The sequence below is a fragment of the Pteronotus mesoamericanus genome, unplaced genomic scaffold (genome assembly GCF_021234165.1).
Source record: "Pteronotus mesoamericanus isolate MK-2021 breed Mesoamerican mustached bat unplaced genomic scaffold, CSHL_Meso_final scaffold_85, whole genome shotgun sequence".
NCBI classification, from domain to species: domain Eukaryota; kingdom Metazoa; phylum Chordata; class Mammalia; order Chiroptera; family Mormoopidae; genus Pteronotus; species Pteronotus mesoamericanus.
Genome location: NW_026555329.1, coordinates 53,822,801 through 53,966,979, shown reverse-complemented (window position 1 = coordinate 53,966,979; position 144,179 = coordinate 53,822,801). Strand labels below are relative to the sequence as shown.

Below are 144,179 nucleotides of genomic sequence, written 5' to 3'. Positions count from 1 at the left end.
GAAGCAGCTAAAAGGTAAAACCACAATCCTTTCATTATCTGCATAGGTATGACATACTTATGGTTCTTTTAAAACAAATGTGCAATTATGCAGTTGCTCTTCCCTGAATGCTCGATATATGTCAGATAGTTTTCCTCCAACCTTTTATTCAGTGAGAGCAGCTGTGCTCTGAGAATGCTGATATTATATCCAAAATAAAATCAATAAAGTCACTCCATGGTAAAAACACATACATCACTTGAAAGCAAATGAAAAATAAATTGTGGCCCAACTATTGTTAAGATTATTTTTCAGTGTTTTCTTCAGTTGACATCAGGAAAAAATTAGAATTAACCCTAAAATATTGGGAATTTAATAGTCAGGATTTTACTAATTCTTCAAAAACAAAGGAAAGGAAGGGAAACAGGTGGACAATGTTCCAAGTCAATGAGAGTGTCTCATGCCTCTCCATGGGGTGGGCTGACCCTGAGCACAGGGAGGGAAGGGACCACCCACATGGCTGTAGGTTCAGCCCAAATTGCTTTGAAGTGCCTCAGAAAACACTGGACTAAAAGAAGAGAAGGAAATACATGTACTCTGCATGATTTGGGAAAGTGATCTAAATGGAATATGGATTCCATATGGGAAAAACTTAGACATATTTTTAGGATTTTTTTTTAAGTAACAGTTTTATTGAGCTATAATTCACAAACCGTATCATTTACAAATTTAAAGTTTACAATTCAGTGTTTTTGGTATATTCACAGAGTTTGCAACCATCACCACATCACTCCAAAAGAAACTTTGCACATTAGCTATCATCCTCAAATCCTTTCGTCTCCCTAACCCTATGTAACCATGATTTACTTTCCGTCTCTACAGATTTGCCTATTATGGGCATTTCATACAAATGAATTTATAAGATCTGTGGGGTTTTTGTGGCTGGCTTCTTTCACTTAGCATAATATTTCCAAGATTATCCATGGTGCATCACAAATCAGTATTTGCTTCCTTTTTATTGCTGAATAATATTCTGTTTTAGTAATGTTATTTATTTGTCCATTGGTGGACATTTGAATTGATTCTACTTTTTAGTTATAATTAATAAAGCTGCTATGAGCATTTTTGCACAGGTTTTTGTACAGAAATGTTTTCATTTTTCTTGCATATATACCTGCGGTGGAACTGCTGGGTTATATTATAATTCTATGTTTGGTCTTTTGAGGAGCCGCAAAACTTTTCCAAAGTGGCTGCACAATTTTACATTCCTATCAGCAGTGTATGAGTATTCCAGTTTCTCCACATTCCCATCAACACTTGTTATTAATCTTCTTGAATATAGTCATACTGGTGGATGATAAATAGTATTTCACTGTCTTAGTCCTTTTGGGATGCTATAACAGAATACCACAGACTGGGGGGCTTATAAACAACAAAATTTATTACATTTCAGGAGCTGGGAAGCACCGGATTATGGCACTGACATTCAATGTTTACCAAGAGCTTCCTGCTTCATAGAAATCTTTTTGCTTTGTCCTCCATGGTGGAAGGGGTTAGGGAGCTCTGTGGGTCTTTTTTATAAGAGCACTAATTCTGTTCATGAAGGATCCACCCTCATGATTTAAGCATCTCAGAAAATTCCAGTTAATTTTTCCTTCATCAAAATGCAGACTCCCAAGATGGCTGAGTGAACGGGGGTCACACTAACCTGCTCCTGGGACCAATCTGGAATTACAACCAAATTGTGGAGAAATCACCCAGTACAAACTGAAAAATAGTGAGAGAGAAGCCTTATAACCTCAGACAGACAGAAGAATAAGCTTCATCACAACATGACTGGGAAGGAGTGTGGTAGAGACTCAAGAAGGCTGGCTGGACACCCACAGGTGGCCAGAGAGATATTTAAGTGGCCAGTTGGATCCCCCTGAGAAGAGTAGAGTCTAAACCCTAAGCTGGGATCCCCAGCCTAGAGCACCAGAGCCCAAAAGGTACACAGAAAACAGCCAGCTTCGAAAAGCGGCAGGGTTGCTCTCTGCCAGAGACAGGTGGCAGGAGACACAAAGAGCTGTTTAAAGGGCCAAAGCACAAATTTTCATTTGCAGCCACTGACCCTGGGCTCCAGTGTAGGCAGGGGCAGAGTGGACTAGAGATGCCTGAGGAGAGACTGGGGATGGAGGCTTTGGGGAGAGAACTACAAAGAGTAGCCACACGGATCCTGGTGCTCAGTCATCCCCCATAGAGCAGCAGCCATCATACTGAGGCAGACCACTCCCCTTGAAGGCTCAGCAACCTGAGGGTAAACAATAGCCCCACCCCCATGAGGGTTTCTGCCCCACCCTGTGGTGCTTAAGCTTGACAATTGAGTGCAGAGTGACTAGATTAACAACTGAAGGAGACAGCCATAGACAGTAGATCCCTGGTAGTCTTCTCTTTTTTAAACAATTAAAAAAAACCTAACTTTACTTCTATGTCTTTTACACTATTTCATTGATATATGAAATATGTTTCATATACACAATGTGGTATTGTTGAAACATTTTTCTATTATAAATCTATTTTTTGTGTTTATTTCTCTTATTTAGGATAGTTGCTTAGAACTTCTGAGAAAGCAAGAGAAAAGTTTCAAACAGACACCTCCGTTCTAGCTTCAGTTACTGCTTCAGGCCAGGCCAGGCTAGGACAGGGCTGCTAACTGGACCAGGCACTAGCCATTGAGCAGGTCCTTCCTGCAGCTCTACAGTGATCTAGAGCTCTGGAGATAGATCTTCTGGAGTTGCCTCCTTGGGCTTTGGAGGCTCCAGATCGACCCAAAGAAGGCGGGCCTGACTCAGCTTCTGTGAAGTAGTGAAGCTGACCTACACCAAGGCCTGCTGCAGCTGGAACAAGGGGAAATGTAGAGACTGGCCGAGCCCCTGCACCTTGTATGACCAGGTTCCCACCATAGAGGTAATGACCCTTTTCATTTGATTCTGTGGTGTGTCACGATTGTCATTATAAGAGGGTTTTCCTCCAGATGTTGAGAAGACATTGATCACATCACATCACATCAGAGGTATGGAGGACAGGACCGAGTAAGCAGATCACCCAAGAATGTTGGGCTCTGGAGAAGGCTGGGTGGATGGACCTGAAGCTGGAGAGGTGGGAGATGGTTTTGCCCAGGAAAGCTGGTGCCATCAATGCTGTCACCTTCTTCAGTGTGCCTTCCTGGAGGGCCCGCAGTCTGCAGGCCTCACGTTGGTTAGGTATGAACTCAGCTGCAGCCTTAGACCAGCACTGGGTGGTGTCATTGTTATGGTACAACTGCACCCTGACCTGGTAGATGGTGCAATGGATCTCATGGACCAGTACTTCAATAATGTCCTCCTTGGAGCTCCTGGGGATGAGCAAAGGCGGGGGTGGAGTGGGCCAGAGAAGCTGGAGGAGAGACTGGGAAAGGCAGTCTTGAAATAATTGCCTGACAGGGTCAACAACTGACATCACCAGAGGCAGATCCAGAAAGAAAAAGCAATAGTAAATACTAGATGGTATTGAGATGAAATCCATCATCATCTTCGCCATGATTTACGATGTTTTCTTTCCTGCATAGCTTTTTAACATCCATTTCTTGTCCATCAAATTTGTACATTTTAAGTGACTAGATTTTATATTATAGTTTATTTCAATTCACATGCTTTGCCTGCTCTTCTCTCACAACATTTTACTTCCATCTTTTCTTGTTATTTTTGTTTTAAATTTTGTTTCCTCTCTTGTTATACCTTGTTTCCATTCTGCACTCTTTCTATTTCTCCCCTGTCCAGCCTCTCAAAACCAATTTTCTTGTCAATGGTCATCTCATATCCTTTTTCCCCTGCTCTTAAAATACCTGTGTTCTCTCTCCAACTTTAGCAGTTTTTGTGAGTTCATTGTGGTTGGGTTGTTTTTGTTGCATTTTTTTCAAGTTTTTTCTCTGGATCTTCACTAATTTTGTATTTCAAATCTCAAATTTTACCATTCCCCACTCCTATTTTTTTATGTCTCAAATTTTAATTTTGCACTGTCTTAGCCTATTTTTTTCTTTTTTCTTTCTTCCTTTTATCTTTCATCCTACCTTTTTTTTTCTTTCATATCAAATTTTAATTTTTCCCTGTCTTAGCCTGGTTTTCCTTCCTCATTCTAGCATCCCTCTCCCTCTGCCATCTCAAAATCACTTCCTATTCCTATAGACATCTTTTAAGCTTTTCTTTTTTTCTTTCTCTTTATTTCTCTCTCTCTTTCTTTCTCTTTTTTCTCTTATACCCACCTCACCTACATTAATTTTAGCTCATTGGTTATTGCTAGTGCTGTGGTGGATCTTTCTCTCAATTTGGCTCTTATTTTTTAAATTATTTATTTACTTTTTTTCTCCTTCCATTTTCTTTCTCACTTTATTTTATTATCTTTTAATTTCTGTTTAAACCTAATATGATACACTTCCCTTCTCTTACTCCATTTTGTCTTCTTCATTCAGTTTTATTTATGATGTAAATTTTAGTTTCTCTCTTCACATTGCTCTAATTCCCAAGTGTTATTGGTGCTCCTCCCTCAACCTTCTCAAAGTCATTTTTCTTTCAGTAGGTCATTACCTATTCACTTTCCTTTCTAAATAATCATATACTCTTTATGCTCTTCTTAATACTGATTCATTGGCTGTTGACAGTAGGATTGCAAGGGGGAGTTATTTTTGCAGCTGTGGGATTGTTTCTTGGGCTTTGAGGTTTTGTCCTGGCAGCACCTGCACAACACCATACAAGACATGGTAGATGGAGTGACCCTCAGTCAAACAGCTAGAGGGAAAGATCCACCAAAGAATGTCCCAACAGCAATCAAAACCCAATTAATCCAGAGGGTCAACATAAACGGCATAAAGGTCATCCTAAGAACATCAAGTTCAGGAGATCAAGGAGACTGTACCACTGAATCTCACAGGTTTCCTACCATACTATTCACACCACAAAGGCAGGAAGTCAAAACAGATCAATTTAAGAAGCTAACGCAAACAAGAAGAGTCTCCCTAAAAATGGGAAGACAAAGAGACAACTCTGAATTGAGAGGAAAAGAGAAATCCTCAGAAAGAGTGCTAAATGAAATAAAGACAAATACACTACTATTAGATATTGAATTCAGAACAGTGGTTATAAGGAAGCTCAATGAGCTCAGTGAGAATTAGCAAAAACTATAGGGAAGCTACGAGGAACTTACTGAGAACTACATCAGCATGAGAAAGAACATAGAAACTATCAACAAGAGGCAAGAGGAAATGAAGAATACAGTTTCTCAATTGTAGAACACAGAAGAAAGAATCAAAGGCAGGTTAGATGAAACAAATCAGCGAGCTGGACGATAAGGTAGAAAAAAGTTCCCAGAAAGAGCAAGAAAATGAAAAAAGACTCAAAAAGAAAGAAGAGGCACTTAGGGAAATGCAGGACAACCTGGAATGTAATAATATCTGGAAAATAGTGATACCAGAAGGAGAAGAAGAGGAACAAGAGGTAGAGAACCTGTTTGAAAAAGTAATGATGGAAAACTCCCCTAATTGGAGGAGAGAAAAAATCACACAAGTCGAGGAAGCACAGAGGGTCCCCTTTGAGAGAAACCCAGTGAGGCCCACTCCAAGACACATCATCATTAAAATGGCAAATATCAAAGACAAACAGAAAATGCTAAAGGCAGCAAGGGGGAAAAAGGTAGTAACATACAAGGGAGCCCCGATACGGCTAGGAGCTGACTTCTCAACAGAAACACTACAAGCCAGAAGGGAATGGCAAGAAATATTCCAAGTAATGAAAAACAAAGGCCTGCCACCAAGACTACTCTACCCAGCAAGGCTCTCAATTAAAATGGAAGGTGAAATAAGGAGTTTTCCAGACAAAAGAAGGCTAAAAGAATACACCTCCACCAAACCAGGACTGCGAAATATGCTAAAAGGACCACTTTAAGAAGATGAAGAAAAAGAGTCTATGAATACCCAGTTCCTTTCACAGTCATCAATACTTGATATTACCTGTGGTAGGGACACTGGATTCCGGATCTGAGGGTCCTTGTCTGGGGGCCAGCTGAGGTGGGAGTGTGGAATCTTGTTCCTACAGAGGTTCTCCGGGGTTGTCATGGATGTGGGGAAATGATATGAGTCATACCAGACTCTTCTCTGTCTCTCTGCCAGGAGAAGTGTATGGCTCTTCCCTCTAGTGGAAAATGCCAGCCCAAACCCTTTTTTTTCCAAAGGCTTTTATTGAAAAGGTTATCAATGGGGCTAGGTAATAGGAGTGTACAGGTGATTTCATTATATCATTATGTTAATGTTTATAGAGAATAGATGATGCTGAGGAAAACAAACATACCGATTTACATGGGTCCATTTACGTGGGTCCAAGATGGGATGAGAAAATGTGAGGGCGTAAACATAAGAGTGCCAAAGGGTTTAGGGTCAGGGCCTGTGAATAATGTACATTTCTTCCCCAGCATGAGCTGGTTATCATAACTTTTGAGGGAAAAACAAAGCATGTTTTAAGGAATTTACTTTTGGGCCTGATTTCCCCTGGGAACCGCCAGATTAAGTTTAGGGCTATCTATCTCCAGTTTTGTTTCAAGCCTGAGCCAGACCGGAGGAAGGGAAAACAACCAGGAAATAAGTAGATTGCTTTCAGATACAATGAGGACCCCAACCATACCAAAGCCGAGGAAAGGGGTATGAGTCTTTTTGCCCTTTCTCTGTGTCCCCCAAGTTTTTTCCCTGATGCCCACGTGGCTGTCCCTGTTTTACGTTGCCCCTTTCACTGAGGGGTCTTACCCATCATTGACTAACCAGCCATCCATTGCAGCCAAGCAGGGTGATGTGAGGGAGGCAGGGGCACAGCCTCCCCCAGGGGGACAGATTTTGTCTCCTCAGTGGCCTGCTTTCCCAAGGCCTCCTTGATTAGCTCCAGCCTTGGGCCCTCTCGCCTGTCAGTGGGATTACAGTTCCTAAAAACTGACAGGGCATTTCCCAATAATTACCAATGTTTTTAAAATTTATTAATCTGATTGTGACAATGATGTGTTATTTTAATTGTTACTTTATTGTTGAAACTAAACCTGTATTTGTATATTTCTTGCCTATTTCTATTATTTTAAAAAAGTTTTAAATGACTTTTTGGCATTCTTTATCCATTTTTTGATTAAAGATTTGTAGAATTTTTGCCCTAAAAAAACACAAAAAACTATTAACCCTTATTTAGATGTCTTGTAAATACTTTCCTAGTCTATTACCTCTCCTTCAACATTTTTTATATAGATATTTCTATATAGTCTTAAATGTTTAATATAGTCATATTATCAATATTTTACTTTATAGCTTCTCAGTTTGAATGTTACTTCAGGGTAAGGAAAATATTATTTTATATTTTCTCCTAAAACTCCTTAGATTTTATATATTGATTTTTAACTCACCTTAATATTTCTTGTATAATGTGTGAAATAGGGCTCTATATTTGTTTTATTTCAAGTGATAGTGGTCCATGCACCTTATATGTTGAATAAGCCTTATTTGATTTGAAATATCAATTCAATCATATATTACATTGTTAGATATATATGTTTGTTTCTAGAATGCTCATTATATTTCATTGATCTATTTGATTATTTCTGTGTTGGTGTCATGTTGTTTTAATTGCTGAAATTTTATAATGGATTTAAATTTTTTAATATTTTATCATGGATTTTGACATTAAAAAATAAATAAATAAATAATATCAATCTACCTTTTGTAGATTGACAACATGGATGGAACTGGAGAATATTATGCTAAGTGAAGTAAGCCAGTTGGTGAAATACAAATACCATCGGATCTGACCTATAAGTGGAACCAATTCAACAAAATAAACTAATGAACAAAATAAACCACAGGCATGTAAACATGGAGCAGACTGAAAGTGACCAGAGGCGATGGGGAAGGAGGACAATGGTGGATAGAAGGAGAGTGGACTAGACAAAGAACATGTATGAATGACCCATGGACATGGACAACAGAGTGGGAATTGACTTTGGCAGCAGGGTGTGGGGGTGGGATGGGTGGAGGGGAATAAAGGGGGAAAAATTGAGTCAACTGTAATAGAATAAACATGACTTAAAAATTCAAAAAAATTTTAAAGAAAAATTTTACAGAACATTTAAGGAAGAGCTAACTTTTAATCTTCTCAAACTATTTCAAAAAATCCAAGAAGCGGGAGGGCTCCCAAACTCTTTTCATGAGAGCAGTAACATCTTAATCTCAAAACGAGACAAAAACACAACAATGAAAGAAAACTGCAGGCCAATATTGCTGATGAACATAGATGCTAAAATCCTCAACAAAATATTGGCAAATTGCATCCAGCAAGACATTAAAAAGATCATCTACCATGATCAAGTGGATTCATCCCAGGGATTCAAGGATGGTACAACATTCACAAGTTAATAAACATAATACATCACATAAACAAAAGGAAAGACGAAAACCATATGATCATATCAATAGATGCAGAAAAAGCATTTGATAAGCTACAGTATCCATTCATCATAAAAACACTCATAAAAGTGGGAGTAGAGGTATCATATCTCAATGCAATAAAGGCCATATATGAGAAACCTATAGATAACATCATATTCAATTGGTAAAAACTAAAAGCTTTCCCGCTAAGATCAGGAACAAGACAGGAGTATATCCTTTTACCGCTTCTATTCAGCATAGTATTGGAATTCCTAGCCACAGTGATCAGACAATAAAAAGAAATAAATGGCATCTAAATTGGAAAGGAAAAAGTAAAACCGTCATTATTTGCAGATTACATCATAGTGTACATAGAAAACCCTATAGACTACCCAAAACTACTCAACCTAATAAGTGAATTTGGCAAAACAGTGGGATACAAAGTCAATACTTAGAAATTGAAGACAGTTTTGTATACCAACATGAAATATCAGAAACAGATTAGGAAAAATATCTTATTTGCTATAGCAACACAAAAAATAAGGTATAGGAATAAACCTAACCAAGTACTTAAAAGACCTGTACTCAGAAAACTACACTACACTGAAGAGAGAAATTAAGGAAGATACAAATAAATGGAAGTATATACTGTTTTCATGGATGGGAAGAATAAACATCATCAAAATGTCCATACTACCAAAAGCAATTTATAGATTCAAGGCAATCCCTATTAAAATACCATGACATAGTTCACATAGAACAAACATTTCAAAAATTAATATGGAACCATAAATGACCCCAAGTAGCCTCAGCAATTTTGAGAAAGAAGAAGAAAGCAGGAGAGATCACAATACCTGACATCAAACTATATTACAAGGCCACTGTAATCAAAACATTCTGGGTACTGGCATAAGAACAGACACATAGATCAATGCAACAGAATAGAGAGCCCAAAAATAAACCCATGTCTCTATCATCAATTAATAGTTGACAAAGGGGGCAGAAGCATAAAAGGGAGTAAAAATAGCTTCTTCTACAAATGGTGTTGGGAAATCTGTACAGGTACATGCAAAAAAATGAAACTTGACCACCAACTTACACCATACACAAAAATAGGCTCAAGATGAATAAAAGACTTAATTATAAGTAGGGACACCATAAATGTCCTAAGGGAGAATAAAGACAAGAAAATTTCAGATATTCCACACAGCAATATTTTCACTCATATGTCCCTTAAGGCAAGGGACATAAAGGAAAGTATAAACAAATGGGACTTCATCAAATTGAAAGGCTTTTGCATGGCTAAAGAAAACATTAGCAATATCAAAAGGCAACCAATTGTATGGAAAAATATATTTGCCAGTGATACCATGGGCAAGGGTTTGATTTCCAAAATATACAAAGAATTCACATGACTGCACACCTGGAAGACAAAAAATCCAAATAAAAAATGGGCAATGGACCTGAACAGACACTCTCCGTTGAGGACATATAGAGGGCCCAGAGACATATGAAAGGATGCTCAGCATCACTAGCCATTGTAAAGATGCAAATTAAAACCACAATGTGATACCAGTTCACACAGGTCAGAATGGCTATTGTAAACAAATCAACAAACAAGTGCTGGCGAAGATGTGGAGGAAAGAGAACCCTACACCACTGTTGGTGAGAAAGCAGACTGGTGCAGCCATTGTGAAAAACAGTATCAAATTTTCTCAGAAAGCTACAAATGGAACTGCCTTTTGACCCCGTAATTCCACTGCTGGGTTTATACCCTCTGAATCCTGAAACACCAACTCAAAAGAATCTATGCACCCCAATATTCATAGCAGCACAATTTACAATAGCCAAATGCTGGAAATACCCTAAGTGCCCATCAGTAAATGAATGGATCAGAAAACTGTGGTACATTTACACAATGGAATACTATGTAGCAGAAAGGAAGAAGGAAATCCCACCCTTTCAGGAAATCCCACCCTTTCAGGAATTGGAGAGCATTATGCTAAGTGAAATAAGGCAAGTGTTGAAAGACAAATACCATATAATCTCACTTAAAGTGGAACCTAATCACCAAAACAAACATGTGAGCAAAATAGAACCAGAGACATAGAAATAAAGAACTAACTGACAGTAACCAGAGGGAAGGAGGGAGGGGAATAACAGGGAAAGAAGGGGACGTGTCATCAAGGAACATGTATAAAGGACCCATGGACCAAGTCAAAGCCTTGAGGGGAGGATTGAGTGTGGGAGGGGGAGGTGGATAGTGTGGGAGAGAGTTATGGGGGGAAAATGGGGTCAACTGTAATGAATAACAATAAAAAAAATAATTTAAAAAAGAATATTCCAATTAATACCAACACATTGAGTATAAGGATTTCATTATATGAATTTTGGATGGACACAGACATTGAGACCATAACACTCTTTGATTGTCATTTTTCTGATTGCTAATTATAGATTTCATTTTTTCCAGAATGTTAACCAACATATATGCCCTGCAGGTGTAATATTGGATTTCTAAAATGCAAATTTGAATATTTTTATTTCAAAATATCTCTTCAACTATGAAAGTTCTTTGTTCATTTCACATAATCCATATTTTATGTTTTCCCCCCAGATCTGTCATGTTCAATTAAGTTGTATTATATTTATTATACTGCATTACATTGTATTATGCAGTGGAACCTCGTTTCTTGAACTTAATTCATTCTGTAAAACTGAAAAAGAATTTGTTCAAAAACCAAATCTCCTTTGTTACCTGAGAGATGTGTGATTGATCATACAGGTAGCAGTATGAAAGTGTTTTCAGGTAGAGAATCATGACCTGAAGTTTTAGACAACTGATGCATTTTCTCCTTGAACAACTTGGTTGAGAACGGAATTGTTCAAGAACTGAGGTTTGACTGTATTTATATATAAATTATATCAAGTTATAGTATACTCTCTTATTAGTTACATCTTTTCTGGGGGCAATATATTGTTTTTTCTAGGAAGATTTCTACCCTCAGAAGACAAGGTCTTTCTTTCCCTCTTGTTTGAGTCCTTCGGGACCTAATTCAAAAGTGGGCATGTGATTTAGGTTCACTAATAATATGTTTATTGACTAGTTCAGTTTATTGCTCATTTTTTTTGCTAGGCTGGTTTAAATTATGTCTTAAAGTTAAAAAGAAAATAACTGAGCCAATAGCCATAAAAAGAAACTTCATCAAATATTTGGTAATTGGGATTTTTCCAAATTATTATTTTTTAATTCATATCTTAACAAATCTTGATGATTAAATAAAGTATTATTCCTATGGTAAAGGGACTGGGATGATTCCTTGTGGAATGAGGGTGTTGCACAAGATTTCATAGAGTTAAGTGGATAGTTTTTCTCATCTGTATTACTAGGACAAATAGAATCACAGCCATCATTATATTGGGGATATTTGGGGGCTTACCAAGGGGCATGTGAGCAAAAATAGTTTTAAGAGCATCAGTTTTCATTTGTTTCATCTCTGTATATCTTTTGCCAAAGTCAATTTGCTTGATAACTCATCTGTCATTTTCCTTCCCTACATCCCCTTTCAAAGTTGCTCCTTTTCCATTTTATTCAAAAATATGCATCCTTGCCTGTAAGAAAAAAAGGAAAGGAAGACTAGAGGTTGTGGTAGAATGGTCACATCCCAGTGCAATGTAAAGGAAATAGAAGAGGAAGAATTGGTTAGGAAGAGTCTCAGTCTGCACCAGAGTTACAAGAAAGCTTGGGATGACCTAGCATCCTCAAGCTCAGTTATTGTCTGGAGGCAATCAGTGAGAAGTATGGTCTCATAGTCTGAAAGCAGCAGCTCAGGCCACTTGTCAATTATGCTTCTCACATCAGGAGATCTGAGTGGTGTATTTTTGTGGCCACAGCGAGCTTTTGATGTGGATTGGATTAGAGGCAGCAGTCTAAATTACATTGTCAAGGGAATGAAGCAAACCAGGTTTAATCTAGCCAGCTGATCATGAGAAGTGGAGTAGAGAAATCCAGAACAGGGAATTCTTACTGATGTTCTTGTCCTCCTAGTTTGTCTGTGATCTTGGAGTAATTGTGTGATGACCTTTCTTCTCATAACCTGATAATACCAAAGAAATTGTTTTGTTTTTTAGTATGAATGAACTAAGCTCACTCATATTTAATGCAAAATATATTATCATAAATTTCCATTTTCTTGATTCACTTCAATCTATGGGTAAATAAGTGACTACAGTATTTTTGGAGTTTCTATTTAACAGATTATGGCTAACAGTAATATAACACATTATGTATAAGTTTGTACATTTCTATGTGCATGTGTGTGACCTAAAAATCATGGATTTTTGGAATAATACATTTATTATAAAGATACTTTAAATTAATTTAATATTTATAAAATGATTCTTATGAATTGTAAATTTTCTGTTAGCAGTTGTAAATGCTCTGCAAGACAAATATTAGATGTTCTCCATATTTTACATAAATGGTAGACTTTTTATCTACCTCTTTTAATTATTGACATTATTGAATTTGTTATGATTTTCCAAAAGTTATTTTCTTTGATGTATTTTCCACATTTTTGTTGTCTTCTAACGTGTGAATTTTGTAACCCACTAAAATCACTTGCATTAAAATGACATCTTATTGAGCAGATGCTTATTCTAAGTGTCTTAAAATGATAATTATTTTAGGATACTTTAGAGTCCTTGGGATTTTGACAATGTTAAAGGGTTTTTGAAAAAGAAAATGTATACAAGGTCTCTCCAGAGGGTATCCAGAAATGTAATATGAAAAACAGAGACATTAATTGAAGAAAATACAAGATACAATAAACATTGTACATAGGACATTGATGCCTCATGTCCTTCAAAGTAGGCACCTTGGGTCCTCACACAGTTCTCCCAATTGCTTTTAGCTGCCTCGTTGTATTTTCCTGAATCTCATCGACAGTCTGAAATCACTTCCCTTTCAAAAATGATTTTAGTTTTGGGGAAAGCCAGAAGTCACAGGGTGCCAAATCTGAGTTGTTGGTGGGCTTAGTCACCTGAGTGATTTAATGTTTTGCCAAAAAACTCTGCATAAGACATGATGCATGAGCAGGTTCATTGTCACGATGAAGTTGCCAATCGCCAGTTGCCCATAGCTGTGGCCTTCTGAATTATCTGAATAGTTTCCACAGAGGAATGCAAGCTTAATGCAAAATTTGATGCAGATTCATTGCTCTACTTGCTCAATCATTTTAAATGTGATGGCCACAGAGTACACATGTTCACTCAATGGCGTCTACAGCCCCTACTGACTAGTATAGTGAAATCATCATTGTTCATACACACTCATTCCAGTGCACTGTCCTTGGCTGCTGTGCTACATCAATGTCACAGAAACGATTCTCGTTATATTAATAATGGCTGGACTTTTTCCATACAGACCTCATACATTATGAATTCCAAAATATGCAAGTATTATTTTGATGGACTTTGAAATTTCAATGAGTATTTAGTGCACTTTAAAGTATATTTTTCACTGTCTGAATTGGGATGTAACATTTTGCAAGTATAAAACATCCATAACATCCCTCCAACTCCTTAGTCAACACACATGCACACATATCAGCGTGTCTGTGATCTGTTGGTATGCATGGACCTTCTGTTTTGTTGTCAAGCTCTAAGTTTGGTTAAAGGAAGGAGTCATAAGAAATGGACAAGCAGGGGGATGGAAGGATGTCATGGCATATATTCACAGTTTGATTCTTGGCATTAGAATTGGGTCCTTGGCATTAGAAAGAAAAGCTTGAAGTTGGACATGCTATTTTTGTGAAAGAATTTGTAAAATTCTGAATATATTAGAACTATTTTGGGAACAATTCTCCTTGACTTTTTATGAGGGTCAGTCCTGATTGATATTCTAAAGTTTAATAGTTTTGAGAACTGCAAGAATCAGCACACTTGGCACAGATTTCTGGTTGGTAGGCATCACTAGTAGGAACAGTTTTAAGGTTCTTTAGTAAGGTTCTTCAGTAAGGTTCATTGAAATGGTGGGAAAGAGGATTTGGTTGCCACTAGGTCACTGTAACTAATGGAGATTAGGTAAAATAAAATATTAGTGGCATCCATTTATACGTATTAGAAATAACCAGAGAACACTTTTAAATAGGTTAACATTCTAATGGAGTCATTACAATTTGGGTACTTACATGTACACACTGGTGAAACAAAGCGACAGTTCATTTGTACTATAATAATAAGTATGTTTGTACATGTGTATAACCTAAAATGATAAACTTCTGTGGAGTAATAAATTTATTATAAAGTAATTAATTAAATTAATTTTAAATGGCCGTATTTGTTCTCTAGGATATATGGGACTTTTGAACTTAGTGGTTAGTCACAGGTGATTGTCCACAAGTTAGACATGACATTAAGTGACTGTGTTGAAACATTCAAGTTGTAATTATAACACATTGCTTCAGGTAGCAATTTCTGGAAGAAGTTGCCACATAAACTCTACTTTGTCTCAGTCTATACTCACCATATAGTTCCACCTAGGAATAAATCCTGTACCAGGGCTATATTAAAAATCAAAGTGTCAGAGACCAGCTTTAACCTCCCATAGTAAGTAATTAGACAACTGAACAAAACAGTAAAACAATGGTTTTTAGTGGTTGGAGGACAAGCAGTGCAGAACAATGAGCCTTGTAAAAAAGAAAGTAATTATAAACTCAAAGATTTTCTTGGCTTTCTATCTGTAGTTTATTTCCAACTGTGAGCAGAGAAAGAGAAACCCAAACAGATCCTGGAAGCCTTGCTGGCTTAAAAAGATGGAAGTCGGTCTGGGGAGGCTGAGGCAGCTGGAAGTTACAGGGCAGAGTTTGGGAAAGAGGGTACTCTATAAGAAAAGAGCTCCATAAATATGCATATGGTGCCTTCTGGTTTTTATTAAGTACTAGGTTGCCTACCTCTTTCATCCCTGTGACCCAAGTCTGTGAGCCAGCCCTGTTTCTGAGAAGGAGCAATCTGCCATCTTTTTTTTAAAGAAAAATAATATTTTAAAAGAAACTAAAAGAAGCCATGATATATAAAGAAGCACAGGCAGAAATTACAGTAGATTTCTCATCTATAATTCTCAAAGATAGATAAAGAATGTGCATGGAACTATAAATAGAAACATTTGCAGAGCTCATAAAGGGCAGGATGTTTGAGCACTCACTATCCAGAATAGGGAGCTCTTGATTATCATCTGGAAAATTTGATGCAGACCCCAGGAGTTCTGCCTTAAAAGCAGGGGTGAACTGACACCCTGAGTGGAGGCTATTTTAGACCCACCCTAACAAAAATGTATAAATAGACTTCAAATGTCATGACACTGATCTGGAACTATTCAACTCTGTAAAGGAAGAAAACATCATCCAAGCACTTAACAACATAACATTCACAATATCCAGTGTCTAATAAAAAATTAATAAACAGGCCAAGAAAAAGGAAAATAGGGCCCATAACTAGGAAATAAATTAATCAATAAAAAAAGGTGAGAAATGACAATGTTGTTAGAATTAGCAATGTTAAAAACATGCACAAAGCAAGGATAGAAATGTAAATTATTAAAAATAACCAAATGAAATTTATAGAAATAAAAAAGAGAGTATGTGAAAATAAAGAATAATAACTCTAAATTTTCCAAATTTGATGAAAGTTGTGAACCCAGAAGTCCTAAAAGCACAATGGACCCAATGCACATGCATGCTAACACAGATACATCAAGGTACATCATAATCATATTTCTGAAAAACACTGGAAAATATTTTATTTATTTTTTTCTTGCCATGGGCTTCTAGCCAGTTGCCATTTTCATAGTTAAAAAGTCAGAACACAGGTATGGGTTCTTCCACCTCTTTCATCCCTGTGACCCAAGTCTGTGAGTCAGCCCTGTTTCTGAGAAGGAGCAGTCTGCCATCTTTTTTTTTTTGAAAAATAATATTTTAAAAGCAACTGAAAGAAAACATGATATAAAAAGAAGCAAAGTCAGAACTTATAGCAGCTTTCTTGTCTATAATTATTTAAATTAGAGGACAGTGGAATGACATTTTTAAAGTGTTGAAAAGGTTTTCAATCTAAAAGCTTATAAACAGCAGCATTGCTCCACAAAATATAGATAAATATAGACATTTTTCAGAAAAAAAATTGAAAAAATTTGTTTTCAGCAGACCTTAACTTTTAACCACAGTGAAAGTTAAAGGATGTCTTCAGGTGGAGAGGAAATATACCAGATGGATATAGGGATCAATAGAAAGAAATGAGAAACAGTAGTAAAGCTAAAAAAATATATGCTTAAATATAAAATCTTTTCTTTTAACTTTTATCTTTTAAAAGTATTTAATTGCTTAAAGTAAAAATAATACATTGTAGGTATGGAGTGTAAAACATGTGTAGAAGTAAACTATGTAACAATAGCACCAAGGGATACCAGTAACTGGGCCAGTGCCGGTGACCTAGCCAGGGCCTGGAGTGTGAGTAGGAGCAGAGGGGAGGGGCTGCAGGGGGCAGTAGGGGCAGTGCCCGTTGTCTGCTGTCACTAGGCTAGCATGCCTGTGGAGACAGATGCCCCCACCCCCGAGAAAGATGAGGCAGGAGGAAGTCATTGCACTGAATATACACAAGTTTAGGGAGGGTGATTGGTTAAGGGCAAAGCTACCCTACTCCCTTTTGCTTGGTGAAGACTTGTCAGTCTACCCTGGAAAAGATAGAATTGGTTGGGGGTTGGCTGGACCCTCCCAAAGCATGTGGATGTTTGACCACCTGGCTAACCCACAGAGGTAGTTTATATAAACTGAGGGAAGGGAGAAATGTACTCTCTCTTGGATATACCACAGGGATGTGCAGGCTGGGGCTTGTGGGACCTTCCTGGCCCTAGAAGCTTCCTGGCCAATAGTGGTTCTGAAAAAGATGGAGCCTAGGCCTGACAGTGGTGGGGAGGGAAGCTGAGCTGCTTAGAGGAAGACTCAGCAGCCACCTGCAGTTCCCAAAGGACAGTATTTTAAATGAGAGAAGGAACTATTGGTGCAGACTTGGACTGGTCTGAGGGTGGCAGGGTTTCCTGGAGGGGATGGGCTCTGAGGCAGGAGCCTGCCATCCTCCCAGATTGGGCAGTTTCTGAATAAAAGGCCTCTTTCCTTCTCTCATCAAACCTCTGACTCCAGAATTTGCCTATCAATGGCTGTGGGCAGACCTACTTCTGTTTGGTAAAAGAAAAAGAGGAGGGAAAGGCAACAGAAGATATATAAATAACCAATAAACACATAAAATATGCTCAACATCATTAGTCATTACGGAAATGCAAATTAAAACCATTATGAAATATCACCATATACCTACTATAGTGTCTAAATTTTAAAAGACTCAGCATATCAAGTGCTGGTCAACATGTAGAACAATCGGAAGTATCATACATTGCTTTGTTCAATATAAATGGTACAATCATTTTGGAAAACAGTTTGCCAGTTTCTTGTTAAACATATACTTACAATGTGATTTAGAAATTTCACTCCTGGGTTGTTATCCAAGATAAATGAAAAGTTAAGTTCACATAGACTTGTACCTGAATGTTCATAGCAACGTTATTTACAATAACCTGAAAATAACCTAAGTGTCTATTAAAAGGAGATGAATAAACAAACAATGTTATATTTATAACATGGAATATTAGTCAAACTGAAGTACTGGTACATGCAACAATGCAGATAAATCTCAAAAATATTAAGCTGAGTTAAAGGAATCAAATTTCAAAGAGTACACACTGTGTGATTCCATTTATATAAAACTATAGAAAGACAACACTAACTTAAAGTGACAGAATAAAGATCAGTGGGTATCCAAGAACAAGATGGAGCAAATGGCCTGGGTAGGTGCCCTGAGGTTGATCACTTAGGACACAAGGAACTTTCAGAGACAATGAGCTTATACTATATCTTAACTATAGTGGACTATAGTGGTTATGTTGTATTCATGTTTGACAAAACTCATTGAAATGCATGTTTAAAATGGGTGCATTTTACACACATAAATTATACCTCAATAAAGTTAATTAAAATATGTCATCAGTAAGGAAAATAATTATATCTGGTTTGAAGAGTCCGGTGGAAGACTTGGGCAGGCCTCCTTTAACCTTGTTTACTACGAGAAACAGGATACAAAAATATGTAAATATGGCAAGAAAGTACTTGTATCTATTCACTAATTTTACCCTTGGTCATGTATATCCTAATAGTACTTATTTCTGGTTTGAAGTAAAAGCATCCTTGAATTAATTTGGCATCATCCTTCTTGTTCATCTTAGAAACAGGTCCAGTCTTTTGTAGTCTGTTATAATTTAAAGTGTCTATTGTAATCATCAGAATGAACACAATTATTCTGTGAAATAAAAATAAGAGCATTATGCTAAGTGAAATAAGCCAGGGGGCAAAAGACAAATACTATATGATCTCACCTGTAAGTGGAACCTAACCAACAATACAAAGATGCAAGGAAAATAAGACCTGCAACACTGAAAGGAAAAGAAATCAACAGAGACAAGAGGGAAGGAGGGAGGGGGGGCAGGGACAAGGAAGGGAAGGGGAAAGTCAAGGAACATATAGCAAGGACTCATGGACAAAACTAAAGGGGAAGAGCTGAGGGAGGGACGGAGGGAGGGGGCAAGGGAAAGTGGTGGGGGGTTGGCAGAGACAAATGTATTTGAAAAAATAAATAAAAATAAATAAATTAAAAAACATTAAAAAATAACATATGAACATAAGCATAGATACAGTGAAAGAATTAAGTAATAAAATCTTAGAGTGGTAAACACATAGAAATGACTTTTCCCGATTACCTGAGGCCAAGGAAGATGAAATTAATGTCCAAAGTCACAAGACCAGTGAAAGGTAAAGCCTTATTTTTTAAGCTGAAATTTCTTTTTTAATTGACACTGAATTTTAAAATATAGTAATTTCTTTCTGATTCTTGCCCCTCTGTCCTTGTCCATTCTGCTCTTGTATCTGCCTTGATGGGACTTACTGCCTTCCTCATGCTTGTTTGTCCTGTTCTCATCTCTGTGTCTTTGTTCATATTACTCTCTCATCTGGAATGTCCTTTTGATTTTCTGTAAATACAGATGATGAAGAAAAGGTGCCATAATGTTAAAGTATCACCATATGTTTCTCTTTCTTAAGAAAGATATATTAATATACTTAATAAAATACATTTACCTATATCATTTTAATCTAAAAATCTTTATGTCCATCATTTGTGTTATGGACTGAATTGTGTTCCTCCAAAATGTTTATGTTAAAGCCCTAACCTTCAATGTGATGGTATTTGGAGATAGGAACTTGAATGAAGAAGATTAAGGTTAAATGAATTTATAAGGATGGATCCCTAATGTAATAGGACTAGAGTCCTTATAAGAAGAGGAAGAGGCAACAGAAGTGTGCATACATAGGGAAAAGGTCATGTGAGGCAATCTGCAAGCCAAGGAGAGAGACCCCAGGAGAAACTAACCCTGCCAGAATCTTGATTTTTGATTTCCAGACTTCAGAACTATGAGGAAATAAATTTCTGTTTAAGTTACCCAGTCTGTGATATTTTGTTATGACAGACTTATAAGACTAATACAATTCTTTTTGAGCACTTTCTTAAAATTCATCTACTTCAAGAAAATATATCTAACCCATACTTAGTGTTTTCTTTATCTTTAGTATATGTTTTGTAATTTATTACGTTTTATTTGCTTTAGTTTTTCATAGGCAGTTATGACATAAACTATATCTAAAATAATGCTTTTAGAAATTCATTAGTTAGTGTCCATGGGCACTTCAATTGTAAAGTAGAATTTTTGTTCACTTGACCTGAGGTTTATAAAGCCTGAGAGTAGGCATTGCGCTATGATTGTAAGAAAAAGTCATTTAAATTGAATAGCTGTGTTTGAATTGTACAATTGATTTGCTTATCAAAAAACTCATGCTCAGTCAATATGTTCATTAAAAATTTTCCAGTAAAACACAAGGTCTTAAGCAACAAGTTATTTTTCATAGTACAATGGTACATTTAGTACATTTTCCCCCTGCTTTTTGATGTCTTTTGTACACAAATTATTTTAGAATTCTTTAGACTTCTATAAGCATGCCTCATCTCTTGTAAAGGTACACGGCACATCTTTATTTCAGTTGTATTACATTACTTATTGAAGGGAGAAAGGCAGGAAGACAGGGAGGAAGGAAGGAAAGAAGGATGGAATGAAGGAAGGAAAGGAAGGAGGTAGGGGGAGAGGAAGGAAAATGTGCAGTGTTAGGTAGAAGGTGGGATGTTCAAGTTCAAGGCTGAGTGTGAGAAAGAATAAAAAGTTTCTGCATGAGGGAAACAAAGAGAGAATATTATTGAAGAAAAAAAAGACCAGCAGGGAGGAATGGCTGATGGGAAAAATGGATGGAGAGAGGGGAGACAGGTGATTGAGGAGAGTGGGAAACTGAGATTGAGAAAATTATTAGCTGCTCATAGTAGCTGAATGGTATAGGAAAGAGATATGTCTAACAAGTAATATTTGAGTGAATTTTTCTGCTTTTCTCTGTGTCTGAAATAATCACTAAAATGTACATTGCTGTCTAAAGTTTTTGGACATATAGAGTTGCTTTGTTAAGTACTGAGGAGGAAGCCATGAGAAAAATCTGTTTACATAAGTAAAAAGAATGCCTAACTCTGGAAACTTCCATGGTGTAACTGATTGTAATGAAAATCAAGAGTTATTTAAAATGTTTAAAATAGCAACATGAGAGTGTTGTCATATATATCACACTATCAGATTCCTTGATTTGTTGTTCAGAAAAGTATTTAAAAAGACTACAATATTGGAGCAAAATTCTCAAATATAAGTAAATAGGGAGAATGTCAAATAATTGTTAGTCACCAGCATGGAAACTGCTTTTAAGACATTTAAAGAACAGCGTATTTTATTGTTCTAACCCTAGTGAAATGATATTATTGAATAAGGTGAATTTACAGAAGTGTTCCAAAAACTGTAAAATGTCTCTGAAGTATTCCATTTTATGAGTATACCACAATTTGTTTATTTATTTACTTCTTGTTAGAAATCTAGGTTATTTCCAGTATTTGGTTGATATATATAATATTCCTATGGACCTTCATGTATAAATCCTCTTCTGGATATGTTTTCTTTTTTGTTGTATAAATACATAAGAAAGAGCAGCATGGTAAGTATATGTTTGACTTTACATTAAAATGTAAAACTGTTTATTTGTAACATTTAACACTTCCAAAACAATGCACAAAAATTCTAATTGCTCCACATACTTGCCAACACTTGTAAATTTATGTACCTTAGAGTCTGATGTGTGTACGTTGTAATCAGCTTGATCAATTTTGACAAAAAGCTTCTGGGATTCTTGAAAGCAATTGTGTTGAATATATAGATCCATTTATGGAGAATGGAAATCTTAATATGGAGTCTTTCAATCAAGACACATGGCCTATCTATCCATTTATTTAGGCCCTTAAATTTTCTCAGCAATGTTTTGAAGTTTTAAAGATCCAACATATCTTTTGTTAAATTTATCCCCAAGTGTTTGAGTTTTGGGTCATTTTAAATTTTAATATTTTTAATAATTGTTTTATGTATATGAAAACATTATTTATTTTTATAAATTACCTTGGTTTCTGAGACTTTAATAAATTTCTTATTTCTTCTAATAGTTGTTTCATTGATTCTGTGGAATATTTTATGCATTCAAGCATGACATCTGTAAATAGCAATAGTTCTCGTTTTTTCTTTACAATCTGTATAGCTTTATTTGTTTTTATTGCCTCATAGTACTTCTAGTAATATGTTAATAGGAGTGCTGAGAGTGACGTATTTGCGTTGTTCTTGATCTCAGAGGGAATTGTGCAATATTTCACTACTAATTATAATGTTAGCTGTATGTTTTCCTCAGGTGACTTCATGAAATTGAGAAAGTTGCTTTTCTTCACATCTTGCTGAGAAATTTTTTAAATCATGAATGGTGTTTAATTTTTGTCAAAATTTTTAATATTTTCTTCTATTGAAATAATCATATAATTTAAAAAATTCTGTTATGTGCTTGTTTACATTAACTGATCTTTAAATTTTGAGTCAATCTTGTATTTCTGGGTAAACCTCACTTGGTCTTAATGTAATATCTTTACTTTGTTGTACCTGGTTGACTCATGTTTGTAGAAAATTCTTGCTTTTTAATTCATGAGGGATGCTATACTTTTAATTTTCAGATTGAAATTTAGTTTGTTTACTGCAACATCCTCTATCTTTTTTTAACTTATATTAAAAAATATTTTTATTGTTTTTCAATTACTGTTGTCTCTGTTTCCCCCCACATTACTCTCCCTTGCCCTCCCCTCCCCCACCCTATCTCCCACATTCATTCCTGCTGCCCCCTGTTGCCTTTGTCCATAGGTCCTTTATACATGTTCCTTGATGACACTTCCCCTTCTTTCCCTTGTTATCCCTCTCCCCCCTTCACTCTGGTTTCTGTCAGTTTGTTCTTTATTTCCTCATCTCTGGTTCTATTTTGCTCACTTGTTTGTTTCAGTGATTAGTGAAACAAGTGGATTAGGTTTCACTCTTAGGTGAGATCATATGGTATTTGTCTTTCAACACCTGGCTTATTTCACTTAGTGTAATAATCCCCAGTTCCGTCCCTGTTGTCCCGAAAGGGTAGGATTTCCTTCTTCCTTTCTGCTGCATAATATTACATTCTGTAAATGTACCACGGTTTTTTGATCCACTCATTTACGATGGGCACTTAGGCTGTTTCCACTGCTTGGCTATTGCAAATAGCGTTGCTATGAACACTGGGGTGTATAGGTTCTTTTGAATTGGTGCTTCAGGATTCCTAGGGTATAATCCCAGCAGTGGAATGGCTGGATCAAAAGGAAGTTCTATCTTTAGTTTTTTAAGGAAATTCCAAACTGTTTTCTACAGTGGCTGCACCAAGTCTGCATTCTCGCAGAGTGCACTAGGGTTCTCTCTTCTCCACATACTCCCCAGCGCTTGTTTGCTGATTTGCTAATGATGGCCATTCTGACTGGTGTGAGGTGGTATCTCATTGTTGTTTTATTTTGCATCTCTCTGATGGCTGGTGGTGCTGAGCATCCTTCCATATGTCTGGGTCCTCTGTATGTTCTCCTTGAAGTATCTGTTCAGATCCTTTGCCCATTTTTTAATTGGAATGTTTGTCTTCCTGGTGTGAAGTTGTGTGAGTTCTTTATATATTTTGGAGATCAAACCACTGTCTGAGGTATCATTGACAAATATATTTTCCCATATAGTTGGTTCCCTTTTAATTTTGCTGATGTTTTCTTTAGCCAAGCAGAAGCTTTTCAATTTGATGAAGTCTCAGTTGTTTATTCTTTCCTTATGTTCCTTGCCCAAGGGGATGTATTGGTGAAAATATTGCTGTGTGGGATATATGAAAATTTCCTGCCTTTATTCTTCTCTAGGACATTTATGGTATCTCTACTTATATTTAAGTCTTTTATCCATCTTGAGTCTATTTTTGTGTATGGTGTAAGTTGGTGGTTGAGTTTCATTTTTTTGCATGTACCTGTCCAGCTCTCCTAAACACCATTTAAGGAACAGGCTATTTTTACTCCATTTTGTGCTTCTGCCCCCCTTTTTAAATATTAATTGATGATAGAGACATGGGTTTATTTCTGGGCTCTCTATTCTGTTCCACTGATCTATGTGTCTGTTCTCATGCCAGTACCAGACTGTTTTGATTACAGTGGCCTTGTAATATAGTTTGATATCAGGTATTGTGATCCCCTCCTATTTTGTTCTTCCTTCTCAGAATTGCTGAGGCTATTCAGGGACATCTTCTATCTTACTTTCCAATTGCTGATCTGTACCAGACTCTTCCATTTTGTGTTTCAATTTATAGCTTCAACTGTGGATTTTATCAACCTGTTCACATACTCCCAGTATTTAATGTTGCTTTTTAACTTATTTTATATTTCTTTATTACCAGTTGTAGAAATCTACACTCCCTATCAATGTACTTTATCAAAATTTACATAAGGAACTAAGTCTTCACTTTAAACACCTCAACCAGTTCCCTGTAACTTGGACCTAGGATTTCTTTATATGTATTACATATAATAACTTTCATACCTGATCTGAGATATTTTCACTTGAATATGTTAATACCTTAAGTTAAAATTTTCTCCCCATTTACTCAGATCTAATTATCTCCTTCTCCTGTATTTTCTGTTATTAGAAACTCCATTCATTTTATTGCCCACATGAAAAATGTTATTTTCCCTCTTTCTATTTTTGATTCATAATCATATCTTGTCAGTTCTAGATCTTAAAACTCCCTCAAAATCCACCTTCTTTCTACATCCTCTCTGTCATTGCCTTCAGATGGTCACCATTTCTCTCCCGTATCAGTAAAATCATCTTCTAACTGCTTCTTTTGCCATTGCCACCTATCCTTCACACTGCCACTAGTTTGACCTTTTGAAAAACAAACTTGCTTTTCTTCTTAAAATTATTTAATGTCCCCTTTTTTACTTTAGAATAAAACATGAACTCTTTAATACAATTTTCAAATTCTTCAAGATTTGTTTACTATTAAAGCAATGTCCAAAATGAGCTGAAAATGAATTCCACATAACTTACCAAAGAGAAGAGTTATAACAACTTCTGTGCCATAATCCCAGCCAACATTTTGCTAACTGTAGCACAGCTAAGAGTTTTACACTTAGTTTAGCACAGCTAAGATGGTGGGCCAGTAATTACTTAAGAGGATATTAACATATTTATTTGGCTCTAAATCTATTTTAGTTGTATGAGGCACAAAGTCTCATGACCCTAATGAAAAATGCATTTTGATCATATTCCTATGATTAAGGCTGCTTTTGATGAAATGCTAATGATTGAAAAGAAACAATTATTTTTAGCTTAAATATCTCTTTATTACTAATTTCTTACCCTGTTCTGAGGTCATAAATAATCTATTCTTTTTTCTGCCCTGAAAGCTCCTTTAAACTAAATTGCCTTGCTTTTCAGTTAACTTTTTTCTGTGTCTGTTTTCCCAAAAGGTTGAAGATTTTCAGGCAAGGACATAATAATGTGTTTTTGCAGAATATAACTCAAAGATATAACAATAAATATGAATCAAGTTCATACCAAGACTAAAAGTGTGAGTACAGACACAGAGCTATTACAAACAAATTTGGAAAGCCAATTTTGGAACCTCTGCAAGGTGATTCTGTATCTCCTCCAATCCAGACTCCCAATATATGTCATTATTATAAATGCAATTTCAAAGATATAAAAACAGCTTCTTAAATGTGTAATAGTTAGACTTTGGTACATGTTTACAGTTAAGTAATTTTTACTGAATTTTAATAGGATAATAATGTTCATATCTTGGTAACAAAACTAAAACCTCTTTTGGTTTTTGTATCCTTATAAACTTAAGGTATTTGATTTTATTATACTATTATTTTTATTGTTACTAAATTGGCTTAATTTTGATGAGAGTATTTTAGTATTTTTCTTTTTTAAATTATATCTAATAATCATTATATGAATGAATTAAATCAAGTTTTTTTTCATATGGATAGAGAATTTTTAAAAAATGTTTATTGAATTCATTGGGGTGACACTGGTTAATAAAATTATATAGGTCTCAGCTGTACAAATCTTTAATAAGTCATCTGTATATTTTATTATGTGTTCACCACCCAACATTGAGTCTCCTTCCATCACCAATTTATCCCTCCTTTACCCTCTTTTACCTTCCCCCACCTCCCTTTCCCTCTGGTAATCACCGTGCTGTTGTTTGTGTCTATGAGGGATTTTTTTATTTTTGTGCTTAATCACTTCACTTTTTCATCCAGCCATTCATACACCATCCCCTCTGACAGCTGTCAGTCTATTCTCTGTAACTATGAGTCTGTTAATATTTTGTTTGTTTATTTGCTCATTGGATTCCTCACCTAAATAAATCATATGGTATTTGTCTTTCTCTGTCTTATTTCACTTAGCATAATATTTTCCAGGTCCATCTTTGCTGTAGCAAGAGGTAAGATTCCTTTTTTGTGGCCATGTAGTATTCTATTACGTAAATGTACCACAGCTTTTTTACCCACTCATCTACTGATAGGCAGCTGAGCTGCTTCCAAATCTTGGCTACTGTGAATAATGCTGCAGTGAACATAGTGATGCATATATTCTTTTGAATTAATGCTTTGGGTTTCTTTGGATATATTTTCAGAGGTGAAATCACTGGGTCAAACAGCAGTTCCATTTTTAATGTGTAAGGTAACTTCCTAGTATTTTCCACAATGGCTGTACCAGTCTGGGTTCCCATCAACAATGCAAAAGTGTTCCCTTTTCTCCACATGCTCACCAACACTTATTGTTTGGTTACTTATTGATGATAACCATTCTGACAGTTGTGAGGTGATAACTCATTGTGGTTTTAATTTGAATTTTCTCTGAGGATTAGTAATGCTGGGCATCTTTTCACATGTCTATTGACCATATATATATCCTCTTTGGAGAAGTATCTATTTAAATCCTTTGCTCATTTTGAAAATTGTATTGTTTGTTTTGTGTGTATGTGTGTGTTCAGTTTTAGAAGTTTTTTATAATTTGGAGATAAACCCCTTATCAGATGTATCACTGGCTAATATATTCTCCCTTGTTTAGTGGATTTTCTTTTCATTTTGTGGATGGTTTCCTTTTCTGTGCAAAAACTTTTTAGTTTGATAACCATTTGTTTATTTTTCTTTTGTTTCCCTTGCCTAAGGAGATATATCAGAAAAAATATTGCTACAAGAAATGTCTGAGTTTTATGGCCTTTGTTTTCTCCTCAGAGTTTTATGGTTTCTAGTCTTACATTTATGCCTTTAATAATTTGAGTTTATTTTTGTCTATGCTGTAAGAAGTTGGTCTGGTTACATTTTTTGTACATATCTATCCAATTTTTCCCAACAGTATTTATTGAATAGACTATCTTTACCCCATTGTATGTTCTTGCTTCCTTTGCCAAGTATTAATTGACTGTAATGCATGTGTTTATTTTTGGGCTCTTTATTCTGTTCCATTGACCTGTGTCTTTTTTTTTTTTTTTTTGTCTTTACCATGATGTTTTGATTATTGCATTCTTGTAAGATAGTTTGATATCAGGTAGCATAGTTCCTCCAACTTTGTTCTTCTTTCTCAAGATTGCTGTCGCTATTCAGGGTCTTTTGTGGTTCCATATAAATTTTTGTAAAATTTGTTCTAGTTCTGTGAAATATGTTATTGGTAACCTAATAGGAATTGCATTGAATCTATAGATTGCTTTGAGTAATATGGACATTTTAATGATGTTAAATATTCTTATCCATGAAGATGGTAAATGCTTCCACTTATTTGTAATTAATTTTTTCAGCATCTTATCATTTTTCGAGTACAGCTCTTTTACCCCTTGGTTAAAATGATTCCTAGGTAATTTTTTTATGCAATTTTATTTTATTTTTTAAATTTTTCTGAAAATGGTCCCCATTTCTTTCTAAAGATTTTATTTATTTATTTTTAGAAAAAGGAGAAGGGAGGGAGAAATAGAGGGAGAGAAGGATCAGTGCATGGTTGCCTCTTGCGTGTCCCCCACAGGGGACCTGGCCTGCAACCCAGGCATGTACCCTGACTGGGAATCGAACCGGCGATGCTTTGGTTTGCAGGCCAGTGCTCAATCCACTGAGCCACACCTGCCAGGGCAATTTTTTTGAGGCAATTTTGAAAGGGATTGATTTCTTATTCTCTTTCTGATAGTTCATTTTTGATGTATAAAATGAAACTGATTTCTGGTTATTAATCTTTATATCTTGCTACTTAGTTCATTTGTCAGTTCTGGTATTTTTTTCTGGTGGAATCTTTAGGGTTCTCTAAATACAGCATCATCTCATCTGCAAATAATGACAGTTTTACTTCTTCATTTCCAATTTGGATGCCTTTTATTTCTTCTTCTTATATGATTGCTGTAGCTAAGATTTTAAATATAATGTTGAATAAAAGTGGTGAAAGCAGACATATCTGTCTTGCCCCTATATTTTGAGCAAAATGCATTTAGTTTTGGCCCGTTGAGTATGATGTTGGCTGAGTTTGTTATATATTGTATGGGCTGAGGTACATTCTCTCTGTTCCCACTTTGCTGAGAGTTATTTTTTAGTCATAAATGGTTGCTGAATTTTATGAAATGCTTTTCCTGCATCTATTGGTATGATAATGTGATTTTTTTTCCCCCTTCAGTTTGTATATGTGGTGTATCACATTTATTGATTTGTGGATATTGTACCAGCCTAGTGTCCCTGGAATAAATCGCACTTGATCATGGTGTTTGATCTTTTTAATATATTGCTGTATCTGGTTTACTACTATTTCGTTGAGGATTTTAGCATCTATGTTAATCAGAGATATAGCCTATAATTTTCTTTCTTTGTAGTGTTTTTATCTGGTTTTGGAGTTAGGATAATGCTTGTCATGTAAAATGAGAAGGTGTTAGTTCTTCTTTGAATGTTTGGTAAAATTTACCTGCAAAGCCATCCTGCCCAGGAATTTTGTTTGTTGGAAATTTTTTTAAAAAATATTGTATTTATTTACTTTTAGAGAGAGGGGAGGGGAGGGAGAAAGAGGAGAGAAACATCAATGCGTGATTACCTCTTGCATCCCCGCACTGGGACCTCGCCTGCAACCCAGGTATATGCCCTGCCTGGGAATCAAACTCTTTGGTTCACAGGCTGGCACTCAATCCACTGAGCCACACCAGCCAGGGCTATTGGGAATTTTTTAATTTCAATTTCATTAGTTCTAATCTGTCTATTCAGATATTCTTATTCTTCCTGATTCAGTTTTGGAAGATTGTATATTTTCTAGGAATTTACCCATTTTATCCAGATTGTCCAATGTGTTAGTATATCATTGTTCATATTATTTTCTTACAGTCCTTTGTATTTCTGTGTTGTGAGTTGTTACTCTTTCTCTTTATTTCTAATTTTATTATTTGGGTTTTTTCTCTTCTTCGCTTGGTGAGTCTGATTAAAATGTTCGACAATTTTGTTTCTCTTTTCAAAGAACGTGCTTTTGGTTTTAATGATCTTTTGTATTTTTTTTAGACTCTATTTAATTTATTTCTGCTCTGACCTTTATTACTTATTTTCTCCTTCTCACTTTGTGCTTTGTTTGTTGTTCTTTTCCTACTTCCTTTAAGTGTAAAGTTAAATTTTTCTTGTTTCTTGAAGTAGGACTGTTTTTGCTGTGTCCCATAGATTCTGGGTTGTTTTGTTTCATATATATTAGTTTATTTGTTTCAAGATATCTTTTGATTTCTTCCTTTATGTCATTGTTAATCCATTTATTGTTTAATAACATATTATTTAGCCTCCATGTCTTTGTGTGTCAGAGAAAATGTTTGATATTATTTCTTTTTTCTTTCTTGGTTATTTTTTGTTTTTATTTATTTTTTAAAAATTTCATTTATTTGTTTGTTTGTCTCCACCTTCTCACCACCTCTTCTTAAATTTATTGATATTTGTTTGTGTCCTGACATGTGGTTTATCCTAAAGAATATTCCATGTGCACTTGAAAAAGAATGTAATTTTGCTGTTTTAGTGTGAAATGCTTTGAAGATATCAATTAAATCCATCTGATTTAGTTTGTCATGTAAGGCTGCTGGGTGCAGAAAATTTTAGTGAGGAATTTTAATTACATTTTGCATACAGCCAACATATTTAAAATATTTGTTTTCTTCTTCTTTAATCTTGGATTTAAGAAAGACATCATAAAATCAAAATCTTAACAGATGCATCATCTTCACATGTGGTTAATAAGCACAGATCACTAATGACTAATACCAACTTGTTTATTATTTCCAGCCCTTGTGGAAAATTTGATGAATAGAAAGTTAGATCATGTGCTAATTGTAGCTTTTGTGAAAATAAACGATTTGTAGTATGTTACAGGAAATAAGTATGCAAATTATTTAAAGCACATTTCTACCCTAGATTTGTCTCGAAACCGTTGTCTGTTTACATGAAAATCTTTTGATAAATTCAATTCTTATAGCCAGTAATATCAAACTCCTGGCATAGTCATTCTGGCACATTAATCCAAAGTATAAGCAAGCAAATTAGGTAGTTTAACCCTTGAAACTATAAGCTTTAAACTGTCTAGTAAATTTAGAGAACATAAATTTAGAAATATTTACCTCTGTGATTTTTGGGAAATTGTGATTTATATATTTTTTTCTTGAATATATTTATTAACTGAGTGATTTTGGACAACTCTACATTGTCTCTGAGCCTACAGTTTTACCTATGAAGTATAGAATATGTCTGCTTCACACACCTTAGTTAACCCAGTAAATATTTATTTTTTTCCTATATGGGACATGCATTGTCTAGGCTTTTGCGTTACACAATAGAAGAGATACATATGAATAAGAGCCTGAATATAACCACAATAAATAAATAAATGATTTGACAAGTTAGAAGATGGGAAACTATATGGAAAAAAAAGATCAGGGTAAAAGCATAATGTTACTTATGGGAGGGATGGGCTCATTGTAGTTTAAAATAAAGTTTTCAGGATAGGCTTCATTGAGAAGATAACATATGAAAGAAAGACTCAAAAGATATAAGGAAGTCTGCCATCAGAGAACAATTCCAGCCTTGGGGATCCACTAGAGCAAAGGCACAAAGATGTATGTGGTGAGTTTGCAGAACCGCGAGAAGACCACTGTGGCTAGAATGAAATCAAGAGCAAAGTAGTAGAAATCAGAGTGATAAGGAGGACTAGGGTACAGATTGATACAGATTGATCATGTAAAGTCTTATAGGCCATGGCAAGGATTTTGCTTTTATTCTAAAGGGAAATGACAAAACTTGGAAAAGTTTGGTGAGACATCATATGATTTATATTATATTTTAAAAAGACCATTTTGACTACTTTTTTGGTAACATATCATAGAAGGCAAGTGTGGAAGGAAGGAAACCAGTAGGAGGTTTATTAGAGTTATCTGAGAGAGATGATGTTAGCCACCCGACTAGGATACTAGGACTGAAAGTTCAGTGAAGTGCTTGAACTGTAGCTATGTTTTGAAGATAAGTCAAAAGCATCTCCTCATAGACTGGAGTGGATATGAGAGGAATTTAAGAGTCAATGTGGCTCAAATATTTTACCAAACAACTGGAATGGTGGAGCTAACAGTAACTCACATGGTAATCCTGCAGGTGGAGTAAGTTTTAAGGAAGAACATACAAATTTCAGTATTGGTTATGTTAAGACTGCAATATCTATTTGACATCTTACTTAAGATAATATAAATTATGCTATAGTTAAAACTAGGACTCAAAATGTCAGTGTCCTAACACATTAAAAGGTTACTTCTCACTCATGTTACACATAAAATATAGATAGTGAAGACGTGAAGACTCTATTCCACATATAATGCTCAGGGACCAAAGCTGATGGAAGCACTGCCATATTGTAACTGCATTAGAAATATATGGCTCCAGGAGTTATGAAACAGGAGAAGAACTAGAGAGTCATGTTTTGGCTCCTAATATATTACCCCAATGACACATTTTACTTTCTCTCATTGTTCGTTAGCCAGTCACATATGGCGTTACTTAACTACAAAGGGGTAAAAAAAAATATGGACTTTGATATAAGAACAGACATTCAGGCGAGAGGTCTGTGCTTGTGATAAGAATTTGAGAGAGGTTAGCCATATGTATATTATTTAAATCTAGGAGATTGTAAAGTTACCAGGTACTAAAAAGAGGTAGAGGAGAGAATAGGAAAGAGGATTCGGCCCTGGGTGCTCCAATGTTGATAGGTCTGGGAAAGGAAGACAAAACAGCAAAAGATACTGACAAGTGTGGTAGGAGGAGAGCCAAGAAACTGGGGTGCATTGGAATTCAAGTGAAGAAAGGGTATCAAGGAGAATAGAGTGATGGACTATGACAAATGCTACTGATAGTTTCAGTAAGATGAAAACTGAGGATTGACCATTGAATTGGCAGGTGGAGTTCACTGGTGTCCTTCATGTTTTGGAGGCATGATGAAAACCTGATTGGGGTGAATTTAAAGGAGGATAGGAGGGCAAGAATTGGAGATAGCAAGTTTAACAACTTTTTTGAGAAAATTTAATATAAAAGATGAGAAAAATGGAGTGGTAGCTAAAGAAGGAATAGGGATTAATAACTTTTTTTAATGGGAAAAATAATAGCCCATGTATATGCTAATAAATAGAGTGAGAAAAATTAATAATGTAGGAGAGAGGGACAGAAATTGCTGAAGTGATACTCTTGAGCAACAGAGAGTAGATATGTCTACCAAACAAGTAGAAGAACAGATTGGCTTTAGCTAGGGGCATGGAGAGTTCATCTCTAGTGATAAGTATGAAGCAAAAATTAAGAGTGAAATGTGATGATGGGGGTCTCTATAAATTTGGTGAAGCTTGTGTGTAGGTGTCTGTGGAAGCTGTGCCTTGAATTTGGTATGAACACCAAATGAAATGAGTTCCAAAGTAATAGACAAGTAGGTTGTTATTAATTTGTTATTGGCCTTTAATAGTTTAGCATTAGCAAAAATTGAAGCTGCCAATAAAAACTCCAAAAGGAAGATGGCATACCGGCTCATCTGGAAGAAGACAGAGCCTACCCAGGGGCTTTTGGAATTAGAACAGTTGGTAGGCTTTCTGAACTAATTATCTCTGCAGAGATGCTGCTTGCCAGAGGAACATAAGGAGAGTGAAGATTATCTTAGATTATTCCTATGGAAAGATGAAATAGGAATTGAATGGGTACAGACCTTTACTTCTGTTGCTAGCCTGTGTTTACATAATAGTGTTAACTCAGCCAATAGTTAGAGTAATTTGCCAAATCAGTCACATGGGTTTCATTTGTGTGTGTCACATGCAAAATAGCAGCAGTCATTCAAAAAGGTCAATGAGAAATGATCTAATCAAAAAATGGGCAAAGGACCTGGGCAGATGCTTTTCTAAGGAGGAGATACAGAGGGCCTAGAGGCATTTGAAAGGATGCTCAGCATCACTAGCCATCAGAGAAATGCAGATCAAAACCACAATGCAGTACCACCTAACACTGATCAGAATGGCCATCATAAACAGATCAACAAACAACAGGTGCTGGCGATGCTGTGGAGAAAAGGGAACCCTAGTCCACTGTTGGTGGGAATGCAGACTGGTGCAGCCACTGTGGAAAGCAATGTGGAATTTCCTGAAAAAGCTGAAAATGGAACTGCCTTTTGATCCAGTGATTCCCCTGCTGGGACTATACCCTAAGAACACCAAAACGCCAATACAAAAGAAGCACAATTTACAATAGCCAAGTGTTGGAAGCAACCTAAATGCCCATCAGTAGATGATTGGATCAAAAAGTGATGGTACATATACACAATGGAATAGTACGCAGCAGAAAGAAAAAAAGAACTACTAAACTTCGCGACAGCATGGATGGAACTGGAGAGCATTATGCGAAGCAAAATAAGCCAGGGGGCGAAAGACAAATACCATATGATCTCACCTATAAGTGGAACCTAACCAACAATACAAAGATGCAAGGAAAATAAGACCAGCAACACTGAAAGGAAAAGAAATCAACAGAGACAAGGGGGAAGGAGGGAGGAGGGGCAGGGACAAGGAAGGGAAGGGGAAAGTCAAGGAACATATAGCAAAGACTCATGGACAAAACCAAAGGGGAAGAGCTGAGGGAGGGAAGGTGGGAGGGGGCAAGGGAAAGTGGTGGGGGGTTGGCAGAGACAAATGTATTTGAAAAAATAAATTAAAATTAAATTTTAAAAAAAGTCAATGATTTGAGAACCAGAGGGCTTCACTGAAGAGAACTGTACCTTCTACATTATTTCATTTAAACATTTATCTGAGAACATTTACATTCTGTTCTGCAGTAATAATTAACATATTTCTAACATGGGATAAAATTTACTTTTGCAGGCCCAAGAGTGCTACCCAGGATCATGACAGGCTATTGACACTTCTGTTGCCTTAGAGATTATCAAAACTAAACAATGCAGAGATTTGTTCTGGTATGTGTGTGTGTGTGTTTTCTTAATTCAAATTGGCCGTACCGGAGCCGCTGCCGCCAAGTCCGGATCCAGCGCTGCGCACCACCGAGACCCCTCCACCTTGCACACCCGATTCCTTTTGGCTCTAAGTCCAAAATGGCAACTCTCAAGGATCAGCTGATTGTGAATCTCCTAAAGGAAGAACAAACCCCCCAGAATAAGATTACAGTCGTTGGGGTTGGTGCTGTTGGCATGGCCTGTGCCATCAGTATCTTAATGAAGGACTTGGCAGATGAACTTGCTCTTGTTGATGTCATGGAAGACAAATTAAAGGGAGAGATGATGGATCTCCAACATGGCAGCCTTTTCCTTAGAACACCAAAAATTGTCTCTAGCAAAGACTATAATGTGACTGCAAACTCCAAGCTGGTTATTGTCACAGCTGGGGCGCGTCAACAAGAGGGAGAAAGCCGTCTTAATTTGGTCCAGCGTAACGTGAACATCTTTAAATTCATCATTCCTAAATGTTGTAAAATACAGTCCCCACTGCAAGTTGCTTATTGTTTCCAATCCAGTGGATATCTTGACCTACGTGGCTTGGAAGATAAGTGGCTTTCCCAAAAACCGTGTTATTGGAAGTGGTTGCAATCTGGATTCAGCCCGGTTCCGTTACCTAATGGGGGAAAGGCTGGGAGTTCACCCATTAAGCTGTCATGGCTGGGTCCTTGGGGAGCATGGAGACTCGAGTGTGCCTGTGTGGAGTGGAGTGAACGTTGCCGGTGTCTCCCTGAAGACTCTACACCCTGATCTGGGCACTGATACAGACAAGGAACAGTGGAAAGAAGTTCACAAACAGGTGGTTGAGAGTGCTTATGAGGTGATCAAACTGAAAGGCTACACATCCTGGGCCATTGGACTATCCGTGGCAGATTTAGCAGAAAGCATGATGAAGAATCTTAGGCGGGTGCATCCAATTTCCACCATGATCAAGGGTCTCTATGGAATAAAAGAAGACGTCTTCCTTAGTGTTCCTTGCATCTTGGGACAGAACGGAATCTCAGATGTCGTGAAGGTGACTCTGACACCTGAGGAAGAGCGCAGATACACTTTGGGGGATCCAGAAGGAGCTGCAGTTTTAAAGTCTCCTAATGTACCCCCTCACTGTCTAGGCTACAACAGGATTTTAGTTGGAGATTGTGCATAGTGTCCCTTTTATATGATCTATGACTAAAAACATCAATTTCCTAAAGATAGAAATAGTAATGGTTCATAAAATCCTGCATCTCTGTCCTGATGCTGGGTGGTACTCACCTTGTGTGGTCCTGAACTGGTTAGTGCGAAACAGTTCCACCTCCTCAAAGGCACCACTGCCAATGTAGCACACACTGCAGGTGCCCTTCAAACTAGATGTGTGTTTACTGTGTGTTATATTACGTGTGGTTCCTTTACCTGACGTGCCTAGTCCATCTTTTTCTCTCCAGTCAATCACATCCTGGGATCCAATGTATAAATCCAGTATTGCATGACTTGTGCATAACTGTTCTTCAGGATCTTATTTTGTGTACTCTATGAATCAGATTACTATACATGGCCATATAATGTAAAAACAAAGTCTACATATAAATAATGCAGCCAACTATCTAAGTGTCATACCAACTAAAACATCAAATAAACCTTGAACAGTGACTACTCTGTTAATATATTAAGATAAAAAAAAAACCAAATTGGCTATAGTTGACCGATTAATTGCATGAATCACTGGAACTCTTCTAACTTTTTGGATCCATAAAAATCATTTTCCCTTAAATTGGTAGATACTATATCATGAAGCTACCATGTTCTGAAAAATCAAGCTACTTTTGTTGCCATAATTCTAAACATGCCCAAAATACTACTAATCATAGAATCACATAGTTATTCAGAGAGTTCCTACTCTGTAGAGAATTGTACCTGGAGAAGTGAGGGAAAACATGTTGGAAGCCATGTGGTAGCCCACTGCCCTCATCTCTATTACCAAAGAAGGGAAAGACTGTGAAATAGAATTGCCAGTGGAGACTCTCTCCAATGTTGTCAGAAAGTCCTTTATGAAAAACACAATTCATTCTCCCATTCCAGACCTTTTAGCAGGGTAACAGTTGACAAACTGCCAGGCCTTGTTGACCAGAATAGAAACAGACATCACTATGTCATAACACTTAGTCTTAAACAGAAACTTCTATATGCTCTAATGCAGTTTGAAGGTTCTGAGTTTTCGATCCATTTGTTTTGTTTTCCCACCTTGTTACTTGGGATTTATTTGATATATTTAAAAAAGCATTTTATTTTTTCACACATACATTTAAAATTCTTATAAAAATAATACATGCCATGTCTAAAAATAACAGAGATTATAATTAAAAACATCAGTCCCCTGCCCCATCTTTTCCTATATGTAATTCTGTTCCCCAGAGGCAGTGTTTTCCTCTTTTAAGTGTTTCCGTCTTAAAATTATTTATAGTTAACTTCATAATCTACATACTATGTATACTATGTCACTCTTTCTTAATTCTTTACAGAGATATTGTTCATTGACTTTCTGATTGATGCAGATTTAGTAGGTTTTCTCCTTCATATTCTTGCCACCACCACCATCTAGTTTTGTCACAACATTATTTTAGGACTTTTATTCATCATTTGTATTATCTACTGATTATAGACAATACCTCTAGATGCCTCACTTTATGAAAGGACATAAGTGCCCCTACCCTTGATTAAAACTCTTCTTTGTTTCCATCTCCCAAATTATACATTTATACTTTCCCTTATACATGTCAAATTTAAAACCATTTGCATTGTGTTCTGCATGCATAATTAACACCTTTCTTATGGGTATATAGGTAGATTTTAAAGTTTAAAATCAACATATTCTGGTTTGTGACTTCTTTTCTGACCAGTTTCTCTAGTTATCTCATTTTATTCTACTTTTTGTCTCCTGTAAATGCCTTATTTGCTGATAGTCTATCTTGGGTTCTCTTCATTTTTATGTTCTTGCAGTGTTTTGTCTTCTTTATTTCTTTAATTTTAATAAAATCCACAGAAGAAAAGAGGATAAACAAATGTACTCAGTCCACCGTCTTGCATCAGAGGCTCCTTTTTAACTTGTGTTTTCTCCTGGTACTTATGCAACAAAAGAAAGATGTTGTACAGCAATAATTTAGCCAGATTTTCCTATTTCTAGTAATTCATCATTGGAACTACATATTACACATAATATATTTTTAGTTCTGCAGTTAAATATTTCATAATTGCTTTAAATTTACTAAGGAAAATATTCTAATCCAAAACCTCTGAGATATCAAATTGGAAAAGCAAACACATACTTTAGAAAATTTAACAAAGCATAGGAAAACTGACCAATTTTGTCTATTCTATTCTGACATTCTTAAAAAATTGAAAACAAAAATGTTTTCTTTTAATTTATTGGCATAATATCTTAATTCCTTATTTAATCTCTTCCAATTACAGTTTATAATATGCCTGGCAGACAATTGCCCATTTTGATATCTTCATCTACAAGGCAGGATAAGATAGTAATGTTTTCCTCTTGCCTCTGTCTTCTGTAAAGTCTGGTTTACAGTTTTAATAACTCCTTGGAACAAGTTACTGTACAACATAAACACATATTCCTGTTTATTCTGAATGACAGTTTTGTTATTGCTGTCTTATGAAAACAATTGTGATTCTAAATAAAGTATACTCAGAAATTAAAACCAAGAGCTCAACTTAACTACAGTGTATACACAATTTCACAAAATTCATCTACCCTGAACAGTTGTCTGCAATTTCTGCATGATTTAATTTTTAAGTATGTCAGATTTTTGTCTTCCTGTCTTCTTAGTGCCATAACAGTACAATCTTTTTTAATGTTTTCATTACCACTTTGTGAGGCTTAGGGAATGTCTTAATGTGCCAATAGGAGAGCTTGCTTTGTCCTGGACTAGAGGTAAAGCTGACTTCAAAAAAAAAAAAAAGAATATGTAAGTAGTGTAGCGTAGTGGTGAAGGGGCCTGGCTTAAAGACCAGGCAGTAGGTGCCTGTACTGACTCAACCTCTTACTGACTGGGTGACCTTGGACACTTGACCTACTCCCTTGAAACTTGTGAGATGGGAATAGTAATAGTATCTAGCTTGGAGAGCTGTCAAGAGGCTCAAGCAAGACAGGGCATGTAAAACATAGCAAAATGCCCACACTTTACACATTGTTAGTTATTTTTATTCTTACTAATGTGACTTGCTAATTATTTATAAGTGTTAATCCTACCCTGTTTAAGAACACAGAATTACCTACACATGAATTTCTCATAAATTCTTAACAATCAAAAATATATTTGTTAAACTTAACTTTAAATTTCACTTCACATAACAATCCTTACATTTTTATGAGAGAAGTTTGTATGTCCTAATTAGGTAAAGTAAAGAAGATGAGTCAAAAGGGAGAAATATTAAAGACAATAATTCTAGCTCTACCATTAACTTCCTTTGTGACTTAAGTTAGGATACTTTATTTATTCATCAATTCATGCATGCTTATCCTGTACTATATACCAGGTAATAGAGTAAAGAGACTAATAAAATCTCTTTTCTTAGGAAACACACAGCTTGGTTTGGAAGGCAAACTAAGTACAGTATAATGTATGTGACAACACACACAATATATATATAATAGTACACATATCACAAATGATAAGTATGCATATGTGATATGTGTTAATGTATCTTACTATATTTTATTAGTTTTTTTCATTTATTACATTTTGTGTGTGTATCCTGCCTGATCGTTGCCAAGTTAATAGAATGTTTAAATTTATTTCACTGATAAAATTTAAGAAATTTTTATTCATTATTTCTTGAAATATTTTTTTCTGCCCTATTATCTCTCTCCTCTCCATTCTTGGGGGTAGAGAATAACACATTACAAATATAAGGAAATATGCTATTTTCTCACAGATGCTTAAGTCTCTATTAAATTTTTAAAATATTTTTTCTTTTTCTTTATACAATTTCTATTTTTCTATATTAAAGTTCACTGACTTCTGTAATTTAAAAATATTAAATAAATAATAGAGTTCATCTGTCATCTCTATTGGCCTATAAGCTAATCCAGTGAAGTTTTAATTTAGATATGTAATATTCCTTTCTAGAATTTACATTTGGTACTTTTTTATAGTTTCTATTTACCTGCTGACATTTATTACATTTGTTCATTCATCATGAGGATATTTTCTCTTATTGAGTGTAGTTATAATACCTGCTTTGAAATACTTGCCTGCTAACTCCAAAATCTGGGTCAGCTCAGGACCTCTGTCTTTTGAATTTTTTTCCTGAGTATGGGTTATGCTTTTCTCTTTCTTAATGTATCTAAGAGTTTTAGATTGCAAATGATGTATTCTAGAGACTCTGGGATTCTGGGATTCTCTTATATTTCTCAAGAGTGTTCTTTTTTTTTTTTTGGTTTTAGCAAGCAATGAACTTGTCTACACACACATTTTTACCGCTCTCTGTAATGGGCAACAGTTAAAGTACATATTTAGTTCTTTTAGCCCTAACTATGCTGCTTGCTGTCTGTCCTATGGGTGTACAATGCAGGGTGCAGCCAGAAATTTGGGTAGCATTTTTGCACAGGATTTGGACCTCCCCCTCGCTTTTCAGGATTTACCATTCACTTTTTAGCTTCTATGATCACCTGAAATCTGCTCTCTCATCTTTACACCAGAAAGACTATTGGGTTTCTTGTTTCTTTTCTTCATTTTTAAAAAATTCTTATTTATCCTGTTACAGTTGTCCCAGTTTTTCTTACTTGGCCCTCCTCCGCCCAGCCCACCCTCTGCTCCCACAGTCAATCCCCACACTGTTGCCCATGTCCATGGGTCATTCATACAGGTTTTTGACCATTCCCTTCCCCTTCTTACCACCACCCTCCTCCCCTACCCCTCAGGCAGCTGTCAGTCTGTTCCATGTTTCCATGTCTCCAGTTCTGTTTTGCTCATTAGTTTATTTGGCTCATTGGATTCCTCTTATAAGTGAGATCATATGGTATTTGTCTTCATCAACTGGCTTGTTTTACTTTGCATAATATTCTCCAGTCCCATCCATGCTCTCACAAAGGGTAGGAGTTCCTTCTTTCTTTCTGCTTTGTAGTATTCCACTGTGTAAATGTACCATGGTTTTTTGATCCAATCATCTACTGATGGGCATTTAGGCTGCTTCCAGCACTTGACTATTGTAAATTGTGTTGCTATGAACATTGGGGTGCATAGGTTCTTTTTAATTGGTGTTATGGGATTCTTTGGGTATATTCACAGCAAAGGAATCACTGGGTCAAAAGGCAGCTCCATTTTTAGTTTTTTGAGGAAACTCCATACTGCTTTCCACAGTGGATGCACCAGTCTGCATTCCCATGAAGAGTGCACTTAGGTTCCCTTGTCTCCACATCCTCGCCAGCACTTGTTGCTTGTTGGTTTACTAATGATAGTCATTCTGAGAGGTGTAAAAGGCATTTACCTTAAGATCAGAAATAAGACAAGGGTGTCCACTTTCACCGCTCTTATTCAACATAGTATTGGAGGACCTAGCCACAGTGATCAGACAAGAAGAAGAAATAAAAGACATCCAAATTGGAAAGGAGGAAATAAAACTGTCATTATTTGCAGATGACATGATAGTGTACATAGAAAACCCCATAGGCTCCACCAAAAAACTACCTGACATAATAAGTGAATTCAGTAAAATAGCAAGATACAAAGCCAATATTCATAAATCAATGGCACTTTTGTACACTAACAAGGAACTATTGGAAAGAGAAACTAAGGAAATATCCCATTTACTATAGCAACAAAAAGAAAATAAAGTATGTAGGAATAAATTTAACCAAGGAGGTAAAGGACTTGTACTCAGAAAACTATAGAACACTGAATAAAGAAATTGAGGAAGATACAAATAAATAGAGCATGTACTCTGTTCATGGATTGGAAGAATTAACATTATTAAAATGTGCGTACTACCCAAAGCGCTTTATATAGATTCAACACAATTCCTGTCAAAATAACAATGGTATATTTCGCTAATCTAGAACAAATACTCCAAAAATTTATATAGAACCCAAAAAGACCCTGAATAGCCTCAGCAATCTTGAGAAAGAAGAACAAAGTTGGAGGGATCACGATACCTGATAACAAGCCATACTACAAAGCTACTCTAATCAGAACGGTCTGGTACTAGCATAAGAATAGACATATAGATCAATGGAATAGAATAGAAAGCCCAGAAATAAACCTTTGTCTCTATGGTCAATTAAACTTTGACAAATGGGGCACAAGCGTATAATGGAGTAAAAATAGCCTCTTCAGCAAATGGTATTGGGATACCTAAATTGGTACATGCAAAACAATGAGACAAGATCACTAACCTACACCATACACCAGAACAAACCCAAGATGGATAAAAGACTTAAATTTAATTCATAACACCATAAAAATCATAAAACATAGGCAATAAAATTTCAGATATCCCATGTGGCAATATTTTTGCCAATATATTTCCTGGGGCAAGGGTAATAAAGGAAAAAAATAAACAGCACTACATCAAATTAAAAAGTTCCTGCCCTACTAGAGAAATCATCATCAAAAAGAAAAGGGAACTGACTCTATGGGAGAACATATTTGCCAGTGATATATCGGACAATGGTTTAATCTCCAAAATATTTAAAGAACTCATATGACTCAACACCAGGAAGACAAACAATCCAATTAAAAAATGAGCAAAGGACCAGAGCAGACACTTCTCTGGGGAGGACATACAGAGGGCCCAGAGACATACGAAAGGATGCTCAGCATCACTAGCTATCAGGGAGATGCAAATTAAAACCACAATGAGATACCACTTCAAACCAGTCAGACTGTTGGATCCTATCTGCATTCTAGACAACCTGCACTGAGCCAAACTACAATAAATCCTGCCTCAGACAAAGGTCTGTAAAAATAGGAAACTCACCCAGTTCTATTCCTTTCTTTTTGCGAATTCTCCCCCACATCCAGATTCTGCTTGCTTCCCCCCCACAACTCAGTAGCTCTGTTTACACAGCAGCATTACCCACACCCCTTGTGGCCGCTCATGGCTTCTTGGCTTTCTTCACAGAAGAGGTGCTTGAGGCTGATTCCTGTCGCTTCCTCGAATTGGGTGTCAGAGGTGCACCCACCACATCAATGATGGTGTCCTTGGTGGGGTCAGGGCCGAGACTGGATTCGGGTACTGCTGACTCAGCAGAGCTCGGGGCAGGGCCTGATGCTAGTGTGGTAGGGCCTGCCAGCACACCAGCTTAGGCCAGTGCCTCGTGACGGTGCCACAGCATCTGTAGCTCATACTGGCAGTTGGCACAGGCCTGCTTGAGCTCATAGAGCAGCACCAGGTCACTCCGTAGCTCGTGGAACATATGCACCAGCTCCTCCGTGGGTGTGGGGTTCAGCTCCACACCCAGCTCCTGCAGCATCTGTTCCAGGGCCTTGATCTTCTTCTGTCCCACAGAGCTTGGCAGCTTCATCCTCTGGCTCTGTAGCATGCCGCCTGCGGACTTGAAGTCTGGAAACTTGATGCCTGCAGTCTCAGGAACAGCCGGCTTCTCAGCCTCCTTTTTCTGGTGTAGCTTCTTCTTGGGGGCCTTGCGTTCGGTGAGCCGCTGCTCTGCAGTGGTGTCTGCTGCTGTTATCAGCTTCTGCAGGTCCTGACTGCGCTTCTCCCACTCCTTCTTCCGGGCCTAGATCTTATGCAGCTCCTGCAGCAGGTACTCCTCCTCTGCCACCTGCTCTGGGGTCCAGTTGTAGAGATGCTCCAGCTGTTCCTTCCGCCATCGTTCATGCCCAGCATCAATTACTGGTATCTTAAGGTCTGTACCTGGCACAGCCCACATGTTGGCAAGCTTGGCACAGATATGGTAGTACCACTCTTTCACATCCTCCACAGAACGCTTCTTGAACTACTGGTGGTCATACCGGTCATGCTTATTCTCCAACTTTCAAGTAGTTTGTGTGTGTAGAGTTGTTATTTGCCTGGGGACTGATCCAATAGAAGCTCCTCAGCCATTTATCAGAAAGTAAACCCTTGATTTGTATTACCATGCACAGAGCTAGAGAAATTTATTTGTTTCTGTAATTGGCATTGTATTTCAATAAGTAAATAGTATATGCTATGTGTTCAGTTTATCTCTTTTATAAGTACTGAGTAAATCCTTCAGGATTATTCTGTTACCTTAGACCTAGGAAGTATTACTATGCCAAGATTCAGGTTAGCTGATTACATATGTTGGGTTGGAGTATGCTGTAACTTAAGGGTGATAAAAGGTACTTTTAACAGTTTATTTATTTTTAGAGTAATGTAGAGTGATGAAAGAAAGTTTGTTTTAAATATACGGCTTCAGTATGTTGTTTATTTGTTTCTCTCTATGGGTGTACTGTCCAGAATGTCAACTGTGCCACATGTGGCTATGTGTAATTAAATTAAGTAAAATAAAAGTTCTGTTCTCACTTCTACTACCCATAGTCTAATTACTCAATAACTACATGTAGCTAGAGGCTGCTATAGTTGACACAATAGAATTATTTCTATCATCAGAGAAAGTTCTACTGGATAACACTGTTTAATAGAGTGCTGCTCTGTAAAGAAGACAAATGCATTTATTGGGAATTGTGTTTGTTCAGTTGGTCATCTGAAATCCACAGGTATAGAATCCATTACCAAGTAGAGCCATCCCTTGATGGATATTGATGTTTACCTTTCTTTGTCACATTGACTGTGTTTTCCCTTCATGGTTGACAAACTATGCAGATCACTATTTTCTTCCTGTGAAATATGTGTAGTCTTAAAGACAGTGAGAGATTGAACTGGCTTCTATTACTGAGGACTTAACTATATTCCGGACACTGATAACTATATTCCAGGCACTTTATCTACATTATCTCACTTTATCATTATAACAACTTTTTGTCATAAATGCTATTAGTTTTTCCATTTTACAGGTGGGAAAGCCTGTAAAATGGAAAGAATGGCTGAGTAATTTGCTCACAGACCTGAAATATGTGGGGAATGAAACCAGGGTTTAATTGTGGAAGAACAAGAGAAATGAAAGACTATGTATTTTTATTATTCCCTGAGGGGAACTTCCCAAATATTAAAACTTGGTGACAAAACTGTTCTACTTTCATGAACAGAAATATAGCACAAAAGAATTACACAGACATTAGTCACAAATTTTTAGACTCATATGAAAACCTCAGTTATGTATCATGCCTTAGTACCATGAATTCCTAGTCTAGGAGTGTTTGTTGAAAAATATTTATCCTTCCCTCCCTTTCACCTTTCTCAGATGCCAAATTTTCTTTCAAATTACCAGCTTCTAAATCACATAACATCTTTCTAATTCTGCCCACATCTCTTTCTAGGCTTTATACTCATCCTGTTTTATACTCTTTTAACACTATCATTTTGTGTTTGTTTTTTAATTTTCTATTTAAAGATGATTTACATTTTAATATTTCATACCAAATAGACAGCACCATATTTTAAATTTCTTTATGCTACATGAAATAATTTTTGGCTAAATTACTTTACTTTCATTCAGAAAGTGTTATTTTTTTGTTAAGTTGTATTGATATTATTTTTTTTATTGATTCCTCTCTCGCTGTTATCTTTCCTTGTACTCCTTAACATTATATGAAAAGTGTCCAATGGTTTTGAACTCTTAAATGTAACACTAGGGTAAATGTTTACTTTTCTAAGGAAATGACCCCTCCCAGAGAGAAAGCATGGTGGTCACAATGCTGAAGCCAGAGCACACAACCACTTTCCTGCCCTGTTTTTTCCCTCTCAAATACTGTGTTCCCTCTTGCCACCATAAAATAGGTCTTGGTGCTGTCACCAGCTCAGGCTTCATCAACCCTCTTTGGAAATAGAATAGACTAGATCAACCTCCTAAAGCTTCTTTAGAGCTATACAGAGTGGGGCAACAATTGTGAGAAGGCAAAACACAGAGTTTATTCTTGTATTATTATTTATGAATCATTGTATTACTTTCCACACGAACAACTGTAAACCTACTTTTGCTGCACTCTATATGTGTAATAAAATAGTAACATCTGTAAAATATATTTTTGCTAAGCAAAAGAAAGCATGGCATTATTATCATGACATACTTCTTCATAGATATGAATAGAATAAAAATATTCTAAAAGATTCAAAAAGATATGAATAAACAGTAATTAATAAATTCTTACAAAACACTAAAAATATCTGATTATAGTTAGAAATACAAGTTACCTTGGTCTCAAGTAAATGAGGTGAACTTATCTTCATTGAAGTGTTCTTTGCTTATGATATATAGTCATTATGCAAAGGAAGAAAAATCTGCAGGGAGAGTCTGTAGGCTCAAATCACTGAACTCTATTTATGCTTAGAGGCAAAAACAAGGGAACCCTCATAATTCATCATGAACCACAAGAACAGTAGTTTTAGAAATATGCAAATATCTTTTGATATTCAGCTGCAAGGAGCAATTTGAAAGAATTTTCCAGCGTTCTTCTTTTGGAGGTGCAGCTGGATAATCATCTACATGTGAAAGAAACAGAAAGGTCTCATTTCCTCAACCTTTTCCCACTGGGCTTATCAGAGGGACTGAAAATATTTTTGTAAAATGATGGGATTCTCTGGGTTTCCTAATAGATGAAATTAGCTACTCTTCATTAATATGTTACATTCCTCATCCTGTGTGGAGAGGCTGTGTTTCTGCTAACTCAATTTTTTTTCATTCAAAAAAATTTTATAGTCATTTGATTAATAAACATATTAATATGTAAAATTATAGTAGATTTTTGTGAGGATCACATAAGATCACTTTATTACCTATTGAAAAAGTCAAGGGAAAAAGTACTGTTACCGAACGAATGGACACATGGTGGGGATGCCCAGATGCTATTACGGCAACAACGACACCCCCCTACCCTGGGTCCCTCGGTTGTAGGTCCTTTGCCTGCCACCCTTGGAAGTATGGCTTTGAATGGAAGAGTTTGGTGAAAAGGAAAGGAACTATTTATTCAAAAGTTATAAAAGTTTGATTAAGGGCTAAATGTCACCCTTAAACCTCAAAATCTCTTTAAAACAATCACCAGCACACACACAGTCCTGCCTTCCCTGCTTTTGCCCAGTTAGGCCAGTCAGGGGGACCGTCCTTCAGAAGAAAAAGAACAGAAGTCTGGGGCTCGGCTAGGCAGGCCTCTTGCGGTTCTCTGCACCATCCGCTGCCTTGCGGGGATCTCCAGCTCTTAACCCATAACCATGTGGCACCTTCTGGCCCACTAGCAAGAGTCCTTTCTCCCCTCTTTCTTCCCACATGGTCTTCACACTGTTCCCCAGAGTCTGTGTCCCTTGTTTTCTCCTGCAGGCCACTGTCTCTCCTCCTCCTATGCCAGTTACAGTCTGTGTTGTCTTTTAAACCTTCCTGATTAGCTTTGGTGATATGCAAAATAACCCTTTTTGCATATGAGGAATGAAGCTATCCTGTTACTGACATGCAAAATGACTATCAGTGGCCCAGCTCAAGGCTCCCATTTCCCAAGGTGGCCTGCCCTGGGGTGGGGGAAATATATTTTTCTTGGACACCCCAATCTCTGGACACCATTACAAATACCCTTTGTGGGGGCCTGGCTGTGCCCTGTTACAGTACCTTAGTAAAAAATGAAAAGAATCAATCATTACTCTATTCAGAAATAAATTTTTACATCAAGGTAGCATCACCTAACTCAGGGTGATTTATAACTTCTTTTCCTTTTTAGTTCTTTGTATTTGAACTTTTTAAGAACAAGAAAATGAAGCCATTATCGGTCCATTTTACCCTTAAGACAAGGAAGGTAGGATTTAATAACATAAAGGACTTTAGTCTGGTCTTTAATCTATCATTCTCTTATAAATATATTTCAGCACTAGATCAGTATTATCCAATATAACTTTCTGTGATGATGGACACATTCTGTATATGCTGCTCAATAGTCTAGCCACATTTGGCTAGTGGCTGCTGACCACCTACAATGTAGCTATTGTAATTGAGAAACTGAAAGTTTAATTTATTTAATTTTAATTAAAATTGGTGTAGCCATGTATGGCTAGTGGCTTTTATATTGGACATTTCAGACTTAGATATATTCAGAACAAAATCAGTCACAAGCATCTATACAAACCTGCAGTTATTTACATAATTCAGACTTTATTTTATTTTTACAGAAAGGGGGAGGGAAGGATAAAGAGGGAGAGAAACATCAATGTGAGAGAGATTCATCAATTGGTTGCCTCTCACACGTGTCCAACCGGGGATGGAACAGGAAACCCAGGCATGTGCCCTGACCGAGAATCAAACTAATGACCTTTCGCTTTGCAGCACTATGCCCAATCAACTGAGCCACACCAGTAGGTCTATACATAGTTATTTTGATGTTTATTTTTTCTATGAATGATTACATGTTTATAAAATGGAAGCCTATATTTATTAAAAGTAAAGTAGAATTTTGCTATAATACTATTAATTATAGGAGAAATTAAGAACAAAAATGAAATACTATAAGACTACTAATATCTACAAGAGTGTCAAAGCCACTATCACTGATTCTAATATTTCAAAAAAGCTCAGGTGTATGTTAAGACATATTATACTCTCTACAAAACTAGCAATGAGGATGGATATAAGCCAGGATTAAGCAAGACAGAGACTGGTGAAACTCCCAGTGGTGGGACCTGACCCTGCAAGAGTAGAGAGAGCAGCTTGCTATATACTAGCAAGACCAACCTTAGTTTTAACAGGTGTCACCAAGGAAGGAGGTATTTGTAAATGCAAGCTGGTGTTATTTAAAAAAACTAAGCATTTGGGATTAAAGACTTAAATATAAGGCTCACAACCATAAAACTCCTAGAAGAAAATACAGGCAGCAAAATCTTGTGCATATTTCTCTTAGTAATATTTTTTCTTATATATCTTCTTGGGCAAGGGAAACAAACAAACAGAAAAAAGCAACTGGAACTAACATCAAACCACAATGGTTTTACACAGCAAAGGAAACCATCAACAAGAAGAAAAGACAACTCACAGATGGGAAGAAGATATTTGCCAATGATAAATGATTAGGGGTTAATAATCAAAATTTATAAGGGACTCATACAACTCAATGACAAAAGAAAAAGAAAACCCAGTTAAAAAATGGACAAGGTCCTGAATAGACACTTCTCCAAAGAGGACATATGGATGGCCAATAGACATATAAAAAGATGCTCAATGGCACTCATCATCAGAAAATCGCAAATTAAAATTACAATGAGATGTTCCTGTCACATGTGTCAGAATGGTTAAATCCTATTTGTGCTTCAAGAATGAGTTCAGGTATTAATCTTAGCTCCTTACACAAATTCTCTAGGCAGAATTACTTATTCTTTATTATATTCCCACAGAAATTGATGTGACTCTATTATTACACTGAATCCACCACATCATAATTTTTTTACTTATCTTTCTTGTGAAACAAAAGGTAATGTTGATCTTTGCGAACCTCAGTTATCATTTATCAGTACATCAGTCTGACTTATATGTTGACCAAAGGACATTTTCTTTCATTATTTCTAAAAAATATACACTGAGTACTTTTTCTGGACAAGGTACTGAATGGGTATTTAGGTCCAAAATATGGCACAGGGGCTTTATTTTTATTAATCCAGGTGCTTTTGGGGAAGGTTAATATTTATTTTGGTTTTGGTTATGTTTCATGATATATCAATTCTGTTGCCAAAAGTTGATTGTGTAATACCACTTTTCCCCCTGTATATAAAAATGTCCTGATAGGACAATATGATTTGATATCTTTCCAACATGCTGTTTATGTTGATGGCAGTTTAGTACTAAAATAGTTGGCCTTTTCCCCTTTTCCTCCCACATAGCTCTTATGCCACTCATATAGCTGAATATAATAAAGCTTTAAATTTTCACATTTCTACCTGTAGATTATTGTCTGCACAAGTTCCAGTTAAAAAAAAGGTATCTTTGTTTTGAATTGTTTCTTCTTTGATGTTCAGGTTATACCATTTTATTAGTAGCCTTAATGAAATTACTTTAAAGTTCTCTGATTGACATGTGAATCTGAAAAATGTATTTCACAAAAGAAAATTGTGATCACAAAAAGAAAAATAAGTGATTTTTAAAAGTTCCATTGAAGAACAGCCATTAAGATCATAACTCATAATTCTAAATACTTCAAGTCAGGCTGCTTTTATTCATGACTATTCTTACTTTAAATATGCACAAAGCACAAAAGCTTATGTCATCCCCCATTATAAAAAAGAATTCATTGTGAATGTCACATTGTAAAATTGTTAGGTGATGTTTCAAAATTGGTTCAATAATTTTCCAGTTACTACAGAATGTATTCATCTTCCGTCTAATTAGTAATTTTAGAAGTGAATTTGAACTTTCTTTTCAAAATTTCAGGCAGTACTATGTTGTAAATGGTTTTCTGACACAGAAGGTTTCGTTTCTTCTTTCCTTACAGTTGTTGGTTATTTGCCTGGAGGATAAATATATCTCATCCTGGCATAGAGAAATGCTATTATTACCAAATAATTATTGCATCGAATAAAATTAGGACAATGCATACCACACTTTAGAAATTGGGGTTTTAAAACAGCCCAAAGGTAGGTTGATGCTGAATATCCATTTCATGAAGCTCATATTCCTCTGACAATCATCAGGGAGCCTAAGCAAGAATTTTGATGTTAGAATTTACTTTTATTCCTCTGTAAATAGATTTCAAATACAGTGCTTATTAAGTTTGTGTCTGTTACTCCTGAATGTTAGAGACCTAAGGTGTAAGATTTGGAGGTCTCCTTCTGTTTTTTTTAATTGTTGTTTACTGTTGTTCCCATTACCCCCAGTACTCCCCTCTGCTCCATCCATCTCTACCTCCCACTCTCAATCCTACCCCCCTGTTGGCTTTGTCCATGGGTCCTTTATACATGTTCCTTGATGACACTTCACTTTCTTTCCCCTGTTATGCCCTCCCTCCTCTCTGGTTACTGTCACTCTGTTTTTTATTTCAATGTCTCTGGTTATATTTTGCTTGTTTGTCTGTTTTGCTGATTAGGTTCCACTTATAGGTGAGATCATATGGTAGTTATCTTTCACTACCTGGCTTATTTCATTTAGCATAATGCTCTCCAGTTCTATGCACGCTCTTGTGAAGGGTAAGACTTCTTTCTTTATGCTGTGTATTTGTACATTGTGTAAATGTACCACAGTTTTTTGATCCACTCATTTACTGATGGGCACTCAGGTTGTTTCCAGCACTTGGCTATTGTAAATTGTGCTGCTATGAACATTGGGGTGCATAGGTTCTTTTGAGTGGTGTTTTAGGATTCTTAGGGTATAATCCCAGCAGTGGAATTGTTGGGTCAAAAGGCAGTTCCATTTTTATTTTTTTGAGGAAATTCCTTACTGTTTTCCACAGTGGCTGCATCAATCTGCATTCTTAGAAAGAATGCACTAGGGTTCCCTTTTCTCCACATATTTGCCCGCACTTGTTTGTTGATTTGTTAATGATGTTCTGACCAGTGTGAAGTGGTATCTCATTGTAGTTTTAATTTGCATCTCTCTGATGGCTAGTGTCTCTTTCTCTCTCTCTCTCTCTGAAAAGCACTGAGAAATGTATCTTTGTAGTACAAAGTAAAGCATTAAGGAAATGAAACACGGTGTGTGATAAGAATGATTTAGTTTGTTTTTGTGTATGGTGTGAGTTGGTGGTGGAATTTCAATTTTTTGCATATATCTGTCCAGCTCTCCCAACACCATTTGTTGAAGAGGCTATTTTTACTCCCTTTTATGCTTTTGCCCCCCTTTTTTTAATATTAATTGACCATAGAGGCACAGGTTTATTTCTGGGCTCTCTATTCTGTTCCATTGACCTATGTGTCTGTTCTTATGCCAGTACCAGACTCTTTTGATTATAGTGGCTTTGTAATATAGTTTTACGTCAGGTATTATGATCCTTCCTACTTTGTTATTCTCTCTCAAAATTGCTGCAGATGTTCAGGGTCATTTATGGTTCCATATAAATTTTTTAAATGTTTGTTCTATGTCTGTGAAATACACCATTGGTATTTTGATAGAGATTGTGTTGAATCTATAAATTGCTTTGGGTAATATGGACATTTTGATGATGTTAATTCTTCCAGTCCATGAACATGGTATACCTCAGACAGGTGTTTGATCTCCAAAATATACAAAGAACTCACACAACTCCACTCCAGGAAGACAAACAATCTAATTAAAAAATGGGCAAAGGACTGGGACAGATGCTTCTCCAAGGAGGACATACACAGGGCCCAGAGACACATGAAAGGGTGCTCTTCATCACTAGCCATCAGAGAAATGCAAATTAAAACCACAATGAGGTACCATTTCACACTGGTCAGAATGGCCATCAAAAACATAAACAAACAACAGGTACTAGTGAGGTTGTGGAGAAAAGGAACCCCAGTACACTGTTGGAAGGAATGCAAACTGGTGCAGCCACTGTGGAAAACAGTTTGGAATTTCCTCAAAAAGCTAAAAATGGAACTGCCTTTTGACTCAGCCATTCCACTGTTGGGATTATACCCTAAGAATCCCAGAACACCAATTCAAAAGAACCTATGTATGCCAATGTTCATAGCAGCACAATTTACAATAGCCAAGTGCTGGAAACAACCTGAGTGCCCATCAGTAAATGAGTGAATCAGAAAACTTGGCCTGGCCAGGTAGCTCAGTTGGCTGGAGCATCATCCCCATACACTAGGGTTGTGGGGTCGATCCCTGGTCAGGCCACATAGAGTCTGTGAACCAATGAATGCATGAAATAACAAAACTATGGTTCTCCTCCTCGTTCTCTCTCCCTGCCTCTCGCTCTTTCTCAAATCAATAAACTTAAAAAAAAATTAAAAAAAAAACAACTATGGTACATTTACACAGTGGAATATTATGCAGCAGAAAGAAAGAAAGAAAGAAAGAAAGAAAGAAAGAAAGAAAGAAAGGGCTATTACCCTTCACGACAGCATGAATGGAACTGGAGAGCATTATGTTAAGTGAAATAAGCTAGGGGGTGAAAGACAAATACCATATGATCTCACCTTTAAGTGGAACCTAATGAACAAAACAAAGAAGCAAGGAAAATATAACCAGCAACATTGAAAGAAAAAAGAAACCAACAGAATCAAGAGGGAAGGAGGGAAGAGGGTAACAAGGAAAGGAAGGGGAAGGATCAAATCAAGGAACATGTATAAAGGACACATAGATGGAGCCAAGGTAGGGAGGGATTCAGGGAGTGAGATGGGGTGGGAGGGGCAGGGAAAAATGATGGCGGGTAAATGGAGACGAATGTATTTGAACAATAAAAAAAAATTCAGATCTAATTTGAAAAAAAAAGAATGATTTAGTTTATCATTGCATCTGTCATTGAGTAAGAGGCATTGAGGTTTTGGATGTGTTAATTATTTTGTTTTCAATAATCATTTCACAATGCGTATGTATATCAAATTGTCCACATTGTCAAAAAGCTGGAAAAATAAGTTAAATTAAAAAATAAAAGACCAAAGACAAAGGAAATATCATTCCAGGAAATATAGGAAAAAAATTAACATTTCATTAACCAGTTTCATTACAGACCATCTCAGCCACTCCTCAGTTGATTTAGGTCTGCTGTCCTGACATGAAGACAGTACAACACACCATGCAGATTAAAGTTTATGATTCCAGCTTGACTCAGACTCAGAATAAAAGTATATTTGGGATAATCTCATTTAGTCTTATTTTAGATACAAAAAATATATGGCCAAATGGTAGTGGAAGTATTAATTTGTTGGTAGGGTAACAGTTCAAACACGATCTAATGTTAACTTTCTTGTTTTCTCTGTTGAACTGCCACCTTCTCCCTATTGGACAATGAGGAAGGGAAGCACCTGCTGCTCAGGGAAGAGCCCATGGGAGAGAACAAAGAGCATCTACATTGTGTATTCTGAACCATATATTAAGCTGTTATAGTTGAGAGACATCTTGGTTTAAAACCAAAATGATTTGGTGTAGGTCCACGAGCAGGAAGAATAGGCATGTCTTTCTGTTCTTCGTACCAGATGAGAAAACTTCACAGGAAGTGGACAGTTTTAAACATAAGTGAGTAGAAGTATTGTAAGGACTGTGCATTCTGCCACGTTCTCCACACTGAATATAGTGTGTTGTGTATTGGGGTGGGGGATGATGGCATGGAAAGAACATGAAACAATAAGCTTTAAGTAGGAATGTGAGAATAAGTGGTCCAGTTCCACATGAGTCAAGTTACGTCATTAGAAAGGATCTCAGTAAAGGTTAGAGAGAAAGTGAGACTGAGAGGAAGACTCCCTATTCTCACTATTACTGTAGGGTGGCAGTTCTATAACAACTACTTACCCCTCTTGACCCTAGGAGTATTGGTTAGGGATAAAAAAGGAGCACATACACTTTAAAAGTGAATGAATATAAAAAAATGAAATTGGTTAAAAGGAATCACTGAATTGGACTGAGAAAATAGAAGTTGACTAAATTGAGATTTTTTAAAATAGCATGCAGATATGGGAGCTCAGGATACATAATGTATTTGTTAGAGGAAATAAAGTTATATTTTTACATTGTTTTCTATTTCATTCTTGTTCTAAATTCTTCACACACTATTGTTAAGCATGGGAGAGAATTTGTCTTGTCTACTATAATATCCTATACACTTAATACATACAGTAACTATTTCTTTAATTGAATTGAACCTAAATTACATGGTCTCTTTTTTCAGCAAAAGAGCCTGAGATGGGTCATATTACTTATTTTGTGTGTGTATGTGTGTGTGTGACAGGGAGATAAATACTAGTGAAAATGTCAAACTCTTTGTTCATGAATATAGTGATGCATTTCTCAAGTTCTATGACCTATCCTTATTTATGCACTTTATGCTAGAGTGTCAGCTGTCTTGGAATGCTATTTTATTTATTATCTTGTAAATATTTTTATTTTATTTTATTTTATTTTCTATTAAATTTATCAGTGTTACATTGGGTAAAAATTTATATAGGTTTCAGATGTACAATTTATAATTCATCATCTGGAAAAAATTTTTAATGTCTAAATTTTTTTTATTTTTTTATTTATTTTTTCAAATACATAAATTTTTTAATTGAATTTATTGGGTGACATTGGTTAATAAAATTATATAGGTGTCAGGTATACAATTCTACAATACATTATCTGTATATTGTAGTGTGTGTTTATCACTTCAAGTAAAGTCTCCTTCCATCACCAAATATCACCCCTTTAAATTTAGTTTTATGATCACACTCCACAGGTCACATGGTTCACAACTATACTGGGTCTACTAAGACTATGGTGACATTAGCTTTACACCCAAAGTTATAGATGTATCTTTGACTTCCAGTGAATGGAATTTCTGAGTCACACATCCTTGCTTTTCTACATACACAGATGCGTCCTTAGAAGATGAGAATCTTCCTGAGGAAGCGTTTTCTTGTTTCAGTTAAGCATCTCCAAAACAATTAATTATTTGTTTAAAGTTATTTTTGTCTTTGTTCAGGGTTATAAGAGTTTCATTCCAGGGGCCCTTGATATACTTATTACGTTCTTTCCTTTTTTACTTCTGAATAATTTTTTATTTTAATGACAATTCACACACAATATTATATTATTTTCAAGTGTACAACATAGTAGACATTTATATAACTTATAAAATGATCACCCTGGTAAATCTAGTACCCACCTGACACCATGCCTAGTTATTACAATATTGCTGACCATATTTTTGTGCTGTATTTTATATAAATATGAAAATTTTGTAACTACCAATTTGCACTTCCAAATCCCTTACCCTTCATCACATAGCCCTTAACCTTCTTTCCATCTGGCAACCATCAAAATGTTTTCTGTATCTATGAATTTGTTTCTGTTTATTCATTTAATTTGTCTTTTAGATTCCACATATAAGTGAAATCATCTGGCATTTGTCTTTCTCTAGCTGACTTATTTCAGCACAGTACCCTCTAGGTTCATCTACATTGTTGTAGATGGCACGATTTCATTCTTTTTATGGCTGAGTAATATTCCATTGTACATATGCACCACTTCTTTATCCGTTCATTTATTAATGGACACTTACTTTGTTTTCAAATCATGATTACTGCAAATAATGCTACAATAAATGTATGAATGCATGTCATTTTGAATTATTTTGATGGGGGGGGGGTTCTTTAAATAAATACCCAGAAGTGAAATTGCTGGATCCTTCTTTGTCTCCTGTTACAGCCTTTTTTTTTAGAGTCTATTTTGTCTGGGATAAGTATTGCTATTTCAGCATTATTTTTTATTTCCATTTTCATGAAATATATTTTTCCATCCTTTTATTTTTAGTCTGTATGCCTTTTGATCTAAAGTTAGTCTCATGTAGACAGTGCATATAAGGGTCTTATATTATCCATTTGGCCACTGTATGTCTTTTGAAAGGAGTATTTAATCCCTTTACATTTAAAGAAATTGTTGATAGATATATAGTTATTGCCAATATATTACTCATATTTTTTATCTTTTTCTTCTTCATAAACATTTTTTAACAATTATTGTAAGTTGGTTTGGCGGTGAAGAAATTCTTCAGCTGTATCTTATCTTGGAAGTCCTTTTTTGCCCTTTGATTCTTCTGTTTCTTTTTTTTTTTTTAGTATTGCTATTTTGATTGAATTTTTTAATTTTTAAATCATGTTTATTCTGTTACAGTTGTCTCAATTTTTCCCGTTTGCCCTCCTCCACCCATCCTACCTGCACCCTCTCTCCCACAGTCAATTCCCACTCTATTGTCCAGATCCATGGGTCACTCATACGTGTTCTTTGTCTGTTCCCTTCTCTTTATTTCCACCATTGTCCTCCTTCCCCATCTCTGCTGGTCATTTGCAGTCTTCACCATGTTTCCATTCAACTTTCTATATGGTTTATTTTGTTTGTTAGTTGATTTTGTTGAATAGCTTCCACTTATGAGATCATATGATATTTGTCTTTCATCAACTGGCTTATTTCACTTAGCATAATATTCTCTAGTTCCATCCATGATTTGAAAAGATAGCTCCTTCTTTCTGTTTTTAAAATGCAGACTGATTTTATTTATTATTTTTTAAATGTCAAAATCCATGATAAATGTTAAAAAATTTAAATCTATTATAAAGTCGCAGAAATTAAAACAACATGACACCAGCACAGATATACTCAAGTAATTCAATGAAATAACATGAGTATTCCAGAAACAAACATATATATCTGTCTAACAATGTAATATATGATTCAATTGATATTTCAAACCAATGGGGAAAATAAGGAGTATTCAACAAATAAGGTGCATGGACCACTTTACTTGAAATAAAACAAATATAGAGCCCTATTTCACACATTATGCAAGAATCATTCAGGTGAGTTAAAAATCAATATGTAGAATCTAAGGAGTTTTAGGAGATAATAAAAAATAATATTTTTCTTACCCTGAAGTAAAATATTCAAACACAGAAGCTATAAAGTAAAATGTTGACAATATGACTATATTAAATATTTAAGACTATATAGTAATATACATATAAAAAAGTTAAAGGACAAGCAATAAAATAGGAAATTACTTGCAACACATCTAAATAAGAGTTAACAGTTGTTTTTGTTTTGGGGAAAAAGAATTCTACCAACCTTTAATCAATAAATGGATAAATACCAAAAAGTCATTTAAAACATTTTAAAAATAATAGAGATAGGTAAGAAATATACAAAAACAGATTTACTTTCAACAAATAATAAAGGAACAACTAAAATAACACATCATTGTCACAATCAGATTAATAAACATTAGAAATATTGGTAATATCAAGTACTGGCAACTGTGAAAGGAACTGGGTATTCATAGACTCTTTTTCTTCATCTTCTTAAAACAGTCCCTTTAGCGTATTTTGCAGTGCTGGTTTGGTGGAGGTGTATTCTTTTAGGCTTCTTTTGTCTAGGAAACTCTTTATTTCGCCTTGCATTTTCATTGAGAGCCTTGTTGGGTAGAGCAGTCTTGGTAGCAGGCCCTTGTTTTTCATTCCTTGGAATATTTCTTGTCACTCCCTTCTGGCTTGCAGTGTTTCTGTTGAGAAGTCAGCTCCTAGCCGTTATCGGGGCTCCCTTATATGTCACTACCTCTTTCTTCCTTGCTGCCTTTAGGATTCTCTGTCTTTGATATTTGTCTTTTTAATGATGATGTGTGGTGGAGCAGGCCTCCTTGGGTTCCTCTTGAATGGGACCCTCTGTGCTCCCTGGACTTGTGTGACTTTTTCCTCTCCTCCAATTAGGGAAGTTTTCCATCATTACCTTTTCAAACAGGTTCTCCATCCCTTCCTCCTCTTCTTCTCCTTCCAGTATCTCTATTATAGGGATTATGTTTCAGGTTTTCCTGCATTTCCCTAAATGCATCTTCATTCTTTTTGGGTCTTTTTTCATTTTCTTGCTCTTTCTGGGAGACTTTTTCTACCATTTCCTCCAGCTCACTGATTCATTCCTTTCTTTATCTAACCTGATTTTGAGTCCTTCTACTGTGTTCTTCAATTCAGAAATGGTATTCTTCATTTCCTCTTGTCTCTTATCGATAGTTTCTATGTCCTTTTTCTTGCTGATATAGTTTGCAGTAAGTTCCTCATAGTTCCCCTGTAGTTTTTTGTAATTCTCTCTGAGTTCACTAAGCTCATTGAGCTTCCTTAAAACCATTGTTTGGAACTCAGTATCTGATAGTTGACTTGCCTCTATTTCATTTAGTTCTCTTTGTGGGGATTCCTCCTTTCCCTTTGACTGGGGGGTATTTCTTTGTATTCCCATTATTTGTGAGACTCTTCTTATTTGCTTCTGCTTCTTAAATTTATCTGTCTTGATTTCCTGACTTTGTGGTGTGAACTTCAGTGGTTGGAGACCACTGTTTTTACTTTCTGGATCTGCCTCTGGTGATGTCAGATGTTTTCCCTGTCTGACCTTAGGCAGTCTGTTCGAGACTTCCAGTAATCTACTGTCTGTGGCTGTCTCTTTCAGTTGTTGATCTAGTCACTCTGCACTCAGCAGCCAGGCTTAGGCACCACAGGGTGGGACAGAGTCTCTTCTGGGTACAGGGTTATTGTGTCCTCTCACACTGCTCACACTCGGGAGAGTGGTCTGATGATCCTGTCTGATGAGTGGGCTGCTGCCGTATAGTGAAGGAGTCAGCACCAGGATTCCACTGGCTACTCTGTTCTCTCCCCAAAGCTTACTTCCCCAGTCTCTTCTCAAGTGTCTCTAGACAACTTTGGGCCCCAATAGGCAGGGATCTACTATCTGTGGCTGCCACTCCGTACTCAGCAGTCATATTTTAGCACTACTTGGCCAGGAATGAGTCCCTCTTGGGTGCAGGGCTATTGTGCCCTCTAATCTGTTGCCACTCAGTGGAGTGGTCTGCCTGAGCAAGATGGCTGCTGATGTGTGGAGGAAGAGTGAGCACAGGAATCCCGCTGGCTGCTCTCAGTTCTCTCCCCAAAGCCTCCTTCCCCAGTCTCTGCTCAGGCGTCTGCAGCCCACTCTTCCCCTGCCTTTACTGGAGACCAGGGCACGTGGCAGTTAGCTTGTGCTAAAGCTGATTGTTCTGTCTGTCCGAGGTTATAAGGCTCCTCTCTTGCTATTATTCAGTAGTTTGTTCCAGGTGATTTCTCCACAATTTAGTTGTAATTCCAGATTGGTCCTGGGAGGAGGTAAGTGTGACTTTCACTCACTCCTTCACCATCTTTATTCTCCTGTCCTTTGATTCTAAATATTATCTTTGCTAGGTAGAGTAATTGTGCTTGTAGGTATTTGCTTTTCATCACTTTAAATATTTTGTTCCAATCTCTTCAGTCTTGTAGAATTTCTGTTTAGAATCAACTGACAGTCTTAGGGGAGCTACTTTGTAGGTAACCAACTGTTTTTCTTCTTCTGCTTTTAAGATTCTTTCTTTGTCTTTAGCCTTTACCATTTTAACTATGTGTCTTGGTATAGAACTCTTTGGATTCATCTTGTTTAGTACTTTTTCTGCTTCCTGGATTTATATGTCTAATTCCTTCACCAAATTAGGGAGGTTTTCTCTCATTATATCTTCAAATACATTTTCGAGTTTGTGCTATCTCTCTTTTCCTTCTGATACCGTTGTGATGTGAATGTTGTTATACTTGATGTTGTCCCAGAAGTTCCTTAAACTATTCTCTCTCTCAGGTTTGTAGTTGTTGTTGTTGTTATTGTTGTTGTGGTTCTGATTGGGTGTGCTGTTACTGTGTCTTCCAAATCACTGATTTGCTCCTCTGCTTCATCTAATTTACTGTTGATTTCCTCTAATATAGTCTTGATTTCAGTTATTGTATTCTTCATTTCTGACAGGATCTTTTTTGTTTTCTATCACCATTTTTATATTTTTCTATCTCTTTGTTGAATTTCTAAGATCACTGAGCATCCTTATAAACAGTGTTTTGGATTCTGCATTTTGTGGATTGTTTGTGTCCATTTTGTTTAGTTTCTTTCTGGAATTCTGTTCTGTTCTTTCATTTGGGACACATTTCTTTGTTTCCTCATTTTGGTTGCCTCCCTGTGTTTGTTTCTATGCATTAGGTAGAGCTATTACATCTCCCACTCTTGCTAAAGTGACCTTACTTAATAGATGTCTTGTGGACCTAGTGGCCTAGTCTCTTTGGTCATCTGAATTGGGTACTGCAGGTGTTTCACTTGTTTAGACTGTGTTTGTCTTTCTGTTGTAGTTGAGGCTTGATTTCTGTTGGCACACCAGTGGGAGGGATTGACCCTCAGGCTGATTGGTTGTGAAAATTGGCCATGACTGTAGTGGACTTTTTGTGCAGAGGCTGACTTTATTGTGCACAATTCACTTTAGCGAGGCTCTTGAGCCTGCCAAGTATGCCTGTTGAGTGAGTGGTTTGTGGAGATGGTTGGGTGGCGCTCTGGTGTGGTCTGAAGCTGGCCACTAGGTGGCTTGCTTCTCAGGGCTCTTGGGAACGCTCTTGTGCTGGCCAATTCAGCCATTCCCTTTACCCTGTCTGTGGACACCTGGTAAGGTCTACAAAGTAATCTGAAGATGGTTGCCCTTTGTGCTGGATTTGGAGGTACCTGGGAGAAGCTAAACTGGGAACTGAGGCTAGTTGCCACTAGTAATTGGGTTGGGGGTTTGTTTAAATGTACTAGGCATTGCTGAGGCCAGATACTACTTGTTTGGGTTTTGGGAACCCTTGAGAGATTTTAGAAAGTCTGCAGCATGAACCAAGACAGGTCATTTGTATGGAAAGGACACTGGAAGTAGTTTGAGTTGGCCTAAAATTTGGAGGTGGCAGGATCTTTGGGAATTACCAGTGTGGGGTAAATGGTATTATCAAGTTTGATGGAGTCTCAGATATGGTGCCAGACTGTGCCTTCAGAGAGAGGGATCAAAAAAGGAACAATGGCCTCTGCCAGCACTTTTGTCTGGTAGAAAACTGCCCCTCCAGCCCTCACCCTGAAGCCACACAATTCAGTTCCTCCCAGTATGTCTCTATTACCTTAAGGGCCTCTGCCCCACTGTTGGAGCTTAGAGAGTGGGTTCATTAGCCAGTAAGTCCACATGTAGGCCCTTTAAGGAACATGACTGGGACTTCCAGGCATTCTCTGTCTCACTCAGCCACAGTTTCTGCTGGTTTTCACAGAGCCAGAAGTTATAGGGAATTCTTTTCTTGGCACTGGAGCTATGGGACAGAGAGCCTGTTGTGGGACTGGCCCTCCTTGCTCTTCAGGGGGGACTTCCATCATTACACATGGGTGTGGGGCAAGCCTGTTTTATATCTATGCTTTTCTTATCTGTCTGTATGTGGCCTCACTATATAGTCATAGTTATAGGACTTCTTAGTTATATCCTTAGTACATATGTATTTCAGATGGTTCTCAATGATGTGGCTGTGGGAGGAAGCTTGACCAGAATGTTTTCACATGATTTTCTAATGAAGTTCAAAAGCTCTTAAGGAATTATTACCCCAGTCTTAACTTTGTACTTCTTGAGTAGTCAGATGTTGCCAACAGGATTGTGGGTGAATTCTCAGAAGCTTGCTATGTGATAACTGTATTGTGACTTTTGTTGGAAGTCAAATTTATTATATCATATACACAAGATATATGACCAAAAAACTCTTTCAGTGGAGGGAGGCAATATTTTCTAATCTACGCAGACTTGAAATTTATCACACCCATGTACTATGTCAAAGTGCATCTGATAGCAGATTTGCAGGTCTCTGCTCTACTCATATTTTTTTATGGTTTAATATATTCTAATGTCCCAGAGCTTCGTGGCACATTCTCTTTTCCCAAATCCCTGAGACCTTGATATTTACTTAATGTCTCCTATGCACTAATCATGGCTCTATGCACCACGGGTAAAATCATGAGTTAGAAACACCTCTGTGCTAAAAAGCTCATATTCAAGGGGGAGGATTATAAACATAATTAGAAACAGTCTGCTGGTGCTGTCATAGAAGTAGCCCATGGAAATATGGAACAAGTAGGAGAACTTCACTTGATTTAGGGATGTAAGGAAGATTTATTGTTGGACATGATAATGGAGGTGAGTAAATTAGGTGAATAGTGGGCATGAGGCCATGCTAGAGAGAGTATACTGCTTGTGTTAGTGCATGGAAGCAAGAAAGCATTATATGTGAAGAATTTACAAGCAGTTCAGTGGAATAAGGAGCAGTGTGTGATAAACCTGGAAAGATGGAGGGTAACATATACAATGGCAGCTTTAACCTTATCTTGTGAGTTAGGTGAACTAACATGGATTTTTATTCTAAATATTTCCTCATCTGTATGTGTAGAGGATGGACTTGAAGTCTAATTCTGAAGCCAAGGGAACTAATGAAAAGGCTCTTACAAAGGCTGAGAGATGCTAAACTAAAGAGGAACAAATGGGGTAGATGATGGTATCTTTAAGGTGTTAAAAAGCAGGACTTAGCATTTATATGTGGGGTATAATACAGAATGTAGAGTCAAGAATGACTCAGGATTTTTAATGTGAGTGACTGGATGGTTTATAAATTGGATATTTGAATATGAGCTTCTTAAGTCTGAAATGGAATACTAGGTTAAGTTTCATAAGCATGCAAGTTTTAGTACAATTCATCACCAAGAAAGAAATCAAAGACCTCCATCTTGTGTTTCAATATATTTTCTAGAACTTTGATTCATTGGATCTTGATGATCATAGTTTGAGAAAAACAAGATTATTCTTCCACCATACTCATACACTGTTGGTGGAAATATACAATTTATGGGAATGTGCACTTAGGCTAATTAATTTATGAAAAGTGCATAGACACTGGCATATTTGGTACATTTCTACTTTGAAAAAAATTTGACATTTTAAAAAAATAGTTAAACATACTTACCATGTGATCCAATCTTTCTATTCCTAAATATACCCAAGTGAAATGAAAAAATGTATCCATATAAAACTTATATACTTATGGTAATAGCAGCTTTACTTGTAAAAGTCAAAAACTGGAAATAATCCAAATGCTCATTAAGTAGTAATGGGTAAACAAACTGTGATATAGCCAAACAATAGAATACTAAGCAACCAATAAAATGAACTATTAATACATGCTACAAATGGATGAATTATGCTCAGTGAAAGAAGACTGACAAAAAAGAATACATAATATATGGTTTTATTCAAATAAAGCTCTATGAAATATAAACCAATGTGTGGTAACATGAAGCAGATCAGTGGTTGCTGGGAGGGGTGAGACAGAAGAAGAGATAACCAAAAGACACAGCAATATTTTTGAAGGTATAGATATATTTATTATTTTGATTGGGCAATGGTGTTATAGATATATACATATGTCAAAGTTTTTCAAATTGTACACTTCAAATATGTGTAGTTTAAAGCATGCTAATTATACCTCAATAAAATTATAAAAAAAGAAACCATACTTGATTTCCAACCAATTGGTACCTCAAAAAATACCATATTGAAATCCATGAATAAGAGTATGTGAATTATTTTCCCAAAATGATAAATTGCAATTCTTTGATTAAAATAGAAAAACACTACATTATGATAAAAACATGGTGTTTGATAATAATTCTTTTCTAAAAAGTGAAAGATTCAAGTATTATAATGAATTTAAGAATGTGCATGGATGCTGGTACATTTTCATTTTTAAATAAAATTTTAAGTAAGTGTCTTTTCCACTTGGGTTATAGGGGTAAAGTAGAAGGGTGAGAATATGTGTCCTTTGTTCTTATTTTCTTTTTTCTTTTCATTTTTTCAAAAGTCAATTTGAACAGAATTGATATTTTCTTATTCTTAAAAATTTAAAAATAATCCTCACTTGAGGATATGTTTATTGATTTTAGAGAGAAAGAGATAGAGAGAAGAGAGGAAGGGAGAGAGAGAGACATTGATGTGAGAGAAAAACATGGTTTAGTTGCATCCTGAACAAGCCCTGACCAGAAATCAAAACCACAACCTAGGTATGTGCCCTGACAGAGGACCAAAACCACAACTTTTTGGTGTATGGAACAATGGTCCAACCAACTGTGCCACTGAGCCAGAGCCAGAATTAATATTTTCTTAAAAGGTCACAGGTATATTGAACTTGTTAAGAGTTTGAGTTTTATGCAATTTTTTTTACACTTTATTATTTTTACTATATTTTTCATTACCATTTAATCCCCTTATACTCTCCTCTCCATTGCAATCAACATACTGTTGTCCATCTCCCTGACTCTTATTTCCTTTGTGCTCTATCCCTCCACCTCCTAATCTCCCCACACCCACTAGCTGTTATCCTGTTCTCTATCTATGAGTCTGTTGCTATTTTGTTTGTTAGTTCATTTTGTTCATTGATTCCACATATGAATGAAATCATATGGTATTTGTCTTTTTCTGACTGGCTTATTTCACTTAGCATAGTATTCTCCAGGTCCATCCATGCTGTTGCAAAGGGTAAAATTTACTTCTTTTTATATGGCCCAGCAGTATTCTATTGTGTAAATGTCCCTTAGTTATTTTATTCATTCATCCACTGATGGGCACTTGGGCTGCTTCTATATCTTAGCAATTGTAAATAACACTGCAATGAACATACGGATGCCTATGTCGTTCCGAATTAGTGTTTTTGATTTCTTCAGGTATACTTCTAGAAGTGGGATCACTGGATCAAAAAACATACATTTTTAAAGGTATTTCCATACTGCTATCCACAGTGGTTTCATCAGTCTGCATTCACACCAACAGTGCAAGAGGACAAGTAACAACTCACAACACAGAAATAGAAAGAATTGTAAGAAAATAATACAGACAATTATATGCCAAAAAATGGATGATCTGGATGAAGTGGGAAAATTCCTAAAAACATACAATCTTCCAAAACTAAATCAGGAAGAATCAGAAAATATGAATAGATAGATTACATCTAGTGAAACTGAAGCAGTAATTAAAAAAATAAAACCAAACGAAAAACCTCCCAACAAACAAAAGCCCTGAACCAGATGGCTTCACACATGAACTTTACCATTCTGGGATGAAATGATGTCTCTCCTTCTCCAACTATTTCAAAAAATTCAAGAAAAGGGAAAGATCCCAATTTTACAAAGCCAGCATTATCCTAATTCCAAAACCAGATAAAGATACTACAAAAAAAAAATTACAGGCCATATCCCTGATGAACACAGATGCTAAAATCCTCAACAAAATATTAGCAAACCAAATACAGAAATACATCAAAAAGATCATATACCATGATCAAATGGGGTTTATTCCTAGAATGCAGTTAGTAAAATATTTGCAAATCAATAAATGTGACTCACCACATAAACAAAATTAAAGATAAAAACCACATAATCATATCAATAGGTACAGAAAAAGCATTTGATAAAATTCAGCACCCATTTTTGATAAAAACTCTCAGAAAAGTGGAAATAGAGGGAACACACTTAAACATAATATAGGACATATATGACAAATTCACTATCGGCATCATACTCAATGGAAAAAAACTACAAGCATTCCCCTTAAGATTGGGAACAAGACATTGATGTCTGTTTTCACCTCTTTTATTCAACATGGTACTGGAAGTCCTAGTCATAACAATCAGAAAAGAAGAAATAAAAGTAATCTAAATTGGAAAGGAAAAAAAACTGTCTTTATTTGCAGATGACAGAGAACTCCAAAGATTCCACCAAGAAACTACTAAAACTGTTAAATGAATTCAGTGAAGTAGCAGAATACAAAATTAATATCCAGAAATCAGTTGCATTTTTATATGCCAATAATGAACTAACAGAAAAGGAAATTAAGAAACAATCCCATTCACAATTACTTCAAAAAGAATAAAATACTTAGGAATAAATCTAATCAATGATGTTAAAGACTTGTACTCAGAAAATTAGACATTGAAGAAAGAAATTGAAGATAAAAATAAGTGGCAGTATATATTGTGTTTATGGAGAGGAAAAAATTAACATCATTAATAAGTCATACTACCCAAAGCAATATATAGATTCAATGCAATTCTTATCAGGATTCTTATATTATATTTCACAGAACTAGAACAAATATTTCAAAAACTTATATGAAACCACAAAAGGCCCTGCCTAATATCAAACTATACTATAAAGCCATAATAATCAAACAGCATGGTACTGGCATAAAAACAGACACATAGATCAATGGAACAGAATAGAGAGACCAGAAGTAAACCCATGTATCTATGGTCAATTAATATTTGACAGAGGAAGCAAACACACACAATGGGCTAAAGGGAGTTTATTCAATAAATGGTGTTGGGAAAATTGGACAGATATGTGCAGAAGAATGAAACTAGACCACCTTTTTACAACACACAAAAAATAAGTTCAAAATGGATTAAAGACTTAAATGTTAGACCTGAAACCATAAAAATCCTAGAAAAAAACATAGGCAGTAAAATCCTGGACATTACTTTTAGCATTATTTTATCTGATATATCTACCCAGACAAGGGAAACAAAAGAAAAAATAAACAAATGGTACATCAAACTAAAAAGTTTTTGCACAGCAAAGGAGACCATCAACAAAATAAAAAGACAACCCACACAGTAGGAGAACATATTCACCAATACATCTGATAAAGGGTTAATATCGAAAATTTATGAAGAGCTTACAAAACTCAACATCAAAAAACAAATGATCCAGTTTAAAAAATGGGCAAAAGGCCTAAATAGATGCTTCCAAAGAGGACATACAGATGGCTATTAGACATATGGAAAGATTGTCAACGTCACTAATCATCTGAGAAATGCAAATTAAAACCACTATGAAATATCACCTCACACCTGTCTGAATGGCCATCATCAATAAAACAACAAACAACAAATGCTGGTGAAGATGTGGATAAAAGGGAAAAGTTTGGGTTTTAGAGTTAAGCTTCTTCAAGCTCGGAACGCAGATCTATAATTGATCTTCGGCAAGTGAATTAATATCTTCAAGTTTAAATTTATTTTCCTTACCTTAAAAATGGATTAATAGTAGTGCATATCTCTCTACAGAGTTGTTTTAAGGACCAAATAAGATAATTAAAAAAAACAGAATAGAGCCAAATATAATACAAAAAATTGTCAGCTATTATCCAGAATCCTTGAAAAGTTCCCACTGACTATGGGGAAATGTAGAACTGAGCAGCCTGAAAGGCTAGAGGGCAAAGAAGGAAATTAGCAGAGATGTCTATAAAATTATACTTTGGCACATTTCCTTTATTTAGAGAAATAATACCACACTCACATGAAACCAGGGAAATAAACAGAGAGAAGTCACAATGTGAGAAATAATGAGGAGACTAACATTTGTGCACATAAATAAGCAATATAAATAATAGACATTGAAAATCTGTGCCTCTAAGGGACTATTTTACTGAAGAGAATTTGTGGGGGAGGGTATGTAGAAGGTGGTATTTTCAGAATAGATGTGGTAGGTACAAAAAGAATGGGATTTAGAAATGTTTAATTTTTGTCTGTTCTTTGACTTCACACTCAATTACCCACTTAATGGGAGCCCAAGGAGAGTCTAATAGAAAATAAAATGGAGCAGCCAATCCACAAACTCTTTTTGCATTTATGTTGTTTCTCTCCATCTCCTGTGTTCACCTACCTTCCATTGTTTGATCTACTACCCACACACTCATAAATTAAAATATATTTCCTATATCAATACATGAGTTCTTCATGAAATATTTCTGGTGAAAACTTTTAAAGGTGAGGCTGCATTCCTTACATTTCTCTTGTCTACACCCTGGTTTCTTTGGCATAACACCAGTTCTTTGGTTTTGGACATTAAAACATATGTTAATAATCATTGATTAGACTAATAATCTTGCACATATACCAAAAGATGACTAACTTCTCTGCAATGGGATGATCATGAACAAATATATAAAATGTCTAATGCATTTCCTTCTAATATGAAATGAAATATATTTTGACAGTTATTCAGATCTTCCCTAATGAAAGAATATTATTAGATTTTTCAAAATTTTCTCATCCTATTTCATATTTTTCATTTTTTATATGAAATTGATTTGGCAGTGTAATATCAATTTGGAAATTTTTACAAGACCCCTCTGGATTCCTCCCTCATTGAAGGACTATTTGGGTAACAGCGTCTGTCCTCAGCTGATGATAGTTTTCTTGTCTGGCTATGTCATAGTTAAATGTGAGCAGTTAAAGTCCGTCTTCTTATTTGAATGCAGGGATTATTTCTTTTTCATGAGTACTTATAATGTACCAGGCATTGGGTAAATATGTTATCTTTTATTTTTTTTCTTTGCTGATGTCTCTTCTATAAACTTATCAGCAGCATCTGATTTGGAAGAAGTTTTTAAAAAATGGATATTTGTTTCCTGGATGATAGTCTTCCTGGTGACACTCTGTCCAAATCCCTGGGATGATAAATCAAGCAATCTTCCTATATCAGGCTGTAGAAATGATTTTGGGAAAGGAAAGGGAATGAATTGGGCAATGGAATATACTGAGGATTGCATAAAACATACTTTTCTCTGGGCTCACATAACTTTTGGCTTAAGGCATACTAACAATCTTTACTGAAGGCACCCTGGAAAGCAAAACAATAATGAAAATATGTACTAAAAGCATTTGCAATTGCATACAATTTAATCATTCAGTTAATTTGTATGTATGCTAATTATACATGTAACTATATATCTATATCTATCTATATATATGTACACATATAGATATATGGCTTTATTTTCTACTGTGACCCCTATCATCCAGTAATATAGAATAAAAACTTATTAGTAAAATAAAATAGTGTTCCAAGTTATGCCACAAGACAGTAATATTTATAAGAGGAAGATCTGTTTCTTGTCCATGTGGTCCTAAAGTCCCTTCCAGAGATATGCAGGCTCTGTAGAATATGATTCTATTCCTCCAAGATAGAGCCAGAACCCTGGGAGGAGTGGAGTGGGATAATTCAGGCATTGGTGTTAATAGGAGATGACTATTACAAGTGGAGACACATTAAATATAGTTTGTGTGTGTGTGTGTTTGTGTGTATTATGCTAACAAAGTCTTTCTCTTTAATCTATTTTACTGAAGGTCAGGAGTGATTTTAGGATTGGAGAGACAGAGAAAGTCAAGTCTTTCTAATTAATGTACATAAAATATTTATATCCAAGATGATGAGGAAATTGCTCTGAAGTTTAAAACAATATATTCATTAATGACATCATTAATTCTGCAATTTATTTGTGCTGTACTTAATTGGGAATAGGTTTTAAATAACATGAATACATTCTTCAAGTATGTGTATACCTTCTGAACTGGTATATACTAATTGCACTCTATTCTTTCATGCTCAAGTCTTTCAAGAGTGTTTTTGTTGATTTAACATTCAAGAAGATACGATGAATTGCTCATCTTATATGGATGTTAGAACTGTTTCTCTAAACACAAATGCAATGACTTATTTCAAATTGGCAGAATGAATATTTACAAACAAGTAAAAAAAGATTTTATGCTTTTTAAGCCTTATCACATTTAAAAAAGTCATTTATTGTATATATTAACAATGATCAAGTTGTTTGGCATATAGTAGGTAGTTCCTAAATTTGATGACTAAATGGATGAATGAATAAGAATGTAGAAACACTAGGAAGCAGACTAGGTCAAAAAAGGATTCTCTTTCAAAGTAAGCATGCCTCTAAAAAGGCCATTCAATATGTCACTGGTATAAGTCCTCTGAAGATGTTTTTCAATGGAAGTTGCTATAAGAATAATGTTTTCCTGGAGAATCAAGATGGCGGAGGAGTGAGTGGAAGTCACACTGACCTCCTCCCAGGACCAATCTGGAATTACAACTAAATTGTGGAGAAATCACCCAGAACAAACAACTGAACAACAGCGAGAGAGGTGCCTTATAACCTCAGAGACAGAAGAATCAGGTATAGCTCAATCTAACTGCCACTTACCCCGGTCTCTGGCAAAGGCGGGGGCAGAGTGGGCTGAAGATGATTGAGGAGAAACTGAGGAAGGAGGCTTTGGGGAGAGAACTGAGAGAGTGGCTGGAGGATCTCAGGACTGACTCATCACCCATGCAGCAGCAGCCATCTTGCTCAGCAGGGACCACTCCCCTGACTGGCAGCAGTGACAGAGGACCCAATCGCCCTGCCACTAGGTGGGATTCCACCCTACCCTGTGCTGTCAAAGATGCCTGCTAAGTGTGGAGTGACTAGATCAACAACTGAAAGAGACAGCCACAGACAGTAGATTACTGGAAGTCTCGAACAGACTGCCTAAGGTCAGACAGGGAAAACATCTGACATCACCAGAGGCAGATCCAGAAAGTAAAAACAGTGGTCTCCAACCACTGAAGTTCACACCACAAAGTCAGGAAATCAAGACAGATAAATTTAAGAAGCAGAAGCAAATAAGAAGAGTCTCACAAATAATGGGAATACAAAGAAATACCCCCCAGTCAAAGGGAAAGGAGGAATCCCCACAAAGAGAACTAAATGAAATAGAGGCAAGTCAACTATCAGATACTGAGTTCCAAACAATGGTTTTAAGGAAGCTCAATGAGCTTAGTGAACTCAGAGAGAATTACAAAAAACTACAGGGGAACTATGAGGAACTTACTGCAAACTATATCAGCAAGAAAAAGGACATAGAAACTATCGATAAGAGACAAGAGGAAATGAAGAATACCATTTCTGAATTGAAGAACACAGTAGAAGGACTCAAAATCAGGTTAGATAAAGAAAGGAATGAATCAGTGAGCTGGAGGAAATGGTAGAAAAAGTCTCCCAGAAAGAGCAAGAAAATGAAAAAAGACCCAAAAAGAATGAAGATGCATTTAGGGAAATGCAGGAAAACCTGAAACATAATCCCTATAATAGAGATACTGGAAGGAGAAGAAGAGGAGGAAGGGATGGAGAACCTGTTTGAAAAGGTAATGATGGAAAACTTCCCTAATTGGAGGAGAGGAAAAAGTCACACAAGTCCAGGGAGCACAGAGGGTCCCATTCAAGAGGAACCCAAGGAGGCCTGCTCCACCACACATCATCATTAAAAAGACAAATATCAAAGACAGAGAATCCTAAAGGCAGCAAGGAAGAAAGAGGTAGTGACATATAAGGGAGCCCCGATAACGGCTAGGAGCTGACTTCTCAACAGAAACACTGCAAGCCAGAAGGGAGTGACAAGAAATATTCCAAGGAATGAAAAACAAGGGCCTGCTACCAAGACTGCTCTACCCAACAAGGCTCTCAATGAAAATGCAAGGCGAAATAAAGAGTTTCCTAGACAAAAGAAGCCTAAAAGAATACACCTCCACCAAACCAGCACTGCAAAATATGCTAAAGGGACTGTTTTAAGAAGATGAAGAAAAAGAGTCTATGAATGCCCAGTTCCTTTCACAGTTGCCAGTACTTGATATTACCAATATTTCTAATGTTTATTAATCTGATTGTGACAATGATGTGTTATTTTAGTTGTTCCTTTATTATTTGTTGAAAGTAAATCTGTTTTTGTATATTTCTTACCTATCTCTATTATTTTTAAAATGTTTTAAATGACTTTTTGGTATTTATCCATTTATTGATTAAAGGTTGGTAGAATTCTTTTTCCCCAAAACAAAAACAACTGTTAACTCTTATTTAGATGTGTTGCAAGTAATTTCCTATTTTATTGCTTGTCCTTTAACTTTTTTATATGTATATTACCATATAGTCTTAAATATTTAATATAGTCATATTGTCAACATTTTACTTTATAGCTTCTGTGTTTGAATATTTTACTTCAGGGTAAGAAAAATATTATTTTTTATTATCTCCTAAAACTCCTTAGATTCTACATATTGATTTTTAACTCACCTGAATGATTCTTGCATAATGTGTGAAATAGGGCTCTATATTTGTTTTATTTCAAGTAAAGTGGTCCATGCACCTTATTTGTTGAATACTCCTTATTTTCCCCATTGGTTTGAAATATCAATTGAATCATATATTACATTGTTAGACAGATATATATGTTTGTTTCTGGAATACTCATGTTATTTCATTGAATTACTTGAGTATTTCTGTGCTGGTGTCATGTTGGTTTAATTGCTGAGAATTTATAATGGTTTTAAATTTTTTAATATTTTATCATTGACTTTGACATTTACAAAAATAAATGAAATTGATCTGCATGAAAGAAAGAAAATAGAAAGATGGAACTCCTACCTTTTGTGGCAACATAGATGGAACTAGAGAATATTATGCTAAGTGAAATAAGCCAGTTGGTGAAAGACACATACCATATTATCTCACCTATAAGTGGAATCTGTTCAATAAAATAAACTAATGAACAAAATAAACCATAGGCATGGAAACATGGAGCAGACTGAAAGTGACCAGAGGGGATGGGGAAAGAGGACAATGGTGGAAAGAAGGGGAAGAAAAGACTAGACAAAGAACATGTATGGATGACCCATGGACATGGACAACAGTGTGAGAATTGACTGTAGGGGTGGGCGGTAGGGTGGGATGGGTGGAGGTGGGTAAAGGAGGGAAAATTGAGACAACTGTAATAGAATAAACATGTTTTAAAAATTAAAAAAAAAGAATAATGTTTTCCTTTCCCCTACTCCAACTTCCCACACTAAAATTATCTGAAAATCAATTAATCAACACTTTTAAACAAATTAAGGAGGGAAACAATGTGCTAACTACAGCCTAACCTCTCCTGGAAAATGTTTAGGGAGATCAATCTTTGGAAGTGATTCCTTCTATGGTTCTTTTGGATATGCAGACTTTTTCCTGCCACCCTTGTCCCAATCTGGCTCAGTGAATGTGGAGAATATAAACGCTAGTGTCCCACATTTTCAGGTATTGAACAGGTCTGCATTCCTGGTCTTATCTCTACTCCCTCTTTTATTACATGTCTACCACCCTATCCTTAGTTCCTGATAGAGCCCTGCCAAGCAGCCACTTTGCTGTCTCGGTTTTTTACCACATGGCATACTAGAGCCAGGGCTGCTTGTGGTTGCTTATCATAAAGGTGAGTCCTTGAGGTGTAAGTGATGTAAGGTGCCCATTTTGGGCATCAGGAACCTGGTTCACACCCTGGTTTTGCCACTCACAAACCATAAGCACTTGGGTGGATTATTCAGCTTCCATATTCTCATCTGTAAAATAAGATTTAATGCTATGTAACTACATAATGTCTTCTGGACTGAATATTCTCTTTTATCAAAAAATAGCCATTTCAAAGAAGAGAGATATAATTGGAAATTTTTTGATGCATGGTGGAACTTTTACTTATGTTCATTTTGCATAATTATAATGACTATTGTGTAAAAAACGGGCTATCGTTAAACTGTACTATAGTCTTGCTTTTAAAAACCATTTTGTAAATAACAAATTTATGCCTTTTAATCTTAGCTATTGAAAATCATGTTGTATGATTTTCAACAAAGAAGTTTAAGAAGTCATTTCATAGTTAACAATTCATTTCAAATTAATGAAAACCCACCTCATTATAAACGGGGAGAAATCAATGTCTTGATTCATTTTGTTTCAGACTAAAGACTGAAGTCTAAAGAATACATAAATAAGCAAGCAAAATAGAACTCTGGAAAAATCACATCTGTCCACCATCATCACACAAAAAAGCACATTGTGTAGTCTTGAGAAAGATTACACAGCATCCATGGGAGGCAGCTTTAAGAGAGATGAATAACTAGAAAAGCAAAGGGTTCTGTGATAAAAATCAAAGACTGGTTGAGTAGAGCCAGAATTAGAGGAAGACCTGAGGCAACAGGAAAACCCAAGGGCAAACAGCGATTTTTAACTGGCCATTCAGGCTTTCAGGCGCCATGTGAAATGCTAAAGAAAAAAAAAAAGAGCCTCAGATGTGATTGTGATAGTTTTACTGTATATATAATGAAAAAATGAACATTATAATTTAAGAAGGAACATATTTTATTAAATTCAGCTTTTTAATCTAAATTTAGCATTGGAATTAAGCCTGGAATCCTTTCTGTGGCAGTCACTGCTTTTTCTTTCTTTCTGACCCCAATAACAGAGACTGAAAAAGTGAAAGTGAAATACTTATTTTCCCAACCTCCCTTGGAACTGAGGGTAGCCATGTGGCTAATGAGAGAGCAGTAGACATCTGCTGGGATCTTCCCTTATTCACCTATTCTTTCTGCTCAAAAGAGAACATGTTGCTTATAGCGGTGGAAGCTATTTCTTGACCAGAATCCATGCCACCAGTCTTTAAACTTATTATCTAATAAAATAAGTCCCATTTATTTAAATGATAGTTAATGAGCCCTGATTGGTGTGGCTCAGTGGATTGAGTGCTGGACTGCAAAGCAAATGGTTGCCGGTTCAATTCCCAGTCAGGGCACATGCCTGGGTTGCAGGCCAGACCCCCGGTAAGGGGCATGTGAGAGGCAACCAAACATTGATGTTTCTCTCCTGCTCTTTCTCCTTCCCTTCCACTCTTTCTAAAAATATATAATAAATAACATTTTAAAAAAGACTGAAGGTGAATAAAATTATTTTTTAAAAAATCCCAGTTAACCAGTTTTACTCTTTCTTGTAGATGAATGCATCCTAATACACCTTCCAGAGATGCAAATTATATGCTATTTCACAGTGGGGTGAGGCTTATTATGGTTCAGGTCTCCTATTCTCTTTTCATAAACAAATAGAGTCCCTTTCAGGGGCATCTTGGCAGATACTTGCAGAGATCACTCTTGGCATTCTGTATAATGAAAAGAGTAGGAGTAGAGGCTGATGTCAGGACATAAGTTCTCTGCTCTGAGTAGGAGGAGACCAAGATCCCAGAACCTAGCCTGTTTCTTCCTCTGCATCTCCCTCATGGACAGGCCAATAAGAAAGAAAAATAACTCAGGGTCTCTCTGTGACTAAGGAACTGTGCTCTGTGTGTGTGCATGTGTGTGTGTGTGTGTATGAGTCATCTCTATTGACTCCCACTAAGTACTCTTCCTCTACTCACACTAAGACAGGAAAACGGTGGAATAGAATTCAGTTCCACACCTAAAAGGAAAAAAAAACTCACTTTGAGATCAGCAGTAGAAGGGGGACTCCAAGCTTGCTGTAAATAAAGGTAGTAAAGGGAAAGGCTTGCTGTAGCTTAAGTGAACTACACAGTGGCTTAAATGTAGCGGGTGATCCATAAAAAAAGTTGAGACAATTTACACAGAATAATCATGTTGAGTGGGAAAACAGTAGATGTTCACAAAAGAAAGAATAAAGTTTAAAGTTTATTCTGACTTTATTTTCTCTTCTAGTTGTTCATATTCTATTAGCAATGAAATTAATTGGTTATGCACATGAAATGTATACAAGTGAAACCTGAACTACATTGGATATGTAGTTACTCCTAGAGACAGTCCATGGAACATCTAATGGGTAAAATCTCCAGATTGCCAAGAGACCTTGAAAACAATCATGGAAAATATCTGGACTACTAGTTCAGTATGCAAAAGGGAGATTATGGGTACATCTATCCTCCATAAAATCCACATTAGTCTTAACAGGGGTAAGAAAACCTTTGCCCTAGTCTTCTAAAGTGCTGCTTAATAAAAATCATGAAACCCGTGACAGAGACTGCTGCCACCATAGAATAAGCAGAGCTATTAGCTATCATCATTACTAATTATTAAATTAATATTAAATTATAATGTGACATTATTTATGCTGAAATAAGATGGTATTTAATGATAGAACACCAGGTATACTGTAACTTTTAAACAGATTTAAGGTGAACTTTCTTAATCATGAAGGAAATGCCACTTGTCAAGAAATGAGTCCCTATGATTTGAACTGGATATCAGATTTCTTCTATTAATTATGAAATTTGAAACTATCTAACCAAAGCATTTAGGAGAATGGAGACAGTTGTAGGTATGGATTTTGACTTTTTGCTATAGAAATTATAGCTTCAATGGTATTTGGGGAATTATTTACAAATTGTTTATTAATCACCTACATCCTTTTCTGAGAAAATTAAGTAGATTAATGTATCCACTGACACTGGGGGTTAGAATTGGGTACTTCTTGTTTCCATTTGACTCCTGTCATCTTTACTAGTTCCTCCTGGCTATTTATCAAAGAGTTGTTTTAAAAAAGTCAAACCTAAAGAACTCTGCTGCTGGGCACAGCACAGTTTTTCAGAGTGAAGTGGAAATACAAAACGTGGTTAATATTCTAAACAGTGCAGTTCAATATGACCTACTTGATGGATTTTCCATTTACTCTTTAGAGACTGAAAAAGTTAGAATCTCAGGAAACTTTTCTTGTGTTTATTCTTTAATTTTCCTTTTCACAATTTCTCATCACTATTCCTTGTTAACATCTTCTTTGGGCCACCTTAAGTGATTCCTCATTTTTATGGCATTTATATTTTCTCTCTTGCTCTCTCTCTAATTTTCCTGGCTAGTTGCTATCCTGCCAAATAACATATTTTCTCAATTTCACTTACAGCTTAAGTCATCCAACAGCTCAATGCTCATCAAACATTTCTTTAAATATGACTCTTTCTTTAAAATACCTAATATGAATGTAGTAGTGTCACCAGCATTATCTAGAGTTATAATTTTATAAAAATTGTGCTATTCAATACAATGATAATATAGCATTCTATATGTGTTTCACTATTGTATTTTACCATGGATTTGTATTTTAGCTCTTCAGCATTTGTTCTTAAATAATTTCCTTCAATGGAATTCTAACTAAGTTCTTTTTCTTTACATTAATTAACAGAACTTATTTTCCTTTATTAAAGTTTGAATTGTTCATTTTACATTGTATTCAAAACAGCAAAGTAAATACATGCTGTTCCCTTAGCATTTTTTCATATTTTATACAGTTGCAGGCATAATGTTTCTGAGATTGCCTCCTGATGTACGTAGGAATTAGCCTGGGGCAGTTCTTTGGGGAGTACTTATTTTTTCTTACAGATGAAAGTTTCATATTTCTCTGTTGGAGGAATATTTTGACTTTGTTTTAGTGACTAATTGCTGATAAGAAGTGTACAAATGTTTGATATGTTAGATAATTTATCAGAGAAATATAAGCCTCCTTAAAATAGAGGAGAATCCCTTCAGTTATCAGTTATACTGAGACATATTGTGACTCATTTTAAAAGGAGTTTGGCAATAATAATATCTTGGACAAGGAGTTTAAATAAAATTTACAGATATACATTATCTCTTACCTTCTTGTTCTAGTCAGAATAATCTCAATTTTGTACTTCAGTATTTTAGGTTGATAGCATGAGGTTTGGGGAAAAAAATGATTAGGACAAAACAGAACACATTCAATTCAGGAAGCATAGAGTTAGTTTTCTTTGCAGGTATTTGTTACTCCTCTTCTCCTTAGCCCACTAATGTGGTGAACGAACATGCTGGCCAGGGCAAGAAAAGCATGATTGCCCTCTGTCCAAGGGGTGCCTTCCAGTCCTCTGGCTAGCACAGTGGTTGCTGCTACTAACTCTAGGAGCTATGGAAGCCCCATTGAAGATGTCCCCCTGGATTTCTTAACACTAAGCATCTTTCATGATCTCTTATAAGACACTAACTCATTTGGTCTATAATTGGTGAGAACAAAGTATTATGACACCTCAGTTATATAACTCCAGAATATACAGAAAAAAAATAAAGTAACAGATTTTTTAAAAAGACTAATGTAGTACTAGTGGACTATTTTACTGCTTCTGAGAGGCCTATAGAATTAAGATTTATTATTCTAAAGTAAAAAAAAAAATGATCAAAGCCCCCAGAAAAGATTTCTTTGGCTTCTAAGCATTTTATAAATCTAAGTAATCTGTGTAAAAAATCACTTGCTTAATTATTGAGTGTTTCCCTAAGTGACTAGTGTTATCTCCCAATGGTCGTTAATATTCTTCTCCGAAGTCTCCATCTGTCAGAAATGGTGAAATGTGACCCAGTATAAATAGGATGAGATATTTTCATCGGTTCCTGTGGTCTACCAGAGCTTGCCGCTGTTCCCAAGGGGATACAGAAGTTCTGTTCCATACAGCTGGAAAATTTCTATCTCCCATGTGTCAAACCAGGAGCAGAGTTGCAACAATTTTCAAAGGAAAACAAAACAAGCAACTGATAGCTCTATCTCCTTTTCTCTTCTAGTTCATATTCTACCACTTCCCCATTTAAATTTTACTCTCTCACCTTTGTTTGAACTGAAGCTTGTGTTTATTTTGAGCCAATAAAAACTACAAAAAGGAAACATCTGTATTGTTAAGTCACTAATGCTTCTATGATAATCCAGCAAAGTAAAAATATAATTAAAGATCACATGGGCAAACTTTCTGTGGATGATATTTTCAAGACAGAACAAAATTTTGTACCACAGTTATTAATTTCATATATATTAAATTAAATTTGTATCTAATTTATATTTATATTATCTCATATTTAATAATATTTAAAATATGTATTATTTCATGACAATTTGATCTTTTAAATAAATTGAAGGCTGGGTGTGTTACACAGATTTATTTTAAAACATATAGACAATTAATATAAGAGCCAACATAAAATCCTAGCAAATTCCTCACAAAAATTACCTGCCTGCATTAAAAAACATTGTTGATTGTAATAAAGTAAATTATTTAGGGAATTCTTACTGATTTGCTGGTAGGTATTTTAAATAATATACAAATTTTCTGGAAGGCAAATTTTAAAACTTTTTTTGTACCCTTTGACAAAGAAATTCTACTTCTAAGAATATATTTTAATTAAACAGTTAGATTTTACTCAAAGACTAAGCTACAATAAAGTCTTCCTAAACGTTGCTTATATACTTTTTTCTAACAATAGCACTAATTGCTATAAAAAAAGAAAATTAAAAAATGTTATGAGTCAACACAGAGAAAAGCCTATTTCTTGCTCATACAAATTCCAAAATGGATGTCTCTGGCAACTGCACATCCATATGGTTATTCAGAGACTCAAAACCCTTCCACCTTTTGAGTCCTCCATTCTCTGAGACCTAGAAGTCCCCTGAAGGAGATCCTTTGCCATTTGCAAATATGGAGGTCACAGGAAAGATGCATTATGCTGAGTCTACAGGTGGTATAGATCATTTTTGTTCTTGTTTCATTGACTAGACATAGTCCAAGGTTATGCAACAGTATAGGAGGCAGGGAAATATACTCCAGCTGTGTTCTTAGGCAATAGAGAAAATAGATTTTGGTGAACAAGTAGTAGTCTTTCTACAATTCATAATTATGAATACACTATAAAATAAATTACATCCATATAGTAGAATACTGAGCAGTTACAAAAAAAATTTAAACAGTGAATGCAATGAAAAGATGTCCTTGTATTGAGCAAAAAGTGTTGATTACAAACAATGTTTTTGGCACAAATGTTATAATTGTTCACACAGTCATCATGACTTATGATAACCCTTTAGTTGTAGAAAGCTGACAGAGCAAAATTTATGAAATAATATCACAGTGATGTCATAATTCTTACTTTCCTTTTTTTTCCCCTTCAAAAGCCACATGAGTTTTGTAACGAGAATGTAATAGGGTAGAAAGGTTTCACATGTGGAATCTGATTGAATAAATCTGAAGGTGGTTTTTATCATTTCTTAGCTGGGTTAACTTAAACCATTTAATCAACTTTTATGAAGTTCTATTTATTTTCTTTTTTGAAAAGTGAGGAAAATATTAATCCATTTTATATGTTTATATAAAGACCAAGTGAAATTTTATATGAAATACTCATAGTAAAGTGTGCACTACATAAAAGGGGCTTTAAAAATCTTACAAATAATGAAGTGATGTCAATTGCTATTTTTGATGTCATGCAGCAAATCAGGTTATTCTATCTAGATAGTAATTTGTTGAAAATATCATATTCAAATTGACTACATTTCTCCTTTTCTTTTCCTTAGCTTCTAATGGTTTAATATGATTTTAATGAAAATTTTCTTTCTTTCTTTCTTTTTTTTAGATTTTATTTATTTTTAGACATAGAGGAAGGGAGGGAGAAAGAGAGGGAAAGAAACATCAATGTGTGGTTGCCCCTTGCATGCCCCTTACTGGGGACCTGGCCTGCAACCCAGGCATATGCTCTGACTGGGAATCAAACCAGTGACTGTTTGGTTCGCAGGTCAGTGTTCAATCCACTGAGCCACACTAGTCAGGGCTAAAAGTTTCCTTATTTTAAAACCCAACATTTTATAATAGGCCTTCTAAAATATGTACTATAGGCTCAGAATATTTATTCCTAGACTTGGAATAAATATTTTATTTTAATTACATTTGACATTGGGCAGTCCTATTCTTGACTCTAAGAATTGCCTTCTTACATTAAGGTAAAAGACTGTATTTTGGCAGACACTGTGGGCTGCCTTCTGAATAACCACTTTCTCATTATGCCTCAAAGTCTGCTTGTCAGTATGGACCTGAAAATGTCAGACTCTGGCTATCCCGGTCTTTCTTGCATGTGATCCAGTCCTGTGTGGGCCAGAGGAGAAATCCACTGGAGATATCTTGGAGAGGTATTCCACCTACTAGTGACTTGACTGTGGTCTCTGCTATCTCAACTTTCTTGTATCCATAATCTGTGCTTTTGGGTTTCCCCCACCTGGAGGTGGAGTTTATTTCCTTACTTTTTGAATTTAAGGCTGCTCTTATGACCTAATTTTGAAAACAGAAAATAGTGAAGAAATTGTGCACCATTTTGAGGGCTGGTCCTAAGAAACCTTATAACAGAATAAGAAGCTTGGTGGACCCTTTCCCCAGAAAAACAACAACTTAACTGGTAAAAATAAAACAAACAAACAAACAAAATTAGTTAAAAGTTTCTGGGAATTGTCCTAAGAGGATAACACAAATGGAGAATCATTTATTCAATAAAATCTACTAAGTTGGTAAAAATAGTAAGATTTTTGTGGGATTGTTGCAGCCATTTTGGTCTATAAGGGGAAACACTGGGAACACTCTGAAAAAAAGAATGGATCCTTGATAATGTCAAAGAATCCCTGAACTGCCTAACTTTTGAACTACTTACTGATTGGTATTTATGTGAGAAAATAAATTTCCTATTATTTAAGAAATTTTAGTCTAAATATTTTATTTTTGCAATGAATTGATATTTATATGATTCTCTGAATAGAACTGATCCGTGGCAAAATCATGTAAAGTTTGTATTTGGCTGTATTCTTTCTAAAGCTCTGTTGCTAAATCAGTTACCCACCTCACTTACCTGCAGAGTGTTTCCTTCTCCAAAGACTGCTTTTCCTGTTCCAGTATGCACGCATTCCTACATGCTCTCACCATTAGTACTTATGACTCATTCGGATCCAAGGTGCTGAATATCAAGTCTTTGAAAATTCAGATAGGATGACTTGTACTTAACATGTTCATTTTAGCTTTTGTAGCCTGGTCTCTATCAAATGTAGTCAGTTATCATGAGACAAACACAGGCTCATTACACATCTTTAGGTAAACACTGAGTACAAGCTTATTTTCAGATATCATTTTTATTGGCCTAGGTGTGTACATAGTGGATCTCTCTGCAAAAGACTCTTCAAAGGATGGCATGACCTGTACAAAAGTGAATATTCTAATATAAGAATCCAAATTATCTGACTCCAAAATGGGTTTTGCCCTTATGTGTAGCCTGTATGTCAGCCACTGGAATCCAGTTAGATTCTATCCTGGAGGAGAGATCACTTCTAGGAAGCATTTTTTAAATTCTTGCCTTTACACTTTCATAATTGCTTCAAAATTTATTATGTTTTACTGTGTCTCTCTTTTCTTTGCGAGAGCAATCACCATAAAAAGGGATGACAATGGATAAATAAATATTTGGTAATTGTGTTTTTATCTTTTTAGATATCTTATCGGTCCTTTTTTTATATTAGAAATATAGATGAAGAAAAACTATGTCAGGTTGGCCAAAAAGTTTGGTTTTTTCCGTAAGATGGCTCTAGTAGTGCTTAGTTGTCTTTAACTTCTGTTAGATTGTATTGTGATAGTTATTATATCAGCATGCATTTTTTAAAAATCTTATCAAAATTGGTGAATTTTTGTGTAGCCATTTTAATATTGAAGATGGAGGAACATATGCAATATTTTTAGCATATTATGCTATATTATTTCAAAAATCGTAAAAATGCAACTGAAATGCAAAAAACCTTTTGTGCAGTGTACGAAGAAGGTGCTGTGACTGGTTGAACAGCAAACGTGTTTGTGAAGATTTCTCGCTGGATGATACTCCATGGTTGGGTAGAACAGTTGAAGTTAACAGTGATCAAATTGAGACATTAATTGAGAACAATCCACATTATACCATGGAAGAGATAACTGACATACTCAAAATATCCAAATCATAAAGTTATTGCTGAAAATGAAAAGGTGTCTTTTATTTTATGGAAAAAAACTAAATGAACTTTTTGGTCAACCCAATACATAAAATAAAACAGCTGCCTTAAAAAAAAAAATCAATGATATACCAGATTCTCATTTTTTAGTAAATTTAACTTTCATAAGTGCTATTTCAGTTTGCTTCTCAATTAATAAGAAAAAACAATAAATACAATTCATTATTATATTTAGTACCAAGCCAAAGACTTGAAAGGAAATAGAGCATCTTGTTGATGTAGTTGAGTAAGCTTGAGAAATCCATTACAATTAGTATTCCTTTCCTGGGCTGCTTGCTCTTAGTTGGTCACTTCTCATGATGACTCCTTTGCAGTATCTGGTTTCAGAATCTGCCTTTGAAGGCCTTGCAGTTGTCTGTTGGCCTTTAATTTTATGATAATGGAGTGCTCTCTGGGGCTGGCCTCCGATACAAGCAGTTTCAAATCTTCACTGCTGTTGTTTCCTGGGGGAATTTGCTCTTCATAGGTTGCATTTCACTAATAATTGTATGCTGATAGCAAAGTCTTTGCAGGGCAGGAGAAAGCTAGGAGCCAGTAATTTCATGAGCAATTTACAAAATAGAATTAAGGGTGTAATACTTCACATATCTCTATTTATAGAGAAAGATCATCTGCATAATAAAAAGGCCTTGCTTTTTTTTTTTTTTTGCACTATTATTTCTCTAGCCGTGTTTAGATGGTTAGCATTCAATCTACACAATAGTCTAAAAATCAAGAGCAAATTTGGGTCAGAAAAATCCTACTTCATGTTTTTTTCTGCTTTTGGTATGATGTAGGGACTGACTAGAAAGGGCAAGCAAAGTGATTGAGAAACTCCTCCAGAGGTCAATGGGAGAGTTGTACTCAATATAGAATTGTTTTTCATGATTTTTCTTTATGGCTTTGAAAAATAAAACTTAGTGAAATTTTACTAATGCCGAGGAGAATTGGTAAACTTATGTTCAAATGATTTGCTTCATATTGCTAATTTGCTTTTGGATGATTAAGTTTCTAACTTTGAATTGCACACTTGCATTTTTCCCTCAATAATAAAAAAAGTGCTGAGCTTATTCTTCTTATTTAACTAAATATGTTTGACACCTGAAGTCTGCACTTGACCTGAACAACTCACTGTTTAGAATTGAGCCTTGCTGTGATAGTGTCATTTCCCAAGTGATTATAGCCATTTATGGCTAAGAAAGGATTTAATTTCACAGTATCTGATCTTGTCTAAGGGACAGAAGAAAACATTAGAAAAAAGAGCAAGTTCCTGGTTATTCTTTGCATGGGAAGGAACAGCTTTCATTCACGTCAAAGCACAAGCAGTCTTGTTTTGAATAATTTAATCTATAAACCAATTCCTTATACCTTCATAAAGATTTAAAGTTATGATCTTACTAATTATTAATATATTTATAGAACAATATTAACTAAAGACATTTGTTAGACAAAACAGAGCAGGCAAATATGAGCTAATAAATCTTGGATGGTTATAAATTTAAGGTTTTTCAGGCCAATGATAACAAAAATGAGGTTTTGACCCAGTGATTCTACTGCTGGGAATATACCCTAAAAATCCCAAAACACAGGTTAAGAAGAATATATGCACCTCTTTGTTCATGCCAACACTATTTACAATAGCCAAGAGCTGGAAGCAGCCTAAGTGCCTATCAGTAGGTGAGTGGATAGAAAGGCTGTGGTACGTTTACAAAATGGAATACTATGTAGCAGTAAAAAAGAAGGAATTCTTACCTTTTGTGACAGCCTAGGTAGAATGGAACTAGAGACTATTATTAATTTTAAGTGAAATAAGCCAGTGTGTGAAAGGCAAATCCCAGGTGATCTCACTCATAAGTGGAATCTAATCAACAAAATAAGATAACGAGCAAATAGAACCAGAGGCATAGAAACATAGAACAGACTGACAGCTGTAAGAGACTGGAGACTGGTTAAAAGAAGGTAAAAGGATTAGTCAAAGAACATATATGGACCCATGGACATGGACAACAGTTTGGAGATTGACTATGGGGGTAGAAGGTAGGCTGGGTGGAGGAGGGAAAGGTGGAAAATTGGGACAACTGTAATAGCATAAATAATAAAATGTTTTAAAATAAAATAAAATTAAAATGAGGTTTTTAGCCACTGATAGATGGCTAGGTGTGTAGAAGAGCAAAAAAAAAAAAGAAAGAAAGAAAGAAAGAAAGAAAGAAAGAAAGAAAGAAAGAAAAAGAAAAAGAAAAAACAAAAAAGGAAAAAAAAAAGCAAGCAGTAGAGAAATGGATGTCTGGTTACAAACCAAAATCCAAGCAATGGATGTTTTGTTAAAATCCAGGATTTTGAAATGTTTATTTTGGTACTTCATTGAGTAGGCTTTTGGAAGAGAAATGTGATGCAGTGATTTTTTTTTTAATGACTATGTCAGTAGTTTATCTACCTGAAATGAGTTTCTCCTTTATCCCCACCCTTGTCTTATTAGAATCACAATTTTGCTCACATAATCAATTACTTCTGAACCATTCCCTACCTCAGAATTATGCATCTGCTTTCCTCTCCGCTCTTCCCCTTTGGTTTTGTCCATGAGTCCTTGCTATATGTTCCTTGACTTTCCCCTTCCCTTCCCTTTCCCTGCCCCCCACTTCTCTCTTGTGCTGAGGGAGGGAAGGTGGGAGGGGGCAAGGGAAAGAGGTGGGGGGAGGCAGAGACAAATGTATTTAAAAAGTAAATAAATTAAAAAAAATAAAAAAAACAACAACAACAACAATCCCCATCACTGCATGGTGCCTAGCAGAGACTAGCTGTGAGGTAGATGCTCAATAAAAGCTTTTTGAGCCAGTGATTACTTATGCAGAAATATGCAGCTAATAAATCCTACAAAGCCAGGCCTCCTTCAGCCCCTCTGGGAGTGAAACTTACAGAAGTTGCTAGGAAGGATGAATGGAATAAGTAGCTTGAATGCGATGCTTGGCAGCTGTATGATCCTGCTTCCTTTTGGGTATCCCATTTTGGAAAAGTGAATACCACCCACAAGGGGTCACTGGGCAAATGCCCAAATTCCCAGTGAGATAGAGTGACCTTGGATGGAATTAATCTTATGTAAGCAGGACTTACTCATTAATCATTCACAATAAGCTCTTATTTATGAAAAAAAAAAAGAATTATGCATCTGATTAATCTAAATCAAGGAATGGTAGCTAACTGCTTTCAGGCTGGTGACCTGTTTTATAAATAAAATTTATAAAATATACTGTGCCTTGTTATTTAGTGTCATTTATGGATGCTTTCCTACTACAACTTAAAAAAGGTTGCTTTTTCTTTTATCATAAAAGTAATATTGGTTCAGTGTACAAAAATGGAAAATATAGAAGTTTATAAAGAAAACAATTAAAATCATGTAGAATTATCTTATTAAAAATTGTGATCACTCATATCATTCAGAGACAAATGCAAATAATATCTCAGTGCATCCTCTTCCTTTTTCTTTATAACGTGAATTTAATTACCATATATATTTGCTTTGTAACCTTGTGGTAAGATTTTTTGATGTCATTAATCTATTATGATATCACTATTGGTTGTACTGTAGTCAAATGGATATATTACCATTTACTTTAGTAGTTCCAGAGCTCCTGTGTTACACAATTTCATTGGAAATTTGCATTGTATTTTTGCATTTCCATTACATTTTACATTGTGTTTTGAATTTGCATTTGCAATTACATTACCCAAGATTAAAGATAAGGAGAGAAGCTTAAAAGCAACAAGAGAAAAGGAGACAGTTACCTACAAAGGAGTTCCCATAAGACTAGAAGCTGATTTCTCAGAAGAAACCTTGCAGGCAAGAGGGACTGAAAAGAAGTATTAGAAATCATGAAAGGCAAGGACCTACCTCAAGATAACTCTATGCAGCAAAGCTATCATTTAGAATGGAAAGGCAGATAAAGTGCTTCCCAGAAAAGGTCAAATTAAAGGAGTTCATCATCACCAAGACCTTATTATATGAAATGTTAAAGGGACTTACCTAAGAAAAAAAGGAAAATTGAAAACTGTGAACAGTAAAATGACAACAAACTCACAACTATCAGCAACTGAATCTGAAAAACAAAACCAAAAACAAACTAAGCAAACAACTAGAACAGGAACAGAATAATAGAAATGGAGATCAGAGGGGAAAGAAAGAGGGAAGAATGGGGGAAAAGGTACAGGGAATAAGCAACATAAATAATAGGTACAAAATAGGCAGGGGAAGGTTAAGAATGGTATAGGAAATTGAGAAGCCAAAGAACTTATATATACGACCCATGGACATGAACTAAGTGGGGGGAATGTTGGGGAGAGGGGTGGTGCAGGGGGGAGAGGAATAAAGGGGAGAAAAAAATGAGACAACTGTAATAGCATAATCAATATGATATATATTAAACAATAAAATAAAATCAATAAAAACATAAAAAAAGAATTTGCATTTGCATCATATCCTACATATAAAACACCAATTTATGGTCAATTTTGCATGGTGCAACCCAGTCATGACTGATATCCTATTATTGAACTTCTAAGTTGGGCCCAATTTTTAAAAATTATTCCATAATAATCATTCTTGTACATATACAATATTTTAGTCTCAAAACTTCTCATTTTGTCCAAATTTTTTATCCTACACCCACAAAGTTAATAACAGTATATTTATCCCATTCCTACTTACCATCTTTTTTTGCTGTTGTCTTTTTTACAGTTTGACTTGCAAATGGTTTATATTTCTTACTCAATTTCTCATCTTAAGACACCACTGGCATGGTAACTAAATAGAAACAAAAATAAATGGATTTGGCTTTTCTTTCTCACTTCTATTTCTATTCCTTTCTCTAAGTATGGCCATATCATTCGGAAAAGCCTTCATTGTATTTAAAATGTTCTTTCTATTTTTTTCCCTTGCTCCTAAAACTGTTTTTAATGGAGAACATAGCTTTGGCTTATTTGGTCTCTATTTTATGTAAATGAATGTTCCACTACTGCAAACCCAAATGCAAATGTTCTCCAGATATCAGAGTACACAGGAACCACAAGAGAAGTCTCCACATTTCAGATGTATGAAATAAACAGGTGGTTGCATTTCCTTCTAATGGGTCTATCCCTATGGGTACATGATTACTCACGTCTTTGGAAAGGACCTGAGGAGTTCCATACTCTTCAATGTAAACTCCATTGCTTGCATCTTCAGAAATATGAGGTAAACCTTAAAAATGAGTGGCAAAGAACTAGTTACACTGAAATCCATTCCATCATTTTTCGGTAAGAAAAAAGAACAGTTCATTATGTGATAGGCACTAATCCAGAGTTCCTTTGTTTTTTTATCTCTCAAAAGCCATCAGCACTTTTTAAAAAAGTAACACATTATTATTTTTAACCAAACTCTTTTATTTGGATAATCAATTCATTGATTTGAATGAACTGTCCATGTTGTTTCTGTGGGAAATCATATCACTTAGGAGAGCTCAACATTTGTGGCAACTTGAACTTCCACCTAATACTACAACAAACTATGGAACTATTAATCAGGAATTTTGAAGAAATTAGAGCCACTTGAAGGCAATATAATGATAATTTTTGGAACTTGTATATTTATTTATCTTGACTTTAAATAAATAATTTTTTATTTTTCAGTTGTAGCTGACACCAATATTAGTTTCAAGTGTACAACCAAGTGATTAGACATTATATAACTTACTAAGTGATCATTTAATAAATTTCATACACATCTGACACCATATATAATTATTACAATATTATTGACTATATTCCTATGCTGTACTTTACATTTCTGGGACTGTGCTATAACTACCATTTGTATTTCTTAATCTCTTTACCTTTTACCCCCATACTTCCCCACAACATCCCTTCATCTGGCAACTGTCAAAATGTTCTTTGTATCTATGAGTCTCTGCCTGTTCTGCTTGTTTGTTTATTTTGTTTATTAAACTAAATTGTTGATAGATATGTATTTTTTGCTATTTTATCATACATACTTTTAATCTTTTTCTTATCTTCTTAACCTTGTGGAGATTGTGGCTTATCTGGAAGATGCAAATTCTTTTCTTAAATATTGTTTCATATATAGGGTAAGCATGTTCAAAGTTATGACTAGCTGCACATCTGTACATGACTAATGTTAAGCCATAACGTTTGAGGCATCAGTTTGGTTATAACATGTGTTTCATAAAGGTGTGTGATATTTGATAGTAAACTCTATCTGAGTGATACCACTAACTCTGAAGTCAGTGTTGGTGTAGTTTGTTTGATTTTTTTCCCCGCAAACTTCGAAATCATTTTTTGTGCTTTTTTTCACTTATCACTGAAAATGGCTGGAAAAATATATCAATTCAATAATCCAAGAGATGATGAAGAACTTCAGTCAATGTTGCTCACGTCACTTATCAAAATATTTTTGCAAGTGTTGTGAAAAGTATTTATGCCTTGAACATAGCAATGTTGTTTGTGATGACTGTTACAAATGTTTTGCAAAGCCAACTATTGCAGATTCTGGTAAATTAATGTTAAAAACTTTTTTTTTGTTAGTATTTTTTAGCAATATCCATGTTTCCATTATTTAAAAAGAAAAATTTTTATTCTTTATGTTTTTAATATTTGTTTAATCATTTCTAAATTGTAACTGAAAAATAAAAAATCATGTATTTTATTATATAAATATAATAAATGCAAGTTTGAAATGTTTTTCAATTTTTTTTTTTTGCATTTCAGCACATACTAATAGTGAGTGGATGTATCTCTCAGATACACGTGACATATGCTGTAATTTTTTTGACCATGATCTCTGCAGGGTTAAAGAGGACCCCTTACATTTCTTGTAATGCTGGTTTGGTGGTGATAAATTCCTTTAGCTTTTTGTTGTTTGGAAAGCTCTTTATATGTCCTTCAATTCTAAATGACTGCTTTGCTGGGTAGAGTAATCTTGGTTGTAGGTCCTTGCTTTCCAACAAGTTAAATATTTCTTACAAATCCTTCTGGACTGTAAAGTTTCTGTTGAGATATCAGCTGACAGCCTTATGGGAGCTCCTTTATAGGTAACTAACTGCTTTTCCCTTGCTGCTTTTAAGAGTCTCTCTTTGTCTTTAACCTTTTGCATTTTTTTAACTTTTTTATAAAAATAAATAATAAATAACAATAGTTGTCACAGTCGTCCCAATTTTTACCCCTTTGTCCTCCTTCACCCAGCCACCTGCCTCTCCCACAGTCAATCCCCACACTGCTGTCCATGTCCATAGATCATTCATACATGTTCTTTGACTAGTCCATTCCCATTCTTTCCATCATTATCCTCCTCTCCCCTTCCCTCTGGTCAGTCTGTTCCATGTTTTTATGTTTCAGGTTCTATTTTTCTCATTAGTTTATTTTGTTTATTAGATTCTTCTTATAGATGAGGTCATATGGTATTTGTCTTTCACTGCCTGGCTTATTTTCCTTAGCATAATACTCTCCAATTCCATCCATTCTGTCACAAAAGATAAGCGTTCCTTCTTTATTTCTGCTGTGTAGTATTCCGTTGTGTAAAGATACCACAGTTTTTTAATCTACTCATTTACTGATGGGTACTTAAACTGTTTCTGTCACTTGGCTATTGTAAATAATGTGCTATGAACATAGAGATGTATAGGTTCTTTTGAATTGGTGATTCAGGACTCTTAGGTATTCCTATCTGGGTCAAAATGCAGTTCCATTTTTAATTTTTTGAGAAAATTCCATTAACTTTTGACATTTGAATTATGATCTTGCTGGGACTTTCTGTGAGTCCTGGGCTTGTATTTCTATTTCCTTCACCAGTTAAGGAAGTTTTTGTCATAATATCTTTACATATGTTTTCAATTCTTTGTTATCTCTCTTCTCCTTCTGGAACCCCCATAATGCAAAATTTAGTATGCTTGATGTTATCCCAGAGACTCCTTATACTATCCTCATTTTATTTTTTGAATTTACTTTTATTTTTGCTCTTCTGATGGGTGTTTTCTGTTTCTTTATCTTCCAAATCTCTGAGTTAATCCTCTGATTCATCTACTCTACTATTGATTCCCTATAATATACTCTTTATTTCAGTTAATGTATATTTCATTTCTGACTGGTTCTTTCTTATGTTTTCTACTTTCAATTTTATGTTTCCTATGTTGAAATTATCACTAATGGAACTCAGTATATTTAACAACATTGGAAACTTGATGGCTCTAGGAAAAAAAAAGAAAAAAAGGAAAATATAACTAAAAGGTTTCATCTTTTATATATCATAAAGAAGAGAACATTGATGGTTTTAATTACCTACTCATTTCCTTTGCAGAATATATGGCTTCAGGCAATCAAATAAATTATTTGTAACAACATCTATGGCTTATTAGTTTATTTCATTAAAGCATCAAGTTAGTGAATCCAAGTTTCAGATGCATCCCCAAGTGGGCCAATAAATTTACTCTGGCTTAAAACCAAAAAGTCTATGCAAATTCAACCAGCCATTTTGCAAAATTTTTCCTTGAGACTGGTTGAGTATGGGTGGTTGGATCAGTGCAAATTTATTCTCACCATCCGCTGGAAAATCCACCAATGTTGTGTCAAGAGTGATCCCTTCATAAAGAAACAGCAATTTCTTGGTATAAATGTTGCAAAGCCTAGAGGCTGAGCATATGGACATCCCAGACAAGCTGAATTTGTATCCTGGCTCCAGGCTCACTAAACATGTGATTCTGGGAGACTTACTTACCCCCTCTGCTTCAATTTCCCCATCTGAGAAGTAGGTCAGATAGTAGGATATAATTCATAGAGTAATTGAAAGGCTGAACTGAGGTGACATATTTAAAGTTTTTAGTGTAAACTTTTGCACATTAGTAACTACTCAGAAAATGTTACTAAATAAGCATCATCCCATACACCATTTTAGAAAGTAGCTTCTCTACTAACATGATGGTGGCAGAGCTCAAAAAATCCTACACATTTTTTCTCGTGACTTTGTTTCAGTACAAAGGGTAATCACTACGTATTCCACATGGATAGCATTCTTTGGCAAGCCTGGATCTCCACTCTTTATGGAATGTATTAAGTTGGATGTGACCTACTACCAGCTAATTGCCATTTAAATTAATGCAAATGGAAGCCCAGACTTTTATCCCTCAGCTGAGTGAGTCAGAGATTTTAACTCAGCAATCTGTCTTTTTGTGGAATAAATCATTGAAAACTCTCTGTGTGGCATTTTCCAGTTTTACCTGATCTGTTTTTGAATCCAAGGTGCTCTGAGTGAGAGGTTGTGTATGAGAAATTTAACCATGAAAGATCTCAATCTTTTCAGAAGTATTCTATGTCTTGACAATCTCAGGAATTTTAATGGCAGGTTGTCATGAACCTTCTGTTCCAGAGATTGGAATACAACACTGGAACAGCATTGGAAAACAGATGCTGATTAGAGATTTTTCCACTTTCTACTGAGATATTTGAAAATATTGAGAAAAATTAGAATCACTATTCAAGAAGAAAAGATATCCAGGTTCCTATTAGTTAAAATTATTACCTGAAGCAATAGTTTCTCTCCAAAAACAATATTTTTTATTTAAAATAATTTCTTTTCACTAACTATAGTGCTCAAGCCATTCTTCCAAGGGTACAAGTGAAAATTACACAGTATTTGGAGAAGCTGTAATTTTGTTATGTGGGCTGTAACATTTTCCTTATAATAGTCATTAGATCTATCTATAAGAAGTTTGATATTTAATAATATTTGTAAATCTCTCTAAACAGTATTATGTGCATAAAGCCTTGAAACCCCAGTATAGCCTTGTCAAACTATATGGGTCTCACATTTATAAGACCATTTTCAATCTGTATTCACTTGCTAGAAACGCAGTGTCATTTCTCAGGATAAGGTATTTCAGGTGCCCCTTAAAAATGTTCACATGCTAGTCCCCAGGATCTGTGAATATGTTACCTTGTACCACAAAAGGGACTTTATAGCGCTGTCCAGGTGGCTCAGTTGGTTGGAGCATCATCCCATACACCAAAAGTTGTGGGTTCTATTCCTGTAAGGGCACAGAACTAGGTTGCAGTTTCCATCCCTGGTCAGGGAGTATATAGGAGTCAACTGATCTATGTTTCTCTCATACATCGATGTTTCTCTCTCTCTCTGTCTCTCTGTCTCTCTCTCTCTCATTAATGAACACATCCTTGGGTGAGGATTAAAATTTTTTTTAAAATAAAGGACTTCACAGATGTGATTTATTTCATTTTTTAGCTTTATTGAGGTATAAGTGACAAATAAAATGGTAATATATTTAAAGTATTTGGTGAAAAGCCACGATTTTCAAATCATAGAAATTGTATGGTAAGCAATTTAAAGAATGAAGCCTGTCTCTAGCGAGCTGACAGTCCTGTGGGCACTACGGTAAGGAAATAAGTAAGCATACAAGGCAGTGTGTGATAGAGACTGCGGGTGATGTTGAGCACAAAGAACAGAGGTTTGCCATCTGAAGGGCCTGGATTTTTTTATATCATTTATTCATTTTCTATTATTGACTTCCTCATATTAATTTTTTATCAGAAAAATGAGCAAAGTAATTTTTACTTCACAAATTGCTGAGGATTAAATAAAAGGATTGATTTGTTGTTTTTACTGATTATTTCAACAAATACAGGATGAGACAAAAGTAGGTTTCCAGTTGTTTGTATGGAAAATAATATAATGATTAATGAATAAGAATAGAAGAATAAACTCTATGGTTTTCATATTCCTAACTATAAATCTACTTTTACCCCACACTGTATATGCCTAGTGCCTTCTATGTGTTGCATACTGTTCAAAGTTCTTGGACTATATTTGTGAATGAAATGAGGCCCCTGTCTTTGTGGATCTTATACTGTGTTAGGAAGAGATATGTAATAAACAAATAGATAAATACAATATCAGTTAATGAAAAAATGTTATATAGATAAAAAGTACTAAGCAAAACATAGGAGCTAAGGTCAGAGAATGGCTAGAACAGAGAGGGGTAGTGCAGAGGAGAAATATCCTGGCATCACTGCACAATTCCTGACATCAGGTACTGACCAAATTGATTTAAGTTCCTGTCAATGGATGAAAAGATTCCAGTGTGTGACTTTTGCAAAATTTGATGAAGGAAGTAGCATTTGGGTTTTAAAGTTGGGGAAGATATCAGCAGGAAGGGATGGCAGGGAAATGTCTTGAAGCTGAGTGAAGAGTACGTATATGGACATGAAAATTGCAACATGGGTGTGCTATTTCTGAGAAAGTAAATTATTTCCCACATTCATCAGGCCCCACCTAACACCATGTTTCAGTTTGACTTTTGAGTAAGGGGCCTTATCATCACCGGGGGCTTTGGCCTAAGCTGGGAAACATTCTCTCAAGAGATTTTACTGATTGCCTCTGCAGCTCTCTGTACTTCAGCCAGCTCTGCACATTTGGCCCAACTTCTTGATCCAGGAAGCTGGACCACCAGGCACGCCAACAGTGGTCAAGATTTATCTCCATTCCCTCTGTAACTTTCCTTCTCTCTCTCTTTTAAAATTTGGCTGCTATTTCCAGTAGAATAAATCCCTCCTTGCTTGCCAGAGATATTTTCCTAGCTTACTTTAGTAATCTTAATGTGTTAGGTTAGAATTTCCAAGACAAACTGAGCTTCAGATATAAAAAAAGAGAGGTGAGGTGAGGGTGTGGGATGCTGGAGAGAAGAAAGTGCAAGAGAGGGCAGGGATGCCTTTGGTTTACCACAGGATGTTCAGGCTCTCCCACTAAAGGAAAAGCAAACTGCCTGAATTGTGGTGCTGTTTCAGAAGGGCAGGGAATTCCTAAATGCTGACTGGTGTGGTCTATATGAATGTGCTAAATAACAGCCCAACATTAACTTTCAGTTCTTTGGAATTTTAATATTTTTTAACAGTTTTATTTCCTTGAGTATAAAAGGTCCCTGCCCTTCCTTATCTTTGTTCAGATTCCTACCACTTGAGCTTTCCTTTTTCAAGAGCAAGAAGCTGCCTTCCTGGCTTTCTCCCTTCTCAAGGTTTTGTCTCTTTTTTTCCCCTCAAAATTTTTTGAAAGATTTATATATTCAAATTTTCCTCATGACCTTACTACTTACTCATTGCAGTCTGGGTCTTCTGTCTGTTGGTAGTTTCTGTTCTCACCATTCTACTGAAATAGTTCTATCAAGTGTCAAAACTTTGCCAGTTTGCCAGTTTTGATGATCCACTCAGAGTGTTTTTCTTTTTTTGACATCTCTGCATCATCTGAGGCCTGTTTACCTCTCTGACTCTAGGTTTATTATATTCTTTTGGTTTTTCTAGATATTCAGTAAAATTATTTGTTTCTTCTCTTTGTTCCCCAAATATAGTCATTTTTTGAGACTTCATTTTTAACCCTCCTATCTTTTCTCTCTGTTGGTGTTTTTTCCTGTTTCAGTAGCCTCAACCTGTCTCTCAAGATCTAGGCCCAAATTCCCAGCTACCCATTTCCATCCATGGGTTCTCCTCAACTTTTCAATTTAAGCACATGAAAGATGTGGTCCATTTTCTTCCGCTGATGTCTCCAATCAGGTATCTAAAAAAAAGTCTCATGATTAAGCATTTCTTTCAAGCAATATAGCTGAAAAATAATGCATGAAAACAAGATATTCAGTTCTTCAATTGCTGACACTTTTCATTGTATTCCCTTGGTAATGGATTTAAGACAGTTCAGTACACATTTTTAAGAAAAATTTTCAAAATGGGATCCAATACAGTTTTCTAAAACTGGACACAAAGATTTAAGCATTTGAAACCCACTTCTAGAAGATTCTTTAGAAGAGCTACTCCATTTCAATATATTATCATTCTATTATGGAGCCTCCTCATGGCTTTTCACATGCTAGGTTTCTAAGTTCCAAGCTGTCTTAGCCTAGAAGTTATGTTATTTTCTACTTTATATAAGTCCTATTGTGAATATAATAATTCTCTATAGAGTCTGGAGAAGTCTCTGGAGATATGAGTATGTTTAAAATCCTTATTTAGCCTTCCTATCTCACAATCACCTGATAATTTATTACATACATAACCAGGTTTAGAAATTGTTTTTCTTCCCAAGTCTCCAGCTGCTACTGGGTCAGGCACTAAGTGAGCTTTTACAACTCATTATAGGCAGAGTTTCCTGTCAATAGGAGAGAGGAAGCAGTGCTTTTGGATGAACCCTCATTGTCCTGGCTGGAACAGTGATCATCAGGCAGTGATAAGGCCCTTTTTCAATCTACACGATCTGCATGATTCTGACTAACCTTGTTAGGGAGAAGAGGAAAGGGGGCAGGCACAAATAGTGTTGGGGGCACTATTTCTTTGCTTGGCCTCTCATATCCCAGCAACCAAAAGAGTCTAAAACACACTAAAAAAATTCTTTTAAATAGACAGAATGTTTATCTTGCAACAGTTTTGGATCCTGTCACTTTGAAAAGTGAGTAAAAAATTATATCATCACATCAGTTACAAAAAAGGTAATTAATGGACTCTCTTTTTAATTAAAATGGCTGTTGTAATATGTTCTAGATTGTGTTTGACTTAGTTGTAACACTTTTATTTAGAGTAATTCAGTAGGTTATCATCTTCTCTTAAAAAGATTATGCTACAGGGTCTCCTTGTATTTCACCTTCATACATTCCTCATTGTTTCCATTTCATTCTTGTTTCCTTCAGTGGGCCTTTATATCTAAAAAATATTTCTTAAATATTTGTTGAATAAATTCTTGACATAATGAAAGATATCATCAGCTTGTCTTTACACAAACTAGACAAGGAAGAGTATTTTCTGTTATATTAAAAATTATTTTTAATATGTTAAACCAAAACTAGCATTTCCATTTTCTAGATGACAAAACTGAAACCACAAGGTTAAATGAGTGTGTATGTGTGTGTGTGGTGGTAAATCAGATCTCTAGAGAGTGAATTGGCTTGTAGATAACTAGTACTTTAATCATAGTCTCTGATTTTATCTGTTTCCAGTGGCCTATGATCCTAAAATAGAATGAAAAGACTCCCATAGTTTTAAAAGCATTTTTTTTGTAAGGAATATTAACATAGTGATAAGTCTAAGGGAAAAATTGAAGGAGAGCTAAAAGATGATTTTGGTGTGACTCCCAAACCCAGAGGTCAACAGTAGCATGGTTCCATTGTTCAATAGCACTTCTGCTGAAACTGGCATTTTGTGAAGTTCCATCCCAAATGCTTCCTATCATAAAATTCGATTTAAAATTAGGAAAGGTCAGGGAAATCAAGATGGTGGAAGAGCAAATGGGAGTCACACTGACCTCCTCCCAGGACCAATATTTGCAATTATTACTAAATTGTGGAGAAATCACCTGGAATAAACAACTGAACAATAGCACGAGAGGAGCCTTATAACCTCAGTCAAACAGAAGAATCAGCTTTAGCACAACCTCACTGGTAAGGAGTGCGGTAGAGACTCAAGAAGGTGGGTGGGGCACCTACAGGCAGCAGCACCAGAAGGATATTGAAATGGCCAGTTGGATCACCCTGAGAAGAGCGAGGTCTAAATCATAAGCGGGGATCTCCAGACTACAGCACCAGAGTCCAAAAGTACACAGATAACAACCAGTAGTGAAAAGGGGCAGGGTTGCTCTCTGCCAAAAGCAGGTGACTGGAGACACAAAGAGCTGTTTAAAGGGCCAAAGCATAAATTCTGATTTGCAGCTATGTACCCTGGTCTCCAGCAAATATGGGGAAAGAGTGGGCTAGAGACACCTGAGAGAGACTGGGGAAGGAGGCTTTGGGGAGAGAGTTGAGAGAGTAGCCTGCAGGATTCCGGTGCTCACTCATACCCCGTATGGCAGCAGCTGTCTTGTTCAGGCAGACCACTCCCCTGAGCGACAACAGCATGAGAGGACACAATAAACCCGCCCCAAAGAGGGACCTGGCCCTGGCCCAGTGTTGCTAAAGCCTGACAGCTGAGTACAGGGTGGCAGTCACAGATAGTAGATCCCTGGCTAAAGGAGGCACAGAGTGTTCTAGAGGAACTTGAGGAGAGTCTGGGTATGGAGGCTTTGGAGAGAGAAATGAGAGAGTAGCTGGCGGGACCCCAGTGATGACTCTCTACTTGCGGCAGCAGCCATCTGGTTCAGGCAGACCACTCCCATGAGCAGCAGCATAGTGAGAGGACCCAATAAGCCGGCCCCCAGAAGGAACTCTGCCCCACCCTGTGGTGTCTAAGCAGACCTGCTGAGTGCAGAGTGACTAGATTAACAGCTGAAGGAGACAGCCACAGACAATAGATTTCTGAAAGTCTCGAACAGACTGCCTAAGGTCAGACAGGGAAAACATCTGACATCATCAGAGGCAGATCCAGAAAGAAAAAACAGTGGTCTCCTAACATAGAAGTTCACACCACAAAGTCAGGAAATCAAGACAGATAAATTTAAGAATCAGAAGCAAAAAAAGAAGAGTCTCATATATAATGGGAAGACAAAGAAACATGCCCTAATTGAAGAGAAAGGAGGAATCCCCACAAAGAGGACTAAATGAAATAGAGGCAAGTAAACTATCAGATACTGAGTTCCAAACAATGGTTCTAGGGAAGCCCAATGAGTTCAGTGAGCTAAGAGAGAATTACAAAAAAACTACAGGGAAACTACGAGGAACTTACTGCAAACAATATCAGCAAGAAAAAGGACATAGAAACTATCAATTAGAGACAAGAGGAAAAGAAGAATAGCATTTCTGAATTGAAGAACACTGTAGAAGGACTCAAAAGCATGCTAAACGAAGCAGAGGATTGAATCAGCGAGCTTGAGTATAAGGTAGAAAAAAGCTCCCAGAAAGAGCAAGAAAATGAAAAAGGACTCAAAAAGAATGAAGATGCATTTAGGGAAATGCAGGACAACCTGAAACATAATAATATCCCTATAATAGGGATACTGGAAGGAGAAGAAGCAAAGGAAAGGACGGAGAACATGTTTGAAAAAGTAATGATGGAAAACTTCCCTAATTGGAGGAGAGGAAAAGTCACACAAGTCCAGGAAGCACAGAGGGACCCAGTCAAGAGGAACCCAGTGAGGCCCACTCCAAGACACATCATCATTAAAATGTCAAATATCAAAGACAAACAGAGAATCAGAAAGGCAGCAAGGGAGAAAGAGGTAATAATAAACAAGGGAGCCCTGGTATTTCTAGCATCTGACTTCTCAACAGAAACACTACAAGTCAGAATGGAATGGCAAGAAATATTTCAAGGAATGAAAAGCAAAGACCTGCCACCAAGACTTCTCTACCCAGCAAGATTCTCAATGAAAATGGAAGGTGAAATAAGGAGTTTCTCAGAGAAAAGAAGGCTAAAAGGATACACCTCCTCCAGCATTGCAAGATATGCTAAAGGGACTGTTTTAAGAAGATGAAGAAAAAGAGTTTATGAATACCCAGTTCCTTTCACAATCACTAATACTTGATATTACCAATGTTTTTAATACTTATCTGACTGTGACAATGATGTGTTATTTTAATTGTTACTTTATTATTTGTTGAAACTAAATCTGTTTTTGTATATTTCTTGCCTACTTTTATTATTTTTAAGTAGCTTTAAATGATTTTTTTGGTGTTCTTTATCCATGTTTTGATTAAATGTTTGTATAATTTTTTCCCTAAAAAACAAACAAACTATTAACCCTTATTTAGATGTGTTGCAAATACTTTTCTATTCTCTTCCTTGTCCTTTAACTTTTTAAAATATGTATATTACAGTATAGTTTTAAATGTTTAATATGGTCATATTGTGAACATTTTACTTTATAGCTTGTGGGTTTGAATATGTTACTTCAGGGTACAAAAAAATTTTTTTTGTATTTTCTTCTAAAACTCCTTAGATTTTACTATTAGTTTTAAACTCACCTGAATATTTTTTGTGTAATGTGTGAAATAGGGCTCTATATTTGTTTTATTTTAAGTAATAGTAGTCCATGCGCCTTATTTGTTGAATAAGCCTTATTTTCCCCATTGATTTGAAATATAAATTGAATAATATATTACATTGTTAGACAGATATATACTTTTGTTTCTAGAATGCTCATTTTATTTCATTGAGCTACTTGATTATTTCTGTGCTGGTGTCATGTTGTTTTAATTGCTGAGACTTTATAATGAATTTAAATAAAATCAATCTTCATTCAAAGAAAGAAAGAAAGAAGAAAGAATGAAAGAAAGAAACTCCTACCTTTTGTGACAACATGGATGGAATTAGAGAATATTATACTAAGTGAAATAAGCCAGTCAATGAAAGACAAATACCATCTGATCTCATCTATAAGTGGAATCTATTCAACAAAATCAACCAATGAACAAAATAAACCACAGGCATGGAAACATGGAGCAGACTGAAAGTGACCAGAGTGGATGGGGAAAGAGGACAATGGTGGAAAGAAGGGGAAGGGACTAGACAGGAAACAGATATGAATGACCCATGGACATGGACATCAGAGTGGAATTGACTGTGGGAGAGGGGTACAGAGTGGATGGGTGGAGGAAGGCAAAGGGGGAAAAATTGAGACAACTGAATAAACATGACTTAAAAATAAAAAGAAATAAAATTAGTAAAGGTCAGAATGGATTTCTAAATCCAGTTATAGTGGAATTGAAAAGTATTTTCCAAGCAAATGTAAGAAAGCAAAAACAACAACAACAACAACAAAAACAAAATGAAATAAAAACAAATGTTTTATTTATTTCTTATTATTACTACATTTTAAAAGAAAATGTTTTTAGCTCTTTCCATAGGTAGTACAGGGGAGGTTTAAGGGCTTTGGATTTAGATAATTTGGGTTTCAGTCTCAGAAACAATATCTTGAAATTTTGTTAAATCTCTCTGAGCTAAATGACATTATTTTTATAGTGTTAAAATATGAATGTGCAATAATGCAAGAGAGTGTCATGCACAGCAGTAGTTAATTAATTAATTTTTACTATCATTATTAGTTTAAAATACTTTTATTTTTAGTTACCAGTTTTATAATGGTACTGATTCAAGTATTAACCTTTTCTTGACCAATGAATACGCTTTCTGAATCAATATATTAAGTATTATTCATATTGATTATTGTGAGAATAATGTCTACTTACAAAATAGTACTTTCTGAGAAAACATAGAAATGTGTGATAGATATGTGATATTATTCACTTCTGTCACTAGCTGTGTTGAGAAGTGCCCTGTCTGGTTTCAGGAACTGTAACCCCACTGACAGGCGAGAGGGCCCCAAGGCTGGAAATAATCAAGGAGGCCTTGGGAAAACAGGCCCCTGAGGAGACGAAACCTGTTCCCCTGGCAGGGGCTGCGCCCTGTGATGGTCAGCTGTTGATGACAGATAAATTTTCTCACTAGGAGAAACAACCTAAAACAGACATCGGCCTGTATGGGCAGCAGAAAAGGACTTGGGTGACATGGAGAAAAGGTAAAAAGGCCTTCACCCCTCAGCTCGGCTTTGCCATGGCCTGAGTCCTCATTCTATGTGAAAGAAGTCTCCTTGTCTCTTGGTGGCCCCGCCCCACCGCCTGGCTCAGGCTCAAGACAATACTGGAGACAGTCCTAAACTTGATCTGGAAGTTCCCAGGGGAAATCAAGACTAAAAGTAAATTCTTTAACGTATGCTTTGTTTCTCCCTCAAAAGCTATAGCCAGCTCATGCTGGGAAGGAAAATTACATTATTCACAGACTCTAACCCTATACCCTTTGGCGCTCTCATGTTTACTAGTCTCCTCTCAGACCCATGTAAATCAGTGTGTTCCTGCCACTTGTTTTCTTCAAAACATCATCTATTCTCTGTAAACATTAACATGTTGATGAAATGAGATAAGCTGCACATTCCTATTACCTAGCCCCAGTGATTACCCTTTCAATAAAAACTTTTGGAAAAAGGGGGCTCTGGGGCCTTCTCTACTACAGGGAAGTGCCCTTTCCCCTCTCCTGGCAGACAGAGACGTGTTTGTGACAACCTGACTCGTGTTTATTCCCCTGATCCGTGACAACCCTGGGACGGGCTCTGCGGGATTGAGAAACCGCACCCCCATCTCAGCTGGCCGGGGACGGTAACCCTCAGATCCGGGAGCACCCTGCTCCCTGCGATGTGCTCCGCCGCTGTGGCATAACTGAGCATTCTTTACTTGAATTTATGCCATAAAATAGCATATCACTTTATAGAATTCAAGACTCATGGTGTGTATGTGTGTATATGTTAAACTAAACAGATAAAAATTCTGGTAAAGATGGAAATTACAGTGTTTGACTTGTTTAGGTATGATGTGTTGACTTTTAAAGTTTCCAAATATACAAATGTATGATCTAATATAACAAGTATGGTGTGATACCAGAATGACAGATTTCTTTTAGACCAAAAATCTTAAAATTTTTTACAAAAAAAAAGTAAAACAGCATGTAAGGTAGAATTTTCAGTATGCATCTAGATAACTTTCTGAATATGTTCTATAGATGTTTCACACTTTAGAGACATGTATTTTCAAATTCATTTAAATACGAGAAATTAAAATGTTAAGATGAAATCCTTTAGTTTTAAATGTTTTTATAATGATGCTAACATAACACAATGCTATGGAAAGTGACATGCAATGATAAATATGGTATTTGGGGGTATACATTTGAAAACTGTACTAGGTATCTACATATACCTCCAAATTCCTGTATATGCCCAGTATATTTCCATATTGAGAGCTAAAGTCAAAGACGCTGGCTGGTGTTTGTCTACTGGCCTTCCTCCTCTCATTCGCCATTCTGATCTTCCTCATATCCCTTCACCATCTCACTCTCCTCCCTTACACATAGAATAGGGCTATTATATAACGCAACTTCAAAGGGATGTATATACCATAAATGGTGTCCCCTGCAGTTGTGCAACGCTTAGCCTGTTGACTGTAGGCAATAACCTTGTTGAAAATCTGGCAAAAATACATATCTAAAGAAATAGTAGTTTAGATGATGCGAATACTATCTTCTTAACAAAATTATGTTTTTGTTATTAACCTTTACCCTCTTCTCCTAGCTTTCATATCCTACCTGTACCTCAGGTTATAAGTATAAGCAAATACACCACTGATTATTTGACTTCTTAAACTGTTGCCTTATTTTGTGACATATTTTTTGAATCCTATTTAACACAGAAAGGGTTTGGATTTTTTTCTACTTCTTTTTGATTTTTGGAATGGAGAGGCATATCCTCCTTATATCTCTTATTATCTGTCATGATTGAAAGTAACAATATGCAATAAAAAAATCACTATTTTTCTTTTGGTTTGATCAGGATAGTATTTTGTCATTGACAGTAGAAATGGGGCTTGCAGAAGGGCTTGAATAAACTGTGCAACATTGTTCTCAAAAGCTAAGAGATATAAGAGGTATGTCTAGAAAGTGTCCAGCCATGTAATATGAAAAATAGAGACATTTACTGAAGAAGATACAAGACACAAGAAACATTGTACATAAGACAATCACACTTCAGTCCCCTTCAAAGTAGGCATGTTAGGACCTCACACAGTTCTCCCAATCGCCATCCCAGCTGCTCATCAATGGTCGGAAATCTCTTCTCTTTCATAGGTGATTTTAGTTTTGGAAAAAGCCAGAAGTCACAGGGCACCAAATCTGGGCTGTAGGGGGCCTGAATCACCTCAGTGATCTGATGTTTTGCCAGAATATTGCATGAGGTGCAATGCATGAGTGGGTGCGTTGTTGTGATGAGGCTGCCAATCACCAGTTACCCATAGCTGCGGCCTTCTGAATCATCCAAATAGTTTTTGTGGAGGAATGTTCAAGCTTAGCACAAAATTTGATGTAGATTCATTACTCTATTTGGTCAGTTGTTTTGAATATGATTGTCACACTGTGCATATCCTCACTCAACAGCATCTACTGCACCCACTGACTAGTACAGTGAAGTTGTCATTGTTCATGTATGTGTATTCCAGTCCACTCTCCTTGGCTGTTAGTTTACATTGACATGTAAACCATTCTCATTATGTTAACAATTGTTGGACTTTTTCTGGACAGACCTCATACACTGACATGTTTTACTTTCTGTTAATAGCCCAATTCTCATGTATTATTTATGAGGTGCCTAAAATCTTCTTATATTGATGTTCATTTTTCAAAAAGTACAGCCAACTGAGAAATAGTTTGGGTTCATTACATAAAGTAGACTAATACGATCATCTTGTGGTGTTGAAGCCATAAAGAAATTTCTGATTTTCTTATTCTTACTGTATGTTGAGACTTAGAAGCAAAGTATTCATTCTTCCAGGTAAGCAGCCTATTTTAGCCAGGAACTTCTTGAGGTCAGATCCTCTGCCTTATTTACCTCACTTTTTTTAATGCCTACCTCACTCAGTTTTTGGCATGTAGTAGGCACTGAATGTGTATTTGTGAACATGTGATATCCTTTTTGGATATACCCTAGTTTCATTATATTTTTGTGGTACAAGCAAGGGGATGTCCAAAAAAGCATTTAGATGTCAATTGCTTTCTGTTACTTGTTTCCAGGGAATGGTCAATTCTTTTTATTTTACAACTAATAGAATATTAATTTGTTGAGCCATAGAAATAAGTTGAGCTAAAGCAGTAGTATATTCTTCAATAAGATAATCCACTGCTACTGAGATTTTTTTTTTTATTTTGTTATTTGAAATGCTGCATATTGTATAGGCTTAAGAAAACCCAATGGGCTAGTTATGCAGAAGTTCCAACAGCAATGCCAGCCATACTTACAGTTGGATGATGTCTTTCAATTTCATGTTTAGTATCTCATTTTATCCACACAACAACACAGTGAGATAAGTACTTTTTATCTCCCTTTTACATAATTAGCAAATGAGATACAAAGAAAGTAAATCATCTAATTATGTTATATGACTCACATATTTATAACTCAGATTATCTGGTTCCAAATTTAGAGCTCCTTCCTAGACTTGGGTAAATCATTTATCTTTCTGAAACTCTATCTGCACATTTAAAATGGGAATCATAATATGCATGTTTTAGGGTTTTTATAAAAAATAAAGGTAATAAATGTTAAATGCTTGGCAGTCAATAAATAGTGGCTATGCTCTAAATTTGAACATAAAGGGAATATGTAGCTCAGCTAATGACAATAAAACCAGCCATTCTGAAGTATTTATGTTCCCACAAATGTTAGGAATGATAAAAAGAAAAATAGGAGTAACCTTATAGTTGGAGGTAAGAAGTGACACACACTCAAATGAATGCTATACAAAATATTAATTAGCTGCAGTCATTGCTAATGAGTTACCTGGGAGAAACACACAGCACTGAATGCTGATGACCATAACTACACCAGTGTCATCTGAAGAGCTAGAGAACTGGGACTACCTTCAACATCTTAAAACCCCCTCAAACAGGGAGACAGTGGACATCCAATAAACATTGGTAGAATTAATAAAATAACTTCTTTCACAATGCTATCTTGTGTTGTGTTGATAAATCAATTTTGTTTCCTTAACATTTTTTCTATAATTGCACTTTGTCTTTCATGTAGCTTGTCAATGCTTACATTCCACACGATGCCCAATACATATCGTTGAACATATCAGGTGCTAAACATATCTACATGAGTGATTGTCAAGAGCATGTGACAGATGTGCTCTTGCCTATCTCACTTTGGATTGTCTTAGGTAGCTTGGTGTATGGAAAGGAGCATTCAGTAGTCCATGTTTTCATTCAGTGTAGTGCTTTTATCACAGAATTTAGAAATTTTAGTTAATACCTGCCCGAGATAGGTTCATCTTCCATTGGATTAATCCTTGGGAAAGTATTTAATTAACCCATTATTTTACTTGCAGTTTGCTGTATTACTAGAATACTTATTAGCTGACTATATTCTTAGATTTGTCCTGTTGAGAACATGGGACTGGCCAACACAAGGTCTGAGAGCGATGCCAAGTTGGAAAATGAAGATGGGAGGAGTGGACAAAAAGACAGAATATTTCACTCCCCCCGCCCCGCATGGAAATAAGAAAATGAATTTCTATGTCTTATTTTTGTGATCGTTATAATTAATCACTAAATATGGAATTCTTTATAGTTGGAAAGACTAAGAACATATAAAGGACTAATTTTTCATAGTTATTCATCATTGTTATTTAAAACTGGAAGAGACTGACTGACTTGGGAACAGTGAGTCCCCTGTAAACAGAAATGTTTAAATGGATACTTTAAAGATGTGACCCATAAATGAGATAGGGTTATTTCCTGAGTCAAGCCTATGATTCTGTCCCTGTTATACTAACCATGGTCTTTCACTTTATGTTTCTATGAAAAATTGACCTAAAATTTTTACTTAAGGTGTTATGAGAAGTTGACCCCAAGAGAAGGTCTTATGAGAATCAGAACACTATAACTCACATTTTAAAAAAGCCTGTCAAGATCAGAATGCTGGAGAAGAATAAGCAGCTGCAGACTGGCCTAAGCCATAGACAGCTTTTCTTTTTGGTGAAATGTGAGGTGCTTATTCTCAAAGATTTAATTTTAAATTATTCTGACTGGGGGAGAGAATTTTTTTTCAAAGGAAAGCATTTGAAGTAGCTTACTTCTTTTTTCCCATTAGGCAAAATAGTAGGGTTAGGCAAAATAATAGGATTAACAGTTAAATTTTTAAGAGAAGACAATTTAATAAGAGCTAGTTTAAGTCAGTTTATATTTGAGTTTGGGAAGTGACTTTATATATTGCATCAAGAGACAAATACAATTCAATTTGCTAGGGAGCTGAAGCCATTTTAAAGAATTTCTATATTCTTTCTTCCATGGTAAAAACTAAAAATTTTATTTAGGAAAAGTGACTTACTATGATGTAAACTACACATTAAAAAAAACCAAAGTACCTCATTTACCCAAATAAACTAGTATAATAAGACCCCGTATTTGTTTTCTACTGATGCATAACAACCTAACAAAACTTAGTGGCTAAAAACAACACAAGTTTATTATCCCATAGTTTCAGTGGGTTAAAAGTCTTGGTGTGGCTTAGCAGGATCCTCTTCTCAGGATCTCATGAAACTGCAATTAAGGTATTGGCTAGAGCTAGATTTTGTCTGGAGTTTAGGGTCCTTTTACAAGCTCACTCATTTTTGGCAGAATTCAGTTTCTTGAAGACTGAAGCCTTCAGCTCAGAGGCTGTCTACCAGTCTCTGTCTAGATGGTTTTTATCTGCACTACGGCAGTTTGTTTATGCAAAGCCAATGTGGGAGCATCTGCTGCTGCTTTGAATCTCTAACTTCTTCTGATTCTTACTTCTGGAGTTTTTATAAATGCTTATATGCTTAGGCAGACTCACCAATGATGATCTCCTTTTTGGTGAACTTAAAATCAGTTGATTAAAGATTTTAATGACATTTGCAAAATCCCTTCATCTTTGTCATATAACCTCACCTAATCTTAGGGGTTGACACTTATATTCACAAGTCTCATCCATACTCTGGGGAAGGAGATAGTACAAAGCATGTACACCAGGAAGCAGGAATTTTGGGGGCCATTTTAGAATTCTCCATACTACACATCTTCTTTTCTATGAGTGGATGAATAGTTTGACTCAGACCTTAGGTGCAAAGAAGCAGAAGTCACAATAACTTCTTAGAGAAGAGTTGAAAGTCAACCACACTTAAATACTTCATGAACTGTCTTCTAGTGAGAATACAATTACTTATGATAACTTTAGTAATTGCTGATTGGCTTTGCCTCCTTTAAACAAAAGTAAGCAGCAGACCAATTATGACAATTCAGTTTCATCCTTAGAATAACTGGTAGAGACTATCTAGGACCACTGTGTTGAGAATGAGTCTAAGGACACTTCTGGGCTTAGTAAGAAGCAATGCTGTGATTAATGAGGAATATCTGGTATGGCAGAGGAAGTGGTATAGTGACATAAGTATTGGTTGTCTCCTATCTGTATCTTGAACTATTTTCTTCTTGAAAATTTTAACTTTATTTTAGAGCTGTAAAGGAAATACAAGTTTAATTGCTTTTAATTTTGATGATTTTTAATGTCTTGACAGCAATCTTTAAGAGACTTATTTCAGGTAAGTTCAAAATTCAGCTGGTTATAAAAGGAAAATATTTAGGAAATGAATATTTTTGATTGTTTATTAATTTTCAAAATATTTATAGGGCACATATTCTAGTGCCCCTATGTGCCAAACACTGTCCTAAGTGCTTTACAGATATAATCTGATCTAATCTGTGTAAACAATCCCATGAAGTAGGTATAATTATTACCATTTTACAGATGGAAAAGCTGAGGCACTATTAGGATAAGTTATTTACCCATACTCACATAGTTTTTAAATGGGGGAGCTGAAATTCAAATGCGGTCTGTCTTCAGAGACTCTGAGGTTAACCATTGCAATATGCTGGATAAACTTGAATCCTTGAGTATGTGGTTACATATTTTTTTCATAGATATTGTTAATATAACTAATTTTACAATTTCTTTTGAAGTCCTGATAAATGGACTCATTCAATAAATATTAAGTGGCTAACACATACCAAATATTGTATTTGGTTATATCTTGGGAAAGATTTGGGAGATGAGGAAAACAGGGAGAAAAATTAGACATTTATTTTGTAATAAATAAGTGTATAATCTAGCATGGATGATAAAGTAAGTGAATAATATATATACAATCAACAGATTATAATAAGTGCTGTATGAAAGTTATAGGCAAAGAACTAAGGGAATTCAAATGTATATTGGGACAAGTCAAAATTCACACATTTGCTTTGAAAAAGTTTGAGGCTTTTTGGAGAGGAAAGATTGTTTGTAGAGATACTAAAGGCAGGAGACAAGTAAGTGTACCCAGGATAGAGAAGTGTAATGGAAACATCTTGAGGATCACTTGAAGCAAGCAAGTGGGAGGAGGATGAGACAGAAGATGGGGAAGTAGTCAAGAAGGCAAGAGTGATCAGCAGGACATAATGGAAAACACATGAAGTGTAGGGGTCAGAGCTGATCAAAAGGGTTGAGTTCTCCAGAGCAAAAGCAGATGCCTGTACTCACTGGGGGTGATAGGAAGCTATCAATGATTTTAGAGGTAGTAGCTTAGAATTGATGAGAGTTAATAAGCTAATGGTTTTCAGGAATGAGGCTAGAAGGCAGAAGCAACATCAAGTGTGCCAATGAATTGCAGCTACTTTTCACAAATAATATATTTGTCACCTCTGTCAGTTTCAGATGAGAAGGCATACATAGTGGGTATGATATTTTCACAGGTCATAGCTCACTTCTACAAACATTTATTGTTCTATAAATGGAATGTAAGTCTCCCTTTCCAGAGTGGTAGAAAACTCAGTTATTTTCAAGTAAATCTGCAAATTCAGTTCATGTAGTGAGTTCTTTCATTTATAGGTCAAATGAAAGGCTCAAATGAATTGGTCAAAGAAGGGCTCAATATCCTGCTCTGGGAGTTCAGGTGCACACATGGTTACTAGGCTACTGTAAGGGAGGGGCATTTGGGTCTTAGCTATTCTCTGACATGGGCCAGCATGGGCTAGGATGGAAATCATCTGGTTTGGTTGCTGGTCTATTTCCATTGTATTCACTGAGATGTTATGATCCTGTGGACCCCCATATCAAATCCATGTAGGTCTATTTCTACCCCACTTTCTTCTGCTTATATTCTCCCACTGTCAACCAGGTGCACCTACTGTCAATAGTTTGTTCTCAACCTCTTCTAACCTCCCCTAGGGAGCTCAGAAAACTTTCAGAGGCTGACTTGAGCTGCTGAGAGCCAGGGTAAGGGGGTAAGGTGGGTGGGGATAGTGATCTTCTGTTTCAGGTTTTCATTGAGCAAACTTACCCTGGCCATTTCTGCTGCCACTCATGCTGGAGCAGATGGCATCTCTAAAGTCTTTGTTATCTCCTTGGGTTTTAGCTCTCCTGTTCAACAGCCTGAAACATGTCTGGCTGGGTTACTGAAAATCATCCCCCACACCCAACCCATCATTCTCTGCTGCAGGCTGTGGGGTATTAGGTCCCATCTCAGGAGTTTAGAGATTTCTAAGTCGTCTTGATCTTGTTTGTAGATGTCAAGTTAGGTAGCTCTTTATATTTTCTTCTTTTCAGTTTATTTGTTAATTGTTATAAAATTTATGTTAAACTTAGTCTCCTCTAAAGATTCACTTTTTGAGTTTCAAAATACTCAGATCTTCTGAATTAGAAAGCTTGGCTTTTGCAACAATGACCCTGCTATGAGTTGCAAGAATTTATTTGGAGCTAAAGCCAAGAAGCTCCTCTGATTCTGCATACAGCTGTGTTAGTCATCCTCAAGCCAATGTGTGTCATTCATGTCAAAGGGTGACGGCCACAGAAAGAGTGTGTGCGGGGGATGGCAGTAGAGGGAGGCTCAGTGTGGCAGTGCTAGTGGTGAGACTGGGTGGTGATGTCAAGGAGGAGAGAAACCAGTATCACAAATTTTTATCCTTTAACACATTTATGAAATTTATGAAATTAAAATGCCTGCTAATTTTTAAGAAAGCTTTCTTTTGACTCATCTTATGAGGAAATTTTAAAGAACATGGGGCCTTTTAACCTAGAGAAAATTAGTCTTGGGTGTTATTGGCTGGTTTCTAAAAATTCACTGAGAACCCAAAGGAAGAGGATCGGAATTCTCCTGTATTGAGTCCCTGTTTTGTGTCAGTACTTTTCGGCATTTTGTTTCTGTTATTAGTTTTATAGTTTACAAAAACCATGTGAAAGTATTATCAACCTGTTTCCATAGGAGAGAAAGAGAAGCTCAGAAAAGTTAAGCAACATATCCTTAGAGAAACAGTAACACAAAGTGGTCATAAGCACAATCCCTGGAGCCAGACTGCCTGGCATTAAACCCGGCTCTGCCACTTACTGGTTGTATGACATTGGACGAGTTGCTTAACCTCTTTGTGCCTCAGTTTTCATAATTGAAAATGGAGAAAATGGGAATATTTACTTTTAAAGTTGTGAGGACTAATGTGCTCATGTATAGAAAGCAATTAGAAGAGTGCCTGGCACTTAGTAAATGCTATAGAGAGGCTTTCATGCTATTGTTATTATTTTAAATCATGCTGGCCATAAAGTTATAAAGTAACAGCATGAATTTGAACCTAGGTCTGTCTGTTTTTAAGCAAACACTACATAAAATAATACCATATATTTGTATGTGTTAAATTTTATAATTTCTTTAAGAATTTTCTTCCATAAATATTTATTAAGCTTTTTCTATATAATAGGAACCATGCTACATAGCCTGGAGAAAATAATCTGTATACAGAGAATGACATGTTGAGTGTTACCTCATCAAGAAAAGTTGCTAGATGGATTGTCTCAAATTGGATGTCTGACTTAATGCATGGTCTTCATCAGGAATATTGGGAGGTCTCAGACCGTTACGTCTTCTTCCCAAGAAGCTGTAACTACCAATTGGGAGAAACATATAAACATATTTAGAAACTTGAAGAAAGACCTTAAATCAAATGTCATAGGAGTTCAGTGTTCACAGTGCAGGGGTTGATTTATAACCAGGTCACGTCTTACATGGGTAATGCCATATAATATTATGGATTGACTTATTCAATGATGGTGCAATAGAGTCAACTACAAATTCAATAAAAGTCAGATATACAAAAAGAATCATAATTTTTAATATCCTATAACTGAGATAATGTTGCCCTCAAGCTCCTGTCCCTCTGGCTAATTGGGTGGGGAGTGGCGGAAGTAGGGGAAGGAATTTAAACTTGTGGATTGATATTATCTTAGTCGCTTCTAGTTTAAAGTAATTTTTCTTAAAGTGATAAGGGCAAGATGACTTAAGAGGAGCAGCCTAGCCAGAGACCCCCTCCCAGGTTAACAGTTAATCATTGCTTATCTGCTTCTATAGCCCGTTTTCACATCCCTTCACCCGCCTGGGTAGCACATCAATCTCCCACCGGAATGCTAATCCCTTCCCCCACCTGGGAAGCCCATCCATTTCCCGCTGTAATGCTAGGGCTTATAAACCCCTATCTAACCCCGATTCGGGGCTCAGAATTTGGAGACTGCCTCCTCTGAGCCCGCGTGTGTGAATAAAGGCTTACTCCGTTCCCTGAATCGTGTCTTGAGTCTGGCTTTCCGTAACAAAAGTTTTCACAGTCTTTTTGTGGTAAACACTTCATCTTTCAGGGTTTATCCATTTCTTTCATATAGTAACATCTTATTTCAAGGGTAAGCCTATGTGTCTCTTTATGCCATTTGGAAAGGGCCTTTGGTCCAGACCCTGTCCCTGGGATAACAAACGTATTTGCCAACTTTTCAAAACAGTGTAACAGGGCACAGCCAGGGCCCCTGCAAAGGATATTTGTAACAGGGTCCAGAAATTGGGGTGTCCAACAAAAATAGAATACATTCTCCCTGCCCCAAGACAGACCGCCAACGGGGATGGAAGACCTGGAGCAGGACCATTGAGAATTACTTCGCATGTCAATAACAGCTGGATAGCTTCATTCCTCATACGCAAAGATGGTTATTTTGCATCTGAACAAGGAAGGTTTGAAAGACTTACTATGGAATTTAACTGAGAGGGGAGGGGGTAGAGACAGGGTCTGCAGGAGAGACAAAGGGACACAGACTCTGGGGAAAAATGGGAAAGCCATGCGGGAAGAAAAGGGGAGAAAGGACTCTTGCTAGGGGGCCATGAGAAGGTGCTGCATGGTTTTGGGTTAAGAACTGGAGATCGCGGCGGTGCAGCGGATAGTGCCGAGAACTGCGAGAGGCCTGCCTAGCCGAGCCCCGGACTTCTGTTCTTTTTCTTCTGAAAGACGGTACCCCTGACTAGCTTGACTGGGCAAAGGGGGGAAGGCAGGACTGTGTGTGTTGGTGGGTGTTTAAGTGGTGTGTGGTTTTGAGATTTAAGAGGGACATTTAGCCATTAATCAAACCTCTATAACTTTTGAATACATAGTTCCTTTCCTTTTCACCATACTCTGCCATTGAGAGCCATAATTCCAAGGGCGGCGGGCAGAGGACCTACAACCGAGGGACCCCAGGGAAGGGGGTGGATGTTGTTTTTGGTAATAACATCTGGGCACCCCTGCTCCACGGGTCCATTGTTCGATAACAACCGGGATGATAGTGCTGGGTGCAATTAGTTAATATCTCAAGTCGCATGTCTACAAGAGCTTTGAAAAATATTAGTACACTACTCTGACACTCTCTAGATTTCAGATTGTGGATACTTCTTCATTTATAAGGCCCTAAAATGTAACAACAAAAAATCCCCTGATCTATTTTAGTAATATTGTCTGTGGCCTTAAGACTACTTATATCTATTTAACTTCACACATCTCATTATTTTGAACATATTTTTAATCCTAAATGTGTTTGCTTGATAACCAGATTACCTTTGGAATAGTACATACAACTAAATATTTTGTGACCTAGGAGAAAATGTGAAGCCAATTGTCACAGCAACGTTTTGCTGAATTTTAGCATTGCTTAGAATAACTAAATATGAAATATGATAGAACAAGTAGAATTTTTCAGCCTCTGCTTTTATATTTAAGTTAATGGATGCCCCAAATAATGAGACACTCCACTTATAAGTGATCTAATCTTATAGTGAGAAGTGTGGAAAGGTATCGACTATAAGATTAATGTATCACTATAAGATTAGTAGCATTCCAGAAAAAAAATTGAGAAAATATTTCTGAATTTACTTAGTTTTCTGAAAGAACTAGTAATTTTTCTAAGGTGAAACATTTTTTTTCAAAAGAAGTGTTCCTATGTGCCAGAATTTTCTTTTACTTTATACTTAAAGCTGAAATGTGCATCATCCAGATTTCTCTTAAATGCTGTTTAAAAATCCATATAGAAGTACTTTCCTTACTCTCTGAATTTAAATGTCCTTTGTAAATCAGAATAATTGCAAATGTCCTTTTGTGAACAACAAAAAAAAAAGGGTTAATATGTCAGATCTGAAATGTCTGTCCTCAGAAAGTTTTGCTTGCAAGGTTGTCCTTTAGCTGATGTATAAGAACTTGAATTTTGGGAGTTTATCCACCATTCCCTAACTAATAATGTAACGGGGAACAGCCAGGCCCCACCATAAGAGGGATTTATAATGGGGTCCAGAACTTGAGGTGTCCGAGAAAGATATAAGATATTCTCCCCACTCAAGTTGGGTTGCCTTGGGGGATGGGAGACCAGGAGCCGGGCCCAAAGAGAGTTACTTTGTGTATCAGTAGCAGGCCAGCTTCCTACCTGATGTAGAGCAGAGCCATTGAGAATTATTTTGCATGTCAATAACATTAGCTTTATACCTCCTACGCAAAGACGGTTATTTCGCACCTCAACTAGGCTAGACAGGAAGGTTTGAAAAATTTTAACGCAGGATGTAACTGGAAAAAAGTGCAGACAGGGCTGCGTGACAGACAGTGGGACACAGAATCCCGGGAACAATCTGAAAACTATGCGGGAAGGAAAGGGGAGAAAGGACTCTTGCTAGGGGGCCATGAGAAGGTGCACATGGTTTTGGGTTAAGAGCTGGAGATCGCGGCGGTGCAGCGGATGGTGCTGAGAACTGCGAGAGGCCTGCCTAGCCAAGCCCCGGATTTCTGTTCTTTTCCTTCTGAAGGATGGTACCCCTGACTAGCCTGACTGGGCAAAGAGGGGAAGGCAGGTCGGTGTGCGTTGGTGGGTGTTTTTAAAGGGATTTCGAGGTTTAACAGCAACATTTAGCCATTATTCAAAACTTGTATAACTTTTGAATACGTAGTTCCTTTCCTTTTTACCATACTCTGCCATTGAGAGCCATAATTTTAAGGGTGACAGGCAAAGGACCTAGAAGAGAAGGACTCCGAGGAAGGTGGGTGTTGTTTCGGTAATAGTATTTGGCCGCACCCCCTCACCCCCAACCATGGGTCCATCCTTTGGGAACAATAAGGGTAGTTCTCTGTACCCAGACTGCAACACAACATGGTTTATACTGAAAACCTTCCTTCCTTCTGGGTATCTGAAATTTTGGTACACGTTAAGCAGAAGGGTACCTTGGACACTGAGTCTATAGTGGGCTCCCCTGGGTAGAAACAGCATGCACATGTTGGTGTATTTTGTTCTTGTTGGGGAAGAGAACGCCCATGGAAGGAGACAAGCAAAAGGATGCCTGCGCATGTGTTCCCACGTACTGTGCCTTTGAGCTATGATCCACTGTCTATCCTAAACACATTGCTGTTTTAAGTCTTAGCTGTGAGTACAACTATATGCTGAATCCTGTGAATCCCTTTAAAGAATATCCATACACGGAGTAGGCTTGGGGACTTCAGCACCTTTGCAATATATTACAATTTTTTAAAGAAACAACACACTTGACATAATAAAAAAGTACAAATGTGCTTTATAGCTGCTGATTTATAGATCTTTCACCACAAAGATTAAATTTCATCTCATCTTTCTGACAAGCAACTAGGTCAAACTTTATTTCTTTTTCCAATAGTCTCTAATATGTAACAGGGTAACAGGACAGCAGATATCTAGCTACAATATAAATACCAAGTAAAGAAAACAAAGATGCAAAATTCAAAAAAATCCTGTTGTGTGAATGGTATAAATTTTAATCCAAATAAGGTTAAGAGTGGCCCTTTATAACTGTTCAGCTCAGAGGGGGAAAATATAGCTGAGCTAGTAAATGTGTAGCAGCTGGCAGGCCTCTGTTACCAGCTCTTATTTTAGATTACTCAGAGTCCTGGCTCTGTGAAGTGTAACTCTGAATCTCAAAGAACCTTCAGAGGAGATTTTTGAAACTTCTTTTCTTTTTCATTTTCTTGGGCTCATTTAGTTAGTAAATGCGAAAAGAAGTATAAATTAAAAGAACCGTGACTTAAAAGAACCTATGGAAGGTACGATGATGAATAACAAGTCAGAAAAGCAGACAGTTGTAGCTCTTGGTGTAATGAGTTTTAAGCTGATGCTTCCACGTTGCCAGTTAAATTATTGTGAAACTTGCCATTGACTAATCGCATGCTGGCTTATTTAGATGGGAAAGTCTGAAAGCCAATTAAATCTGAAATGGTGGTATTCCCTGAGCTCTCTCAAAGTACCTATTTAGAACCATTCTGGGTTTAGGATACGTTTTTAAAATGTTAGTAACAGATTTCAAAATTCTATGAATTTTGTTATTTCATTGAATGAAATGAACTAAATCATAGATTTTGCTATAAATGGAAAATAGAAATTAAAAGTAAAAACTCAGTTTGCATGATAACATGGCAGTCCCTAGTTGCAGCCTGCTTGCTTTCCCAGGCTTCATGTCTTACATCCTTATTCCACCCTGTATAAATACTAATTATTACAGTATCAAAGGGCTGGAATGACAGTGCTCCACTAATGTAATCTGACCTGAGAGTGAATGGGAAAGTATTTTGAAGCCTTATGTAGAATTATCAAAACCCAATTTATTGCCCTTGTGTAATTAATTTGATCAATTAAAGTGTGTCCCCCCCCTGATGATAATACCATTTATGACCAATACTTTTCCCATGAATGCATGGGATTCCACACATTTTTTAACTAATGAGAACTCTCACTTTTATTTTATTCCCTTCCTGCATTACATTTTTTTTTCTTTTTCTTGGATTACTTCCCCTTTAAATGTATGGGGTCTGTCCAGAAAGTCTCCAGCCACATTATATGAAAAATGGAGACATTGAAGATACAAAATACAATAAACATTGTACATAGGACAATGACACCGCAGTCCCCTTCAAAGTAGGCACCTTGGGGCCTCACACGGTTCTCCCAAAAGCCATCATCTGCCTGGTCATATTTTCCTAAATCTCATTGACAGTCTGAAATATCTTCCCTTTCATGCACGATTTTACTTTTGGGAAAAGTCAGAAGTTTCAGGGCACCAAATCTGGGCTGCAGCGTGGCTGTCACCTGGATGATTTGATGTTTCACCAAAAACCTCTACATGAGAAAGTGATGCATGATCAGTGTTGTTGTGATGAAGCTGCCAATCACCAGTTGCCCATAGCTGTGGCCTTCTGAGTCATCCAAGTAGTGTCTGTGGAGTAATGTTCAAGCTTAATGCAAAATTTGATGTAGTTTTGTTGTTCTACTTGCTCAGTTATTTTGAGTGCGAGGGCTACACAGAACACATGTGCACTCATGGCATCTACCACCCCCTCACTGACTAGCACTGTGAAGCCCTCATTGTTCATGCATGTGCATTCCAGTCCTCTCTCCTTGGCTGCCAAATTACATTGATATTGTGTGAACTGGTCTTGTTATAGTAACAATGGCTGGACTTTTCCGGACAGATCTCTGTCTCCCTAATCTCTGCCTAAGTATCATGTTGTGCTTTTCTCCAGCTGTTGACAGAAGAGTATTGTGGATATGCTTGATTGAAGATCTGTATTTTATTGAAATAATAGCTGGTCTTTAATGCCTACCCTTCTTAATTTGCTGGCTACTGTGAGGAAAAACACCATAACACTAAACCCTTGGCCACTACCCTCATTTGTAAATGTGTGATTCACCCACAGTATCCAATTTCCTCCTTTCTGTTCATCTGAAGGAGAATGTACTTCTTGCATCCAGCAACATCATGGATCTTTCCTTAACCCAGCTTTTATCTCATCGACTGATTATGTGTATATATCACACACACATACTTTGCTCTAAGAGTTATTTCACATAAAATACATTCTTTTCTTTTACTGCTCAGAAACTAAGAAAATCTAAATATTTAGGTATATGTCATCTATTTTCCCCCTTCTTGTTCATTTTATTATCCATTTTATCATTACTAGACTAGGATAATGCTCTAGTCTACTGAGCCTCAATCTTGATCATTTGAGTAGGCTTTCATAATTGATCATCTCTGTATCCTTTTATTATTACTTGCTTAATAATTTCATTTAAATCAGCTCACTAGCTGGTGTGGCCTATTTATAATTTAAATAAGCTCACTACCTTGTAGCCTTTTGGTGATAATGGTTGTACAACTTTTAAGTTAATGTCCTAGTTATAATCTAATATACAAGTACATTGAATTAAATATCATTTGACAAATAAAACCTTCTTAAACATCGCTGACCACACTAGAGCTTATTGAACTTTGTGTGTAAATTACCCACTTCTAATCTTTAGTCTACCTGTTTTATTTTCTTTATTACAGCTCTTCTTTACCGTCTCCCTCTCACAGGTGCTCACTCGTGTCCCTTTAAGCCTTCACGGTCTGACATAAGGCAACTCCTCTGGCCTGGTATGTTGAATCTTTCCATCTTTTTTTCTTCTGCACTTCGTACTTGCACATTGTAATACTCTAAATTTCACTGGAAAATGTTTTATTTTCCAGTATTTTAAAGTTTTACACAAGTATCTCTCCCAACTCCCTGAGGTATATTATATTCTTTTTCAAATATCTGAGCTTCCAGAGGACAAAGATGATTATCTTTCAGTATTTTACTATCTCTCCTCTACCTAATGGAAGGATCTGTGCTCCTATAAACTTCAATAATGCTGATAAGCTAGGTGGACAAGGTTATATTTCATCTTCAAGTTTTCACAGTTTTAGTTAGAAATAGAGTCATGTATGTGGTGTATAAATTAGGACTCCTTGATTTTTCAGAGTAATTGTGTAAAGGCTGAAAGAGAAGGGAAAACATGGAATATTGGGCAAATTAAAAGAAGCTCAGAGTGTCTGGAGCACAAACGTGCTAATGAAGTGGGGAAAGAACACTGGGGAGGAAAGCAGGAACCATGTCAGGTCAGGCCTCAGAAGTATGACAAAGAGTCTGGACTTGATCCCAAGTCAGTGGTGAGCAACTAAAGAGTGACATGTGTGGGGGATGGACAGAAGGTGGTCATATCTAAGAGAAAGAGTGAAACACAAGCATGATCCTCTGCAACCATCCAAGCAAGAGATGCTGCTGGCCTGCGTTAAGGTAATGGCTCTGGGGAGGAGTGATCTGGGCATATTTGAGGACTATTTAGGAGTTGGAATAAATGGGACTTACCAGTTAGTTAGATGAGCAGATAAGGAAGATGGAGGAATCTAGGACAGTGATTTTCAACTGGTATGCGACAAGAATTTTGAGAACATGCTATACCTGACTATTTAGTGAGAGGCACTGACATATTTTTCCTTTGATTATCCAATAAAGAAGAATGACAACAGTCAACACAATAGCTGTCCAGCATGAATGAATCAAAATTATACCTATTTTTTTGTCAGATTGGCAAAAAATATATATTTTGGCATGCCACAGAATTTTAGTAATTAGCTTATATGTGCCATGAGATGAAAAAGGTTGAAAATAGCTTTCAACCTGGTCTAGGAAAACTGCCAAATATCTGATTTTGGCAAAGGGTAGATCACTGTACCAACCACGAGTGAAAAACAGGCAGATCTACAGACTTGGGAAGAAGACAATAAGTTCAGTACTGCACATGTCAAAGCTTATTTGATGGTGAATTATCCAAGAGGCAGTTTGAAGCTCAGAAGTGATGTTTGCTTGAGATAAAGATTTAGGAAGTGTCGGAATAGACAAATATTGAAAGCTAAGGTACAGGAGTAAATTTCCTAGGCAGAGTTGGTAGAAGGAACACAACATTAAGGGATGTGTAGAGAAGGAGGAGATTGCCAAGAAGACAGAGCAACAACAGGCAAAAGTTATGATGGGCATGGTGGATGTGGAATCACAGAACCAAAGGGGTCATTCAAGGAGGCAACCCTCAACAGGAAGTTCAAATAAGAGAGTGACACAGAAAAAAAACTACTGAATATGGTCACTTTCTGGTTTTTGGTAACTCTGGCAAGAGCAGCTTCTGTGGGAATCAGGCTCACAACATAGGAAAGCATCTACCCCAGGATAATGGCATGTAAAGGTGGGTGTATTAGTCAAGGTTCTCCAGAGAATCAGAACCCATAGGATGTATGAATACTTACATATAGATATATATGTATATTACATATGTACATGTATATACATATATGTATATGTGTATATGACATAAAATGCATAACTGATTATAACAAATTGGATCATGCAATTATGAAGGCTGGTAAATCCCAAGATCTCCAGTATGATCCAGCAATCTGGAGACCCTGGAAGAGCTAATGTTCTGATGCAGGTCCAAAGGAAAGAAAAAAAATCACTGTCCCTGTTCAAAGGCTCTCAGGCAGAAAAATCTTCCTCCTACTCAGGTGAGGTTCAGCCTTTGTTCTATTCAGATCATCAGCTGATTGGATAAGGGTCTCCCACATTAGTGAGGGTAATCTGAGTTACTTAGTCTACTGATTTAAATGTTAATCTTATCAAAAACACTCACAGAAACAAAATAAAGTTTGATCAAATATCAGAAAATGCTTCCACTCAAGTTGACACATAAAATTAACTGTCACAGATACCTTCATCACTTTTACAATATCTGTATTCTGAACATCAGAAACAGCTAAGGGTTTTTGTAAATATGTGGGGTTCTGATCTGTACCCTCAGAATTCAGTCCTTTTGGTGTAAGGCTACTTTATCGCTTTCCTAGGGTTGCCATAACAAATTACCACAAACTGGTGGCTTAAAACAACAGAAACTTGTTTTCACAATCTGAAGGCTAAAAGTCTGAAATCACGGTGCCGCCTGGACTGCTTCCCCTGGAAAGCTCTAGGTTAGCACCCTTCCTTGCATCTTACCAGCTTCTGGTGGCTCATGATAATCCCTTGGCATTTCTTGGTTGCTGCATATCCTTTTCTTATGAAGATCCCAGTCATTGAATTTAGGGCCTATGCTACCTCAGTATGACCTCATCTTAACTAATTACAACTGTAAAGACCGTATTTCTAAATAAGGTCATATTCTGACGTTCTGGGGGGTCGTGAATTTGGGGGGACACTTCATCTCACTGCAGCCACCAGATAAGCATCTCTAATAAATAATGCAATGGGTTCTGATGCAGGTGGTTCACAGGCCACACTTGGAGACTGCTGAGCCCACACAAACTGCTTTTAATGTAAAGGTGGGGATCGGTTCAGGTAGGTGGGAGAGGGATCCTCTGAAAGCTTAAATCCCACTGCGACTGATCTTAAGGGCCAGGCACTGATAAAGCCATCATTTAATCTGAATTTTAAAACAGCATTAGCTCTCTAATATTAAGAAGTTTTAAGTGAAAAAAGATTTCGACCTGATTTAAAGTTTAGCGTTATTGCCAGAATTGAAAACTGATAGGGCCTTCATTGTCCTGAGCACTGAGATGGCATCTGTGCAATAACACAAAGGCACAAGAGCATATGACTCCTTTCGTAAGTGAGAAACTGAAAGCAAAAGTTATTAGAAAATGAAACTAAGAACATTGAGATCTATTTTTCCATCTCAGTCTAGCCAAAAAATTCAAGTAATCAGGGAGATACATCTTTATTGGAAAATTTGTCATATTTGGAAGATATATGCCAAAATAGCTTAGAGAAAGTACTGATATTAGAAAAATGTTTTATTCAGTTTCATTGTGCAACATGTAATTTAATATTGAACATGATATTAAAGAAGAGCAAAATGCTGTGTCTATTCAGTAAGTGAATTATTAAAAAAGAAGAGAAGTTATCTACAAAAGATAAATGAAGATAAATTGGTTAAAAAGTAGTCCCCAGTGTAGCTGGGTAATGTTTCAAAGAAAGTCTTTATTTGGAAATCATTATGACAAATCTATGAAGGCACTTGTGATGAATTGATAATTTATATAGAACAAATACTATTATTGTTCTAAAAATCTTACTATATAAGTTGATTTTCTGAATTAAATATATCAGTATATAATTTTTGTTAATCATATGTAAATAAAAGGATGTTAGCTATTCCCTTAAATTCTCTCCTAGACTTAGGATTTTATATTGACAAAAATAATTATTTATCTGCAACGGAGATAACATGGCACTTATACTAATGAAGGAAGGCAAAGCAGAGGGAGTGGGGGGAGGAAGGCTCTGGAGGTGCTGCTGTTTGTTTCCTACCCTTGGTCATGGACTATCACACACTGAGAGTGCAAAGGCTGAAGTTGAGGACACAGGAAGCCTTCTCGCACCAGCAGGCACAAGGCTGAATGAAGAGAGCTGTGACCTCTCTGACCACAGAATTGTTCCTAGTACAGCTATTTTGTGCCTGAAGGGTGGTTGTTGTTAACCTTACATTCATAATAGGCAAGGATAGCATTGTTTTGCCCATAATTTCTATCTCACTTGGTATTAGGTTTTGAACTGATCACATTCGGAAATAGTTGAATCTGTTTGAAATACCAATAAATGTTTTATTGAATGAAAGCTTAAAAAATACAAATTACCCAAGAAAGTCCAAAATCATTGAACTACTCATACTTTATAGTGTTATGCATTAACTTGAGTTTCCCAGCAAAGACTTTTGGCCATACAGTAGGTACTCAATATATACAACGAAATCTTATGGGGATAATGAAAACCTTGAGATCTGTTTTGTATCTTGTCTATAAATTTCTTTGTATTGTATATTTTCAATATGTCACATAAAATTTTTAAAAGAAATTTCTATTTATTTTCTACCTCAGAAGATTTGAAATCCAAATAAATATAATTCATCTGAGTTAAATGATATCTAAATGTGTTTATATGACGTGCCCTTGAATTCATACTGAGCCTCCTTCCAATACTTTTTCCTGGCATCTAAGGATGCCAAAAAGTCGATCTTGTATATGGTTATGGAGTATCTGCTGTCCTTCTTAGCTAGTTAATCCCTTCTGAGAAAATTAAAAGGTACATTTTAGTGTCTAGCATTATACGTAGTGGGTTCTCAATAAATAGTAAATAAGTGAATAAAAGGCAGGGAAAGAAAAAATGGTGAGGGTAGAAAATTATGTCTTGAGGATGCACTGTATGCTAAAACCATCATGTTCTGAACATAATTCAGGTTTTAAACTAAAAATGAAGATAAGGTTTTATTACCTATTTAATAACTTCAGTATATTTGTTCTTGCAATGAAGAGAAGACTATAGTAAAATAAATAAAACTAATAAAGGGAGTAAAGAAATTCTTCATCATTGGTTTAAATTTGTTAATTTTGTACATTTGTAGATTATAAATAACCTCATTTTCTAGTTTCTATATTTGATGCTTTGATATTTTAGGTACTTGCTGACTTGTAGTGATTATCCTTTCAAGGCTAGCTAATTTTTAGAAATAGCAAACAGCTCTTCAGTGTGCCTTTCATATGCATATCAGCCAATCCAGAGCCCACACCCCAACCATCTCCTTCACTGAGCTCTCATACTCCGAGTCACACCTGCTCTAATCACTTCATGGCCAGATACCAGAAAAAAAGGACAGTTTTTATGTCCCAGAGCTCACTGAAATTATTCAAACCAGCCAATCCTAAACAATCCTAAACAATAAATGCCTACATTTCCCCTTGTGCCCTCCGACTGACCTAACCTGGTACTTCCCTCTATGGCCCCACATGGTGTGGCATATCCCCACCTCTAGGGAACTGTGAGTTTAACTGCCTTTTCAGTGGCCGTTGTCTCCTGATCTGTTGGCCTCTCATACTGGAATAACAACAAAACCTACATTTTAAAACAGGTTCACTGTAAAAATTTTAAGTGTAAGTATAGGTCACAACATATATATATATAATCATGTAACCTCTGTGAATTAATACTTTTGCCTTCCAAGATAATTGAAGTTTTCTAAATGATTACAGTGAGAAAGTCTTCTTACTACTCTACTCTTTGATTTAATAAGATCATGATCCACAAGCTTTTCAGGGACTATTTTTTGTCAATTTTTATCCTTCCAACTAATTTAATTTACTGACAAGATAAATAAATACAGATTAGTTTACATTTTTTATAGGACTAAAAGTTTTGAAATTAGATTAAAATTCAAATGAGACATGAAGATTATTTTCTGTTACTGTATTTTTGTAAAAAAGAATAATACTTTGTTCTAAATTCAGTTTGGAGTGCATTCAAAGAGATAGACTTAAAGCACTAAATGGATTTTATCATACATGTTAACAATTCCTCACTCACAATTCCAAATTCCAAAAGACTCTGAAAACAAAAAAAGAAAAATTCATAAGTTTGTGGTAAACTCATTTAGTCACAAAACCTAATCTGAATTGATGAGGCCATTTCCTCTTTATTTATTCTCTTTCTATCATTAATGTGCTTTATTTGGAAAATATTAATAATGTGCCATTTACAGGCTGTTATATTCTAATGCTCATTAAAAATTCTGAATTTTGAAATACAGCTATTTCAAGATTTCTGATGAGGAACTTCGGACCTAATTCAGTGTATATGTGTGTCCATGTCGTTTACATGATTTGGTTGTAGCAGCATGAGCTGTTACTCCTCCTTTCCTTAATATTTTATTTTATTCACTATTGTGACTCATATTAATTTTTAAAAAATTAATTTGAAGGAATGTGATAAAGTTGGCAGATCAATAGTTCAAGGTAGATCTTGATGATTGGTTGTGTAGGGGGCACTGTAGAATAAAGATGACGGGGACCCTGTTACCACCACACTCCATTGAGAATGGATGTGAAATAAATAATAGTGACATAGTGTGACAAATACTGTTTAAAGTGGTGTTCAGTGTGTTTTCTGTTCAGAGAGAAAGGAACTGCTAATTGCCTGCCCGGAAGAAGGGATTTTTGAAAAGGGAAGGAAGGAAGGGCAATTCACCAGGGCTGCTCAATTCCAGTACCCGTGGTTCTCAAAACAAAAGGTAAGTATTAACGTGATCCCTTAAATAACCTGACATACTGTAACTTTTGCCAGTGCTGAAGCTCTTCTCATTAGTATCACTCTGTCCTCTGTGAGAGACATTTTAAAGCTTTATAACATTAATAGAAGTTCCTGGAAAAGCAGCCTGGTTTTGATATGTCACTGCACTGAAGCAGAATATAATGTTATTTGCAGGATTTAATAAAATGCCAAGGCAGTTTGGATTATATTCAAGGAGCCATCCTCAATCAAGCACCAAATATCCCTGTCCCACAAGGCACTTCCTTGGACTAAATGACTATGAGACACTGAGTGCATTCTACTCATCCATAAAAATCACATTAGCAAGATAAATATTGGAACCACTTTCTTTCACATAAATGTATACCATTTGCCTGCAGTGCCACGGTATTTAAAGCTCAGGTTAGAATTGACAGTGCTAAAGTTCAACCTGGTATTTTTAAATGCTTAACTCCAAGAAGTGCCAACAGCAAAGATATGATCTGTTGGGTTTGTTTCAAAGAAGCAAGATGACAGTGTGGTTTTAAGCAACAATGCAAAAAGAAAGGTTACAGCCAAAAAATAAATTTGTAAAACTCCTCACTCCCATTTCTATTCTGCTAAATTATTATGGGGAGAAACTAATGGCATCTGTAACTTCACAGCTAAGTCGCTTTCCACTTTGCATAATGGCTGACACAAATCATTGAGAATCTCAGTACAATAAATCATTTGAAAATATATACAGGCAATGAGCCAAGAAAGATATTTAGCATTTAATCAATGATGACCTATTATTTCTACCCACCATCTATAAAATAAAACATCATTCAACTTAATCACCAAGCAATATTAATATAGAGGGGAAAATGTTCAACCTTGTAACAAGGAGGTGGTTTGGAATACATTAAAAGAAAACTGGTTGGGATTCTTTCTTGAAATTCTGTGACTTCTTTGCTATTTTCCTAAATTAATTTATTATGCTCACTACTGGAAATTCCACATTACTGTGGAGGTTAGATTATATATATTCTAAGGTCTCTTCCATCTTTAATGTTCCATCTTTATGGTACTATGTTGTACTGTAAGCTATGACCATGTATGGGTCTAATAGTATTGGTAACCCTTAAATTGTATTATTTTACCTCATAGCTTTATTATTTATGTAATTAAGTAATAATATTTAATGCTTCATAAATGATACCATTTAATACAGGTAACATATATAACTATCATAATTCTTCACAATTTTTGCAGTGAGTGCCTTGCTTTCTACCAGACTCAGTGTATGACCTAAAGGATAACTGGAGAATACACTGTGTATCAAAAGAGACCATTATATCTGATAGAAAAAATTATAAAGCCCTTGCATTTTATACCTCTTTTGAGAAATTATTACAGTGGTTAAAAAAATCTGTCGTAGTAGTTCATTTGTCATCCAGCCTATGCCCCTTAAAATCTCATGAGATCAATCTTGAGAAAAAAGGAGAGGCATTAAAATCTGTCAGAGTTTATATAGCATATAAGACATTACTACATAAAGACCAGATGAATCAAAAGACTGGAAATATTCAATATTACACCCCTGGTTATGTCTTTTCCAATTTTAGAAAATTATTTTATTGTTAATTCATGCTCCTAAACACAATCACCTATTCGCCAAAACACTGGCATCATTTTTCCCAGTTTTTTCAATGAAGTTTATTATGTCCTTGAAATGATTTTAAGTGCTTTACATGTACTTAGTCATTTAATTTTCACACCACCTTCTGCATAGTTACTGTTAGCGCCCCCATTTTATATATGAGAGTACCCAGAACAAAGATGTTTAAGTAACTTGTACTGGGCTACACAGCTAGACAGTTGTCAAGGTGGGATTTGAGGCTGGGGCTTGTAGGAAAACACCATAAACTTAACCAGCAAGCTGTATTGCAGTGATGCAGAGCTGCTCAGATATATTTCTATGTGGTTTTCAGGCTCTCATGTTTAAATGTAGAACTGTTACAGTTTTCTTACATATACCACATCTTTTGGAACAGATTGCAGCAGTCCCCTGTGCCCCGCTATCTGTGGTTTCTCTTCTTGCAGTTTTAGTTACCAACAATTAACCATGGTCCAAAAACATTACATGGGAAGTTCCAGAAATAAACAATTCATACGTTTTAGATAGCTTGATAAAATCTTATTCCATTCAGCTTCATCTCACCTGAAAGTGAATCATCCCTTTGTCCAGTGTATACAAATTTTGTACGCTCCGAATCTGGTAGTCCTGTAGTCGCCATCTCAGTTACCAGATCATCTGTTGTATTACCACAGTCTTGTGTTCCAGTAACCCTTACTTTACTTAATGATGGCCACAAAGCACCAGAGTAGTGATGCTGGCCAATGAGATAAGCCAATGAGAAGCTAAAAAATGCTTTTAAGTGAAAAGGTGAGTATAGTACGATAAGGTATTTTGATAGACCACATTCGCATAACTTTTATTACAGAATATTATTATAATTGTTCTATTTTATTGTCAGCTATTGTTGTTAATCTCCTTCTGTGCCTACTATATAAATTAAACTTTATCATAGGTTTTTATGTACAGGAAAAAACAGCATATCTAGGGTCCTGTGCTATCTGTGGTTTTCCACTGAGTGTCTTAGAACACATCTCAGAACACTATTGTGTTTTAAACTACTGGTAATTTTTTAAAAATTGTAGGAAAATGAAATTAAGGAATTTCTTTAAGTCTAAAATCTTTAAATACTCCAGTATGTTTTTGTTAAATGTGTTAATGAGTAAAATACAACATGTTAGAAGGGGCATTGATTCTCTAGTCACTCCAAAGTCATTGTCTCCAATGAATAAATAGTAAAATTGTACATTCATTATATTGTATCACTATATGAGCTTCAACACATTTCTTGTATTTTCTGAATATTGGTATGCTATTGGTATGCTTCAAGGACATAACAAAAGAAATATGTGTGACTAAGCATATAATTATCCTGATGAGATATGACAAGAATTGAAATCTTTTATAAATGTTTGACTAGTGTGTAGAAAAGTTATTTCTCATAACTTAAAAGAATCCATGTGTTAACCTGAGCAGGAATCTCTTTTTAGGGTCGGTGGGGAAAGTCCTTAGAGGTATGACCCTCAGTGAGATGCTGGCCAATGCAAAGCAAGTCACAAAGTCTAAGAACTCATTTTTTAACCCTTTTATTTATAAAGGTAATGTTAAGTATTTAGTGGGGAACAATGATAGAAATACTGTCATTAGAAAGAAATAACACTAAAATTCACGAAAACACATTTTCAAATGTCTATTTGACATTATTTAAAAACTAGAAAATTAATAAAAACATGGTATCAATATAAATGTTGATTTTGTAGCCCAAATTTTAGTGTGAACTTCTTTGGAGAATGGCTTGATGCATTTCTTAATGGTTTGTGGAAATAGATTGGTAGGATGATTGTTAGTTAATTTTTCCAAATTAATTCCCCCTTCTCTATGCTTGCACAATATTTCTAATGTGATAGACAAATTGAGTGACAGTAGTGAGAGATTAGAAGGAATGATTTCTTGTCTGTAATAAAAACAAAATGTTAGAAATATATGGATATGGTAAATAGTGACTTGAATTCTTGTGATAATAATCTCCCAAACCAAAGCTGACCATATATGTATTTTTTATAATCTGTAGTAACTACCAGGTTTTTCAGAAAATATCAGCCTGAAGAACAGACTTGTGAGCCCCCTGTGTCCAGAGCTGCATGTCACTGTTTTGTTTTTTTAAGTCTATTTTATTGATTATGCTATTACAGTTGTCCCATTGTTTTTCACCTCTTTATCGCTCTCTGCCCTGCACCCACCCTCCCACCAGCATTTCCCTTCCCTTATTTCCTGTCCATGGGTTGCACATATAAGTTCTTTGGCTTCTCCATTTCCTATACTATTCTTAACTTCCTCCTGTCTATTTTGTACCTACTATTTGTGCTTCTTATTCCCTGTACCTTTTCCCAGATTCTCCCTCTCTCCCTCCCCACTGATAACCTTTCATGTGATACCCATTTCTGTGTTCCTGTTCTAGTTGTTTGCTTAGTGTGTTTTTGGGTTTTTTTAGGTTCAGTCATTGATAGTTGTGAGTTTGTTGTCATTTTACTGTTCATAGTTTTGATCTTGTTCTTTTTCTTAGGTAAGTCCCTTTAACATTTCATATAATAAGGGCTTGCTGATGATGAAGTACTTTACCTTATCTGGGAAGGACTTTATCTGCCTTCCCATTCTAAATGATAGCTTTGCTGCATAGAGTAATCTTGAGGTATATCATTGCCTTTCATGACTTCAAGTACTTCTTTTCAGCCCCTTCCTGACTGTAAGGTTTCTTTTGAGAAATCAGCTGATGGATTTTTGGGAACTCCTTTGTAGGTAACTCTCCTTTTCTCTTGCTGCTTTTAAGATTCTCTCCTTCTCCTTATCTTTAATCTTGGGTAATGTAATTATGATGTGCCTTGGTGTGTGCTTCCTTGGGTCCAATTCCTTTGGGGCTCTCTGAGCTTCCTGGATCTCCTGGAAGTTATTTCCTTGGCCAGATTGGGGAAGTTATCCATTATTTTTTCAAATAAGTTTTTAATTTCTTGCTGTTCCTCTTCTCCTTCTGGCACCACTATGATTTGGATGTTGGAACATTTAATGTTGTCCCAGAGGTTCCTATTGTTTTGAATTCTTGTTTTTTCTTCTCTTCCAAATTGTTGATTTGAGTCCCAGTTTCCTTCCCTTTACTGTTGGTTCCATGTATGTTTTGCTTTATTTCACGTTGCATAGCCTTCACTTTTTCCTCTATTTTGCTACCATACTCAGCCATTTCTGTGAGCACCTTAATTACCTGTGCTTTGAACTCTGCATCTGATAGTTTGGCTATCTCTTCATCACTTGGGTCTTTTCTTGGAGTTTTGATCTGTTCTTTCATTTGGGCCATATTTCTTTGTCTCAGTGCAACTGTTACATTGTAAGGGTGGAGCCTTAGATATTCACTTGGGCAGGGCAACCCTCCTCAGTGTGTTCTGGTGCATTATGTCTGGGAGAGGTCAAAGAGGGAACAATGACACTTGCTTGGCTCCTGGCCAGCTTTCAGTCACTTTCTTGGCTACCCCCAAGCAAATTGGGCCCTTCTGGTGCTGATTCCCATGTGGGTGGCTTAGCGTATGTTCTAGAATCCTGTGTCTCTCCAACAATCACTCCTGCTAGGCTAGGAGTTTCTCCCACCACCGCAACCCCCACAGCTTTTTATAGCCAGAGGTTTTGAGGCTTTTTTTTCTTGCGGTGGAACCCTGGGTTGCGTGGTCTGTCTTGCTCCCCTGTTGTTCCTCCCTGTTTTATCTGCATGCAAATGTGGGACCTACAGCAACTGTCTCACCCTCCCAGTCCTCCAGCCACCTCCTTGCCACGTGTCCTCTCTTCCCTGCCTCCCTGTCTTTGCCCCTATTACCAGTCTGGATGAATGTTTCTTCTTTAACTCCTTAGTTGTCAGACTTCCATACAGTTTGATTTCCTAGCAGTTATGGTTGCTTTTTTTTTTAAATTTTTTTTTGTTGGTTATGCAAGGATGCAGAGTGTATGTATCTTCCTATGCCTCCATCTTGGCGGGAAGCCAATTTTCTTGAACGTTTCTGAAATATTTTGTAGTCTAACTTTTAGGTTGACCTATTCACTCAATAACATAAAACTGACCATTGGTTACAATAAACAACATTAACATTATTTCCTCAGGTCTTAGTTTCTTGGCATGTTGTGAAAATAAAGTCTTCTATTTTTATCTGAAAATATCTAGCTCATATTTTATTGCCACCCAGTATTATATCAAGTTGGATTTTTAAATCATGTTTATTCTGTTACAGTTGTCTCAATTTTTCCCTCTTTGCTCTCCTCCACCCATCCCACTCTGCCCCCCTCTCACAGTTACTTCCCACTCTGTTGTCCATGTCCATGGGTCATCCATACATGTTCTTTGTTTAGTCCTTTCTCCTTCTTTCCCCCATTGTACTCCTTCCCCATCCACTCTGGTCATTTTCAGTCTGCTCCATGTTTTCATGCCCGTGGTTTATTTTGTTCGTTAGTTGATTTTGTTGAATAGATTCCATTTATAGGTCAGATCATATGGTGTCTGTCTTTCATCAATTGACTTATTTCACTTAGCGTAATATTCTCCAGTTCCATCCATGTTGTCACAAAAGGTAGGAGTGCCTTCTTTCTTTTTTTTTAATGCAGATTAATTTTATTTTTTTAAATGTCAGGATCCATTATAAAATATTAAAAAATTTAAATCCATTATAAAGTCTCAGAAATTAAAACATAACACCAACACAGAAATAATCAAGTAGATCAATGAAATAAAATGAGCATTCTAGAAATAGATGTATGTATCTGTCTAACAATGTAATATATGATTAAATTGATATTTCAAATCCATGGAGAAAATAAGGCTTATTCAACAAATAAGGTGCATGGACCAGTATTACTTGAGACAAAACAAATATAGAGCCCTATTTCAACATTATACAAAAAATATTGAGGTGAGTTAAAAATCAATATGTAAAATCTAAGGAGTTTTAGGAGAAAATACAAACTAATATTTTTCTTACTCTGAAGTAAAATGTTCAAACCCAGAAGCTATAAAGTAAAATATTGATACTATGACTATATTAAACATTTAAGACTATATAGTAATATACATATAAAAAAGGTTAAAGGACAAGGAATAGAATAGGAAATTATTTGCAACACATCTAAAGAGTTAATTTAACTTGGATCACCAAAGAGTTAAGTGCTCTTAAATCTAATTTTTTTTGGTGGGGGGGGTTTAGGGAAAAATTCTATAAACATTTAACCAAAACATGGATAAAGAATACCATAAAGTCATTTAAAGCCTTTTAAAAATAATAGAAATAGGCAAGAAATATACAAAAACAGATCTAGTTTCGATGAATGATAAAGTAGCAATTAAAATAACACATCTTTGTTCCCATCAGATTGATAAGTATTAAAAATATTGGTAATATCAAGTATTGGTGACTGTGAAAGGGTATTAATAGACTCTTTTTCTTCATCTTGTTAAAGCAGTCCCTTTAGCATATCTTGCAGTGCTGGTTTGATGGAGGTGTATTCTTTTAGCCTCTTTTTGTCTGGGAAACTCCTTATTTTGCCTTCCATTTTCATTGAGAGTCTTGCTGGGTAGAGAAGTCTCGGTGGCAGGCCTTTTCTTTTCATTCCTTGGAACATTTTTTGCCATTCTTTTTTGGCTTGTAGTGTTTCCATTGAGAAGTCAGCTGCTAGCAGTATCGGGACTCCCTTGTATGTTACTACCTCTTTCTCCCTTGCTGCCTTTAGGATTCTCTGTTTGTCTTTGATATTTGTCCTTTTAATTATGATGTGTCTTGGATTGGGCCTCATTGGGTTCCTCTTGACTGGGTCCCTCTGTGCTTCCTGGACTTGTGTGACTTTTTCTGTCCTCCAATTAGGGAAGTTTTCCATCATTACTTTTTCAAACAGGTTCTCTATCCCTAGCTTGTCTTCTCTTTCTGGTATTCCTATTATATGGATATTAGTACGTTCCAGGTTGTCCTGAATTTCCCTAAATGCCTATCCATTCTTTTTGAGTCTTTATTCATTTTCATGCTCTTTCTGGGAACTTTTTTCTACCTTATTCTCCAGTTTGCTGATTCATTACTCTGCTTCACCTAGCATGCTTTTGATTCCTTCTGTGTTCTTCAATTCAGAAATTGTATTCTTCATTTCCTCTTGTCTCTTATTGGTAGTTTCCATGTCCTTTTTCTTGCTGGTATAGTTTTCATAAGTTCCTCATAGTTTCCCTGTATTTTTTTGTAATTCACTCTGAGCTCACTGAGCTCATTGAGCTTCCTTAGAACCATTGTTTTGAACTCAGTATCTGATAGTTTACTTGCCTCCATCACTTTGTTCTCTTTGTGGGGATTCTTTCTTTCCCTTTGACTGGAAGGGGGAGTATTTCTTTGTCTTCCCATTATTTTTGAGACTTTTCTCTTTTGCTTCTGCTTCTTAAATTGATCTGTCTTGATTTCCTGACTTTGTGGTGTGAACTTCTATGGTAGGAGGACACTGTTTTTTCTTTCTGGATCTGCCTCTGATGATGTCAGATATTGATCCTGTGTGACCTTAGGCATTCTGTTCAAGAGTTCCAGGAAATCTACTGTCTGTGGTTGTCTCCTTCAGTTGTTAATCTAGTCATTCTGCACTCAGCAGGCCAGCTTAGACAGCTCAGGGCAGGGCAGAGTCCCTCCTGGAGTGAGGTTATTGGGTCTTCTCACACTCCTGTCAATCGGTGGAGTGGTCTGCCTGAACTAGACGTCTGCTGCCATATGGGGGAGGAGTCAGCACTGGGATCTCACTGGCTATTCTCTCTATTCTCTTCCCAAAGCCTCCTTCCCCAATCTCTCCTCTGGCTTCTGTAGCCCGCTCTGCCCCCCGCCTTTGCCGGAGACCAGGGTAAGTGACTGCAAGGAAAAATATATGTATTGTCCCTTTAAATGGCTCTTTGAGTGTCCAGCCACCTGTTTCTGGTAGAGAGCAACCCTGCCGCTTTTCGCAGCTGGCTGTTGGGCTCTGGTGCTGTACGCTGGAGATCCCCGCTTATGGTTTAGACCCCACTGTTCTCAGGGAGATCCCGCTGGCCGTTTTTATATCCTTCTGGTGCTGCTGCCCATGGGTCCCCCGCCACCGTCTTGAGTCTCTACCCCACTCCTTACCAGTGAGGTTGTGCTAAAGCTGATTCTTCTGTCTGAGGTTAAAAGGCTCTTCTCTCTCTATTGTTCAGTTGTTTGTTCCAGGTGCTTTCTCCACAATGTAGTTGTAATTCCAGATTGGTCCTGGCAAGAGGTCAGTGTGAGTTGCACTCACTCCTCCACCACCTTGATTCTCCTCAAGTTGGATTTTGAAAGTTATAATTGTTAGTTATATTACCACACTGCTACTATTAATGATAGTAAGGAAAATCACTATTATGCAATTGAATGTTTATAAAATGTAGTATTCTGGCTTAAGGTTTATTTAGGATATACATTCATATACTAAATGTTTAACATTAAGGCTTATTAGATTTAAAAGCACTTAACTCTTTGGTGATCCAAGTTTAAAAAAATTAAATTTTTTTTTCTTTTATGTGTAGGATAGCTACAAATAAATAAAACTTGAGATTATATAACTAAGTTTACCAACAAAAATGCAACTATATTCAAAGATGGAAAATGCTTGGCAGGAATCCCACCACTTTCCTTCCCATGCTTATGGCATATGTACCTGATCATGGGTAGAGGCAGCCTTAGATCTCTTCTGGAAGCAGTATTCTAGGCAGCCACAGTCAGTCATGAGTGGCTCAGGGAGCAAACCTACACACTGATCCAGATAAAGATAGAACATGACATCTTATTCATAAGTCTCCCTTATCTCTATCTATAAACCAAAACCAATTTCCTATATACAAATTAAGTTGAAGGAAATGAGCCCTTTGCTTGTAGGAAAGAAAATGGAGAAAGAAGATCACCTCAAAATTGTTTACATATCTTTTTGGACCTACAGATAAAGAGGAAGCACATGTCCCTATATGAAGCAATCAGTTTTGGAAAGGGAAGTTAGCAAGAATTCCAGCCTCAGGAATTTCTTCCTACAGGAAATGTGGTCTTGCAAGCTGAAGGGCTGGGCTACTCAGAGGAAGTCTGCTGCAGTGTTTCCTTATGTCAGAGAAACAACCCTGACCCAGAGGATGTTCTATGGAATACCCAGGCTCACTAAGAATAGAAATGGGCTCTCTGGCAATGAAATTGAAAATGATTTCTTCTCGTCCTTATTTTTTTAGTTTTTGGGATGCCTTCTCTTGATTGTAAGTTTCACTGATAGTCTGTTGACAAGCATTAGAAGTTGAGAACAACCATTAAATTTAAGAATTCCTTTGTGTGAGTGTGTGCATGAAGAGTAGAATATACCTACTAGGAAAATAATATAGTACTTGGCCTGTACCCAAGTATCCAAAACAAACAAGCAAACCTTAATGTCAAAGTATTGAATGTGTAAGTTTTTAAAAGATTGTAGTTATTATTTTTTTAGAGAAAGGGGAAGGGAGGAAGAAAGACCAGGAGAGAAACATCAATGTAAGAGAGAAACATTGATCAGTTGCCTCTCACCTACATCCTATCCAGGGACCGAACCCACAACCAATCATATGCCCTGGCCAGGAATCAAACCATTGACCTTTGCCTTGGCCGAATGATGCCCAACCAACAGAGCCACACAGGTCAGGACTGAACTTATACGTTTCAATTCACAAACAAGAGTTACATGTTTTCTCATTAGGGTCCCAGTAATATCTCCACTATGTCTAACATAATGTAGGCTGTTTTAGCATGGAATGCCATAAAAAATACTGTAGAATCAGTGTTTTAAGCAACAGAAATTTATTTTCTCATAGTTTTGGAGGTTGAAAGTCTGAGGTCAGGATGCCAACATAGTTAGGGTCTGATGAGAACTCTTTCTGGCTTTTTGATGATCACCTTTTCACTATGTCCTCACATGGACTCTCTTTGGTATATACTTTAAGAAAGAGAATCTCCTTTTCCTCTTATAAGACCATAAATCCTATTATGAGGACCAAACTCATATGAGACATCTGTCATATGAGATGACAGATGAAGTCATCTAACCCTAATTACCATCCAAAGACCCCCATCTCCAAATACCATCACATTGGGCGTTAGGGCTTCAACATATGAATGTAGAGGGGGACACAGATTTTCAGTTTATAACACTCTCAAAGGATGAGTGTTAATAGGTTGCTCTAAAAAAAAACTTGAATTTGAAGTTCTATTAAAATCCCAACAACTAATTTGAGAAATATATAGAAAGGTTTTCCACTAAGAAAAAAATCAAAGGATGATAAGAAAAATTATAATTTAAAAAGGTATGTTGAGTATAGTAAGATAATCAGATATAAAAGTATATGAAAATCAGTGGCTTTTTTAACATCAATCAGAAAACAATGGTAAAAGGGATCTCATTTTCAATAACAAATGAGTAAATAGAAAAATATTTTAAAATGATTTCAAATGAAAAGTGTGTAAGTGATTTTTAAATACCCTTTTAAAAGATTTTTTAAAAAAGGATACTTAAAAACATACATAAAGCGCTATTCCATATTTATCAATGGAAAGCCTCAGCATTGTAAAGTTGTTGACAAGTTAGTGCTCAGATACATATGAAAGAAAGAACAACAATTCTTAGCAAGTTAATTTTTTAAAAAAAAGAATGATGGGATTTGACCTACAAATTGGTAGACCATAATATAAAGCAATTAAAACTGTATTTTGGTACAGTAATAAACATTAATAGTGAAAAATAGAATGAAAACCCATAAATATACAGGAGTATAGTAATATATTGAGAGTTAAAGTGTCATCTCTAATTAGTAAAAGTGTTTTAAGATTTCTCAGTCAATTGCACTTGGTTATCCTTTTGGGGAAAATAAACTTATAAATTCTTATCATAAGCAAAAATACACTTAGGAGAGATTAAAGAGAATAAATGTTAAGACAAATTATAAAGTATTTGGAAAAAATATTTAAAAAATTGAGAACTCTGCCGTTGTGCAATATTTTCCTATGCAATACACAAAATTCATAAGTCATATAAGGAAGTTTACCACTTTGACCTCATAAAAACAAAAATCCTTTGAGACAATAATAAAACCAGAGTTAAATAAGTTATGGACTAAGGGAAATATTTACAACATATTTTAAAGATTCCCAATTTATAAAGACTGCCTACATTTGAAAAAGCAAAACATAAGTAACGAAAGAGAAGGTGGACAAAGGATACAAAAGGTCATTTACAGAAAATGCATTTGGCCAACACATAAAATAGGCGATATTTACCAAAATTTAAAGAAAGCCTAATATTTGACCTTATAACCTACTTCTAGAGATCTGTCTCACAGAAATACTCATTCATAGTAAAACACAAGGATATTCTTTTCTATAATAGCAAGAAGTAGAACAAACTGAATATCATCAACAAAGGAATGAGCAAGTGAATTAGACAACATTTATTGTTATAAAGAAAAAAAATCTTAAATTATTAAGTACTTTAGGATCCAGGTAAAAAGTTTTCATAGCACCCTGACCAGTGTGGTTCAGTTGGTTAAGCATCGCCCTACAAAGCAGGTCACTGGTTGTGTTCCTGGTCAGGGCCATGCCTGGGTTTGAGGCCCTGTCCCAGTTGAGGCATGTTTAGAAAGCAACTGAGCGATGTTTCCCTCATAAATCCATGTTTCTTTCCCTCTCTTCCTCCCTCCCTTCCCCTTTCTCTAAAAATAAATAAATAAAATCTTTGGGGGGGGAAAAAGTTGTCACAGAGTAATAGAATCATGTAAACACAGGGTGGGGTAAAAGTTAAGTTTTCAGTTGTTTGTATGGAAAATAATACAATAATTAATAAACATAATACAAGAATAAACTCTTGCATACTCACAACTGTAAACCTACTTTTGCCACACACTGTAACCATGACCCATCTATTTAAACATAAATATGTGTGTATAGTTTTTCATTCTATATGTGTTTGTGTGGATTGATTCTTATTGTAAGAACATTTTTGTTTTCCTGGTTTAACTAAATTTGTTTTTTACATCAGAGAGAGGGGTATTCAGGGAAGGCTAGGCATGGTGGCTCAAGCTCTTCATGATAGAGAACTGCTTCAAACAGCATGTGAAAATCACCTCTGTCACTAACATGGCTGGGGCCTCTCTGTACTTACATTTTCTCTTGACCTCGAGCTTTGCTGCCAATATTTTTTTTTCCCCCCTCGGATGTTGAACTGGACATAAAAGGAAATTCTTTAAGAATGTTCAGATTCTTGATATGTACAATTGCATTGCTGGAGGGAGTTTTAGGCATGATCTAATGCACTCTCAAGCTTTACATGGAATCCTGATTTCTGAGAAGGCCAGGAAGCTTTAATGGGAATTCCATATTTCTCATGCTTGAGTCATAGCCCCTTATCCAGAAACCTGGGGAAACTTTACCACTGTAAACTCAAATAAGGTGGTAGTACTCCCTCAACTTCTAGGCCAACAATGTAAGAAAACAAACAAACAAAAAAGATAGTTTATTTACAGAATAAACATTAATAATTTTTTCAGCAAACAAATGAATACCATGATCCAACCTGATGAGCCACAGAAAGTGTTTCAGAGTGTTACTCCAAATGTCTGTATCAGGACTTTTTAATTCATAAATTTTTCTATGTTACCTTCCATCAACTCTGCCTAGCACTGGGCTGGTTGGTTTATCTCCATTGGCCAAATGATGATGGAGGATTGGTTAGTCAGCCAACTTGGTATGTTTAAGTCATGTCATATTCTTTTAGTTAGGTCCTGTGAGTCCTAAGAGCCCTACAAGAAACTCACTCATCTCCTTAGATATTGGTAAGGTATGGCCAGAAAACTCTCCTTCTAGTCTGGTGACTTTTTTTCTCATTGAGTACACTGCTTTGGCAATATTATACCCAGTTCCTTTGCTCAGAGCTTATTTGATTTATTTCTAGCTAAACTGCCTCTGTGTACTCAGATATGTTTCTCTATAGAGAGACAACCTTTCCGTATTTAGGACGCCACTGCCCTTTGGCCTGTGCTGGAATGGACTGTAGCTCTGATTATGAGATCAAATAAGCTACATTAAACCCCTCTGAGCTTTCAAGTTGCTCTCTTTTCATTCTCACTGAAGAATTTGCATAGTGCAAAGATCATTGGAAAGACATGATTCTTCTTGGGGGCTCCAAGCTATCTTCCCAGGGAGGCATGTGTTGTCTTCTAACTGAGCTTAACAAGCTCTAAGTTCCTGATTAAAATTCCAGTCCCTTGAGACGCAGAAGGTTAGGACAATGACTACTCCAACATCTCCTGTCATCCAGATATTCATAGAGCATGCAGGATAACTATGAACTACTGAATCCACAGCCAGTGTCATAACTTCTTAAGTTGTTCTTTAAACTTTTTTTATATGTATATTACTGTATAGTCTTAAATGTTTAATATAGTCATAGTATCAATATTTTACTTTATAGCTTCTGGGTTTGAATATTTTACTTCAGAGTAAGAAAAATATTAGTTTGTATTTTCTCCTAAAACTCCTTAGATTTTACATATTGATTTTTAACTCACCTCAATATTTTTTGTATAATGTTGAAATAGGGCTCTATATTTGTTTTGTCTCAAGTAATACTGGTCCATGCACCTTATTTGTTGAATAAGCCTTATTTTCTCCATGGATTTGAAATATCAATTTAATCATATATTACATTGTTAGACAGATACATACATCTATTTCTAGAATGCTCATTTTATTTCATTGATCTACTTGATTATTTCTGTGTTGGTGTTATGTTTTAATTTCTGAGACTTTATAATGGATTTAAATTTTTTAATATTTTATAATGGATCTTGACATTTAAAAAATAAATAAAATTAATCTGCATTAAAAAAAAGAAAGAAGGCACTCCTACCTTTTGTGACAACATGGATGGAACTGGAGAATATTACGCTAAGTGAAATAAGTCAATTGATGAAAGACAAACACCATATGATCTGACCTATAAATAATTCTATTCAACAAAATCAACTAACGAATAAAATAAACCACGGGCATGGAAACATGGAGCAGACTGAAAATGACCAGAGTGGATGGGGAAGGAGGACAATGGTGGAAAGAAGGGGCAGAAGGGATTAAACAAAGAACATGTATGGATGACCCATGGACATGGACCACAGTGTGAGAATTGACTGTGGGAGTGGGATAGGGGGTGGTGGGATGGGTGGAGGAGGGCAAAGGGGGAAAAATTCAGGCAACCATAATAGAATAAGCATGATTTAAGAAAAAAAACATGCACACACATTTTCAATTTTTAAAATTTCATGTGAAATTGGAAGGCACTGTGCTGGAAATATTCTTTCCTTCCTAAGTTCTTTAAGGTTGCTTTATCTTTATGTGTTTACAGTGGGAGGAAATCATCCTATTGGCTGCCAGTGATTAAGGGAGTAGAGTAGAGCTGATGAAATAAGACCTAATATTCAGCACAAGCTTCTATATTCTTGTTCATTTGATGTGGTGGCTGTTAGGCCTACAGAAATACACCGTCTGTTTATGCTTCCAAGAGTTTCTTTTATCTTTACATAAAAGTGTACAGGGGAAGTTGCCAAAATTAGTCCACCTTTTGGGCCCATGCCACAGTTAAACTTAGATGTAAAAGAGATCAAAGCATTTCCATTCTGATCCAAATAGCTGCATCCCAGCAGTGTAGCTGGTGGCACTATGAAATGGCTGCACACTTTCTGATTTGGGACATCTAAGCAATACATTTTAGACTGCAAGTCATAAGAGGGAGCACGCATGTCTACTTTTAAAATTACTGCCTGCTTTCAAGGATTTGACAAAGAAACAGTTGTTTGGATTTTAGTATATAATCTAGTGGGAAACTCCATGTTAATGAGTCTGTAAATGTGCAGACTCTTGCAGGCACCCTTTGTGCCCCCACATGGAAATGAGCCCAAGGCGTTTGATTGTCTGGAGAGTTGGAGGCTGACCGGACAATGCCTTCTGGGGTACCTGAAATCCTCTTTTGCCATCCTCAAAATGAAAACAGTCACCCTTCAAGTTCTGGTCAGAGGGAAAGAGTGCTATTTCCCCATCCAATGGGAGCTTCGCAGCTTTGACCAATCAGAGTGGCTCTAGTCTGACCAATCAAGAACAGTGTCTTTGGACCATTCAAACCTCTGATGATTCCGAGTCCTCATTTGTGTGATGATAGACCAATTGGAGATAAGGGGCAGCGAGTGCTGTCCATATAAGCCAGCTCTCGTTTTGGTTCTGAGCACTTTTTCCATCAAATGCTGAAGGCTTCATTTTTTCGGATACGCCCAAAACACTGAAGTTCTCTTGCGAGAGTAGAGTGGAGCAGAGTCGAGCAGCGCAGAGCAGAGTTGCCTATCCTGTGGGAGCCTGGCCCTAGAGTTGTTTCACAGTAATTCTGCATCATTGTTGAGCTGTTTGCACTGAGTAGGGTTTCATTCTGCAAAAATGAAATAAAACAAAATAAAATACTGTTTGCCTCTTAGGATTTTACAAAGAAACTTTTTTGGACTTTGGTATATAATCTAGTGGGAAGCACACAGGTACTCCTGGAGGCTGCGGTAGGGGTCAGTTTCTGTGAATGGACAGTCTCGCTCCTCTGCGTAGCACCAACAGAGTTGATTTTGTTCATGGTCTTTTTATTCTTTTATGGGAAGCCATGCTGTTGAGGTTTCTTCCAAATGGCAACAATTTCCCTTTTCCCTCTCTTTTGATACTGATTTCAGGTTCTGACCTTGGCAAAATATCAGGCTGGTTTTTCTGGAGTAAAGGGAGAAGACCGTTGGTCTCTGTGCAGGAGTAGGGTCACTAAATTATTTGTTACCCAAACCACTTCTGTGAGTGAAAGGGGCACTATCAGTAATTAAACCTGGACAGTTGGAGTAATCTGAGACTGTCCTGGCAAATTTGGATATATTGTCAACCTATGCATAGGGAAATGGGTGACTTCTGATGCTTAGTACCTCAATTCTAAAGTCTCTTATGTGTGCAAGATTGGGTATTTTCTAGTCACTCCCTTATTATTATAGATGATTATTTTCAGCTTTTGATAACAAACATAGCAACAAGAAAGAAAAATTAGATAATACATTTCCATATGACTCAGAATGTAGCCCCTTGTTAAGAAATATAGCTCCACAATAGATTTTGTTGCAACGAAAATGTTCTGTACAAATTCTGTAAAGAAGTCTTTCAAGTGTATTTTTATTTAAGGATGCCACCACCCATTACTAACAAGGAAAGTCCTGAAGGGAATCAGCAGACCCCTCAGGCCTTTTTTGGCAAAGAGCTGTACATTCAGTACCAACAACACAAAAACGCTGTTGTAATTGCACCCAAACTGTTTTTTTGTGTCCAACATATTTTTGTCTTCAAACTGCAGTCGGATTGCTGTGTTTCTTTTCTGTTTGTTTCATCACTTCCCTTCTAAATATTTGCATCATCTTGGAGATTTTCCCAAGTTGTAGTCTGCTTGCTGCGACCACATTCCTCTGACTTATGGCATTAAGTTGTGTTTCCATGGCAAGGTTTGTTTATCATGAGGGTTGGGCACCTTCCACAACAATTTTAACGTCCTTTCCTTCTCTTCTCCACACACTCAGAAATTCTGAAACAGCAGTCCAGATATGGCTTTCTCTAATCATAAACTACATTCCTAGAATGTGAACTTTACTTTGCTCTGCTTTCAAGATAGGGAAATATTTGGCTCTGTTTATTTCTTTCAAACTGGGCAGTGCCCTCTTGACTGTTATGACTAATCCATTTGTCAGGGCTGGAATCTCCTAACAGTTCTTGCCCCAGGTAAATCACGTCTCTGAAACATGTCAAGCACAAATGCCATAGAGGCCAAAGGGTGACCTCATGGTGGTCGAAGCCCATCCACTGGACCAAGGCCTCTGTTGACCATAAGGATTTTTTTTCAGAGAAGAAAAGCTTAGTCGGAACCTGACAGTTCTTGCCCCTCACATTTCTGCAGAGGAGCCAGCTTAGGGAGAGATAAGAGCCCTAGGTTGACACCCTGATTGCATCTGCTTCTTTATTTGTTAAATGTGGAAATTGACTTCATCCAATTAATAAGAGCAGGAAACAGTTTTTTTTTTTCTTTGTAGGAAAACATGAAGTAACAGTTTTATCTTAATTTGTCAGGCATTGCCCAAGAGACTACAGCCATGTGGGCTGGTGGCCAAAAAATTGCTCTAAGTCCCAAGTATTAACACCCAGATATAAAAAGAATGCTAATTGGTTTTCCAGCTGAAAAAAATAAGCCACTTGGTGCCAAAAATGTGGTATGGCATGGAAACCCCAAGTTTACACAATAGGACCTGATTGTAATCTGGGGTCTCCATTTGTACTTCTATGTAAAGCTAAACAAAGGGCGGTGTTGCACTCTTCTGCCTTTGTAGAAAGCCTCTGCTCCAGATCCCAGCCTGGTGTTGCACCAGGCTTCCCACAGTCTTCCTGCCAAATCTCTAAGTTTTTTCCTGGCTGCCATTCAGGAAAGTACAGCTCCGTCCGTAGGATGGAAAGTTAAAAAGGCCTCGCTTGGATACGCTGCAATATATACAAACACTGCTTGACGTATGCAGAAGGTTGGCTTTGCACAAGCAATTCCTGCCTGCTTTCTAAGGGAAGAAGAATGTGAGACTTCTAAAAGTCACTTCAGTTATATGATGGAGATATGAGCCGGAAGTAAAAAGAAAAATCAAAGCAATTCTCCTTAATTCCAATAAATTTCCACCTTAGTTTTCTCTTTAGTAAAATGTTGGTTAACCTCTAAGAGCCCATCCAGCTTGCGTTGTCTAACTAAGGACCAGATTTAGTATACACAGAGGATACTGAATGTAGATATGTCAGCACTGTCACTGGAAGTGAGCCTGGCAGACTCAGTCTCAGGACCATTGGCAGAGCCACAAACCAGGGCTGGTACAGTGATGCATTTTGCCTGATTGCCAGCCTTGCTTATGGCTTCACACCTGGACTCCAGTTTTATATCACTAGTGGTAAAGTGCTTGAATTGAAAGAACTTTCTAATACTGAAGACCCTATTCTCATCTTCTTGATGGTAAATACCACTGCAGAATTCACAGCATTCAATTAATATTACCCTAAATGCTTTTTAATTCTAGTTAATACTAAAACTAAGTTATATGTATTTTTATTTTTTTTAGCTTTTATAATGGTCCATGCATTTACCTTTATTGAGATCTTTCTTTTAAAAAATTTATTTTTAAATCATGTTTATTCTGTTACAGTTGCCTCAATTTTTCCCCCTTTGCCCTCCTCCACTCACCCCACCCCACCCCTCTCTCCCACTGTCAATTCCCACTCTGTTGTCCATGTCCATGGGCCATCCATACATGTTCTTTGTCCAGTCCCTTCTCCTTTCCACCATTGTCCTCCTTCCCTATTCCCACTGATCACTTTCAGCCTGCTCCATGTTTCCATGCAATTTTCCATGTGGTTTATTTTGTTAATTAGTTAATTTTGCTGAATAGATCCCACTTATAGGTGAGATCATATGGTATTTGTCTTTCATTGACTAACTTATTTCACTCAGCATGATATTCTCCAGTTCCATCCATGATGTTGCAAAAAGTAGGAGTTCCGTCTTTTTTTTCTTTTAAATGCAGATTGATTTTATTTTTTTAAATGTCAAGATCCATTATAATATATTAAAAAATTTCAATCCATGATAGTCTCAGCAAATAAAAAAAAAACTACTTCAATAATATAAGTAAAACATTCCCTAAATAACCAACTTCTGCCAAAGTATGCATAGAAAATAAAACAGTCCATAACTTCCATTGATGTGTACAAAACAGTATTTTTGACAGAAACTGGCAAGCAATTGTGTTTCTATCAATGTTTTTCTTTTGTTTATTAGTTTTTGTTTGTTATTTTTAGTGCATTTCCCCCTAGAGTAATGAGGCCAAATGTATGTGTTTAAGACTTTAGAAAGCATTTATTAAAAGTGCTAGAATAACAAAACTAATTCAAGAAGATATATGTACCTCTATGTTCAATGCAGTGTTATTCC

At 36.2% G+C, this 144,179-nt stretch overlaps 2 pseudogenes; one reads left to right on the top strand and one right to left on the bottom strand.

Moving 5' to 3' along the window:
• The first annotated feature begins 34,618 nt into the window (after positions 1-34,618).
• Positions 34,619-36,271, top strand: LOC129062883 (L-lactate dehydrogenase A chain-like; annotated as a pseudogene).
• A 6,428-nt stretch (positions 36,272-42,699) lies between these two features.
• Positions 42,700-126,732, bottom strand: LOC129063192 (DNA methyltransferase 1-associated protein 1-like; annotated as a pseudogene).
• Positions 126,733-144,179: the final 17,447 nt, after the last annotated feature.